Below are 121,896 nucleotides of genomic sequence, written 5' to 3' on the forward strand. Positions count from 1 at the left end.
GGACATAGTATTAAAGACAGCGGACAGACATTCAACGGCATTCTGAAGGAACGGCGCTGTGATGTCACAGATAGATAGATAGATGAATAGATGTGAGAGAACTGCATCGAGAACTACACATATGTGTAGTCAATATGGACTATACAATTCAGTCACTGAAGTCAACTGTCTTATGATTAAGCCTGCCTTCACCTCTGCATCGGGGGTTCTGTTTTCCTGCTCCATTCAGGAAACAGGAAAGGGGAATTCCCTGGCCAAACAGGTCCATTTATAACGGAACCTAACATTGCCGAATGAACTCCATTGACTATAATGTGGTCCGTTTAGTTTCAGCTCAGCTGCCCGGCTTTTTACCAGAAGTAGCGCTGCATGCGGTGCTTTTTCTTCAGGTATGTTGTGCCGGATCTGTGACAGAACCTCCGAACATTCCAGGAGAGATGTTTATAGAATATAGGATTCTCTCCGTATTCTTGTACAGATGTAAACCACCTCTACAGATGAATACACAATCTTCCCCCTATTCAGCCTTGATTCCTATTGATCAGAACCTAAATGTTAAAGGGGTTGTCCCGAGCCAAAACCTCAAAATTTACTATTAGCCCATTCCCCCTGTCACCCCCCGGCATAAAGCAGCCCTTTAAAGCGGTTATAAACCGCTTTCCTACTTACCGTTTTGAAGAAAGAATAACTTATAAAGTTCTTCTTCCAAGATGGCGCCTGTGATGTCCCAGGGTGCGTTCCACGGTGCACCGCGCTTCCAGGAGGCTTTCATGCGCGCTCCCAAGACGCCGGTCACGTGAGCAGGTGACTGATGTCATCGGTGGAGACGTGCACTTGTACTGAATGAAACGCCGCTTCGTGCAGTGATAGCTCGTCTGCGCATGCGCAGACGAGCTGTATCACGCGGGCACGCTGGAGCGGCTCGTTCACAGCGGGGAGAGGACAGTCTGCGCAAGCGCGTCTAAAACAGACTGCTGAGGAAGAAATTAGACGGCACCATGGCGACGGGGACGCAGAGACAGCGCGAGGACAGAGACAAGTGAGTGAATAACTTCTGTATGGCTCATATTTAATGCACGATGTATATTACAAAGTGCATTAATATGGCCATACAGAAGTGCTTACCCCCATTTGCTTTCTCGGGACAACCCCTTTAAGTCTGAGGACATTATAAAGTCTGCAGAATTATAGAGCTACTTTCAGCAGCTGTACTACTTTCGTATGTCCGAGAGATGGAACCGTTGTATAGACAGATTTACAAGCCTCTCTCAACAGATGGCAGTGGGTCTGGGACAGCAAAATCTGGGAGCTGTCGGCTGTCTTACATATTTTTCCTCTTGCTCATATACTGTTGACCAAACACAAGCTGTGTTAAAACTTGAACAGACAAAGTAGATTTTCCTTCAGGAATAAATGTAGCACAATGGGATATGTTCATGCTTAGCTCATACTAGTACAGGAATAACAAACATCTATTATGTAAGATGAGACTGTAACGTTGACTTCAACTCTTGTTGCTTGTTCCAGTTTGTTCTTTCTTGCAGCTATAGAACCCCTCTTATTTTTTACTAGATTCTTCAATAAAAACATGAACTGTAAAAAGTAGTGCATACACGAAGTGCAACACATGGCAATCTCATCAGGTTACATCTTTCATCTTCCAGCCTGCCTTACAAAAACCAAAGCCAAAATCTGTCTGGTTCCAATAGCATAATGGGCTCCACTTTTTGGCCGCACCAGTTGTTAGACATCAGGCCATTACCTTCCATACTATAAAGGAGTGTCCCAGGATATTACATTGATGACCTATCCTTAGGTAGCTGACATAAAAATTGAATTACTAATAACTAGGCCCACACGAACATGCCCAAGACGTGGATATAACCAACACAGGGACCTAAAATTCAGACTGGACGTGCTGACAGTAACACCAACTGCATACTGCAGACTGGACTCACGGACAGTCATAACATAAAGCTGGAAAACAACCAACACACTCACCAAACATCCCCGCATGATAAGGAAGATGGAATTGCTGAATATAAATACGAAGGATTCGTTTGTGAATTGGCCAAGTCACTTAAGCCGCGAGCCCAGTGATCAAGGGTCCTTGTGTCTCATGGTCCCTTCTCTACCGAGACACATGATCCGGAAACACAGAACACCGTTCACACAGCAAGCAGCACCGCAAAGGTAACAGAACACAGGTCACACAGCAAACTGCAACACAGAAGGAAACATGTCTGCTTACCCATGACACTAAACAGACAATAACAGGGACCTGTATTTATATATGAGCTCAGACCCAGGGATTGGCTGACAAGAGGAAATCACACCCAGCCAGCTAAACTATCTCTCACCTGTGAAGGTGTGCTCCTGGAACCCTGTAGAACAACAGACTCCAGAAGCACAAACCTGACAGGTAACTTAAGTTTTATTTAAAATGAGAATACAGAACCTCGAGTTTTCTGGTTACTTGCAGATGTTAAATAGGTGGTTATGATGGATTTGGAAGCAGAAAATGAGAGAATTGCCATGATAAGTGTTGTAAATAGTCAAGCCCGGTAACAATCTGTCCAGGTAGGTGTCATGTTTGGTAGGCATCTGTCATAGCGTGTGCCACTGCTCACCCAATCACAGGACTGCTTGTTTCAGGCACTGGGTTGGAGCCTGAGGTGTAATAGCCGCAGGTCTGGAGAGTAGTTAGGGAAGAGCCAGGAGTCAGCAAAGGGAGGTCTCATTTTGCAGTACAGATGGATGAAGCAGGTAGTGTAGTCAGAAGGGAAGCCAGGGGTCGGTATCAGGAGGTCTCAGTAGAATCACAGAGGATCAGGCAGAAATTGAGCTTTATCAAGGCTTGGAACACAATAATCATGCAAAGGGACAGGGACAGGTTTATATAGAGGCTTAATTAGTGGCAGGGCAGGGCCAGGATAGGGAGGCAGGAACTAAACTAGCAGAAACACAGAACAAGGCTAGGTGTGCAGGGGAACTTGTCCAAAGGCCTGGATATAGGAAAAAATGAAAAAGAAAAATGTGCTGCTCACTTGTAGGTCACCAAAAGACGTACGGACAGTCCTTGGAGCTGCGGATGGAATCCGCTGAAATAGTGAGAATCCAATGGCAAAATAATCTAGCGACGATATAAAATCGTTAATGCTTTATTTAATAAGGCTATGAGTAAGACCTGTCCGGTTGAAATGAGTTAGTGGTTGCTAGCAGACGTCTATATGTCTCTGCATATTTTTAGGATTATCCCACAATAAAGCATTAAGGATTTTATATCGTCGCTGGATCATTTTGCCCTTGGATTTCTTCTTTCTTTTCTAAAAGGCCTGGATGGTTCAGCAGAGAGAGCTGCTGGCTGAAGTGCAGCTCTTTCCTGGGTTTGAGTCCTGATAGTTGCGGTCAGCCACAACATCGTGCACAGCACTCCTATGCCTCTGCTTGCTCCCAGGTTTCTGCCTGTAGCGCTCTCGCATGCACTCTCATGAAAGACAATGAGACACAATCCCTAATTCTGATTTCCACCAATCACTAACCAACATCTGCTATACTAGGCATCCTCCCCTCTTGGAGGATCCCTAAGTCTCATAGCCATTGTGATCAAATTCCATTGTGTATGGATCACTGGTTTTAACCTATGCCTGTTTTTGACCATTATGACTTCTGTGCTCCCTGACCTCAGTTCTGTGTTTCTGCTACTCTTTGACCTTCAGCTTGGACCTAGTCTGCAGTATTCAAGTGTGCCTGAGATACCCCTGTGGCACTTAAAACCAGTGAAGAAAAACAGGAAATTAAGTACCGGATAAGCCACACTCAGGAACCTCTGTACCGCCACAGTTCTCAAAACTTACCGGTATTTAAAGACATATGACCCATTATAATGAAACCTCATGGGAATACCCCCTTACATGCATAAACTTAGGTAGTGAGGTTGAAAAAAAAAGTCATATCTGTTCAGGTCATTATCACATTTGATAAGTAGTCATTGTGTTAAGTTTCCAACTTCTTTCCCCAGTTCATAGTTCTTCCATACACTTTAAAGGCCCTTCACAGTATAGACTAAATAAAATTTGACTTTTGTTAATAATTATTTAAAAACATAAACCACTCTAGGGCACACCTGACAAGACACTACAATAAACAAGAGAACGTATGGGTGAAACACTGCGGGTTGGTGACAAAGATGCTAATGTGATGTATGAATAGTGTCAACCGACCCAAATCTTTTTGTAGTCAAGACAACACGATACCCTACAGAGTGCCTGGTGTCATGATTCCCAAAGAAATCAATGGCTCTCCTCCCGTAGTGGGCTCATTAATGGTATAATATGCCCGTTAAATTCATACAGGGAAGAAGGAATCTGATAGCCATAGGGAGTGATCTAGGGTCACTCTTGGGTATATTGCCCCCAAAAATATTCATAAATGGGGGTCTTTGCGTTTTTTTCTCTCAGTGTGGCTTGAAAAAATAAGATCACTAATATGTGACTTGAATTTTTTTTATATATAGTTTAGACTAGAGATGAGCGAACACCAAAATGTTCGGGTGTTCGTTATTCGGAACGAACTTCCCGCGATGCTCGAGGGTTCGTTTCGAACAACGAACCCCATTGAAGTCAATGGGCGACCAGAGCATTTTTGTATTTCGCCGATGCTCGCTAAGGTTTTCATGTGTGAAAATCTGGGCAATTCAACAAAGTGATGGGAACGACACAGCAACGGATAGGGCAGGCGAGGGGCTACATGTTGGGCTGCATCTCAAGTTCACAGGTCCCACTATTAAGCCACAATACCGGCAAGAGTGGGCCCCCCCCCCCCCCTCCCAACAACTTTTACTTCTGAAAAGCCCTCATTAGCATGGCATACCTTTGCTAAGCACCACACTAGCTACAACAAAGCACAATCACTGCCTGGATGACACTCCACTGCCACTTCTCCTGGGTTACATGCTGCCCAACCGCCCCCCCTCCCCCCCACAGCGCACACCAAAGTGTCCCTGCGCAGCCTTCAGCTGCCCTCATGCCATGCCACACTCATGTCTATTTAGAAGTGCGTCTGCCATGAGGAGGAACCGCAGGCACACACTGCAGAGGGTTGGCATGGCTAGGCAGCGACCCTCTTTAATAGGGGCGGGGCGATAGCCCACAATGCTGTACAGAAACAATGAGAAATAGAATCCTGTGCCACCGCCATCAGGAGCTGCACACGTGGGCATAGCAATGGGGAAGCTATGTGCCACACACTATTCATTCTGTCAAGGTGTCTGCATGCCCCAGTCAGACTGGTAATATGCACCTTAACAGTAACCGCGTTGGTGGTAATGTGGTGGTGACTGCGGACCTAGTAGCACGGTTGTATTTTGTTGGTTTTCGGAATGTGGCCAGGATTAAGTGGGCCATGGCGGGGGGATGGTGTGGGGGCTCTCTTGTTGTGTCGGTAAAGGTGAAATTCTTGGACTGCCACCAGACGAACCAATGCAAAGGCATTTGCCAAGAATGTTTTCCCTGTTGGAGGAGGAGGGGGATGTTTTTGAGGCACTACGTGTCCTCTCCACGTGTCCGTGGTTATATGCACCTTAACAGTAACCGCGTTGGTGGTAATGTGGTGGTGACTGCGGACCTAGTAGCACGGTTGTATTTTGTTGGTTTTCGGAATGTGGCCAGGATTAAGTGGGCCGTGGCGGGGGGATGGTGTGGGGGCTCTCTTGCTGTGTCGGTAAAGGTGAAATTCTTGGACTGCCACCAGACGAACCAATGCAAAGGCATTTGCCAAGAATGTTTTCCCTGTTGGAGGAGGAGGGGGATGTTTTTGAGGCACTACGTGTCCTCTCCACGTGTCCGTTCCATGTCAGCAATAGTAGCACTCAGGACAGGCCCCATTAACAATTCTGAAGCAGCAGTATAGCGGGAGCGCAGTCTTCGTTCCATGTAAGCAATAGTAGCACTCAGAACAGGCCCCATTAACAATTCTGAAGCAGCAGTATAGCGGGAGCGCAGTCTTCGTTCCATGTAAGCAATAGTAGCACTCAGGACAGGCCCCATTAACAATTCTGAAGCAGCAGTATAGCGGGAGCGCAGTCTTCGTTCCATGTAAGCAATAGTAGCACTCAGGACAGGCCCCATTAACAATTCTGAAGCAGCAGTATAGCGGGAGCACAGTCTTCGTTCCATGTAAGCAATAGTAGCACTCAGGACAGGCCCCATTAACAATTCTGAAGCAGCAGTATAGCGGGAGCGCAGTCTTCGTTCCATTTCAGTAGCCTTAGTATAGCCAAGGCACAAGTTACATTTATGTAGCTAAACTATAGGCCAACCCCACACACCTTTCTGTACCATGAGTGCAGGCGAAGAACATAGAAATTACTATGATTACACTGTAGGTGAGGGCCCCAAAAAATTGGTGTACCAACAGTACTAATGTACCTCAGTAAAAATTGGCCATGCCCAACCAAGATGGCAGGTGAATCGCTTTGGTTAATGTGGCTTAAGTGGTAACTAGGCCTGAAGGCAGCCCAGTGTAACGAAAAATTGGTTCAAGTTAAAGTTCCAACGCTTTTAAGCGCATTGAAACTTATAAAAATTGTTCTGAAAAATTATTTGAGTGAGCCTTGTGGCCCTAAGAAAAATTGCCCGTTCAGCGTGATTACGTGAGGTTTCAGGAGGAGGAGCAGGAGGAGGAGGAGGAGGAATATTAGACACAGATTGATGAAGCAGAAATGTCCCCGTTTTGGATGGTGAGAGAGAACGTAGCTTCCATCCGCGGGTGCAGCCTACGTATTGCTTACGTATCGCTGCTGTCCGCTGGTGGAGAACAGAAGTCTGGGGAAATCCAGCCTTTGTTCATCTTGATGAGTGTTAGCCTGTCGGCACTGTCGGTTGACAAGCGGCTACGCTTATCTGTGATGATTCCCCCAGCCGCACTAAACACCCTCTCCAACAAGACGCTAGCAGCATGGACAAGCAAGCACCTCCAGGGCATACAGCGCTAGTTCAGGCCACGTGTCCAGCTTCGACACCCAGTAGTTGTAGGGGGCAGAGGCGTCACCGAGGATGGTCGTGCGATCCGCTACGTACTCCCTCACCATCCTTTTACAGTGCTCCCGCCGACTCAGCCGTGACTGGGGAGCGGTGACACAGTCTTGGTGGGGAGCCATAAAGCTGGCCAGGCCCTTAAAGACTGTTGCACTGCCTGGGATGTACATGCTGCTCGATCTACGCACATCCCCTGCTACCTTGCCCTCGGTACTGCGCCTTCTGTCACTAGCGCTGTCGGCTGGGAATTTTACCATCAGCTTGTCCGCAAGGGTCCTGTGGTATAGCAACACTCTCGAACCCCTTTCCTCTTCGGGAATCAGAGTGGGCAGGTTCTCCTTATACCGTGGATCGAGCAGTGTGTACACCCAGTAATCCGTCGTGGCCAGAATGCGTGCAACGCGAGGGTCACGAGAAAGGCATCCTAACATGAAGTCAGCCATGTGTGCCAGGGTACCTGTACGCAACACATGGCTGTCTTCACTAGGAAGATCACTTTCAGGATCCTCCTCCTCCTCCTCCTCCTCAGGCCATACACGCTGAAAGGATGACAGGCAATCAGCCGGTGTACCGTCAGCAGCGGGCCAAGCTGTCTCTTCCCCCTCCTCCTCATCCTCCTCATGCTCCTCCTCCTCCTCCTGTACGCGCTGAGAAATAGACAGGAGGGTGCCCTGACTATCCAGCGGCATACTGTCTTCCCCCGCTCCCGTTTCCGAGCGCAAAGCAGCTGCCTTTATGGTTTGCAGGGAATTTCTCAAGATGCATAGCAGAGGAATGGTGACGCTAATGATTGTAGCATCGCCGCTCACCACCTGGGTAGACTCCTCAAAATTACCAAGGACATGGCAGATGTCTGCCAACCAGGCCCACTCTTCTGAAAGGAATTGAGGAGGCTGACTCCCACTGCGCCCCCCATGTTGGAGTTGGTATTCGACTATAGCTCTACGTTGTTCATAGAGCCTGGCCAACATGTGGAGCGTAGAGTTCCACCGTGTGGGCACGTCGCACAGCAGTCGGTGCACTGGCAGCTTAAAGTGATGTTGCAGGTTGCGCAGGGTGGCAGCGTCCGTGTGGGACTTGCGGAAATGTGCGCAGAGCCGGCGCGCCTTTACGAGCAGGTCTGACAAGCGTGGGTAGCTTTTCAGAAACCGCTGAACCACCAAATTAAAGACGTGAGCCAGGCATGGCACGTGCGTGAGGCTGCCGAGCTGCAGAGCCGCCACCAGGTTACGGCCGTTGTCACACACGACCATGCCCGGTTGGAGGCTCAGCGGCGCAAGCCAGCGGTCGGTCTGCTGTGTCAGACCCTGCAGCAGTTCGTGGGCCGTGTGCCTCTTATCGCCTAAGCTGAGTAGTTTCAGCACGGCCTGCTGACGCTTGCCCACCGCTGTGCTGCCACACCGCGCGACACCGACTGCTGGCGACATGCTGCTGCTAACACATCTTGATTGCGAGACAGAGGAGGAGGAGGAGGAGGAGGAGGGTGCTTTAGTGGAGGAAGCATACACCTCCGCAGATACCACCACCGAGCTGGGGCCGCAATTCTGGGGGTGGGTAGGACGTGAGCGGTCCCAGGCTCTGACTCTGTCCCAGCCTCCACTAAATTCACCCAATGTGCCGTCAGGGAGATGTAGTGGCCCTGCCCGCCTGTGCTTGTCCACGTGTCCGTAGTTAAGTGGACCGTGGCAGTAACCGCGTTGGTGAGGGCGCGTACAATGTTGCGGGAGACGTGGTCGTGCAGGGCTGGGACGGCACATCGGGAAAAGTAGTGGCGACTGGGAACTGAGTAGCGCGGGGCCGCCGCCTCCATGATACTTTTGAAGGACTCCGTTTCCACAACCCTATACGGCAGCATCTCAAGGCTGATGAATTTTGCTATGCGGACGGTTAACGTTTGAGCGTGCGGGTGCGTGGCGGCATACTTGCGCTTGCGCTCGAACACTTGCGCAAGCGACGGCTGAACGGTGCGCTGAACTACACTGCTGGATGGGGCCGAGGACAGCGGAGATGAGGGTGTGGGTGCAGGCCATGAGGCGGTAGTGCCTGTGTCCTGAGAGGGGGGTTGCATCTCAGTGGCAGGTTGGGGCACAGGGGGAGAGGCAGGGGTGCAAACCGGAGGCGCTGAACGGCCTTCGTCCCACCTTGTGGGGTGCTTGGCCATCATATGTCTGCGCATGGTGGTGGTGGTGAGGCTGTTGGTGTTGGCTCCCCGGCTGAGCTTTGCGCAACAAAGGTTGCACACCACTGTTCGTCGGTCGTCAGGCGTCTCTGTGAAAAACTGCCAGACCTTAGAGCACCTCGGCCTCTGCAGGGTGGCATGGCGCGAGGGGGCGCTTTGGGAAACACTTGGTGGATTATTCGGTCTGGCCCTGCCTCTACCCCTGGCCACCGCACTGCCTCTTGCAACCTGCCCTGCTGATGCCCTTGACTCCCCCTCTGAAGACCTGTCCTCCTGAGTAAGCGTTGCACACCAGGTGGGGTCAGTCACCTCATCGTCCTGCTGCTCTTCCGCCGAATCCTCTGTGCGCTGCTCCCTCGGACTTACTGCCCTTACTACTACCTCACTGCAAGACAACTGTGTCTGATCGTCATCGTCCTCCTCACCCACAGAAAGTTGTTGAGACAGTTGGCGGAAGTCCCCAGCCTCTTCCCCCGGACCCTGGGAACTTTCGAATGGTTGGGCATCAGTGACGATAAACTCCTCTGGTGGGAGAGGAACCGCTGCTGCCCAATCTAAGCAGGGGCCCGAGAACAGTTCCTGGGAGTGTTCCCGCTCCTGAGCAGGTGTTATTGTAGTGGAGTGAGGAGGCTGGGAGGAAGGAGGAGCAGCAGACAGAGGATTCGGATTGGCAGCAGTGGACGGCGCAGAACTGCGGGTAGACGATAGGTTGCTCGAAGCACTTTCTGCCATCCAGGACAGGACCTGCTCACACTGCTCATTTTCTAATAACCGTCTCCCGCGTGGACCCATTAATTGGGCGATGAATGTGGGGACGCCAGAAACGTGCCTCTCTCCTAATCGCGCAGCAGTCGGCTGCGACACACCGGGATCAGGAGCTCGGGCTGTGCCCACACCCTGACTTGGCCCTCCGCGTCCTCGGCCGCGTCCACGTCCTCTAGGCCTACCCCTACCCCTCAGCATGCTGTATTACCAGTGATTTGATTTCACAGGCAGGAAATAAATTGGCGCAAGACTGCAGGCCAAATATAATTTTTGCCCTTTTTGGAAAACGAAAGGCCCCACTGCCTCTAGTGAATGAATTATCTAAGTTTAATAACTGTGCTGTGTCCCTGCTAATGTGTCACAGAACGTGAAGGTAGCAGAGTTATTATAACTCTTGGAGAGCAGGTATTTTTTTCCCAATTAAGGAAAGCAAATGGCGAAGCCAGCAGTAAAGCGTAGCTGGGTGCGTCTGATTTAGCAATGTTGTTCACGCAGCTCACACGTCTCCACCGCCCTTAGGACGGACAGAGGCTGGACAAATAGATTTGTTTTCAGTTTTTTTCCACCAAAAGGCAGCACTGCGTATATTCAATGAACATGAGAAGTTTAATAACTGTGCTGTGTCCCTGCTTATGTGTCACAGAACGTGAGGGTAGCAGAGTTATTATAACTCTTGGAGAGCAGGTATTTTTTTCCCAATTAAGGAAAGCAAATGGCGAAGCCAGCAGTAAAGCGTAGCTGGGTGCGTCTGATTTAGCAATGTTGTTCACGCAGCTCACACGTCTCCACCGCCCTTAGGACGGACAGAGGCTGGACAAATAGATTTGTTTTCAGTTTTTTTCCACCAAAAGGCAGCACTGCGTATATTCAATGAACATGAGAAGTTTAATAACTGTGCTGTGTCCCTGCTTATGTGTCACAGAACGTGAGGGTAGCAGAGTTATTATAACTCTGGCAGAGCAGGTATTTTTTTCCCAATTAAGGAAAGCAAATGGCGAAGCCAGCAGTAAAGCGTAGCTGGGTGCGTCTGATTTAGCAATGTTGTTCACGCAGCTCACACGTCTCCACCGCCCTTAGGACGGACAGAGGCTGGACAAATAGATTTGTTTTCAGTTTTTTTCCACCAAAAGGCAGCACTGCGTATATTCAATGAACATGAGAAGTTTAATAACTGTGCTGTGTCCCTGCTTATGTGTCACAGAACGTGAGGGTAGCAGAGTTATTATAACTCTTGGAGAGCAGGTATTTTTTTCCCAATTAAGGAAAGCAAATGGCGAAGCCAGCAGTAAAGCGTAGCTGGGTGCGTCTGATTTAGCAATGTTGTTCACGCAGCTCACACGTCTCCACCGCCCTTAGGACGGACAGAGGCTGGACAAATAGATTTGTTTTCAGTTTTTTTCCACCAAAAGGCAGCACTGCGTATATTCAATGAACATGAGAAGTTTAATAACTGTGCTGTGTCCCTGCTTATGTGTCACAGAACGTGAGGGTAGCAGAGTTATTATAACTCTTGGAGAGCAGGTATTTTTTTCCCAATTAAGGAAAGCAAATGGCGAAGCCAGCAGTAAAGCGTAGCTGGGTGCGTCTGATTTAGCAATGTTGTTCACGCAGCTCACACGTCTCCACCGCCCTTAGGACGGACAGAGGCTGGACAAATAGATTTGTTTTCAGTTTTTTTCCACCAAAAGGCAGCACTGCGTATATTCAATGAACATGAGAAGTTTAATAACTGTGCTGTGTCCCTGCTTATGTGTCACAGAACGTGAGGGTAGCAGAGTTATTATAACTCTTGGAGAGCAGGTATTTTTTTCCCAATTAAGGAAAGCAAATGGCGAAGCCAGCAGTAAAGCGTAGCTGGGTGCGTCTGATTTAGCAATGTTGTTCACGCAGCTCACACGTGTCCACAGCCCTTAGGACGGACAGAGGCTGGACAAATAGATTTGTTTTCAGTTTTTTGGCACCAAAAGGCAGCACTGCGTATATTCTATGAATAATAACTGTGTTGTGGCCCTGCCTATACAATTCTTTCCCTGCAGTATCAATGGAGGGTGCAATGGTCTGCAGAGGCGATTTTGAGAAGCAAAAAAAAATGCAGCACAGCTAACAGCAGCCTGGACAGTACTGCACACGGATAAATATGGCCCTAGAAAGGACCGTTGAGGTTCTTGAAGGCTACACTCACTCCTAACACTCTCCCTGCCTATGCAGCACTTCTGTCCCTAATGCCAGGTGCAACGGTCTGCAGAGGCGATTTTGAGAAAAAAAAATTTGCCACTGCTAACAGCAGCCAACACACAGCTATCAGTGGCCCTAATAAGGACCTTTGGGGGGTCTTGAAGCCTACACTAACTACCAATTCTTTCCCTACAGCAGCTCCGGTACAAACAGCACTGTCCCTCATCTAACTCACACCGCATCTGAGGCGAACCGCGGGAGGGGCCGACTTTTATGTTCGGGTGACACCTGATCTTCCCAGCCACTCACAGCAGGGGGGTGGTATAGGGCTTGAACGTCACAGGGGGAAGTTGTAATGCCTTCCCTGTCTTTCAATTGGCCAGAAAAGCGCGCTAACGTCTCAGGGAAGGAAGTGAAAATAACCAGAACACCGCATGGTGTTCGTTACGAATAACGAACATCCCGAACACCCTAATATTCGCACGAATATCAAGCTCGGAAGAACACGTTCGCTCATCTCTAGTTTAGACCTTTTCCTAATGTACTTTAACCTTCTACGCGTTTCTCCGTGAGTGCCACGGATGATCAGGAAGATAATATATATATATAGGATTTTGGTAAGTATAGTGTATTTCCCAAGATCAATGAGGCTTTAGACGCTGATGTTCCAGCTCATAAGGTCAATACTATGTATAACTCATTACGAGTGTACTGACCCTTACATATAGCGATGGATGGGGTACAAAGGTTGTGGGTACTAATCACACTGTAATCATTCCTGATTCGGGTCAGTAAGGGTATGTATGATCCCAATGAACCAGGAAGTACATGGTGCGTAGTAGGTAGGATAAAGTTGCGGTAGTTTCTGGTCGCTTATTCTATTGATTTCTTCTATTGGCCTCAGGTTAGTGGCTTATTCCGTTGGATCACGGTTTGAAAAGCACGCTGTGGTTGTGGACAAAAGTACGCCCACTTACATCAGGCCTTTATGGAATTAATTTCGTGCCTGGGAGCCATACGAAAACGTATATTTAGTGTGTTGGCTCGTGATCCTATATGTACTATTCGAGCACTACAAAGAATGTGCCCTGCTAGGTTAGGCTGCTGCTAATAGATGAGACCTTTTCTGATAGCCACTACCAAACTTCCACCCACCAACAAAGTTTCCCTACTCCTTTCTAGATTTCCCCCATTCAAGCAGAAAATAATAAAATGGTGCCCTCAGTCCTGATGGTGGACATAAAGCATTACCTGCCTCATGAAATTCACAGGTTAATAAAGAGTATTGACTCCTCCCCTGGGTGGATCAAACAGTGCCGCCCCTCTTTTCATTAAGTAGCTAGACACAAGTAAAGAGCTAAAGATCAAGGCTGCCTTGCATAAATTTATTACAATTGGACAGCTTAAATGGACTCAACATGGGCAACCGCATGATGAGTTACCATAGTTAACATACAAAGACTCTGTATTAGAGAAGATGCGACCGAGTCGCCATGGTGATGCACTGTGGTGCGGCCTAGTAACCCCGCCTACTATACGCCTGATGGGGCGAGGATTTAGTTCAGTGGGACTGCCCCTTGACAGTGATAGGGCCCCTGTAGTGGGCGGGAGGTGGTTCGCAACCTCCATGGACGTCTTCCCGTTCTTAAGGGGCGTTGCGGCGTGGCTATCATCGTGCTCTGAGGCACTATGATATCCTCTAGGCATCTAAGGAGGTCCATTGTATCCCTGATGTAGGAGGGAAGTGCTGTAACAAATGGACGTAAAAATTTGTCAATGTAGATACTCGCATTTTCGGTTAAGTTACCCATCCCTGATACAATTGGACGACCTTTGAGGGGATCTAGTCCTTTATGGACTTTAGGTAATGCATAGAACGTGGCCGTTCTTGGACAAAGGGGAGTGAGAAATCTTAATTCAGTTTCGTTAATACACCCACACCTTATGCCCTCAGTGAGGAGAGTTTTCAAAATTTGTAGGAAGGAACTTGTCGGGTTGGCTTTCAGGACTCTATACGTGTCCTTGTCTTGTAGGATGTTAGTGCACATATCAACATACTGCTTTAACATTTGTCAGTGACGGTGAAAAAAAGTCAGATTCAACCCATTATTCAGGTATTTGCCAATAAATCTCATATAGGCAAAAAAATCTCTCTCCTGACTCTAAATATGAAATAAATCCCTGGACCAACTCTCCATGTCCATTCAATGAGAATCTGAAGGGTGTACAGCTGTAATCTGGAGGATGAGCTACCGGAAGGAGCTGAAAACGGCCAACAGAGCAGCAGCGCTCCAAAGTGAAAGTACAACTACTCTTTAAACTACATTTTACATTCGGGACACTTATTAACCCAGATACTAACTAACTCTTTCATCGGAACACTGGACGATCTTCTGGTACTTGGTTGTGTCAGTCTGACCCCGTTGGTCAGTTTACAGCCAGACTCTTTTCGTGCTTAAGTTGTAAACTATATTAGCACCATTTACATATATCTGATTATGAACCCGGCAGCCCAGAGAAGCCAATATTACACTTGCTAGGAAATCTCCAGGGCTGTTTTGATGTAATAATCTCAAAGTAAAAATTATGTCACCAGGAAGATCAGCTCATAGCCACAATATCTTGTTACTGTTATGTTCGTGCAGGGCGCAAGTATGGACATCACCAATGCGTTAAGCCTAAACACAAATGACGTCCACAATGGACCAGTACAGACATTTATCACCAAAATGAGGAAGACACAAAAGGAGTCAAAATTCTAGAAGCATACAGGAGAGGGAACGCTATCACTAACAAACTGTGGCTTGGTGAACCCTGCCTAGAAGCAGGGCAATCAGCCCTAAAGATACGGCCCCACGTCTTGAAGCTAGAAGACCTGGGTGGAGGATAAAGAAGAATACATAGCAGATGGAAATGCTAAGATGGTTAGGCATAGGTGAATAAACCCCATACGGAATTATTAGTCACAGGTAAATAGCAGACAGACTTCCAATGCCTCCCTTTGCACAACAGAGAGGACATGGTTCAGGCATCCAACGACCAATTAGATGGTGAGAGCAGACAGGACATGGTTTAGGCATCAGACAACCCATTCAGATGGAAGAGAACACACTCGACAGGACTTAGGCATCAGACAACCATTCGGATGGTAGGGGAACAGACTAGACAGGAGGACTCGATAACTGATTGGACGGAGGGGTGACAGACTGGACAGGACTCAGAGATGAACAAAACTGAATTGAGACAAACAGATAGAGCTCAGCACAGCATGCATGAACACAGGAGGATAACGAACACTCATGTAGGGGTGAGACTGGAATGAATACACATGCATAATGGCTGATTGGTCGGCTATGGGAACCACCTCCCTGTCGGCCCATAAGTCCATACACCAAAGGAAATGTTGAACCCAGTTAGAAAAGAAGGGAACATTAAGGCCTCCTTCACACGGGTGACAAAGTCGCACGATTTTGTAGCACTGCTACAAATCGCAGGTATGTGAAGACCATGCTTTCCTATGGGTTACTTCACACATGCGATGTTTTGTAGCATGCAACAACCCGACACAAAAACTTCGTGGGTCCGAGGATATGCCCGCGACTCATGAGGTTTTGTAGCCCATGTTTCCCTATGGACCTTTCCTCTGTGTTCCATCGCATCGCACGAAAACGCGATTTTCGTGCAGTGCGATGTAACTTTGACAGTAGGAAATCCTACTGTCAAAGCCTCAACTAAGCGCTAGCTGAAGGGAAAAAAAACACATACATCACCTTAGAAGCGCTGTCCGGCACTGCTGTAGCTTCCTCTCGGTCCCCGGCCCCGTTTCTCTTTATCTCTTCTGGCTGGGGATTGAAAAATCTACGTCTCCTGGAAGCGCTGGCTGTGATTGGCTGACGCTTAGCCAATCACAGCCAGCGCTCGATGAGCCAATCACAGTATCTTGTTGTACCGCCTTTAGCTTGTATACAAGATGTGATACAGTCATAGAAAAATCATGGTAGGGCTGATTTTCAGGGAAGCAAGGTATGTGGGAGAACGTGTTATGGTTTGGTGACACCAAGGAGCATTCATTCCAAAATGTAGGTTTAGTGCAAATTGCTCACTGCACATCACCAAAAGAACAACATACCCGCAGTGAAGATGGTGGAGGCAAAATTATGCTTTGCGGCTCTTTTTCTGCTGCTGGAACTGCAGCTTTAGTTGAGGGGGAAGGAATTAGGAACAGTTCAATATATCAGCCCATTTTGACACAAAACCACAGGCTTCTTCCAAAAGGATGAAGAGGAATTTCACCATTCAGCACAATGACCCATAGCTTACCTCCAAATCAGCAAAAGAATGGCTTTGCCAGAAGAAGCTTGAAGTTTTGGGGTGGCCCAGCCAGAGACCAAACCCAAATCCTACTGAAAATCTGTGAGTTGACCTGAAGAGGGCGCTACACATTTAATGCTCTCGCATTCTGACAGATTTGGAGCACTTCTGCAAGGAAGATTGGGCCAAGAGTACCAAGACAAGAAGTACCATGCTGATAGACACCTACCCAAAAAGACTGAATATTGTCATAAATTCAAAGGGTACATCAACAAAGTATTAATTTTTGGCTTTACTCACATGAGCGTAGCATTGTTCAGTCAGTCGTGTCCTGGCCACAGCGCGACTGAAAACCGTTTATACTGCCACACAAACCTGCTGTTTGTGTCCCCTTCAGACAGCCCGGCGCATGTACGCCGAGCCCGCAATACCGGTGGGCGGGGGAAGACAGTTTAGCTCTGCTAAACTGCCTCCCCCTTTCCGTTCCCTTGCCAGCTCTCGGCAAGGGAAAGGGGCAGGAGCTAGAGTGCTAAACTCCTGCTACTTCTCCTCCCCTTGTCGGCTGCCAGCAATGGGAGGGGGCAAGAGCTTAGCAACTAGTTCTTGCCTCCTCCCATTGCAAGTAGCCCGCAAGGGGCGGAGAGGAGGACAGAAGGGGGTGGGAGTTTAGCAGTCATGCCTCCCACCTCCCTTCTCTGGCAGCTCCTATAAGCTCTCCTGAATATCTTTCCTGGCCAGCATAAAAGCGCCAAGCCGAAATGTGCTCCATAAGCGCTATCTTGGCCGACCGTGCACGTTTATTCCGCGAGACTACGCCCATCTGAACACATGCATTGTAAACCAATGCATCAAATGGGCAGCGTATATCGCCGGGGCGTGAAAGCATTTCCAATATACACTCCTGTGAATGAAGCCTTAAGTTGTGTATATTTGTGCAACCACATTATTTTTTTTTTCCCACCCTAAGGCTTTATGTCCACAACCGTGTTTTTCAGTTCTGTGTTGCACAGCCAAGGACCCGAAACAGAAGACAGAAGTGGATTTTAATCACTTCTGCCTTATCTTTTGCGGGCTACATAGCACTCAATGAATGCTATGCAAAGAACAGAGGAAGTGGAAGTGCCATTTCCACTATTTGACCTAGTGATCATGTGCTCTTACGGATACCCGTTACAGTGAAAGAATGTGAAATTTAAAAAAATGACACAGTGAATGTCCCCAGAGGCCTAATATAATGTCTTAAGGAACATTAAAAAAATTGTTACAAACATAAATAAATATTTATTTATGCTTAACACAATATCTGCCACAGATAAAGTATACAAAGGGTGTCAGGCCACATGGGACGTATAGTGCCATATTGCAGTCCAGCGAGCTGCCCTGTACCTCATAGGTGAACCACACTGGCACCCTGGGCTCCTCCAGCATTCAATATGTACCGATAAGTACAAAGTATTGGTTAAGATTGTAAATACAAAAAAAGGAAAAAAGGTATTAAAAAATAGACCTACTTTGTTTCCCCTAAAAATAAGACCCTGTCTTATATTAATTTTTGCCCCAAAAGAGGCGCTGGGTCTCCTTTCTGGGAAGTGTCTTATTATACTTACCTAGCAGGCTCCATCCAGGTCCCTCTCGCTGCTCTCCGCACCACCGTTGCGCTTCTGGCCACCACACAGAAGATCACTTCCTGGTTATGGGATTCAGAAACCCCGCTTTCAGGAAGTGATGGCTTTGACTGGTTCTTAAGCCAATCAATGCAGCGCTCGATGAAGCAATGCGATGGCTGTGATTGGTTCATCGAGCGCTGCATTGATTGGCTGAGCAGCGGTCCAAGAACCAATCACAGCCATTGCATTGTGGAGGTGGGATTTGTGAACTGGCTGAGCCATGGCATTACCGAGCCTGCTAAGTAATGTATTACTTTTTATGTAATGCTGCTATGGCTTATATTTCAAGCCTTCCTGAAAAATCCTTAGTCCTTAAAGGGTTAATTCACATCTCGCTCTTTCTAAGCTTAGAGGTCCAGTGGGTGGGGATTGACAGCTACTCGTATGACTGTGCATAGAGAAATAATTGTTAATCACTGATGGCACCGCCCACTGGACTCCTGAGTTCAGAATGAGCAGAGATTTATGTTATGACATTTTTATAAGAAGCAAAAGCAAAGTCTGGAGGCTAGTCTTGAACTGGCACAACCCAACAAGATTGCAAAGTTGGCAGATGAGGGGGATGCCATTACAGAGCCAGCACCGCTGCAGCACGACATGCCCTCTGAACGCCAGGGAGCTGACTGCTCCAGTGAGATGGGGACCGGGAGCACAGGGCAGGCTAGACAGGTCCTAGTGGTGGGGGACTCAATTATAAGGGGGGCAGAGAGGCCAATCTGCCATAAAGACCGGGATCGTCGAACGGTGTGTTGTCTTCCTGGTGCTCGAGTTCGACACATCGCGGATCGTATTGACAGATTACTGGGAGGGGCTGCTGAGGATCCAGCGGTCATGGTGCACGTTGGCACAAATGAACAAATTAGAGGTCAATGGAGGGCCCTCAAAAATTATTTCAGGGACTTAGGGTCCAAGCTTAGGGCGAGGACATCCAGGGTAGTTTTCTCGGAAATACTACCTGCACCTAAAGCCACACTAAAAAGGAAGCAGAATCTTAGGGAGGTAAACAAGTGGCTCCAGAGTTGGTGTAAGAAGGAGGGATTTGGGTTCCTGGAGAACTGGGCTGACTTTGCTGTCAGCTACAGGCTCTACCGTAGGGATGGGCTGCATCTTAATGTGGAGGATGCAGCTGTGCTGGGGGAGAAGATGGCTAGAAGGCTGGAGGAGTGTTTAAACTAGGGACTGGGGGAGGGCAAAAAGAGAAATAGTGGGGTAGTCAGTGTAGCTAGCGCCCTGGGTCTAAGCTATGCGAATGGGGGTTGAGCAGGGGGTGGGGTTAGTACAGTTAGAACTGACAGATCAGCCAATAGTACCATTAGTAACAAAATGAATTTAAAGAACAAAAAAAACTGTATAAATTGTATGACCACGAATGCAAGAAGTCTGATCGGTAAAGTGGGTGAGCTTGAAGCGAGAATTACCAATGAAAACGATTATATAGTTGGAATAATGGAATCATGGCTTGATGATAAGTGCGATTGGGCGGCGAATTTACAGGGTTACAATCTCTTCAGAAGAGACCATGGAAACCAGAAAGGGGGAGGGGTATGTCTATACGTTAAATTGTACTTAGTGCCGAGGCTAAGGGAGGACAAAAAGGGCAGGAGGTGAACATGTGGAATCTCTATGGGTAGAAATACAGGGAAAAAAATAACAAAATTCTGCTAGGAGTTTTCTATAGACCACCAAAAGCAACAGAAGAAACTGAAACCTTACTACTAAGGCAGATAGAAGAGGTATCAATCCGCAACAAAGTAATTATCATGGGGGACTTTAATTATCCAGATATAACATGGGGAAACTTAACCTGCAAATTTCCTAGGGGTTATAAGTTCTTGAGATCAATTAAAGACAATTACCTTATCCAACTTGTGCGGGAACCAACGAGAGGGAGGGTCACTCTGGACTTAGTACTAACTTACAAACCGGACCGAATAACGGTGGTACAGGTTGAGGGGCACTTGGGGAACAGTGACCATAATATAATCAACTTCCAGCTGTCATTCAATAAGAAGCCTTATCAGGAAGCGACAAATAAACTAAACTTTAGTAAAGCAAAATTTGATGAGCTTAGAAGTATTATCGGCAACATTAAGGCCTCATGTCCATGGTACAATTAACATTTTAGATCCGCAGCGTTTTTCCTGCACGCGGATCCGCGCCCCATAGGGATGCATTAGACACCCACAGGTAGTTAAATACCTGCGGATGTCATTTTTCCCTGCAGGCGTGGGTCCCGCGTGCAGGAAAAAATCCGGACATGCTCCATTTAGGTGTGGGTCTCCCGCGGGGACGGCTCCCGCAGGCTTCTATTGAGGCCTATGGAAGCCGTCCGGATCCGCAGGAGACCCGCGCCTGAATTAAACTCACCTGCTCCGGGCGATGCAGGTCTTCCTTCCTTCGCGTCCAGAAACTTCTTTCTTCGGCCCGGCAGATGTGCCCGGCGCATGCGCGTGGCTTGCAGCCGGCGTGCCGAGCACATCCGCCGGGCCAAAGAAAGAAGATCCGGCCGCGAAGAAGGGAAGACACGCACGGCCCGCAGCAGGTGAGTTTATTCTTATTTTCAGCCCTCATGTCCTCCCACTATATAAGGCACTTGTCAGGCCTCACATAGAATACTGTGTACAGTTCTGGTCACCGGTGCTCAGGAAAGATGTTACAGTGCTGGAGGGGGTTCAAAGAAGGGCAACTAAATTAATACATGGAATGAAGGGACTGGAATACCCAGAGAGGCCATCCAAATTGGGATTATTTACCCTGGAAAAAAGACGGCTAAGGCCGGCTGCACACGAGCGTGACGGGAATATTCCGCGGCGAAGCCCATCACGACGCCCCCCCCCCCGAGACCCCATACTTACCAGCGGATCCGGCGTCTTCGCTCCCGCATGACGCTTCCCCGACCACCTCCGCCGCTTCACATGACACGCCCACCGCGTCACATGATGTGGCCGGCCGTGTCATGTGACGCGCCGGCCGCGTCATATGACGCGGCGGCGGTAGGCGGGAAAGCGTTTTCACTCTATCTTCCGCTGTGTTACAGTGGGAGATAGCGTGAACGGACGGCTTCCATTGACTGCAATGGAAGCCGTCAGCGCGTACACCCGCGGCAAATAGAGCATGCCGCGGGTGAGGATGGGAGATTTCACGATGCGGAATTCCGCGGTGGAATTCCGCACCGTGTGCCCTGAGCTATTAGTTTCAATAGAACCTAATAGCAGCGGGCAACGCAGCGGATTTTCGCCGCGAATTACGCGGAGGAAATCCGTTCGTGGGAAGGAGGCCTAAGAGGCGATCAAATAAATATGTATAAATACATGAGGGGACAATACAAGGATCTCTCCCATGATCTGTTTACACCCAGGACTGCGACAGTAACGAGAGGGCATCCACTATGTCTAGAAGAAAGCAGGTTTCATCGCCAACACAGAAAAGGGTTCTTTACTGTAAGAGCAGTGAGACTGTGGAACTCTTTGCCTGAGGATGTGGTGATGGCAAAATCTATAGAGGAGTTTAAAAGGGGACTTGATGTCTTTCTGGAGGGGAAGGATATTATTGGATATAAATCTAAGGTTATTTGTTAATCCGGGTATACAGGCAGGTAGGAACTATTAGGGGTTGATCCAGGGATTAGTCTGATTGCCATTAGGGAGTCGGGAAGGAATTTTACCCCAAAAGGGCTAATTGGCTCCTGCCTCTTGGGGTTTTTGCCTTCCTCTGGATCAACAACATGGGAGGATTAATAGGCTGAACTAGATGGACATTGTCTTCATTCGGCCTTACATACTATGTTACTATGTAAACTGGTAACAAATAAGGGAACACTCTGAATTACACTTCTTAGTCACCTAATGGCGACTCTTCTATTACATAGCTTCTACTTATAGTTTAGTATAATGCACAATGTACGGAGCGGTATGCTTCCTGCAAAAAGTAGCGCCGTACATTAGAACGCCGGCCCAAAGGAACAGCTGATCCCCCCGCTGACCTGCTACTGATGGCCTATTCCAAGGATCGGTCATCAATAGTAAGAAGATCCAGTAACGGTACACAAGGCAGTACAGTGCACTAATGAGTTTATTCTTCTAGACTATTTTATTACACTGTGTATTTTCAAGGTTATACTTGTTTGTTTTAATTACGTATTCTGATTGCAACAATAATCAGTTCTGGGAAACAGTCAGTCATTTCCAACAACTGAGTTAAGAATTGGCAGACTTCGAGAGCTAGTTGCCCAGATACAAGGTAAAATAAATAAAGCACATCTTCATTGTGAATAGCCCATTCTCCAAGAATACTTTTGTCACTCTGTGCAAATCACAGAAGAGGTATGAATTGTGTGGACAATTACAGTGTTTCCGGCATGTGGGGGAAGTGATTGCCCGCTCTTCCAGGAGCTGCCTGGCAATCAGCAGAGATCAGCCTGTGGCGGAGAGCCACACTGTGTGCGGTTGTTAGGCATTTAATCGTTCAGGACCCTCGGCGACCCTAAAGGCGAGCTTTCTCCATGTTTTCCGGTTTTGCACTGCTTTCAGTTGTGTGATATCCATGCCAGTATCAGCTCTGACAGTATCAGCCATCGTGTCCTTTGGTGGCCGGGTCTTTTGCCACTGATCTATCCAAGCATTATAGATGTTTCTAGCAACTCTGCTCGCATTATATGGCCAAAATCCGTGAGTCTGAGTCCGGTCATCTTACCCTCCAGTGATATATTGGGTATTATACGATTCAAGACTTCTCTGTTTGTTACTCTCGCTGCCCAGGACATACGCAGCAGCTTCCGCCAGCACCACAGCTCCAACGCATCAATCCTCCTATCAGCTTCCTTCGCAGTCCAGCTTTCACATCCATACATGGCTATGGGGAAACGGTGGTTTGCATTATTCTGCGTTTAGTTGCTATACCGATATCCCTACTTTTCCAGATTGTGTCCATGTTTAGTATCACGCTTCGCTCCAATGCTATCCTACGTTTTATCTCTGGCATAGATCCTCCAGCCTGGTCAATTTTTGAACCAATGTAGATGAAGTCTCGCATGCGTTCTATGACCTCATTGTCAATTCAGATTTGAATTTGGCCATTTTTTGCAGTTGTCATAATTTTAGCCTTCTTTAGATTCAGTTAGAGGCCCATTATTTCACTTTCAGTTTTGTTTTGTTTTTTAACAACATTTTTTATTGAAAATCTTTTAGATATGTAAAAGGAAATTGCAATTGACAGGCTTTTACAGGCATAATGTATTTACATAGCAACAAAGCATTGTATCTTCTGGTTACACTATGCATATTAAAGTTGCAGCATTCTAAAGTTGACATTATTATGTTTTCTCGCCTTACATTGCTATTTTATTGTAAAAGCATTTAATGAATTAAAAAAAACAACAAAGGCCTGGCCAGGACCGATTCACAGGTCAAAAAGGGAAAGGGTGGGAGCAGGAATGTTCTAAGGGCAGGGGGAGGGGGGTTACTCTCCTGGGGCTGCCACCCCGAGGGGCATGGGAGCTGTGAGATTGTATTTAGGAAAATAAATTTATAGGGAGGTTAATAGGCTCGTCCCCACTGTAGGGAGGGTGTAATTTATCCATGGCGCCCAGATATTAGGAAATTTGTCAAAGTACCAATTCATTCGGCGCTTAGCTTCAAAAAAAAGCCCAAAGAAGCTTTTTGCCAAGAATGAGCAATAGTTTGTTTTGTAGCTAAAAAGAAGAAATCAATTTTCTGGAGTTTGGTGATAGATTTGCGATCTTCTTATTTAGCAGAGCCTCCCATGGATTTTTACCTAGGTTGTGGTAGATTACTGAATAAATGAGGGAATAGGTCCTAATTCACAGTCTTTTGACCCTATGGCAGGACCACCATGTATGGTGCATGTCTCCATAGTAACATAGTATGTAAGGCCGAATGAAGACAATGTCCATCTAGTCCAGCCTGTCTATCCTACTGTGTTGATCCAGAGGAAGGCAAAAAAACCCAGGGCCAGAAGCCAATTAGCCCTTTTGGGGGAAAAATTCCTTCCCGACTCCCTAATGGCAATCAGACTGTTCCCTGGATCAACCCCTAATAGTTCCTACCTGCCTATATACCAGGATTGACACTTAACCTAATATTTATATCCTGTAATATCCTTCTTCTCCAGAAAGACATCAAGTCCCCTTTTAAACTCCTCTAAGGATTCTGCCATCACTACTTCCTCAGGCAGAGAGTTCCACAGTCTAACTGCTCTTACAGTAAAGAATCCCCTTCTATGTTGGTGATGAAACCTACTTTCCTCTAATCGTAGCGGATGTCCTCTTGTTACCGTCATGGTCCTGGGTGTAAACAGATCGCGGGAGAGATCCATGTGTTGTCCCCTCATGTACTTATACATAGTTATTTGGTCGCCTCTTAACCTTCTTTTTTTTAGAGTAAATAGTCCCAATTTGGATAGCCTCTCTGGGTATTCCAGTCCCGTCATTCCAGGTGAAGAACAACCCAGGAAGCAGTCTCTAGAGTAGCCAGGAACCGCATGTGCAATTCTAGTGGGGACTAAGTACCAACGTAAAAGAATTTTATATGAGGTTTCCAACATTAGTGTGCTACGGGCCCCACAGTTTGTCGACCACCAAATCTGAGACCACTCTTCCTCGTCCAATGTATTACCCAAGTCCTGCTCCCACTTTGTTACATATGATAATTGTGTGCCGAATGCAGAGTGGACAAGATTTGAATACATTTGCGAGATGAGACCTTTTGCTTGTAGGTGTTTAAGGCAAAAGGTTTCGAAAGTGGTAATAGCGTACAGGGGTTCTGCGTTTTTCAGGAGGGAGGATAACCAATTCTTAAGCTGTAGATAACAAAAAATTTCAGAGAATGGTAGGTTTTTTTCCCCCCGAAGGGTTGCAAATGTAATTATGCCCTCCCGCATGAGTAGACGGTGTACTTTGGTAATACCTCTGTTTGTCTGGGCCTGAAAAGCTAGTGGAAAGTCATAACCTGGAGGGAATAAAGAGTTGCATGTGAGTGATAAAAGGAGTACGTGAGGGGAGATCAAATTTCCAGAATATTTTATGGAATCCCATAACCTAAGGGAATGTTTTATGATAAGGTTAGATATCACCGGCCTATGGGTCGGGGTAGTGGGGTCCACAAAAGTAAGTCTACTCTAAGGGGGTGGATTTCCATGGCCTCTAGAGCAAGCCAAAGAAGGGCATTGGTAGTAGAATGAAGGGAGGCCAACTGGGCTACCTGCTATATGTTATTAGATGTGGAGCTCCCAAATCTCCCTGCAGTCTATGTCTATATAGAGTAGAACGTACTACCGTGGGAATAGAGTTCCAGATAAAGCGAAGGATCAGCTGAAGTGTCTTAAAGGGGTTGTCTCACGAAAGCAAGTGGGGTTATACACTTCTGTATGGCCATATTAATGCACTTTGTAATATACATCGTGCATTAAATATGAGCCATACAGAAATTATTCACTTACCTGCTCCGTTGCTGGCGTCCCCGTCTCCATGGTTCCGTCTAATTTCGGGGTCTTCTTGCTTTTTTAGACGCGCTTGCGCAGAAGGGTCTTCTCCTTCTGGTCAGCCCGGGCACGAGCGGCGTTCTGGCTTCGCCCCCTTCTACGCGTCATCGCGTAGCTCCGCCACGTCACGTGTGCCGATTCCAGCCAATCAGGAGGCTGGAATAGGCAATGGAACGCACAGAGCCCATGGTGCACCATGGGAGAAGACCCGCGGTGCACCATGGGAGAAAACCACAGTGCATCCCTGGGAAAGGACCGGCGGCCATCTTTGGAGAAGAATTTTATAAGTTCATCTTTCATCACATCGGTGAGTAGCAAGCGGTTTAAAAACCGCTTTAAAATGCTATTTTATGCCAGGGGGGTGACAGGGGGAATGGGCTAATGTAAAATTTTGATGTTTGCCGCGAGACAACCCCTTTAAGGATATGCCCAGGTACCAGTGCTGGAAGAGCTCTAAAAAAGTAAAGGAGTTAAGGAAGGAATGACATCTTTAAGGAGTTCACCCTTCCAATCCATGATATATGGTATTGGTCCCAGCTTTCCAATAATAAGAAGCATAGGAGTGGCAGCATCAAAGGTGCAATTCACTTGTTCTTTAGTCTTCCCAAAACACAGACAGATATGACGTTTCGACTACTGAGAGTCTTTTTTAAATGCTCGCAGTAGTCGAAATGTCATATCTGTCTGTGTTTTGGGAAAAATAAAGAACAAGTGAATTGCACCTTTGATGCTGCCACTACTATGCTTCTTTCTGTGGATATCTTGAGGGTCTCTTTGGATCAGGTCCTCTGCTTGTGGTTTTTTTCCTGTCCAGCCAAATACGGCGGTAGGCAGTGCTGTCTGCACCTTTCAATTTCTCCTCCAGCTTTCCAATAATAGCCTGAGTTTACGGAGGAGTGGGATGTAATTCTGCGCATATGAGCTAGTCAAACTTATTCCCAGATAGCCCAGTGAACCAGACCTCCATTGAAAGGGGAAGTTGGATTGGAGTAGTGAGAGTGCGTGTGGAGGCAACATAAGATTAAAAGCTTTAGATTTCGCCTCATTGATCTTCAGGCCGGAGAATGACCCAAACTTAGACAGTTCCACCATCAGACTTGGGATTGTAATTATAGCTAATATGTCGTCTGCAAACATACTGATTTTATGGTGGATCGAAGCTATTTCAATTCCTTTAATGTCGGGGTTATTACAAATTTTTATAGCTAATGGTTTTAAGGCTAAAATAAAGAGGAGCGGGGAGAGTGGGCAACCCTGCCTTGTGCCTCGCCGGATCATAAAATTATCTGAGCAAAAGCTTTTATAACGAACAAAGGCTGTGGGAGAGTGGTATAGGATCCTCAACCATGTTATAAACTCGGTGGGAAACTTCACTTTCAGTTTTAATCTTACATTTCAGCTGCTTCAGACCGGCTTCTGTTTCTGCAAGCAGAGTTGTGTCATCTGCATAACGGAGATTGTTGATGTTTCTTCCACCTATTCTCACCCCAGTTTCCAATTCGTCTAGGTCCATTTTCCACATGAACACTTCGGCATATAGGTTACACAAGAATGGTGAGAGGATACAGCCCTGTCGGACGCCTTTGCCGATCCCAAACCAATCTGTGTCCCCATACTGTGTGCTCACAGTGGCTTCCTGATTGGTAGAATGTGATTTTATCAGCTTGACTAGATGTGTCAATACACCAGCTTGTGTAGAGCCAGCCACATTGTGTATAAGCAACCTAAGGGCTCATTCAGGGGAGTACCTAAGGGCTCAGGGGCCCGGGTGCAAAAGTTCAGCTCGGGCCCCCCCCCATCCCCCCGGGCCTCCACCCCACACTCCCCCGTACCCATATCTAGATCTTGCTGCAAACATGATATACCCCCTTGGCATAATCTTTCCAAACATGACGCATTTCCTGCACATGAAAATTTGTTTGTAGCCCCGCAGGCCACTTTACACACACTGCTTTTTACCTCTATCAGCACGGTGTCCCGAGTGCCATACTAACCGCAGTACAACACTCCCATTAATTTTAATGAGCTTACTCAAATCTGCGCTGGCACGCGGTGTCCCTAACGCTGTGATTTTCGAGAGCTGTCTGTTCTATTTTTGCATTTTCATGGTTTTTAGCACACCTCCTCACCCATCACAATGATGGGGTGCATTAAAAAGCGCTGTCAAACGCTGTAACCTGTGTTCAAAAACGTTGCTCAAAATTCTGGTAAAAATGCCATAATTACAAGCTGCGTTTTCTGAACACGTGTGAGAGCGGCCTTAGGGGGGGTCATGTTTTTGTTGTACTTTATTAAGAAAAACACATAAAAAACCTGCATGCAGTATTTAAAGACCACGTACGGTATTAAGGAGCTGCAGACACTATTAAAAACTGCATGCGGTTTAGATACGTTTTTTTAATTGTGTGTAAACTGTGAAATTATACACAGTAAATCCTGAGAGATGTATAACTTATACCAGAAAGAGATAGATATGAGATAGATAGATGATAGATAGATAGATAGATAGATAGATAGATAGATAGATAGATAGATAGATAGATAGATAGATAGATAGATAGATAGATATGAGAGATAGATAGATAGGAGATAGATAGATAAATATGAGATAGATATGAGAGATAGATAGATAGATAGATAGATAGATAGATAGATAGATAGATAGATAGATATGACATAGATAGATAGATAGATATGAGATAGATATGACATAGATAGATAGATAGATAGATATGAGATAGATATATATGAGATAGATAGATAGATATTAGAGATAGATAGATAGGAGATAGATAGATAAATATGAGATAGATATGAGAGATAGATAGATAGATATGAGAGATAGATAGATAGATAGATAGATAGATATGACATAGATAGATAGATAGATAGATAGATAGATAGATAGATAGATAGATAGATATGAGATAGATATATATGAGATAGATAGATAGATATGAGATACAGATAGATAGATAGATAGATATGACATAGATAGATAGATAGATAGATAGATAGATAGATAGATAGATAGATAGATAGATAGGAGGTGGATAGATAGATAGATAGATAGATAGATAGATATGAGATAGATAGATAGGAGGTGGATAAATAGATATGAGATAGATAGATAGATAGATAGATAGATAGATAGATAGATAGATAGATAGATAGATAGATAGATAGATGGATAGGAGGTGGATAGATAGATATGAGATAGATAGATAGGAGGTGGATAGATAGATATGAGATAGATAGATAGATAGATAGATAGATAGATAGATAGATAGATAGATAGATAGATATGACATAGATAGATAGATAGATAGATAGATACACCTACCCCGGGACCCGGACTTCTCCATGTCACAGCAGCAGGAGAGGCAGACACTGCAGCTTCCGTTCAGCAGGAAGCAGGGGGGCAGAACATGATCACATAATCACAGTACCCTGCCGGCCCATGTGATTTCCTCCCTCCTGCTTTTCCGGGCTTCCACTCAGGCTGGCCATTCTGCCTGCAGCGTGATGGGAATCTTGCCGCAGACAGAACGGCCAGCCATTAATGCCCTGAATGTGCATATGGGTATGGCGGAGGGCGGCCTCGGGGCCCCCTGAGCGCAAGGGCCGGGTCACCATGGTGACCCCAGCAACCCCTGACGCTACGACTATGGGCTCATTCACACAAGCATTTTTTAGTTTCAGTCCCTGAAATACGCAGCGTTTTTCCTGTATATATGTGTATTTGGTGTTTATGTGGTATTTTTGAACACATGTTCACTTTGTTTTCTTTTACGTGTGCAAAAAAAAGAACACAAGAAGGCCCAATTGATGTGCCTATTTTTTAACCACTGTCTCCTGCCAACATGGGTAAAAGCGGAATGAATACACATGCAACTGTATATTTGCTTTGTTTTTACGCAATGCCATAGACCCTAATGGGCAATTTCGCTCCATTATACAGAACAAAATAGAGCAAGCCATTTTTTTACGTCTAAATACGCCGATGCAAGTCAATTGAATTTATGCTATCCGTGTTTTGTGCGTAAAAAAATCCGGCCATAATATGGACCGAAAATATGCCCATGTGAATGACCCCTGAGGATACATTCACGTTTATTGGAATGGCTGTGGATTTTTCTTATGAACCAATGTATGTATGACCGGGTATACGGATGTAACCGAAGAGAGCAAGTGTATTTTTGAGGATTTGTTGCTACTGGGCAGCTATGAAGAAAGGACCAGGTTGGCTCCATAATTAGATCTTGTCAGGATAGACCATTCAGGCATTAGGGCAATGCCAGGGGGCAGGGGTGGCCCACAGCCTCTGAGTCAGAAGACCTAAAATTGAAGTGCAGGCGAAAAGATTAAAATCACACAAAACAGAAAAACAGGAAATAAATGAGATAAATGCTGCTCACAGGCATTGCGGTAACCCGAAGGGGCTGCGACAAGGGAGCAACCCCTATGGGAACATAGAAACGGAAAAGAGTGGGGTCCCTTACTCGGGACCCCCTCTATGAACCAGAGTGGAGAGCCGCTCTGTAAGGCCCAATGCACACGGGCGGATTTTTGCTGCAGAGTCCACCTCCGGATTCCGCAGCAATAACCCTCCATAGCATGCAATGCAAAAAAGATTCTTCATGCACACGAGCGGAAACCGATTGCGGTGGTTCCCGCACGACTCTCTCCCTGTACACAAGTGCAGCTGAAGATGCTCCATGCTTTCCTATGGGCGACTTGAACAGCGGATCTCCCGCGCAGGTGCTGATCGCAAATTCCGTAATTCAAATCCGCCAGGTGTATGTAGCTGTTAAAGGGGTATTCACATCTAGGCTTTTCATGGGTGAGATGGTAAGACACGTCAGAAAGCGTAAGCTCTTCAGTCAAGTACTGTTTCAGGGGCTCTCACTGAAGTGAATGGGAGCTCCTGGAGCGCTACGACGTTTCTGTAATTTAGGAGTTACGAAAATAGCGCAGCTCCTATTCACTTCAATGAGAATCATGGTACCAGCGCTGTACTAAGCGCTCGGCTCCTACCGTAGGCTCTGGCAGGGTGGCCGGTCACCATGGCAGCGGTTTGCCATCTCTGCCATGAAATGTCAAGATAAGAATACCCCTTTAAGAAAAGGGAGAACATGGGGAGTTCCTAATTTTTCCACTAGAGGGTAGCAGATAATCTGGTGAATCAGAGACGCTGTCTCTTTAAGGTGTCAGCCAGTAAAATAACAACTGCGTAATGAAGTGCAATATAATCGCCCATGTAAATACACCCGTATATGTAGCTTGCAGCTCCTCTGTTCCTTTTCTTTACTCTTAGTTACTTTCCCCCCTCTTCACTGGTTACACCTAGAAGAAGAGATTTTCCTAATTCCTCAAGAACATTTTGTAGAACTTTTACTACAGCTTTGTCGTCATCCTAACAACATATGAACCCACGGCTTACGTCATCCTCGTTTACATACATGACGTAACCTGGCTCTGACGTCACGCTGCCAGGAATCCTTCTAATTTCCAGCAGGCTGTTCTCTTCTTCCGCTCTCCTCCCTGCGCCACTCATATGTTTCTTCATTGTGCTCCGTATAGAATGAGCAGGGAGGGTGACGAGGTCTCTGGAACAGCCCGACCACAGCACACGTCCCAGAGACCAACAAGTGGGCGCTGACTTGTCACTGCCTCATGCATAATGAATAGAAAGGGCGGGGCTTTTACGTGTGGTTGGTCTCCTTTGGAGCGGAGGGGCGGGAACTAGAGGGGGAGGGATAATCCTGCATAATTACTGACAGGGGCGGACGGTCAGAGAGGAGGCATGTGATTGGTGGAGAGGTGATGAGTAATCTCCGCTCACGGAGTGACCCCCGCTGCTTGCTGGATTCTGATTGGCGGATGCGTGGCTGAGGCCGATTTTTGGGCGGGAAAGGGTTGAAGCTCGGGCAGTGATTGGCATTTGTGGGCGGGTCTGAGTGAGGTGGGTCAAGCAGTTTCCGGCATTGGTGCCATAGACTATCCGAGCTGCGTCAGAGTGAAGAGCTGGAAGTTGCGAGAGGCGGAGATAGGTGAGAGCCGCTGTTTATTCACGCTTTATGGAGAAGCAAGTGTGTGTGGGGAACTACTGCGCCCAGCATGGCTGCCACTAGTAATGTAAACTGTATTGGCATTTGCAGCTCCTTTAAAGTCACAGTTTTATGTCTTTCCTGTCAGAGAGTTGCGCCGTTTCCATGGTTTCGCTCCGCCGGATCTCCAGTATTTTGATACCAACAGCTGCTGTTCTTGTCGTCACAAGTGCCGGAGCGCGGACCGCAGCCTGACGCATCGCAGCGGCTTCTTAATTTCCGTTTTTTTTAACGGATCCGTTTTTGTAAAATGTGGCGGATCGCAATGCGGAATTCAGATAGAAACCGTAGTTTCCGTTCGTTCTTAAATGGATCCGTAAACAAAAAACGGACAGTTTGTTTCAGTTTCCATCCGTATTTTTTTCTCATTCTTGTTTTTGTAGGCCGCCGTCACACGGGCGCAGTTTTCCCGTGATAACAATAGACCATTGATTTCAATTGGGCCAATCATACCAGAGTGTTTTTTTTTTTTTGCGCACATGTCACTCGTACGGAAAAAAAGAAATCACGGCCCGCATCACCTTGGCGTGTATTATGCGTGCGGAGCTAGTGCATGGGGATTGGCGGCATGCAAGTACGCCATGTCATTGGGTCCTCGCTGCACGCCGGCTCGCACAGCCGAGAAGCCCGCGTAATGTATGTGCATTGCGACACGCGCAAATCACGGATATGTACTCTCATACACGAGCGACGTAGGGAAAAAAATTGCGGCGTGTCTCATTCCTCGTAACGTGTCGGCCATTGCTTTCAATGGGACAGTAGAACGCATCGCACGCGAGCGATACGAGATTTCCCTTTGAAAGCAATGGGAAACACTTGACGATCCTCTAACGCTCCTGAAAGCCGCGCCGCAGGATCGCCGCTCCACTGAAGTGACGGGGGTGTTTTTTGCCCGAAAAATGCCTTGAATCACCGTGGAAACGCACCACGCCACGCACGATATCGGGCTGAGTTTCTCGGCCCGCCATGTAATGCTTTGAAAGCAATGGGCGACGCGTTCTGTCCGACTGTGAGATGGCCAGAATTGGCGCAGGGAGACAAGCCCATCGTTTGTTGGGTTAAAGGGATATTCCGGACTTTTTCTTTTCCTCTATTGCTGACTAACAGGGGTCCGCTGCCCTGGAGCCCCGCTGAGGCCTGTTGAATTCAATGGGGGCTATGCCTGCACTACCAATCCGGGCCACTGTGCTACGGTCGGCGCTTTCTGCTTCCTGTGCTGACTGCAGTGACAGCAGCTGCGGGAATCGGCTAATCTGCGGTGACGCCGAGCAGCGGATCCCCACCGATCATCTATTGGTGACCTGTCATCCATAGAAAGGGTTACAAGAAGAATGCTGGAATACCCCTTTAATTCACAGGAGCTATATTTCTCGAATCCAGGCTATCTTCACACGGGCGAGTGCAGTATCGGGCCAATGAACCCGCTCCGATATCGCGCTTATCAACGTGCGTTTTACCTGCGAATGCGAGGCTATCTTCATTCAAAAACTCTTCACATCACTTCTCTGAAATTCCGATCCGCCGGCGTTTGTTTTGGCCCGTTGAAAATGATGGGCGATGCGTTCCGAGGGATGCGAAAAAATACGGCGTGCTTTGCGATTTGCTTTTCAAGAATTTTACAATTGAAATCACATTATCTTTTTTCTACGCGCGTGAAAATTGCAGTACAAATGCGTTGGATAAATAGATGCAAATTGCGGGTTTATATCTCAAAAACGCATTGTGCACCCAGGGAGAACGCAGGTAAGGGCTTCTGGCCACGGACGGATATTTGCCGCGGAATCCGCTGCCGGCGTCCGCACCGTGGATCCGCAGCAAATAGCGCCCATAGCATGCCATGGGAAATCGATCCTTCCTGCACATGAGCGGAAACCAACTGCGGTTTCCACAAGCAGAGGAAAAATCGTAGCATCCTCCATTTTTTTTCGCAGATTCTGCATGGACGGCCTTCATTGAAATCAATGGAAGCCGTCCGATCCGCGGCCCATCCGCAATCACACGATGGAAAGGTCGCAGGTTCTGTGTCATGACTTGATGTTAACGCGGGAAAAGCAGACGGTTTTAAACAAAATTTGGTCCTGCAAATGTTCGATGGCTCGCTGTAAGAAGAAAAAGAAACCAAACAGGTCCGTGTGTGTGCCGCTGCTGGCAGAGCCGGGCGCCGCTGCGGGGTAACACGTGTGGCATCCGGCTCTGCTCTCTGCAGGGTTTTAATCGCAGGTAAAACAGTCAGTTTTTCGCCGATCTACTTGCCCGTGTAATTACTGCCGAACCTTCTGCATGCGGTCAGTGAAAAATGGCGCTGCTCCGTTAAATGAACATCAAAACGGAAGTAGATGGAACCCCTCTGTTCCGTCACCCGTTGACTAATGAAAGGATATGTTTGATTTCAGGTTTTTTTAAACTGAAGTAATAGCGCAGATCGCTGCGCCAACATGGAAACCGCATAACTGATGCTCAGGAAACCCCATTGAAGTCAATGGAACAAAGTGGAACCTTTTTTTTCCATTTTGCAGCTTTTCTGATGGAAATGCAAGGTGGAAATAAAAAAATGATGATGGTGTGAACGATCCCTGGGTCACCGGCTCGGGCCGGGTTAGCAGTGACTGAGCCTGGCTGTCATGTACGGCACAAGTGTGAACAGAGCCTTATGCTGGGTTACACGAAAATATGAATATAAGGAAAGCGAGTGTTAGGTGAGGCTATAGTAATTCATCAGCGCTCGCACAGTCGCCTCTTGTACAGGCATCTTCATTCATTTTTGAGGTCGTTTATCAGATCTTTCCTCTGCCCGTCGTTCCATGCCCTGATCTTCAAATGATTGTTCGTTATCTGTTTATATTACTTGACCTTTGATTACTTATATATACATTATAGCATACTGACTAGTCTTGACCCCCTAGGGATCAGCTAACCAGCTCCTGCTGCTCTGTCCTCATCCTTTAGCTGCAGCGATCATCTGACTTCCAGTAACAATCGGCGACTGCAACAAACTCCTGGCATCATGGTACCCAAGCTGTGAGTGCTGATGCCAGGAGTTTGGAAGGTGATGCTGTGGCCTTTGATTAGTGGCAGTGGTCACCTGTCTTCTGGCGGGGGGAGCTAGTTAGCTGTAGCCTGCGAAGGGAAGGGGGCGAAGGACCGGGTGAGTATGCTTTTAACCTCGCGACTAGCCCTAAAATGTTTATATTGAAACCACAGAACCCCTTAGTCTAAGGTTGGGCTCATGCGGGTGTAATGTAATAGCGTATTACGCGGTGAATCGATTCAATGAAAGTACATTGGTTTTCATTGACCCAGTCACACTTGCGTATATACATTGCTTATAAAATGCGCGAAAAAGAAAAGAACGTAGCATGTTCTGTTTTACCACATATTACGCATGATAGTGTCCTCTATGAGTGCGTAATAACCACTGTACCTATGTAATTACATTGTGTTTATAAGTAGCGGCAGAGCGGGAGATAATGTCATGCGCAGTGAAAAAACGCTGCCCGATGCGGCGACCGCTGCCCACACAGCAGTAAACTGTTACATCATGCACACTGCAGCGGTAAAGTGTTACATCATGCACACTGCATTGTAGATCCCGCTCGTGTGAGCCGGCCTGAGGCTTCGTCCACATCCGTGTCGGAGGTTGTTTTCAGAGCCCGACAAACCCCATTATAGTCAGCCAGGTCCGTTCGGTGATATAAGACGGATCCGCTGGCCAGTGTAGTTTGTTTCGCTGCTCCCATAATGCTAATGTGGCCAAGCCCTGAAGGAAATAGTTTTTGTTGCCTGTGGCAACCAATCACAGCCAGCTTTTGTTTTGTAAACTGATATGGTAAAATGAAAGCTGTGATGTGATTGGTTGCTATGGGCAACAAAGGCAGCTTTTGTTTTAGACTACTTGGATATATCTGCACCACGGCTTTTTGCTGCCCTTCCCTTTAAGGAAAAGAGCCAGAAAAATCATTGTGTTTTGCAAGGCTGCCATGTGCCCAAAAATACACCAAATTAAAAAAAACTGCTTTTAGCAAGAATGAGTAAGGAATTCTTGGTATAATTTCCACACGCGGATTTGAATGCAAACTGGACTTAAAATGCAAATCCACGTCAGCAATCTGAGGGTCAGTCTCAGATTCCGCCTTGTGTCACGTGTGTAGGAGGATCGGCAAGTGTTTTCCATGGGGAACCTCGCATTGCGCTCATGTGTTTTCCAGCCCCATTGAAAACAATGGGCGATGTATTTCAAGGAACACGTAAAGATAGAGCATGCTGCGAAATATATACTTTTTTTTTGCACTGCGATGTAGGAAAAAAATCGCTCATGTATATGACTCCATTCAAAAGAATGGGGTTCAAATTTATGTGAGATTTGGGGGTCTAGCAATGCACAAATCTTTTTTTTTTTTCCCTCGGTCGCATGAAAGCATCCTTGGCCTATAAGCGCTCGAGTTCAAAACACACAAACTTTGAGCAAGTATGAGCTGCGTTCTCTTGAATGCAGTCATACATATGAGCAATGTTTTCCCCCACCTCCATGATGCAAGGTAAGAAAAAAATAGCTGCATGTCCTATTTTTTTGCGTTCCTCTAAACACATCGCCTATTGATCCCAACGGGACCTTAAAGACATCGCATGCCGCTCGTATGCCGTGTGATGGGATGTTTCTTATTCCAATCAGTGGGAAACTCTTCAGATCCTCTTATCATGTGTGAAGATTGGAATGTCACAGAAGCGATGCGCGGCGTTTTTGCATGGGATGCGGCTTCTTGCTGTTGATGTCACATGCGGACCCGGCCATCCGTTTGGTCCAGCGGGAAACGGGACTTGTCACTCCGGACGCCCTTCTGTTATATCTCCATGGTCCGTTATCGTCTTTACTGTGCCCGTGCTAGCCGTTGTTGGTGATGATGCAGGATCATCAAGGGGTAGCCTTGTGGGTCTTCACCTGTTGAACCCCAGTCGATGCAAGGCATACCGCACGGTCATTGTGGGAACTTATCTGACTTCCTTGCTGTTGTACTATAGGGTCAGTTGGTCCATCCGACACTCGCCTGTAGGATTAATTACTCATGGCCTGCTGCTGTTCCGTCGGATGCCTGTCCACGGTTCAGCCAGTCTTGGTACAATCTTGGTTCGGGAATAGCCAACAAGTGCGACACCTCCAGGCACCAACTATCTGCCAGTGGTCAAAGTCACCACCTTTACCCATGACTGCCAATTGTTGCCGTCTGCTGCAAGGAACAGAGGCCAGCAGATTATCTATGAGCACATTGTGGTAGAGCGTTCCTGATCATTATGTCACACTCCCCCATTGTAATGACCCATCCGTGTATAGCTGTGACTATGGCTGTAGCTTCTGATATAAACCCATTCTTGGCATTGTAATGCATCTGTCTCCAGACTCTGGCTTCCAGCATTGCAACGACTGGCAAGGATGGTCTTCAGTGTTGTATGACATCTCTATATTCCAGCCTACAACCTCCGTAATGAGGGCTTTGCAGCAGACACAATGTTCCCCGTCTATCCCCATGCGTTTGCCAATTTAATTATCTTGGAATCAAATCAATTACTTTCTTTAAAACCTCTTCTGCATCAATCACTGCACATCCTCGGTTGATGCGACGGCAAAATCGGATTGGAACTAATGAGAACGTGGGTTGGGCTGGGCGCAGGACATATTTAGTGGTTTAATATGACATAATTCTGTAACAGCAGAGTGATGTATATGTCGCTGGCAGACGTGGAAACATGCCAAGTATTGATCTGCGCTAATGGCCTGGCCCAGCGCTGTCATACCGAGGGCCACATCTGCCTTACGGCTGCCTTCAGAGAGCCGATTGTAAGTGTGAGACTGTATAGTAAGAGCGCGTTCACACCAGCGTGTTACTACACAATACACAGTGAATCTGTTCACATGAACGTATGTTTTATTTTCCCTTCTGGTCTGATCTTTATCTGCCGGCATCTCAGCAGATCGCATCAAAAACCTGCTTAGCGTTTTGAGATTGTTAAAAGTTTTGAATCTAGAAAATAGTCCAGCCTCTATGGAAGTAGCCCCTTTTTTACCCCGTCAATCCAGGGTTGCCAAGTTTCTTCAAAACTGGCAATTCTATTTCGTCTTATAGCAAATAGTTTTTCAAGTGCGCTATGCTCGGATATCATGTTAATAAGGTTTTATACTGGGGGTATCCTGGTGGATTTCCATTCCCTGACAATCAGCACTTGAGTAATGAACTTCCTGTTCCGAGCGGGAAAATTCTCCATTTCCAACAGCAGAATTGCCATTTGTGGTTTTAATTTTAGGGTAAAACCCAATATATTATAAATAATTGTAGGGACTGAACTCCACGGAGACCTCACGCAAAGGCAATCCCAAAAGAGGTGCAGAAGGGACCCGTCTTCACCACAGCCCCTCCAGCAAATCTCCCTGGAACATCTGAGCCATTTTTAAAGGAGAATGGTACCATCTCGTCAACACTTTTTGATGGACTTCCAGCAATTTAGCACTTACTGTACATTTATAGACCCAATTGCAAGTTTTAGCCCAGTAGTTCAAGTCATATGAAATCTGTAGATCTCTCCCAATTAAGGGTGCATTCAGACGACCATATATCGGCTGGGTTTTCACGCTGGCCGATATACGGCGTCTCTCTCTGCAGGGGGAGAAGGCTGGAAGAGCCCCTCTCTGCCTCCTCTCCACCCCCCTGCACTATTTTCAATGAGGAGAGGCGGGACAGGGGCGGAGCTAATTCCCGGAACTTAGCCCGCCCTTGTTCTGCCTCCTCTCATTGCAAATAGTGCAGAGGGGCGGAGAGGAGGCAGCGAGGGGGCGGGAGCTCAGAGCACTGCTCCCGGCTCCTCCAGCCTCCTCCCCCTGCAGAGAGAGACGCCGTATATCGGCCGGCGTGAATTCCCAGCCGATATACGGTCGTCTGAATGCACCCTTAGGATGTGAACTTTTTTCTGTTTATTCAGATCTTCTGCCGTTCACCTATGTACTTTTCGTACCAATATTTTAATTTACTTTTTGACTTTTCCTGTGCATATACTAAGTTGTACAGGTATGCCGGTAGTCTTGGTGAGAAGTTAGTTTTGAGTGACAGAAAGCTTTTTATCCTTAAGTATTGAAAGAGATCCTTTCTGCTCTTCACATAGCCTGTCAAAAGGCTTGATTTTACAGTTTTCTTGGATGTCTGATAAAAAGTTAATTCCCTTTTAACTCCAGTTTTTAACTGATAAATTAGGAATTAAACGTTCCAGAGTATCAGTAGGTAGAGATACTTGTGTCTTCGGGGACACATGAACGTATATTTTCACGCGACGTGCAATTGTGTGAAAAAAAAAAATGCAGCGTGACTTATTTTGGTGCGTATTACATACTGCAATAGGCCATTGAAGTGAATGGGCCAGCGCAAATATGCAGTGAATATGCAGGAAGCCTGGGCCTATCTGTATTCTTTTCTGTGTGTGCAAATACGCAGTGTATTTGCACACCAGGAAAACACGGCAGAGCGTCTAAAAATGCAGGCGTAAACTATTTTCAGTCACGCAAATACGCCGCATATTTGAGCTACCGAAATGTGCTTATTATGCCTGTGTGAACAAGCCCTAATAGTGACACCCCATCCCATCAGTGATAGTGGCCCCAGGAGTAATGGGGTCCCTTATATAGGTGGCCCCAGCAGTGATAGTGGCCCCAGTAGTAATGGGGTCCCTTATATAGGTGGCCCCAGCAGTGATAGTGGCCCCAGTAGTAATCGGGTCCCTTATATAGGTGTCCCCAGCAGTGATAGTGGCCCCAGGAGTAATGGTGTCCCCAGCAGTGATAGTGGCCCCAGGAGTAATAGGGTCCCTTATATAGGTGTCCCCAGCAGTGATAGTGGCCCCAGGAGTAATGGGGTCCCTTATATAGGTGTCCCCAGCAGTGATAGTGGCCCCAGTAGTAATGGGGTCCCTTATATAGTTGTCCCCAGCAGTGATAGTGGCCCCAGTAGTAATGGGGTCCCTTATATAGGTGGCCCCAGTAGTAATGGGGGTCCCTTATATAGGTGGCCCCAGTAGTGATGGTGGCCCCAGTAGTAATGGGGTCCCTTATATAGGTGTCCCCCGCAGTGACAGTGGCCCCAGTAGTAATGGGGATCCCTTATATAGGTGTCCCCAGTAGTGATAGTGGGCCCTAGTAGTAATAGCGACCTCCCTATTTACCACTGTCTGGGCAGCGTTCCTACTGGCATTCCACTCGCCCAGCCTGCAGCTCCCGTCTGGTGGCTTCAGTGCAGAGTCTGACCTGTGGTGTCTCCCCCTCGGGGTCTGCACTGCATATAGGACAATGGCAGCTGCAGAGGTCAGCGGTCAGACGGCACTGTTGCTGGACCGGACCTGCAGGCTGGGGAGTGGAATGCTGCACAGCCGGCAAGACACATAAGATGAGGCAGTGGTCTGGATTTGGCCCGGGGCCTTGTGTTTGACGCTCGTAGTATATACAGACTGGGAATAGTGGGTCGTGGTGGCGGTGTATTCTTTCCATAGCACATCTGCATCTTGCGTTATTAAGAAGGTGAGGTTGTCTACGCTCTGCAGGCGGCCTAAGGAAGATGGAAGAATACCTGCGCAGTGTAGACGCAGCAGATTACAGAAGACCCCGTACACTGATGGGATATGTGACGTGTCTATCAACCTGCACTTGTTTGAGGTTGTTCTCTCTCATCCTGTTTATGGAGCGGTTTTGGAGAGTCCACAGACAGATGTTTGTGTCCAGGAGGTTACCGACCTCTCTGCGGAGGAGATGGCCGGAGTACAGCCAGCTATAACTTGTCACGTAGGTGGAGAAGCTCCTGCGCCTTTGACCTACAGTAAAAAACTAAAACTGCCCGGGGAATGGGTAGGGGGTTGTACAGCCAGCTGAACATCATAGGGATCTGAAAAATTATGTAGTGCCTAAATTTTTCAATTTACATATGTGTGTGTTTGTTTTTTTTAGACTAGATCACTTCATTGTGAGCAAATTGCCTGTACTTGGCCATTTCAAGACCACAAGTAGTCCTGTGTCCAAGTCACATTCTGCAGTTCTGGCATTCTACTTTTTTAATTTTTTTTCATCGATAGGGTTGTGTGAGGGCTTGTTTCTTACCGGGTAATATGGAAAGCCGTACTTTTTATTGGTACCATTTTGGGGTTTATAATTTAAAAAAAATAATAAATTGGACCTTTACAGATGCAGTGATGTGCCAATTTTGTCATTTATTTTTTTTTTCATGCTAGGAAAAGTTGTCTGTTGTGTTTTTTGTTTTTTTTTGTTTGTTTTTTTTGTTTTTTTTTATTGTCTACCTTCTATATCCGGTTGTGAAGGGTTTTCACCACCTCTGTGCAGTTCCAATGGATACAAATCACCAGAGGTCATTTAAGGTCTGGGGGCAGAATACTTCTTTAGATAAGGGTTTCAAAATTTGTGGTTTTGTAATGTGAAAAAACCCAAGTCGGACGGTTTTGTTGCACAAGAATAATTCCTCTCTTCTGAAATGAATGAGTTACTTAGATGACTAATGGGAGCGCGGCTCTGTGACCAATTACACAGACTGACAACCAACCTAAGAATCGCTTGGAGCGTGAGACAGAGTGTTTGTAAACACTGGAGACTAGTGACTGTGTATCCAACAGAGGGAACCCAATGAACCCTGCAAAGTGGCAATGCCAACATCTGAGTCACTGGGCATCAGTTCGTGCAGCCTGCATAGCCGGGGTATTATTTCACATCAGGACTTGAATTTTGGGTGGAACATCCTTCTTCAGGCTATTGTTTCTGACCCCTCCTCCAAAGACCCATTTACACGGACCGATGATCGCTCAAAAGCGATAGTTTGAGCGATAATTGTTGCTTCTAAATGCGCTGCCATCGTGCACCTTTTGTGCACTGCTAGTTGATTGTTAAGTTCAAGCAAGCCTAAAAATCGTTGTGCGGTCTTATCAGGATCGCATGCTGTGTTCTCCGTGGGTGGTGCTGATAGTATTGTTTCCCGTCAGAGAACAAAGAAGCTGAATGCAGATAAGAGCCCTCCGGCTATTAACTGCATTCAACTAAAAGCTTCATTTGCATGCTAATAAGCTATTAAGTGGCTGAGTAGCTACTTAATAGTTTATGCAAAATGATCGCTCAAAGCTGTCACTCAAACTGTCCTTTAAGCGATATTTTTTTTTTTTTTGAGCAACCCTCCTCCGTGTTAATGGGCCTTTAGGCGTCATGCACATGAGTGGATTTTCACTGCGGAATCCGTAGCGGGTGCCCGCAGCAATAACCCTCCATAGCATGCTTTGGTAAAATGATTCGTCATGCACACGAGCGGAAACCAACTGTGGTTTCTGCTTGTAGATGAAAAAGCGCAGCATGCTCCATTTCTACTGCGGTTCCCGCACGGATGGCTTCTATTGAAGTCTATGGAAACCGTCCAACACGCAGCCCATCCTCAACTGGCATTGTCGACAGGCTGCGGATTCCACGTGAAAAGCAGAAGCCTAAAAAAAAAACCTGTATTTTGCATGTCCGACGGCGAGCTGTGCGGACCCTCCGCAGTACAGAAAAGGAAGAAAAGCTGCCGCCGGGTCGGATTCCTCTGCAGGCTCCCGCATGCAGAATCCAACCCTCCCATGGGCAAGAGGCCTACTGAAGTCGACCTATTTGGTATTCGGTCATTCCATGCCAAATCATCACAACAAATGAACTTTTCCATCCAGCCATCTCAGATTTTCGTGAAACATGGCAGGGAACGTAAAGTAACTTACAGATGGAAGACTTTGGCCCTCAGTAATACACGGTACGCAACGGCAGGCTTGCAAGCTTGAGACAAACTGCAAAACGTATGCTTATCAGGTCAACAAAAAAAATCATTAGTGTGCTTGTAATTATGGCAGAACTTCTATCCTCGGCTCATGTTGGGGCTCACGGCGCATGCTTTTCCGTAAACGTTTTATAATGTATTGTGCATTGAAGTGTGTTCATTTTTTGGGAGAAAATGTCGTGTAACATGGGTAAATGCAATCTCCTCAAGTTGCATTTTCGGACGGCTTTGGAAAAAGGAGTGAAAAATTATTAGTGGCTGTCCCACCACGTAAAATAGCTTCACAACCACTTGTGCTTCCTGGTTGCCGCTTACAGGACATGTGACTTCCACAGCATTGGTCCGCGTAAAAAAAAGTATGTCTGAATGCACCAATTTTATTCAGTGGGTCTGTATTCAGCCTGTATACGCCCCTGTGAATGCGCCCTAAATAATTGGGGCCCTGTGAAATTCTTTACAGATCTTGAAGCTAACCCGCAAAGAAAATTTCCTAATCGGGGATCGCCCCCTCCTTGTCCGACTGTGACACTGCTGGGGACTTGTCACTGTTGTAGTGCTGGAGCCGCCCACGTACGGTACAAGTGCTTTGGCAGGTTTATTAGACCGCTTCACAATGCTGTTTTAGCCCCTCTGCCGCCTCTATCAGTCCATCAGTGACAGATGGGAATTTTCAAGTGTGGTGGTTTCTGGAGAAGAAATGATATTCTAAGACTGCATCTTCAAATGGAGAGTACTTATGTGGTTCCTTGTGATGTAACAGCCGCACCACCAGTCTGCTTATTAGTCAGCAGCGGCCTGTTTGTTTACAGGGTGAAGCCGTGGAAGCTGCTTGCTCTTTATTTCGGGGAGTCTGATGACCTCACTGGGGTTTCACTAATAGGGTATTAGTGTATCTTGACGCCACCAGGAAGTCCTGCTGGAGCCACGATTGACAGGGGAGTTACGATGCACTAATACCGCCCCCTCCACCGCTGTCTGGCATTTATCTTGTATCTCCTGTGGGCTTTAGACCTTGATCTTAGTTCAGGTTTATCGTTTCCATAGCGAGGGACGTTTAGTAAGGCCTTTACCTGCGCAGGGTCCATGTGAACAAGTGTAGTCCACTTTTTAAAGAGGAGCCGCTTAGTGATTGTCACTTACTTCCTTCATGGCAGCGAGCTGATAAGCATCTGACAAGCAGCGTTGCTTACGATAATTGTATAGTGCAGCAGGTTCTCATGCTGTGACTTCCTGTTGTGCTGGTGGCTGAGTTGTGTTTATACGCAGCGGTCTGAACAGACAGAACAGCAGTAAGATGTAGTCACACGGGACAGGTTCTCCATGGATTCTTCGCAGCCAAAAATCTGCAGTGGGAAAAAAAATGCACCCAATGCTTTGGGTTTTTGTTTTTGGATTTTGGTGCAGATATGCTGTGGGTTTGCTGCAGATTTCATCATTTGCAAAGCAGAAGGTGAAATCCACAACTCCAAGAAAAAAAATTGAATAAAAGGTGATCAATAGGTTGTCCCACCAAAAAATGAGCCCTCACACTAATATGTTGACAGAAAAATAAAGTTATGGGTGTCAGAAGACGGGGCATAAAATTATATATATTTTTTTCCCAAGGATATTTTACTTTTAAAAAGTAGTATAGCAAAAATATGTAGACACTAAAATCTCTCCTAACGTTGGTAATCCATCCGAAAGCGATCGGCTTTACCTGAATCCGTTGCTATTCCAGACAATTTTTTTTCCATAGGAATCAATGTAAATCCAATTAATTCGTTCTAAACATTCAAAAGAACGCGCCAAACCACATTTAATAGAGAATAAATATGGTCTTTAGTACCAAAAACAATAATAAACGAATATAAGACTACTGTAAAGAATAAATTAACATTTAACATATTACTGTGTGTTATCTGTGGTGTTACATAGGACTGCAGATCACATTTACTACATCATCTGTCCGTTATCGCTGTGTTCTCTGTGCTGTTACATAGGATGCAGGTGACATCTACTGTAGTACAGTATATCATCTGTCCTCAGCGTTCTCACTGTGTTCTCTGTGGTGTTACATAGAACTGCAGGTGACATCATTATCTGTCCTCAGCGTTATCACTGTGTTCTCTGTGCTGTTATTGAGATGGGTGGGTTGCACTAACAGCAGGAGGAGGAGATGCCAAGCAGGAGATCATGTGGGTTCAGCAGCAAGGTCCTGTGGGCCGGCACACACGGGTGTTATTAGAGGCAACCAAAGTTACTAGAGAAAAAATTTTGGCTAAAAAAAATGGCCTCACTGGAAATCTGCCTTAGTAGATGTCAATGGTGGTAGAGGTTTTATTGTATACATAAATATATTGTTGTTCATCTGTGGGGGGTGGAAAGTTCAATTAGGTGGAGCCTTCTCCCAGACTCTCATCATTGGCAGTGAGTGCTTTCGTCGTTTCAACGGTTTGGGTTGCGTGGGGGTCGATTCCTCTCCACTTCTCTGGTTCTCCTGGAGGGAGGCGAGGTTGCGATTTCAAAAAGTTGAATATTCCACGATTTCAGGAGAGCAGCCGCGTCTTCTGGTTTCGAAAGGGTATGGTTTACGCCTTCTCTTTGGATTATCAATTTCGGGGGGAAACCCCATTTGTATGGGATCTTTTCATGTCGAAGTGTGCTGGTTACAGCCGAGAATTTCTTTCTGGCTTGTAGGGTGACTTGTGATAAGTCCATATATAGGGGGATATTAGAGTATGGAGCTGGTAGTTGATTAAGTTTTCGGGCCGCCTGCATAACCGCTTCTTTGATATGGAAAAAATGAATACGTGCCAGTACATCTCTTGGTACTGTATCCGGAATAAATTTGGGCTTAGGCAGTCTATGAGCTCTGTCTATTATCAGATCCATAGGCGAAACTTCAGGTATCAGCGCTTGTATTAGTTGTTGAAGATATTTGGTGATTTCTGATGGAGGGACAGATTCCGGTATACCTCTAAATTTAATATTATTTCGGCGGTTTCTGTCCTCTGCGTCCGCCAGCTTAGTTTTGAGCAATTCTACTTCCTCTGCTAGAGCGTAGTGGGAGTCGATGAGGTCGTTGTGTGAGTGCGTGAGCTCTCCCATTTTGTTTTCTGTGTGGGTGACCCTTTCATCAAACTCCATTAGGCTTGTTTTCAATGTAGAGGATAGAAGATCAAAGTTAGACTGTAGGGAGTCTCTTAGTGCAACTACCATCTCTTTTATAAAGGCTTCTGTTGCTGGCTGTTCTTTTGTAAGCATTGTAGAGATAGTCATTTACAGGAGGCATTTTTATTCTTTCTTCCTGATCTCCTGCTAGTTTTGGGCGCTGCTTAAGAGGGCTAGCAGAAGGGGAGACATATAGTGGGCTTCTACTCTGTGAGGTCGGCGCCATTTTATGGGCTCCGTGTGTCTGTCTGTCAGGGGGTCTTTCTTTTGATGTCTGTGGTATCAAAGAGGTTTCGTGTCCCGGATGTCTGTGTGTCTTGCTTACCTCGGAATCGCCCGGATGGTCTGGTGATAGTTCTCGAGGTGACGAGGAGCTGGAGGTTGGAGATTCTCCTTCTTCACTCAGAGAGCGCATCAACGCCGGAGTCACAGTTGCCGCTTCGCGCGGCAAAGAATTCCTCCAATCGCCCCGCATGGGCTCTGGAGGATTTGCGTCGGGTCATCAGGGCACAATTGGAGTGGGCTTGCTTTATCCCTTGTAGTCAGCGAGGGGTTAATAGCCTATATTTTCTCACCCCTGTTCTCCACCAAGCTGGGGAAAATAGACTGGCTCTTCAATATGGTGTTAGACAGCTATGGGGTTTTATCTGATGTGGCAGATTTCCCCTCTAACCTTGGTAGAGCAGGGTGCTGGCTAGGAATCCCCGGTGCATGCGTGGGTTATGTGCGGGTGACAGGTACTTCGCCCAGCTCTGATACAGCGACAAGGGCTTTAGGGGCTTTCGGGACGTCTGCCGCCGGTAGTGCAGGATTTGTATATGCGGTAGTCACTTCGCTCTCCTCCGGCACCGCAGGGCTCCAGGCAGGACCTCCGGAGCTCCAGCGGCCAGCAGTGCAGAGTGTTCAGGTGAGGTACACCCCTTCTCAGCTTTCGGCACAGCAGGGAGTGTGGTCGTTCCCTCCGGGGCAGCGTCGGGCGGTAGCGCGGAGCTCGCCGCCGAGCCGGTCCCCCCACCCCCCCCCCGACGGAGGAGAGAGATCGTCGGGGACGTCAGGCGCGCCGGTGGATCGCAGCAGGCAGCGAGTATATGCGGCGTTCTCCCCTCCGCTGTCTTCACTCACCGGCACCAAAAGCGAGGTCTCCAAGCAGCTGCAGGTCGTTTTTTGTGTCTTGGAGGGCTACGGGGGGGGGGGGGCTCCGGATTACTTCGGCGGAGCCGATCGCTCGGGGGGGGGGGGGGGGGGAGATTCAGGCACGGCAGGCAGCCCCGCAACACGTGGAGGGGCAAAGTCCTATGGGTTTCTTATCAGCTGTCGTGCAGGTGAGGCACCCCTCTCCCCTGGTTTCAGCACAGCAGGGAGTGTGGTCGTTCCCTCCGGGGCAGCGTCGGGCGGTAGTGCGGGGCTCGCCGCCGAGATGGACCCCCCCACCTACCCCCGACGGAGGAGAGAGATCGTCGGGGACGTCAGGTGCGCCGTCACGAGCGGATGCAGCGCTTTCACCTCCGCCGTCTTCACTCGCCGGTCTCTAAGGTAGGCTCTTCAGGTGACTGCAGATCACTTTAGTGTCTTTGGAGGGCTACGGGAGGTTCCGGTTTACTCCGGCAGAGCGGGCCGTCCGGGGGGGGGGGGGGGAGGAGGGGGGACCAGGCGCGGCGGAAAGCTCGGCAGCACGCGGGGGGACACAGTCCCCTGAATACCTTGTCAGCTGTCGGGCAGAGTTGCTTCAGTAGCTCGGTTGGTGGAGAGGGATCTGAGGGTCTCAGTAGGTTATATAAGATGCTTCTTTTGTGGCTTTAAGTTGCTTTAGTGGAAGAAGGCTCACAGAGCTCCAAGATCAAGCGGCCATCTTGGTGCTCGGTTAGGCCACGCTCCCCCCTACATAAATATATTGTTTTAATTGTACTGATCCATAGAATATAGGTGCCATGTCATTTTTGCTGCAGTGTATACTGTAAAAACAAGAATCCCCAAAAATAGTGGAATTGCTTTCTTTTTTTTTTTCCACTCAATTTAGAATTTGTAAAGTTTTTCAGTACATTATATGGTGCATTAAATAGTACTATTGAAAAATAACTCACCCTGCGAAAAACAATTCCTCATACGGCGACGTCAACAGAAAAATAAGAATTACAATTTTTTTTGTGAAATTGGGGGAGAGTAACTAATAATCGAAAAAGAGAAAGGGCTGTGTTAAAATTCCCATAATGGCTCATGTGAAAACAAACCTCTATAGAATTACTGTGTGTGTGTGTGTGTGTGTGTGTGTACGTACATGTATGTAATATATATTAGTGGTTACCCACCTTCTTAAAAAAAATAGTTTAACAGCAGAATCGAGGCCAATTTTTCCCATGAGTGTACTACAGCGTCATTTCTGCGTCTAGACGAAGGACGTTTGTCTTCGCCTGTCCACGAGGTTGGTATTAGTGTATCTTGACGCCACCGGAAGTAGTGGTGGCACCAAGATACAGATAGTTTGACACGGGGTTGACGGCCACTTGTTTGTGATTGGCTGCATGGCTGTCTATCCGTGCTGGGCCTCACAGGTCCTATAGGCGGCGGCCTCTGTGCTCCAGTGTAGCGGTTCTGCGCGGACTCTCCCTGGCGCCTGCGGTCCCTCCATTCCTGTTACCTGCTCTGCCGTGGAGGATGGTGACAGCTGGTGGTCAGCATTTGTGAGTGCTGCTCGCCCTCACAGGTCCTGTAGGCGGCGGCCTCCCGGCATTGCAGCACCTTATGGCCTCCGTTCACTTGTAGCGGGCATGCAGTGACTTTTCCTGGCGGCTGCGGCCACTCCGTTGCCATTACGTGTTCTGCAGTGGAAGAAGGTGACAGGCGGCCCGTGGTGACTTTTACTGGCGGCTGCGGCCCTAACATTCCCATGAGCTCTTCGGCGGTGGAGCAAGGTGACCGGCGGGCCGCGGTAAGTCTTCTTGGCGGCTGTGGCCCCTCTGTGACCGTCATCTGTTCAGCGGTGGAGGAAGGTGAAAGGCGCCAGTCTGGATCGCTGAGCTCTGCTGTGGCAGATGTCAGCGCTGGCCCTGCAGGAAGGGAAGAGTTGGCGTTCAAGCGTATGATGCACGATAGTACGCGGGTAATAAAATGCATTGACGGATCGCATATGAGCCCCATTAACCCCACTTGCTTTCGCGAGACAACCCCTTTAATCTCTATGGATGCGTTCAAAACAACATTGCATAAGTATTTACCATTGCATATGGACGCGGGTAAGTACGCAAGTTGCTAGGAGACCAGATAACAAATGGTATAAAGAAAGCAGGAATATGTGGGCAGACAATGCAGGACGGAGTCTGGGGAGCAGCACACCAACCAGACTGTCTGCAGCCGCCGCTTGTTCAAAGTAAGCAGGATCCCGTCCTGAAGCACAAAAAAATGTGGAACTACAAAACTTTATTAGAGATTAAAAACGTTACAGTAATCATGTTTTTCATGTAAAAACAAAACTGATCCAACCGTATATCGCCTATACCATTTTAAGTGTAAATGCATGCTTCTTATTTATTTATTTTTCTTTTTATGCACGTTTCTCATAGAAGCATGCAAGGCTACAAGAAGTAGGCCCCGTAGATGTCATTGGGCGATGTATAGCAACTTCTGCAACTCAAGAGATTCCTTGGAGCCGTAATGCACTTGGCTGCGTGGCCCCTTTAAGACAAGCTGATCTCTCTCCATGATAAATCTCTATTGTTTGCTGTGGAAATGATTTCTGGACACTCCTTAAACAGTTCATGTACCTTCTTTGTGGATAGAAATTGATGATCTGTTTCCATGTGGTCTGTTATTTGTTGATACGATGTATCCATTTGACGGAAACTCCACAGCTTTCCTGTTTCCTCCCACTTGGGCAGAACCCTATTATGTCACCCTAGCACGATCCTCTACAGAACGGACCAGGGCTATTCATATCATGTGATGATGGTTATGGTCATTTTTCTGACTATGTATCTTTTAAAGTACATCTCCATGGTGTCTGAGATATACCTCAAGGCAGAGGCCGACAAATCTTACCATGTATGGGAAGCCAAACAACATTCATGGCACTTCAGTAGGTAAGACGTTGTGGCAACTAGGAGCCACTTGGCACAGCTCCCACTTAAGGACCTGAGTGTAGCTTGATTGGTATTCACCAGAGAACACTAGAATTGGCAGGTCCACCGCTGGCGCCTCTTCACAGATGGGAGCAGGTCTATACTAAGCATTGGACAAGCCTCTGCAACATCATCCTGCATGCCTGGTTTGGTGGTGGGTCAGAGATGGCTGAGGACGAATATCCTTGTGGCCATCAACAATACTCTCATTACTGTTGGGCTCTGGGGATTTCATCCAGGTAACTTTCTTGGACCTTACACTGGTGCATGACAGTGCCCAACCTCATGTGGCCAAGGTGTAGGAGGTTCCTGGATGATGAAGACATGGATGCCACTGACTGGCCCTCACTTTCTCCTGAGCTGAATCCTATTTAGAACCTCTGGGACATTCTGTACCGCTGCATCTGATATTGCCAAGTAGAGTCTGGGAGTAGACCCCATCCGTCACGTCATCAGGACCCAGATCATACCCAGATGTTTTGGGGAGTGCATACGGACACGAGAGAGCCATACGCAATACTGAGTCACATTGTGAATTGCCATGATAAAATTCACACCAATTGATTTTCTGGGCAATTTGGAATTCAGCTCTCAATTATGTGATTTTGATTGCAGTTGATCGTTGATACGTCGTTTTATTCTCAACAAATGACACCATTTATATTCATAAAGATTTTCCGTTTGAATCTTACAAACTAGTTTACAAACTTCACCATGGCAACGGGAGCTGTAGTTGCAGTACCAAACTGAGCCACTGCAATACAGACAGCACTGTCTAGGAATACCGGCAGTGCTGCTGGGAATCAGCTGATTGGCAGAGATCCTGCCCGAAAGACCCCTGTCGATCAGCTGTTGATAACCTATTCTTAGGACGGGTCATCAATGGTAAAGGTTCTGTAGAACCCTTTTAATCTTCTTCCTGGCAGGAGTGGTCTGCGACTCAAGTGGGACCTAATTCATCTCTAAGCACCAGGCAGCAAGGCCTGGTTGTTGGGGACACGTTTCCACTAACCTTTCCAGCTGCATGGTACAAGCGGGTTGTCATGCGGAGGCCGTAGAGAACGCAATCTGTAAATATGTATAACTCGTCGAGTGAATAAAGATGGCTTTTCTCAGCGTCCAAAACGGCTGACTACGACTGCAACTTTTTGCCCTTGCTGTATAGTAAGAAGAGCAGCTCTGGAGCACAAACCTCTGCTAGTATAAGTGAAATGCTTCATAGTACTGAAGGTGAGGAGATGCCCGCATGTTTCTAGTCCATCCAAGTACTGTCTTCTATCGTTCTATTAGTATTGTAGGTAGGACTATAGAGATTGTGGCAGTGACTAGGGCTGACGTTCTCCGTATACTGTAGCTTTGTGTAGGAGGTTCAGGGGTTTTTGTGCTACCTTTCAGATAATGGTTAGTATGCCACAGAGGTCGCGGTTCTCGGAGCTGCTGCGTACAATGACGCTCTGAAGTTGGAGTTGATCATCGCCTGCTGATGTTTTTGTGTTCTTCGTAGGAGCTCTTGTTTTGGTTATTGTATTTGATGGCAATGCAAGTTGCTTATGGTAAGGAAAGTGGAGGTGTGAACACACATCTAACGTCATGTAAGAAGGCGCTGATATTTAGATGACTACTTTGCATAACGAAAAAGAAAGTTCCCCTCGTTTGACAGACCCGCGCAGCTTTTACCTTCCCACTAAATGTTTTTGTTTCGGTGAAATTCTGTTTCGCTTCATCACTGTATTTTGCAAACGGGGTCTTGAACTCTTCGTCCCATATATATTACATTTTTTCGGTTTGTGTGTTAGCATTTTAAGGCCGTCTTTACATCTGCGTCTGCTGCAGATCTGGCTTTCAGAATGCAGGCGGACCCCATTATAGTCAATGGGGTCCGTCCGGCGCTGTTTGGGTCCATCCTGAGACAGAGCCCTTTGGCCGCAGGGATTCCCCTTTCCTTCTCCCCGGACGGAGCCTGCTGCAGATGTGAAACTACACGAACCTAGAGTTTACTTTGCTTGTTTTTAAAGGTATTTCTTTCACCTCTCAATAACAGACCACTAGGGGGCGCTCTATGGGAGAAATTGAAGGATTTGTATTACAGGCATCGGCTGCATAGTCAGATTTATTGTATGACCACATGCAACAGCACACATCATTGTGATCCACAGCTCGAGCATTGAGTACCCCGAGGCTTCCTGCAGACGGGCGAAACTCGGCCCTGTATGGCGCTCGCCAACGTGCGTCTTCACGCTGATGTGAGGCATTTTTCTGGTAAACTCCTCCCATCACTTCTGGCATGTTAGAGGATCGGCAAGTGTTCCCCATTGTTTTAAATGGGAGACCTCACATCGCAATTGTGTGCACATCGCACGCAGTAAAGAATAGGCGATGCGTTCTCAGGAACGCAAAAAGTTAGGGCGTGCTACAAATCGCTCGTGTATATGACTCCATTCAAAAGAATTGGGGTTCACATTTGCTTGAGATTTGTGCGTCTCGCAATGCACACATCTTGCATGATTTTCTCGCCTCTGTGTGAAAGCGACCTTGGGCTGCATTTATGTTTTTTTGCCACGTTCCGTCCAATTGGTTTCAAATGGTTAATATACATGAGTGATTTATTTTTCCCCGCGGGCAGATAGTCCGAGATCGAAAAATCGCAACATGTTCTATTTCTCTGCAATTCTGCTGCAAGAATTGCCCATTTATTTTCTATGGGAGAGTGAAAAACGCACATCGCACTCGCGCGCCATTCGATGTGCATTTTACTATTGACAACATGCACTTGTTTGTTTCTTTTTTTCGTCACACACGTGAAAACTGGATGTAAATCTGATGCAAACCATGCATTTTTATCTCCCGACACCTCATACAGCCAGGAAAATCGTACTGAAATGTAATGTGAAGCTCGCTGACCTACGTTGCGCTCATCTGTGTAAATACAGCCTAAACAATAACCTGACAAAACTGGGAGCCATGTCCGGTTGGCCCTGGGCCACATTCTGGGGTGTATATATTGCATCTACTCCAGTTCTCTGCCATACGAAACATTTTTGATGCATGTGCCAAAATTCTAGTTTCTGGGGTTTTAACGCCGGGCTTCACTACTTTTTCAAAATATGGGTGAAGCATAATGTAAGAAGGCATTTCCCCTCTTAATAAACTTGTTGCTCTGAGCCCCGCACATGGTTTATTTAGACCGGTGTGTGAAACCTCTAGTGGGGCTTGGTAATTTGGAGTTTCTGCAATGTTAGAGTTGTCCCACTTCTAGTTGTTTTTTTGCAGGATGCAGACAGCTCCGTACAATATGCAGTGGCCCAGGTTGGTATTGAAGGCTGAGCCCTATTGAAGGCTGAGCCCTATTGAAGTGAATGGGACCCAACTTGCAGTACCCAATCCATGCCACTGTGCTATTTCCAGAGCTGTCTGCTTCCTGCAGCAAAGCAGCTAGAAGTGGGGCAACCAGAGTCCCCCAGTATATACAGCAACTGAGTTAGACTAAGTGAGAGCTGCCTCTTGTAAGCTTCTGCGGCTCATATAACCTTCCCAATATAGTGTCCGAATATTCATCCTAATAGGGGGCTTTCCAGAAGACCTAAAAAATATCAAGTATGTAATAAAATAAACACTTGAACTCTATCTCTGGTGGTCCCATTGCAATCAATGGTGCACATATGTGACTGTCGCTGCCCTCGCTTCAAGACATGCCAGAGGCCCGTTTTCAGAATCGGTGTGAGTTCCAGCGGTCGGACGCCCACCAATCAGCAAGGTATCCCCTCTCCTGTGGTTGGGGATTACCTGCATTTGGGGGATGAACCCTTTGAATTCCTTTCCTCTCCAGCACAGCTATGGCACATCATTGCTGATGGCATGTGAACAAAAACGGATGGGTGACCACGGGCGCATTATTGTTAGAGCGGTGGAGGATTTCACGGGTGAATGTTTGTTTTATTATATATTCTGAATTTAGTAGGTTTTTTTTCTAACTCTGGACTTAACTTTTCACATTGTTGTCCAGGACTTGAGCTATTGATGACCGATCCTCATACTAGGTCATCAATATTTGATGGGCGGGAATCCCCACCTGGCCCGCTGTCAATAATACAGTTTGGTATTACAGGCATAACCCCCAGTGAATTTGTACCAATAAGTACAGCACTATCTGCTTCCAGCATGTTCATATTGACAGTGGGTCTGGCGATCAGCCGGGTTCCCACAGACAACCCCTTTAGGCTTCATGTCCACAGGCGGGCGGAAGCCCACCCTGCCCGCGGGTTATTTACCCGTCCGGTTCCTCTGCGTGACTGTGCGGGTCTTCCATCTACTCCACTGCAGATATGGGTGGGCGCACTGCCACATATGCACGGTGGAGTTTTTTTTTGGACATTGGGCTTTAATGGGTTGGTCTGGGATTAGAAGAAAAAATGCTGGAGGAAACCATCTGAAATTCTTCTTCTTTCTTGAAACATTAAAGCGTCTTGATTCTTCTACACCAGCGGCGTCACACTCATTTTAACCAATAGACCCATCAGCCTTATGGTTACCTTCAAAGGGCCAATTGTAAATGTAAGACTGTACCGTGGCTGCAGTAGGAAGTGACCCAGTAGTATTAAGGTTCCCAATAATAATAATTACCCCCCATAGGGACCCCAGTATAAATGGTTGCCTTAATAGTGGTCCCCAGCAGAGATGGTGACTTCCCAGGGACTCCTCCCCTTTATAGGAGGACAGTTGTGTTAGTGCTAGATCCGCCGCGGGCCGCATTTTCCTGGTAACCGGTTTCTCTCAGTTTGCACAGGTCTTCAGCTAAAGCCTGGGTTGAGGGCAAAGGGTTGTTATTTACATATTTGTATTTGCGCAGTGTATTACACGCATTGTTTGCAGTGAATAGAACACATTGATTTCAGTTGGTTTGTTTACATGTGTGGATTTTTTTTAACCCAATGTTCAGTTGCGTGGAAAATAAAGCCGCATGTCCTATTTTGGTGCCTATTACACAGCAGCATGGGCCGTTTGAAGTGAATAGGCCAGCACAAATGCGCAATGAATAAGCAGGAATCCGGCGTATTTGCACAGCAAATCAATGGGCCCTTCTATGGGGGTTTTTTTTTTTTTTTGCATGTAAATGCTTAACATAGTTATGCTACCAAAACCCATGTACACCCATGTGAACGAGGCTGGGACTACATGGAGACTTTTTGGGACTTTTCAATTTTAACTAGTGATCAACAGCTGCAGTTCACAGGAGTGCAACCATTTGCATGCGCCCCGCAGTATTTCCCAGGACTGCAGCTGTAGCTGGATGGTTAATATTGGTAAGACTCCCTGCGAAGTCTCCATGTAACCCCAACCTGATTGACCTATTATGCAAGGGCTTCACAGCGGTTTTGAGCAGCTACACTGTGATCTTCAGAGCAGAGGTATTTTAAATCTCCCGGGGCATGAGGACTTATGCGCTTGCATCTGACAGAGAGGTCCTGGAAGGACCATATCGCCAAGGGACATTGCGGAGGCCTGGGGTGAGTATTTCAACTTCCCCCCCCCCCCCCCCCTCATGGATCTGATCCATTGGATAGCGAAGATCACAACCCCAGGGACCGGTTGCCGCAGTCCCCGGTGAACTCTTGTTCAGTAGCCGGAAGCCAGGAGGTTGCAAATGTCCCACGACGATTCGGTCTTCTGTGCATACATCGCCATTTCTCCTATGGTGCTCATGTGCAGAAGATAGATGAGGGTCCTCTCCAGACCAGATCATCGCGAAGGATGGGGGTGAGTAATTTCAGCTCCTCATGGATGCGATCTGTTAGGGGAGCTGAAACTTTTACTTTTTTTCCCCACTTTTTATTTACTTTAATGCAATCAGCGCTATCTGTCAGATGGCACCGATCACATGACTGGGGGAAGTGGGAAGCTTCCCGTGGCCCCCCCATAACTGCTCCAAGTTGTCAGCTAACTCTGGGCGCCGATAGAATGGAACAGTCACGTCCTCAGCCCATGGGGCTTTAATTTTCAGAGGCAGTATGTTTTTACGTCCTTGGGGATTAAAGCCCACTTTGCTAGGATTTAAAAAGGCAATGGAGCTGTCACTAAGGGGTTAAAAGGGCTGTACAGGATCAGGAAAACCTGGCTCGCTTTGAAAAACGGGTTTGGTTTTTTTTTCTGTTTTGTGGCATTGTGGCTCAACTTAAAGGGGTTCTGACATGAATAATTTTTTTATGCTTTAGCAGCCATTGTTCCCTGGTCTGCCTAATGGACCCAGGGAACCCATGGGTTAATGGCTGCTAAAGCATAAAAAGATAACACTTACCTGTTCTCCTGTTGTTGTTGACATCGGGGGGTCATCTCCCGGCAGCATATTAGCACTTTCTGCTTAGGTTAAGCAGCCTGACTAGAGCCACCTGATTGGTGCACGCTGTGCAGTCACGTGGTGCCGAAGAGCCAATCAGGTGGCTCTAATCAGCAGCGCTGCTTAACCTAAGCAGAAAGTGCTAGTATGCCTCCCGGCAGGCAGTCTTCTTCCTCCAGCAGCCGCGCCGCTCCGGGATCGCGCGCATGCGCAGTGGAGAGGTGCCCTCTGACAGGAGTCAGGACGGGCTGCGTCTCCACTGCGCATGCGCAGCACTCTGGAGTTCAGCCGGACGGACGGGCCGCCCACAGCAAGCACTGCTTGTGACGTGCTTGCTGTGGCGGTCCGTCCGTTGACCTCGGAAGTGCCTGACGGACGGACCAGAGCAGGAAGCGGTCTTTTTGACCGCTCCTGCTCTGCTTTAAAGGCACAGAAGAAGATGCCGGCTGGAGGGGACATGCCTGGCGATCGGGCCAGGCCAGGCAAGGTGAGTACAATTTTTTTTTTTTCATGTCAGAACCCCTTTAATTCACTTCAGTAAAGCTGAGCTGCACAGGCCTGGACAGATGCAGTGCTGTTTCAGGAAGAAGGAAACCATTTATTTTTTTCTTCTTAGTTCCGAGCAAATCCTTTTGTTCAGTTTGCCAGGATTGGTCATGTCTAATGAGTCAACATACCTGGCATATCTCTGAATACATATTTACTAGAGATGAGCGAGTGTACTCGGAAAAGCACTACTTGCTCGAGTAATTTGCTTTATCCGAGTATCGCTGTGCTCGGGTCGGAAGATTCGGGTGCCGGCACGGAGCGGGGAGCTGCAGGGGAGAGCGGGGAGGAACGGAGGGGAGATCTTTCTCTCCCTCTCTCCCGCCCGCTCTCCCCTGCTCCCCGCTGCGACTCACCTGTCAGCCGCAGCGGCACCCAAATCTTCAGGGACGAGCACAGCGATACTCGGATAAAGCAAATTACTCGAGCGAGTAGTGCTTTTCCGAGTACGCTCGCTCATCTCTAATGTTTACCCTGGCATCTATGCACTTTGTGCCTTCTCTACCCGTAGCTCAGTGTTTGAGCTGAAGACCTGAGTGATATGACAGACCGCTGTCCCATGACCCTATTCTCTATTAAGGCCTTCTATAGAGAAATGACTAAAATGGCATCTTGGTCTACATTATTAATGTATGACGATACGTTTGCTGGAAGGAACGCCACATGTTTCATGAATTATTTCTTGGTGTGACCATGCCATTAGTTGTCAGAGCTTGATATCCACCATGACAAATCGAATGCATTTACCATCCCAGCACGGTGTTTTCCACTCCAACGGTACAAGGCACAGCGCTCTTCATTGTTGTGCTGCTTCTCCCTAACCATGGTAACATAAAGAGATGGGGAGGCTTCATACGTCAGAGATGTCTCCACAATATATATTGCATCTTCCAAGGGCAAAGCCTTGAAGAGATCACACAGATCAGATTTCTCCTGCTTCCATTATGTCCTTAGAGTGCAAAGTGACCCATCTAATCCATTATTTCCAGCCGTCCATTCTCCAGATTAGCTGTCATCCCAGTCATCAGTCATACTGTTACTAGTAGTTTATTTCCCGTCCTGCACATACCTTACAGATCAGCGTTTTTAATGCCTTTAGTCTTATGTAAATTTTAATAATTACCTAAAATAGATTTCTATTTTTAAAAGGGCAATTGTAGAGATGGATATGTTACTGGACTAGTCAGGGAGGACTGTTATCGCTTCATTGATTACTGATGATGACCCCAATTAGTGGGAATCTGTCATCGGGCAATCTGAGTACAGTACAAGCCTCTTTAACAGCACCCCAAACCTCCATCAGGACCCATACAGTGCTGACACAATAGCATCAAAGAATAGCCCCCTTAATCCCTGGAGGGCGGGGCTTATTTAGTCTTGACCAAAAATCTTTTTCCCCTTTGTGTTGGCAATTGTTATGTTTTCTTTTATCAGGTCTGTAGCAATATTTGTTTTTAGCACGATGGACTATACTTGATGTAGGCGCCATCATGGGTAAGACCACTTTTTTCCTGAGTCAAACATAGCAATGTTGTGCAGCGGTCTGGTTTACTTGGGCCGGTCTCACATGACCAGGTTTGAATTACGGATTCCGCGATCGTGGTCCGTGCGGGCAGTCCATCTGGTTTTTTTCTTTTCTTAATGTATATATTTGACACAACGCATATATACGCCACACATATGCAATGTAATTCATATGGGTGGCGTTGATTACCTGCCTATAGAGAACAATGGGCTGTGTTCTTTGCCCCTGTCTGACTGCTCTGTACTGCTGACATGTCTCTACATAGAGGGAAGCGGTGTGGTTGTTGGCTGGTGGTGGCAGTAATGTGTATTCTCCAGCTCAGCAGCATTGTCATCCTGTACATGGATTCCGGGTAGACTCCTCCTTCCCTCTTACTGGAAGCATTTGAACTTGGTTAAATCTGGAAGCAGGAGCATGCGGCTGTCTGTTCTGTGTATACAGCCAGCTATGTACGGCTCACAGCAGAGACTATTGTTACTTCCTGCTATGTAAAGGGAAGCCAGGGGTCACAAACTGAAGGCTGGGGAGCAAGTGCACGCCGGGGTCCGCAGCTGGTGAGTCTGGGATGTGGGACTGTAGCCTCTTGGACTTATTGCTGTCTTATTATTATGCTTCTCATTATGGCTAAGAAGCACATGTATATAGATGTGTGCAAGTGAGAACAATACCTCTACAGCGCCACCTATTGGAAGGCAGCATTCCTGAAAGTCAATGTCAGACTTTTTAACAAGTCTTGTAACAATAACTGGGAATTGTGAACCAAAGCCAGAAAACCATTCAGACAGCTGTTTCGGGGGTTTTGCACCTCATCAGTCTGAAGGTTTCTGGCTTTGCTAGTGAGAGGCCTACAGACGTGTGTCAGAAAGGTATCGTTTCTCCTTAGGGAGAGGAATCTAGAAGGTGTGAGGAGACTTATAGGGCCATGCATGCTCCTCTGGGAAATATGCGGATGGATAGAAACTAGAGTAGCCATGCAAACACAGGTCGAACATTTAAACTCCATGCAGATGTTGTCCTTGGTGGGATTTGAACCCAGGACCATAGCGCTGTAAGACAACAGTGCTAAAGACTAAAGGCCCTTTTACACACAAAGATGATCGCTCAAAAGATGGCTTATTAATGCGTGTGAGCTGCTGGGAACCATATTCAGAGAACAGCGGGTGGTCTGTTCTCTGAGTACATTCCCTTTGTTCTGCCTCGCAACTGACAGCTGAGACAATGTTATCAGTGCTTCCCAAGGAGAGCGCAGCGTGAAGTCCCTGCTATCAGCTCTTCTGCCGAACAATTGATTTTATGCCTGCAATCATCGTCTGCCAGAAAAGTGAAAGATGGCTTTAGAGCTCTAATCGTTGTGTGTAAAAGGGCCTCTGGACATCAGGGTTTTTTTCCCCCTCTTTTATCACTAGCACCTACTAGATAGGGATGGGCGATTTGGATAAAAATTGAAAAAAATTTTTGTGTGTATATTTTCTAAATATACCAAGACACGTTTTCTTTCGTAAGGGAATCGCAGGCACAGCATTTTTTTAAAAATTTTTTTTAAAGCAACCCTCCAGTCCTGGACAAACAAAGATGGCTGCCGCACTAATCCGACTAGCTGATGTACACCGTGTATTAGTAGTCTGAAATCTTTCATGCTGCTCTGACTGGCCGGCACTGCTCACATGGGCAGCACTGGCCAATCAAGGCAGCATGTAGTGTCTTAGACTACTGATGCATACTAGTGCACATCAAATGGGTAAAGATGGGCACTCTGCGACGAAGACCGGAAAGTCCCTTTACTAGATGGATTATCAAATTTGAATCGCAGCCCCCATATACTGTCACATCCCTCCTCCACCCCCCATATACCTTCTCCTTCTGCAGCCATACAGCTTTCTTCTCAGCAGTCCTGTAGCTGGATACTGTTAACCTGGAAAATGGTGCAGGGATTAACCCCGCTTAGCCCGATATTTGCCCCCATGTTAATAGCAAAATGGCCATTAATCGCCCAGCCCTAGCTCTCATTGTATCATGGTCTGTGGGCACCTTACAAGACTGTATGTAGAAGTGTTTCACTATCCAGTACATATACCAGCAATCCCTAATAAGCAGCTTTTATATGGACTGTTAGGGCTCATGTCCACGGGGAAAATATGATTTAGGATCCGCAGCGGATTACCTGCACGCGGATCCACACCCCATAGGGATGCATTGACCACCCGCGGGTACATAAATACCCGCGGATCGTCAATAAAAGGGATTTTAAAAAAAAATGGAGCATGAAAAAAACTGGACCATGCTCCATTTTCGTGCGGGTCTCCCGCGGGGACGGCTCCCGCGGGCTTCTATTGAAGCCTATGGAAGCCGTCCGGATCCGCGGGAGACCTAAAATAGGAATTTAAAGAATTTACTCACCCGCAGCGGGCCGCGAAGCTCTTCTCTTCCTCACGGCCGCATCTCCCTTGCTTCGGCTCGGCGGATGTGCCCGGCGCATGCGCGCGGCACGTCGACGACGTGCCGGCGACGTGCCGCCGGCGTGAGGAATTCATCCGCCGGCCGAAAAAGAAGATCCGGCCGTGAGGAAGAGCAGAGCTTCGCCGCCCGCTACGGATAGGTAAATTCTTATTTATTCGTATTTTCAGCGCTCATGTCTACATGTAGAATCCGTAGCGGGCCCGATTTTCCCCGTGGACATGAGGCCTTAGGGTTGTGAAGGTTACTGCAACATCATTGTGTGAGTCCGGGGGTTAAGGTACCTTTACACAGGGCGACAATCGCCTAAATAACCACTTTTAAGCTTTGCATGTAAAGTACCCAGAATTGATAAATGCGATCCGTTATAGCACCCGCCCCGGACGGGGGAGAGATTAATTTTATACATCAGATACAATTGTAGCAAAGCCTCAGCTGTGAGAAGTCAGGGTTTCCTTTTCATCCTATGGGATGTAAAGAACATTTGCTTTCACTTGGATCTTGCAGATGGTGAGGAGTTTATTAGACGTTGGTATTCTGCTTGCTGCTACAATGTGATTTTAGTCTTGGCTTTCTGTAGAGATGGTAGCACTTCATTTACCACACTCGTACAATGAGAAAGGCGTTTACGCCGATGATGGCGAAGAGTCTTAACGCTGCACTTACAAACATTGTAGTTAGCCGTCTGTGTGGTTTCTATGGCGTGACTATGTGAACCTCGAGAAAGGAAAGTGAAAGCATCTTGGAAGGGTGTGTATACTTATAAGCAGAAGTAAGCGGGTAATTGCACAATGTGCTAGGAAATACAGTAAGAGGCTGATCTCTATGTGTAACTGTGTAGTGACTGGTATTAAGGTAGTATGGGCATGGGTTGGCAAAATCTTGGATTAGGACTACACAGGTAGCTTTGGGCTAGGGGCGTAGCTACACTTATCAGAACTGCAGAAAAAAATGATTATCCTGTTCCTTAGGAATTTCATAGACTGGTAGAGTTGGAAGGGACCTCCAGGGTCATCGGGTCCGACCCCCTGCTCAGTGCAGGATCACTAAACCCTCCCAGACAGATGTCTGTCCAGCCTCTGTTTTGAAGAAGCCAAAAAGAAATATGGGCTCACCTCACCAGCAGTATCTTTCAGTGTCGCAGGGAGATCTGAAATTCAACGGGAGCTCCGTCCTCAAGCAGCCGACGGCAAACGGCCAAATTCCGTATAAACAAAAAATAGGAGTGGAGGGGAGCTGCTACCGTTAAAAAAATTTAATTCTTTATTGAATAAAAAAAAGCATACAGCTCACAGGTTCGCGCTGAACGCGTTTCGGCTATAGTAGCCTTTGTCAACAGCTATGAGGTATGGAATACACAAGACATTTATAGACCAAATACAAATTAAAATCAAAGAAGCAATACCTGTGTGTGCTAGCTTGTCAGGAGGAGAGATGGCTGAGGAATGGTGTGGAGGGTGTGCAGGAGGTAATTGCACCACATGTTGTAACCAGCATACAGAGATTTGTGGCAAAAGAGTTTAAAACAGACAGATAGAGAAACAAGTATGTATGTGGATATCTGGAAAATAGTATTTGAATACATCTATACAGCGATAAATAAGTGAAAATTCTAAAGGGAAAAGGAATCTGGAAGGCAAAAATTCCAACAAAGCAAAAGTCCAAGAAAAAAAAAACACTGGAATACATGCTCTTAGATCTCCTAGATATATAGTTACATAAACTATCTCTGCATAGTAATAAAACGATTGCAGGGCGTATAAGTTCACCGAAATCTACAGAGCAGAAGTCAAGAAGAAAAAAGCAAAAAAATAAATAAATAAAAAAAATAAAAAAAACATTTTTTTATTTTTTTTCTCCTTTCTTCTGAATGCATACTCCCAGATCTCATAGATATATAGATTATCTCTGCGTAGTAGTAAAACAATTGCAGGATATATGAGTTCACCAAAAATTTACAGAGCAGGAGTCAGGAAAGAAAAAAAAAACTGGAATAGATGCTCTTAGATCTCCTAGATATATAGTTGCATAAGCTATCTCTGCATAGTAATAAATGATTGCAGGGTATATAAGTTCACCAAAATCTACAGAGTAGAAGTCAAGAAGAAAAAAGCAGAGACAAAAAAACAAACAAAAAAAAAATTTTCTCCTGATTTGTACTTTATACCGTGTTAATGAAGCTACATCTGTAAAAAAAAAAAAATTCCTTTTAAATGGGTTATCTCATCAAAATAATGTTTGCATACCACTAGGATTTATGTGAGGTATGTTCCTAGTGCTGCTGTCACTTTGTCCTAGCAGTTGGTGGTGGACATGGCGGTTAGACCTCCCTCAATCGGACAATGCTGGCATACTCAGTGATGTGCCACCAATGTCTCTGATGAGAAAACCTCTTTTATTCATCTCTGCTGCAGTAAGCTGTTCTCTGTAATTAAAAGACCCGTCTCTAATATGCTGGTTAATGGAGTTTTTCCACCATCCAGAAAAATGGGTAGAGCTGTGGGGAATTGCACATTAATTGTCGCAGTTCTGTAGATTTGCTGTATCTTAGTCTTTCTGTAAACTGTCAGATTTTATGATCCGCTTTCTTGATGGAATAGATCCATTCTCCTCTTTTCCTTTTCCCAGAGCTCCGTGCTTCAAGATGACGCAATGGAACCAGTTGCAACAGCTGGATACCAGATACCTGGAGCAGCTGCACCAGCTGTACAGTGACAGCTTTCCTATGGAGCTTCGCCAGTTCCTTGCACCATGGATTGAGAGCCAAGATTGGTAAGATGGCACGGTTTGGAAGAAGATGCTAAAATGTTTCCATATGACAAGCATTACTACCATCATCAGTCAAGGGAAAGTCGGTGAAAGAAAGCTTTTATTATCATTTTGCAATCAGATGGAGAATTCTCGTGTGTTTGGAGACACAACACGTCACTATGGCTTTGCCCTCATGTCCACGGCACGTGTGGATATGTCATGCGGATGCACTGCGGCTCATTTAAAAAAACATTTTTTTTCCTTGCGGGAGATCGTGGATTGCAGAATTTTTTTTCCCCGTGCGGATGAACGGGGTGCACTGCGGATCATCTGCACGAAAAAAAATCCGCCACCTCCCAGCCTGTTCTCCACCTCCCTAATCGATTCTAACCTTCAAATCCGCAGCGGATCCGCAAATGTATTTAAATGTATTTGCGGATGCACTGCGGAACCTAAGCTCCCATAGAGATGAATGGAGCCAATCCGCGGTAAAATGGAGCGTACTGCGATTTATCTGCATGTGGCATCCGCAAATCATTTAAAATCAAAGCCGCAGGACTTAAATTAAGTGCATATGCCCAATGCCCGTGGACATTGAGGCTTTGTCAGAGTATTGCCTGGAACATGCACCAGCATTGATGTCTGTTTCCCGCTGTCGGGGTTTTCCAGTATAAGCTACAAGCTGTTACTTTGTGTGTTTTGTTGCCCGGCAGCCTCTCCTTGGTTGATTAGATAGGAATGTGGCATGGTTTTTAGTAATGGAGATGTCTGTGCCAGGCTCCTCTGTGAAAGAGCGTGCCCATGTTACATAGAAGCAGAGGGCACATTCTAGTCACACAGCGGGTAGTTAGTAAAGCAAAAAGGAAACTTGTTCTTGATTTTACAGAAGCTCTGACATTGCTCCAGGACCATACAGTGAAAGTATTTGTAGACGGCTAAGTAGCTGCAGCCATAATTAGGGGGTCTGCAGGGGTCTGCGAACTTTAAGAGCTGCTGTCCACAGGCGATAATCCAGCCGGGGGTAATGCAGTAAACGCTTTCCATAGCTGTGCTATGGAAAGCACAGCCCCCTGTCCACGAGCGGAGAATCGTACTCTTATTTCAGATATATCTCCTGTCCAATCTTACATCGGACATGGAGAGATGCAGAAGGTGAGTGCTGCAATTCCTAGGTGACAGTGTGACACTCAAAGGGCTTCTACTTGGGCCCTTTCAATTATTATAGGACTTGTCCATGAGACTTCTTAAAGGGGTGGTCTCGCGAAACCAAGTGGGGGTATACACTTCCGTATGGCCATATTAATGCACTTTGTAATATACATCGTGCATTAAATATGAGCCATACAGAAGTTATTCACTTACCTGCTCCGTTGCTAGCGTCCTCGTCTCCATGGTTCCGTCTAAATTCGCCGGCAGGTTGCTTTTTTAGACGCGCTTGCGCAGTCCGGTCTTCTCCATTCAACACGAGCCGCTTCAGTGTGCTCCCCGCTACAGCTCTTCTGCGCATGCGCAGATGAGCTGTCACTGCTCGGGAGCGCGCTGGAGCGGCCATTCTGTACCTTCCTCTGTTAGAGGAAGGTGCAGAACCGCCCAGCTGTCCGGAGAAGCCGCCCAGCTGTCCTGCCGTCCAGGTAAGTGATGGGCCGGGGGGGGCTGCCGCTGCGCCGGAGGGAGGGAGGGGGCTCGCTGTCGCCGCTGCGATGGGGGGGGGGGGCTGCCGCTGCGATGGGGGGGCTGTCGCTAGGCCGGGGGGGCTGTCGCTGCGCCGGGGGGGGGGGGGCTGTCGCTGTGATGGGGGAACTAGCGCTAGGCCGGGGGGGCTGTCGCTGCGCCGGGGGGGCTGCCGATGTGATGGGGGAACTAGCGCTAGGCCGGGGGGGCTGCCGCTGTGATGGGGGGGGCTGTCGCTGCGCCGGGGGGGCTGCCGCTGTGATGGGGGAACTAGCGCTAGGCCGGGGGGGCTGCCGCTGTGATGGGGGGGGCTGCCGCTGCGCCGGGGGGGCTGCCGATGTGATGGGGGAACTAGCGCTAGGCCGGGGGGGCTGCCGCTGTGATGGGGGGGGGGGCTGTCGCTGCGCCGGGGGGGCTGCCGCTGTGATGGGGGGGGGGGGGGCTGCGCCGGTTACCTTCTGCCTGGCGGTGGGTGACTGGTCGGCGGCTGCGGGGCGTCTGGTCGGCGGCTGCGGGGCGTCTGGTCGGCGGCTGCGGGGCGTCTGGTCGGCGGCTGCGGGGCGTCTGGTCGGCGGCTGCGGGGCGTCTGGTCGGCGGCTGCGGGGCGTCTGGTCGGCGGCTGCGGGGCGTCTGGTCGGCGGCTGCGGGGCGTCTGGTCGGCGGCTGCGGGGCGTCTGGTCGGCGGCTGCGGGGCGTCCGGTTGCCATGGAGACACAGCTGGCAGCGTCTCGGGAGCGCGCACGTCGGGCTGCAGCGAGCGACGGGGAAAGAGCCGGCGGCCATCTTGGGGAAACTTTTATAAGTTGCTGGAACGGTAAGTAGAAACCAGCTATCAAAGTAATTTACAGGGGTAATTAGTAATGTATGTTTAATTAGGGGGACTGGGCAAAAAAAAAAAATCACTGCTTCCTTGAGACATCTCCTTTAAGTGTTGCCTATCACCCAGCATGCTACTTGAATTTCTACATGCCCAATATAAGATTGCGCCAGGAGTCCCTGAACCCTGTTCCTGGGACATTTAGCTGCAGACTCTTGGCAGTTATCATTAAAGGTCCTTTTACACGCAAAGATAATCTTTCAAAGGGCTGAAAGATTTAGCAATGTATTTGCATTAGGTGTTAATGGCTTTATTGTCCATTAACACTTTAATCATCTGACCTATCATCAGGTTAGGTCATCAATAGCTGATAGGCCAGGGTCCGTTGCTCGGGATCCCAACTGATCAGCTAAGCGGGCGCATGCTGTCAGCGCTGCAGTAATAGAGGTTGGAGCGAAAGCCTCCGCGCCGAACTCCATGTAGTGCTGGCGCTTGTAACTGTATGTATGCAAAGCAAAATAGGAGTACACTGTGTACCCTGCGATCTTTTGAAAGATGAGCGAAATACGTTCAAATAGAATAAATTTGCTCGGTCTTTCAGTGGCTGAGCGATGGATTTTACGTGGAGCATTCAGCTTTGATATTTCTCAATTCCAGCCAAACACTATAAACAGAACCTTTTAAAGCTGGGTTCACACAGAGCATAATCCCGTGGGAAATCTTACGGTTTGTCCGCAGCGAAAAAATGTGAGATTCCGCCAGGAAAGCGCTGCTTCAAAACCCGCAGCACTTTGCCGCGTGTTTTGGAGCGGCTTGGCCGCATGCTTTTCAGCTGTGTCCGCCGCTCGCATAGATGAGAGCGTGGCCGCAACTGAAAAAAATAGACATGCTGTGGCTGGGGAATCCGCTTCGCAGTGCCGGCTTCTGGTGGGTTTTCGGTGACTAATTCGCCGCCTCGTGTGGATGAGATTTTTGACAAATCTTGTCCACATGGCTGGCTAACCCTGGGATTAGTGGCCGCCGGCGGATTTGCCGCAGCGATATTTTCGCACAGAATTTCCATGGCAAATCCGCCCTGTGTGAACTCAGCGTAAGACTGCCTGTCCACGGGCGTTATTGCATTGCATTGCATTCCCTTCTGCGATAATCCGGCCGTGGGGAACACCACGCACGCTTTCTATAGCGTTGCTATGGAAAGTGCAGCCCCCCTGTCCACAAGTGGAGAATCATAGCGATTCTCCGCTTATGGCTGGCAAATTGCAGAATGCTGCGAACTGCCACGATTCTCCGCGGTGAGCCTATCTGTGAGATAGGCTCGCTGTGGAGATCTGGCGGCGGCTCCCGCGGCGGGGAATACAATGCAATAACGCCCGTGGACAGGCAGCCTTAGTCTTCTTTCAGGCCTTGTATTTATTTTTAAATTTTTTTAAAACATTTTTCAACTGAAAATGTATTGGTCTTTTTATACGTTAGAATACAAAAAGAGCATAAAGCAAGATTCAGCAGTAAGATGTCACAGTAAGGAATCCTCCTATTTTTGCCAATCCCTTAAAGTTTATTAAATAAAAAAAAAAAAAAAAAAATACAAAATTTTGAAATACAAATATACTAAAACTCTAACTCCAACTACAGTATGATTGCCAGTTCAGCAGGCGTTCAATCTTTATGTAAGTCTTAAAAAGTCAAGAGGAGAAGGAAAAAAACGTAACTTTCCCTAGAAGAATCAGTCAGACATATTCGATGCCGTGTTAGGGCGTTCAAATCCACCGGTCACATATCTTATGAAATTTGGTAGGGCAGCCTCTAACCATGAATGTCCGTTTATATAGAGGGGTGACTATTTATGTCTCGCAGCCAGGCAGCTCTAGTGTTTTTGTTTTATTTATGGTGCTTCCAGTTGAAAAATATTACTGTTTATTGCGTAGGACAGCAATAGTTTGTACAGTGTACACGTTGCCGCATCAACTGGGATGTTCTCCACGAGGTCAAAGAGGCAGATTTTAGGGTGTAGAATACAGGCTGTCTGTTTAGACTCTTTTCAAACTCCATTTTGACAATTCGGCGCCAGTTTCATCCTGGTTGGCATCCTCAATGCAGAAAACCGTATAGAGATGGAATCCAAGATGGAACTATAGAGGTAGATATTTGGTCTCCATCTCACATAGTCTGTCCATGTCCATCTTTTACACTGCATAGAGAAGCGTTGTCCTTGGCAAAGACTGACAGGGACGCCAACAATGTGAAACAGAAATCAGAGGTCTCCTTTGCCTTACATGTTCACGCCTGTGGTGCTGTCCTACTTTCTATTGCCACGCTGTTTTCTGCATGGAGGATGTAAAACTGAACCAATGCTGAACAACCGAACATGGTCTGAAAAGAGCCTTAGCTCGCTGCAGAAGAAATTCCAGATCCCTCAGTAGTCCAGTAAATCTGTACTGAAAGTTAATCAAGTGCAGTCAGAAGTACATGACCAATAGATGTACATTACAGGTCCTGGGTGCTTGCTAGTTAAAGATGTCACTATTATAACACTCTGTGCCGCACCTTCCTGCTCCACTAGTGGCGACAGAAAAACCCATCCTTGACTAGTGAACAGTTTTATTAATGATTGCACTCACGTTTTCAATATGTTTGTTCTGCAGGGGTTTTGCTGCCCAAAAGGAATCTCATGCAACCCTGGTCTTCCACAACCTCCTGGGCGAGATAGATCAGCAATACAGTCGCTTTCTGCAGGAATCTAATGTCCTTTACCAGCACAACCTGAGGAGGATAAAGCAGTTTCTGCAGGTAATGAGTTCACTGTTTTCTCTCTTATGGGCCATTTACATGGGCCGATTATCGCTCAAAGTTTGTTTAGACGAAAGAATTTGAGCGATAATTGTGTAAATGCAAAATAATTGCTCACTGGATCGCGGGCTTGTCGTTTGTGTAAATGCTCCCCGCTCAGCGCTTCACTAGAAGGTGAAGCACGGAGCGAGAAGCCCGCGATCCAGCGGTGAAGTTAGTCAGGGTAAACTATCTGCAGAAATGCTAATGACCTTAGCAATGATGTCAGCGCTTTTGCAGTTGCTTACCCGACTGACGTCCCGTGTAAAAGGGTCATGAGGCTAGGGCTCATTAAATGCAATGTCAAAGGTGTCACATTGTGACCTGCGCCCCTTTGTGACAGTTGAAGAAAATCCAAATATGTCAGATTTTGATTGCAAGTCACATGTTTTTTTTCCCCCTCTACCGTAGACCTTAATGTAAGTTACAGTAATCTACACTAACATTCACACAAAAAAAAACCTAATTCTTAGCGCAAAAACGTTGCGCTAAGGCATGTGCAATTAATAATAAACTTTATTTGTATAGCGCCAACAAATTCTGCAGAGCTTACAAAGATGGGGAATACAGAAAGACAAAAGTACAAAAATTACAGAACCACGGTTACATAGTAATCAGTTGATGGAAACAATAAGGGTGAGGGTCCTGCTCTAACGAGCTTACATACTACAAGTAATGGGGTGATACAGAAGGTAAAGGGGCTGGAGATGTGCACGGTATGGCGAGGTGGAGAGTGAGGGATGCTATATACATAAGCAATGGTCAGATATTTAGCCATCTAACGGCAGAATTGGTATGACTGCAGGGGCAGTTGATGATGGCTAGCAGGGATTGCAGTCAGTAGGTCAGGGAGCATGTTATCAGACGGCGTACAGAGGAGTTTGTTTAGGGAATGCGGTATGCCTCCCTGAAGAGGTGAGTTTTTAGAGCACGCCTGAAGTTCTGCGAGTCCTGGATTGCTCGGGTATCCTTTGATAGTGCGTTCCAGAGGACCGGTGCTGCTCTGGAGAAGGCTTGGAGGTGGGAATGAGAAGTTCGAATTAGAGGGGCACACAGTCTGGTTTCGTTAGCAGAGCGGAGGGCCCGGGCTGGTTGATGGATAGAGATGAGGGAGGCAATATAGGGGGGCGCTGCACTGTGGAGGGCTTTGTGGATGAAGGTAGTGAGTTTGAATTGTATTCTGTATTTGCCGGGCAGCCAGTGTAGTGACTGGCACAGGGCAGAGGTGGCCGAGTAGCGGCATGACAGGAAGATGAGACTGGCGGCTGCATTCAGGATGGATTGGAGGGGTAGAGTCTGGTGCAGGGGAGGCCGATCAGCAGCGAGTTGCAATCATTGAGCCGAGAGTGGATGAGGGCAACAGTAAGCGTTTTTAACGTGTCCACAGTGAGAAAAGAGCAGATTCTTGCGATATTCTTGAGGTGCAGCTGACATGTTCGGGCCAGAGATTGGATGTAGGGGGTAAAAGAGAGATCGGAGTCGAATATGACCCCGAGGCAGCGGGTGTGTTGTCTGAGTTATGGTGGTGCCACACACTGAGATGGAGATGTCAGGATGAGGTCGGTTAGTGGAGGGCGGAAACACCAGCAGGTCAGTTGTAGAGAGGTTTAGTTTTAGGTAGAGAGGACATAGTGTTAGAGACAGCAGACAGACAGTCGATTGCGCTTACATCCGTGTGAAACTGGTGAAAGCCTATAAGCAATTAAGAAAAAAACTGAATCTAGGCGCAGTCTTTTTAGAGAAGCACAAACACATAAAAATATTAGCTCTATTTCACTGTTTTATAATCAAGCAATAAAATAGATGTTGAGCAAATAGTTTTCTGTGTTTGCTTCTCTGAAAAGTTTGCTCCTATACTCATTTTTTTAATTGCTTGTTGGCTTAAGGGCCATTTACACGGGACGATTATCACACAAACAACGAATTTGCGCGATAATTGTTTTGGCTTCCCTTCCACTACAGAACCTAATTCAAACTAATCACCCTCCCCCACAAAGCTCCCCATGGCGCTGCGCCACTGTACATCACCCTCCTGTCCATGCACCACCTAGCCCACACTCTCCGCTCTGCTAACACACTCAGACTAAACACCCCTCTAATATGAACGTCACACGCTGGCCTCCAGGACTTCTCTAGAGCAGCACCCATCCTCTGGAATGCTATACCCCAAAACATCCGGACAATCCCCAATGAGTGGTATTTCAGACGCGGCTTAAAGACGCACCTCTTCATACAGGCATACCAAACCTCCTAATCTAGTTCCCCCCATCCCCACAATATGCCCCCTGCCCCTCCCTATGGCTTTCCACTTTTGCCCATCATGTACACTTCCTGCCCTGTACCTCCTGTACTACCCCCATCCCGTTTGTGTCCTAAAAACTGTATATCACATGTTATTGTTGCATTGCTGTCTTCCCCCTTGCTCCACCTCCTGCACCTTTGGTAACAGCCCCAGCCACTTTTGTTTCCAAATAATTGAATACCACATGTAACTTTTGTAATTTCTGTAATTTTCGTATTGTTTGTGTTCCCCACGTGCTTCAAAAGCGCTGCCGAATAAGTTGGCGCTATACAAATAAAGATTATTAATACTTCTAAATGCGAAAAAAGAAATGTTTACTGTTCTCTTTACGTTCTCGCTGAGTGTAAATGCTCCACGCTCAGCGCTTCACATAAAAGGTGAAGCGTTAAGCAAGAAGTCAGCGATAGTCAGTGAGCATTTAGAAAGAAATGAGGTTTGCTCACCTATTCCCTTCCCCACGATACTTGGATTCAACACGGCACAACTTCTTTGACAGACCGCTTCGCTGCTTAGTCCCCGCAGCCCTGTAAGCACAGAAGAAATAAAGAACCCACGGGGATACCGCTGGTCAGGCCATAAAATCCAATGCCTTTATTTTAGAGTGCCTCTACTTTACTTGGCACTCTCTAAAATAAAGGCATTGGACTTTATGGCCTGACCAGCGGTATCCCCGTGGATTCTTTATTTCTTCAGTGAGGATTTGCCCGTCTAAAAGCTCTGCACGAGCGCTGACAACTAGCGGTGACGTCGGTGCTCATGCAGTCGTTTAGTAGGGCAGATCGTCCCATCTAAATGTACCATTAGTCATACACTTTAACCCTACTGTTAAAAAAGTTTTCACAAGATCATCAGCCTACCTCTTGCTGGAGGTTGCTCCATGCCTCTTGCCCCCCCCCCCCCCCCCTTCCCCCGCTGTTCTCTTATCACCTCTAGCTTTGCTTGTCCAATAGACTGACATTTTATGACTCTTTTAATCATATTAACCCTTTCAAATCCACTGTCTGACCTCCTGAAGACATTATGATTTAGGGCTGTTCAGCTTCGCGATGTTGGAAGACGTCCGTCGGGGTTCTCTTACTGTATATTGCCAGCCTCTCTGCTGTCAGAGCCTATCCAACGTCTCACCTCATGCAGTACTGGTATTAGCCAGCAGATAGCGCCGTTGTATAACAGCAGAAAAAGAGTAAGCCCCCTAGGAAATAAAGAATACAAATTGGATTGGAAAGGGTTAATGGCTGAATAATCTGTCATGAATTCTCTACTTACAGAAGGGATTCACTCTCACAAAGGTTTCTTGCTAGTTCTGTACCAGCTGGTGCCGCGGTTCTCTGCTTTCTGTATTTTCAGGCGGTTTCACAGCTGACTAGATTCGCCTTCCTTCGGCAGTTTTATCCGCCGTCTATTAAGCACATTTCCCGTTTAATTTGACTTCTTCCTGCCCCGGCCTCCTCTTCTTGCTGCAGTGTTACTTCTGCACCTCCTTGCTGAACCTGCGCCAGCAGCTCCTGCAGAGCCATAAATTCTTGGCCGTTACATTGTGGACGGAGGGACTTTCATGGCCTACAGAAACCTTTCCAGTTCAATAGATGTGGAAATAACGGTGGTAGAATCTGTGCCCGCTGCCAGCTGCACACTATGCCATGTACTTTCCATCACTGCCACTCCCTTTGTGCAGCTTAGTAGCCTTTATATTCTCCCCTTGTATAAGAATGTATAAATTAATAACCCATAAACCTTTGGCTACAGATGCAGAAAGTCAAATCGCAGCTGTTAGATATGTTTATAGCCATTCCTTTAACCCCGTAGCAGCAAGTCTATTTTTTGCCAAGCGATTTTCAGTGTTGCATTGCAAGAATCATAACTCATTGATATAGCGGTATGAGGGCTGGTCTTTGTTTTTAGGATGAGTCTCTTATTTTTTAATGACCCCACTCTCGGGGAACAAGCTATGTGTGGTATAACCTGATGGAAAAATGCCCCAGAAATTCCACCATTGTTTTTGGTTTTTGTTTTCACGACTGATGATTTTCTTATTTGGATCAGCACAATACCAAATTTTTATAGATTTTATACATTTAACTACTTTTGCACTATAAAAATATACATTTTTTTTTTAAGGTAAAACTATTGAATCTGCTTCATCGCATTCTAAGGGCTTATTCAGACGTCTGTATATCAGACAAGTTTTCACGCCCGGCCGATATACGTTGTCCCTTTCTGCGAGGGAGGAGGCTGGCCGGGAGCAGTGCAGTGAGCTCCTGCCCCCTCTCCGCCCCTCGCCATTATTTGCAATGGGAGAGGGCGGGATGGGTGGAACTTAGCTCCAGTTACCTTGCAATTGCATTGCAGGGTGCTGATGGGTGATAGAAAGAACCTTCTTCCCCTGTCGGCTGCTTGACTGCTACAGTTGATATTGGTTGTGGCATGTAAGGGATAAGACTGCCAGGATCTGAGGTTTTTCTGCTCTTGGCAGTTAGAGCAGGGGCCTGGCTGTCAGTATGTTAAGCCACCACCTTTAAAAAAAAAATGCATGTGCAGGTTCAAAGCCCATTACTGAGGTCAGTAAAAATGCATATTGGCAGTTACTAAGGGGTTAATGATTTTTTTCCTTGGATAAGCACAGCGATTTCAGCGTGCAACATGAAGCTAAAATATTACACTGTCTCTATTATAGACAAGTGACCTCCTACCTGTGCTCACCAGCTGTTGCAGAACTAAAACTCCCAGCAGCCCCAGGCACAGATTCTGAAATTTCCTTTTGGCATTCCACCTGCAGAGCTTAACGCCTTGTCACCTACTGTGCAGGGATCTACAGCCCAGCTCTGTTCAAGTGAATGGGTTTGTCCTGCAGCTCCCAGCACAGCGGTTGTCCTGGAGCATTGCTCTTCCGGGTAACACAGCGGCTGCTTAAGTGCGGTTGCAGTCCATTCATCCTGAGGGTTGATGGGAGTCCGTGTAGTTGAACTGCCACTATATTCTAGCAATATGCCATCTGTTTCTATTATGGGTAAACTTTTTAAAATCTCCTTTTTTTTATTTGTATTTCAACTGTTTGTGGCTTTTTGTCTTTGCAGAGTCGGTATTTGGAAAAGCCTATGGAAATTGCACGTATTGTGGCCAGATGCCTGTGGGAAGAGGGGAGGCTTTTGCAGACTGCTGCCGCTGCTGCTCAGGTTTGTATTGAGGGCAAGCGTTATCTAATTAGTCACTTTCCAGTATGTTTTTAAAAGTGTTTTGACATTGAGTGTTAGGTGAATAAAGTAGCACGGCACTAACTCAGAAGAACATCATGTAATAGCAGTGCTGCCATAGAGACACAACTGCCATTGTCTGCATCAGAGCCCTATCTATAGAGGAATATGACAATCTGTAGGCATCAATTTGCCACCTACATATAATTCTTCCAAGCATTGTACATAATTGCATAGTATAGTTAAAGGACTTATCCAGCCTTTAAAAATTGAGGCATATACAATCAATGATGGCTTATGCACATTGTACCTATCCACTTCGTAAAAGCACTTCTCACAATTTGAATTATCTTTTTCAGCAAGGAGGTCCAGCATCGCATCCTACTGCCACAGTTGTGACCGAAAAGCAACAAATGTTGGAGCAGCACTTACAGGATGTGAGGAAGAAAGTGCAGGTACTGGCTGTTCAGGTATTACCAAACACATCATGTAACGCTTCCTGCTACTCTGTATCCATTCATCTTCTTTCTTCCAGGATCTTGAACAAAAAATGAAAGTTGTGGAAAACCTTCAGGATGACTTTGATTTCAACTACAAGACTTTAAAAAGCCAGAGCGGTGAGTTAAAGCAGTATGTGCACATGGGTTGTGCTAAAAGAGAAGCTGTCCTAGACAAGTCCACTGTATTGTAAGATGAAAGCTGCTGAAGGTGATTGGGGTTTAGTTATTTCATGGTTGTCTGGGAGGCATCTTATTGCAGCAGGAGCCCTTCATCTGACTACAAAACCACATTGCTTGCAATATTCTAGCTCAGGCCAGGCTTACCTGAGCATATTGTAAAACGGAGTGTTTTACCGAGGTGTGGAACAGCGTATTGTCGTGTTTATGCCTGCGCATGACAGCGTATCTCATGCACAGTCATACACTGGCTTCTTGATTTTGGTTTTTTTTCCCACTACTTTTCTTCTATTGTGTCTTGGCAACGTTGTGTAAAAATGCCACACTTATGCATTGTAATTGCGTATTTACAGTGTTTCGTACGCATCCATAGAGAACATTTAAGGCTCTATCGTGCGTTACACATGGTAAAGTAGAACATGCGCTCTTTTTTACGTGTGTACTATACGCAATGAATAGGAGTAGAACACCGGAAATGAATGTATTTGAATTGCGGTGATTTACCGCGTATTATACGTGCATGCGTAATACGCAACTCAAATACAGTCGCGTGAGGCCAACCAGCCTTAAAGGGGTTGTTCCGCGCCGAAACAGGTTTTTTTTTTTTTTTCAATAGCCCCCCCGTTCGGCGCGAGACAAACCCGATGCAGGGGTTAAAAAAGAAAACCGGATAGTGCTTACCTGAATCCCCGCGCTCCGGTGACTTCTTACTTACCTGGTGAAGATGGCCGCCGGGATCTTCACCCTCGGTGGACCGCAGGGCTTCTGTGCGGTCCATTGCCGATTCCAGCCTCCTGATTGGCTGGAATCGGCACGTGACGGGGCGGAGCTACGAGGAGCCGCTCTCCGGCACGAGTGGCCCCATTCAGAAAAGAAGAAGACCGGACTGCGCAAGCGCGTCTAATCCGGCGATTAGACGCTGAAAATTAGACGGCACCATGGAGACGAGGACGCTAGCAACGGAGCAGGTAAGTGAATAACTTCTGTATGGCTCATAATTAATGCACAATGTACATTACAAAGTGCATTAATATGGCCATACAGAAGTGTATAGACCCACTTGCTTTCGCGGGACAACCCCTTTAAGGTGGAAGATTGTTTTGTTCTCGTGGTTTCTAGGTTTAACATCCTTAGAATATCTTAACAGTTCAGCCAATGTTTACATGAATGAGCCCGAGTCCTGCAGCATCAAAGCCTGTATTGTTTATGTAAGATAAGTAGTTGGATAAAGTTTGGAATGTTTGCAGGAGATTAAAGACATCAAATGAAAGAAAAAATGTTGTACTTTACGTAAACATGGAAGATCTTACTTCCTGCAAGGGCTCCTGGTTCGCCTGGCTCCATGTTAGAGAAACAGGATGCCTCACTTAAATTTCAACATACATTTGTCTCCTTTAGCTGTTTTCCTTAAAGGGGTTTTCCGGCCATTTACTATTGATCACCTACTTTTAGGATTGGTCATAAATAGTTGATTGTCTTGGGTCTGATGCTCGGGATCCTCGGTGATTGGCGGTCCCGCTGTCTGTGCAGCCAAGCCAGATACCTGCATTGCGGACAGAGCCAGAAGTGGAATAGATTTCATTGACCTTCCACCACACTTCCAGCTCCAACCCCAGTGCAGACATTCAGCTCAGCTGCACTGACAGCGGGCTGGAGGATCAGATGATTTGCAGGAGTCCCGAGTGGCAGACTCCCAATGATCAACTATTGATGACCTTCTGGAGCATAGCTTATCAATAGTAAATGCCTGGCAAACCCTTTAAATAAGTAGTATAGAAAGTTCAACATTACATGTTATAAATCTGCCCTATGTATTCTGAAAGATGTCAAATCTGCAGTAACGTAAAGATAACATGTTAGAAAAATGGCGCAGTTTTTATCTCCTAGTTTGTGGTTTTGTTTGTATATTTGTAATGTGCTTTCAATTCTTGCTGTACATGAACTGTTGTCTTACTCTTTCTTCATAGACCTTTCAGATCTGAATGGTAACAACCAGTCAGTGACTAGGCAAAAAATGCAGCAGCTGGAACAGATGTTGACTGCGTTGGACCAGTTGCGAAGGGTAACAATTCTGTCATCCTTTATCTGCTTAAACGGTACCTTATGATAACTAGAGGGCCATCTACATGGGAAGGTTATCGTGCAAAATTCGTTCAAACGTACGAAAATGGACGATAATCATTACATCGAAATGCAAAAACATTGTTTACTTTTCTTTATCGCTCATTTGTAACGAGCATAAAAATCCTCGCTGGTTCACTCACTTATCGCTGCCTGTAAACGCTGCCCGCTCAGCGCGTCACATAGAATGTGCAGCACTAAGCGTGAAGCCAGAGATAGTGAGCGGTGATCTACCTGTCTAAACGCTCTGCGTGAGCGCGAACAACCTTAGTGGTGACGTCGGCACTCATGCAGTCATTTAGCCAACAGTCATCCCGTGTAACCCAGCATTACAGGTGCCTACTGAATAATTCAGGCTATGAGACACAATTAAAGTGTTAGAATCTTCTCATTGTGTTTTAAAGTCTCATTAAACTTTCATATATCCTAATGTCACATGTGAACCTGCAAAAATAGATTTGCAAGGAAAACCTAAATGTCTGGCAGGCACACTGTATTTACAACTTGGGGTTATGCATATTTTGGTCCGTGAGTCTTCAGTGTATTCACGAGCCGAAATACGCCGCTACCTTGCATTTTTCTGCATTTTTTTGCGGTCTTTTTATTCTGGTAAAAAATAACGCGCAAAATTGCTTCGCTTACGTGCGTAATAAGATAGCGAAAACACAGGTTTCCTACATATTTCGTGTGTGGTTTTTTTTTTTGTTTGTTTTTTTTCCTATGCACACCCATTGCTTTGAATGGACTTATTTGCGGTGCCTAATACATACCAAAATAAGACATGCCGTATATTTCTTCATGTGATCGCACATCGCTTGAAAAAATGCGCTCAGGTGAACAAACCCATTTACATCAATGCGCTCTATTTACTGCATATTATACGCACGCAATTTTTGTGCATATAATACACAGCGTATTTACGCTCATGTGAATGAACTCTTGGGTTGTAGACTTGAAGTAGGCTTCATCAGGCAGTCACTTATGTACTATGTATTACAGCTCTGTATGGCGACATAATAGGACACCCATGGGGCACTACTATCATTTCTGACAGGCCCGCTCTGGAGTGAGCCCTTGAAGATGGCCTTAGTCCTGCACCCAATTGTATCCATAGAGAATCTTGAGTTGCACAAATTGCGGGACATGCTGCAACTGCAGTTTCTTATACTTTCAGTGTAATTCATTAGGAGTGCAGCACAAGCACACAGACACATCATACTGCTCCCAAGACTGTAACTTGTGTGTCCTATCCTTAGACTATATCAAATTCTGATCTTTGGGAGTCTGACTTCTGCCACATTTGTCAAATGGCTGAATAAAAATGATGCAAGGCTCCGGCTAGCATCGCATTGCCTTCCTTGTTTACCCAGGCACAGTGCCATACATCCGTCTGTGGCTGGCATTGCAGCTCATAGAACCTCATTGAGATTCAAGTGAATCCTGTTTGCTAATGGGATTGAAAATCCAAAGTAATTTCATCAGTGTTGTTGCATAGAAGCATTCTAGTGTATTGTAATGTAAATCTGCTCTTCATACTCTGAGTGAATTGGAGAGCTTCAGCCGTCCTTGAACTAAAGGTACCTTTTACGGGATTTAATAGTCAAACGAGCGATAATGGGCGGCCATTATACTCAGCCACCAACGGGGCACTAAGTGAGAAGTCACTCAATAGTCGCTCTGTTTTAGTGAGTTAAAATGGCACGCCTATTGAGCAACTTCTTGCTCATTGTAAACAGGAGTTGTTCAGCCTTTGAAAGACTGCCTGTTTACTGTGAATGGAGACTGGCAGGCGGAAGAGATCTCTGTCCCGCTCCGCCTCCGTTCTCCGACATACTATCATTCCGATGTAAAAGCACAGGAACAATAGTAGCTGGAACAGCTGTTGGGAGCTTAGGCACCCAACAGTCATACCGTATAAAGGTACCTAAAAGGCGGCCACATACATTAGACAGAAGTAGGTTAATGGTTGAACAACCACTGAATAAGTGTCTAGTGAGCAGTCGTCTCACAGGCAGAGCCACGCATCTTTCAGTCCATATCGGCTGCTAAAGTTGTTCATACTAGGCACACATGTTCATTGACGCCAGGCAACAGATGAACGATCTTTTTAGAAATGTTCTTTCGAAGGAAAATAATTTGTGGATAAAAGATTGTCAATTCAACTATCAGATGGAAATCTGAAATGCGGCCAGCGTTTTTCCAGCCAGTGACAAGTCTGTCTGGTCGGCCAAATGATCATTCATTGTTAAATTATGCCCAATGAATGATCATTGTGGATGAAATTAGTTTATTTTCCTCAATTATAATATCATTGGCCATACATATTAGATAGAAGTAGGTTGATGGTTGAACAGCGGTTGAACACACGAATTTTTGGTGAACACTCATTTCGCAGACTCAGCAGTACACATCATAGTCATTCTTGAATGTCGCTCAGACTGGCCATACATCTCCAATGACACCCAGCAGTCGGCTAAGTATCTTCCTAGGAACATTCATTCTTTCAAATACAGATCAACTGTAGGTCTTTCTAACGAAGGAAAATTTTTTTCGTCTGATTATCGAAACATGACAGTTAGCTGAAACAATCACTTCTCTTATTTCACCAAACAGACAATTACTTTGGCTGAAATGAACTATTTCATCAACTTTTGGCTAATGTGCATTCAGTCAGTTTAGGCAGATAAAACAAAGATGCAGTATAAAGCCTGAAGGGGGGGCTGATGCAATCTTTTAATTAGATTGGAGGTAGACTTTAGACGATCTGAAGGCCCATTGACACGTAACGATTATTGCTAAAAATTCATTCAAGCGAACAAATTTGACCAATAATCGTTCAGTGTGAATGGGAAAAAAATCGCTCACTTGTTCAGTTTGTTAAGCTGACTTTTCAGTCAGCTTGGCTAGCCAGCTTCTTGTTCTGTGTAAATGCTCAGCGCTTCCATAGGAGGTGAAGATCTGAGCAAGAAGCCCGCGAGCCGGCGGCAAGTCTCTGTGTAAACGTTATGCACAAGCGCTGACGACCTTAGCGTGACTGCAGCGCTCCTGCAGTCATTTTCAAAGACTGTCTGCCATGTGAAAGGGCCTTTAGAGCTCCTTTAACCTATAGATGAGATTACAGCTCTTTCCCAGTGTAGTATAGAAAAAGAAAAGCTGATTTCTTCTTAAGACCTCACTCTACGGCGCATGTTCTTCAAAATAAAGAGTTTATTAAAATGCTGCCTTTATTTGAAATCTCTAATGTTTTCCTCTTTATTTATGGTAGACCATAATCAGTGACCTGGCTGGTCTCCTGTCAGCCATGGAATATGTCCAGAAAACGCTAACGGATGAGGAGCTGGCAGACTGGAAGAGGAGACAACAGATTGCATGCATCGGTGGACCTCCAAACATCTGTCTTGACCGTCTGGAGAACTGGTGAGAAATATGGCGGCTAAAAGGTGGTTCCTTTTTTTTTTTTTTCCTTTAATGAATTCATGTAGTAACGTAGTACGTAAGGCTGAAAAAAGACATGCGTTCATCCCTTTCAGCATATTATCCTGCAATGTTACTCCAGAGGAATACAAAAAGACCCATTAAGTAGAAGCTAAATTTCCTCAATGCAAGAAAAAAAATTCCTTCCCGACTCCAAATCTTGCAGTCAGAATAATCCCTGGATCACCAATCCTTTTAATGTAATTAATGACTATAATATGTAAAATTATTGCACTCAAGAAAGGCGTCCAAGCTCCTCTTGAACATTTAGTCAGTTCACCGTTATCTCGTCCTCAGACACAGAGTTCCATAGGCTCACTGCTCTTACAGTAAAGAACCCCTTCCATGTTGGTGTATAAACTTTCTTTCTTCTAGATGTAGAGGGCGCCCCCTTGTCACAGTCATGGGTATAAACAAATGATGGGGGAGATCCTTGTATTGTCCCCTGATATATTTATACCTAGTTATTGGATCGCCTCTTGGGTTTCTTCTATGTTTGACTATAGTAACTTCCCTGAAAAGTAGCAGCCTATGCCAGTCAGAGATAGTATCTGAGAAAATGTTTGTGATTTTAGTGTAAAGTTTTACCTTTTATATGTACCTGACCTCCTATCGGTGTCTCAACACATGAACTTCTCTTTTGTTTCTTTTGCAGGATAACGTCTCTGGCGGAGTCTCAGTTGCAGACCAGACAACAGATAAAAAAACTTGAGGAATTGCAGCAAAAAGTTTCCTATAAGGGAGACCCCATCATTCAGCACCGCCCCATGCTAGAGGAGAGGATTGTGGAATTATTTAGAAATCTCATGAAGAGGTGCGTGGCGTAGAATGGGAACTCTATCACTTATGTAATGGATCTATTCTCTAGCTGACACTATATATTTTATACAATGTGTACACGCACAAAAAAAATCTAATGCCACTGCCTCACACTGCTTACATTTTTATCAACCCTCCCGTCAGGGCAATAACAAGTCCATCAGTGGCATGTTACAAGTATCATGGGTATCTGCGGCAGAAAAGCAGTACAATTTACATGAACATTTACTTTAATCCATCACATCCTGTATGCCTATGCCTCATATGCCTCCCTCAAGCTTTCATTTAATCAGTTTTATTCTACACAATCGTATAATTACCGCAAAAAAAAACTTGTTTCAAAATCTAAATAACCTTGCCGTAATATTGAGTGCAATGACCATCTATTGTGTAATGGTAGCAGTTCTGACCTTTTAAGTTGAATGTATACGGAAAGTGAAATTTACAAACGCAGTCATAAACTGTGACTAGTAAAACAGCAATTATTACCACCATTAACGCTTCCTTTTTGCTTTTTGTAACACATTGAAATGTTTTAGAATACCTTAGGATGTGAAGGTATGAGGACTGAGATACTTCAGGTATTCAACAAAATGGCCTACACTAAAAATAGTCCCACTACTTAAAACATCCAATCTGTTTGGTCCCCAGGAGACAAGCTGCCATCAGAGCTATCTGACTATGGCTTACTTCTCTAAACGCACAAACGTTCGGCCGGGAGTTTAAGGGAAAACTGCTATCAGACTATCATTCGTCCGACAGTTGCTGGTTTATGGTGACCTTAACCCCACTTGTAACCTAAAAATTCATATCGTCCATTCTGTGTTTCTAGAAGTGGCATCCTCCCACTGGTGATCACCAGTGTTTAATTTTTTTTTTTACATTTTCTGTTTGCTGCTTAAAAAAACTGCTGTTTTGCAACAGAGTCGCCTGTGAGGATTGTACCATATCCTATAACAGTATCTGGTAGGGAATTTCAGATTTTGCATTAAAGAGGTTTTCCAGCCTTATTGTAGCGGGGCTATGCAGTAACCTAAGGGGTAAAAATAATAAACTGGAACATACTTGCCCCTCTGCAGCTGCCGGGATCCAGCTCTGCAGCCCTGCTGTGGTCCCGATTGCTGATGTCACAGGAACTCAGTTGACCGCTACAGCATCACATTTGTGACGACCCGGCATTATAGCTGTCAGGATGTGATCGCTGATGCCAGGAAAACAAGAGGTAACGCTGCAGCCTCTCATTAGCTGCAGCAGTCATCTGAGTTCCTGTGACATCAGCGATCACAACAACCACTGGGACCACAGCAGGGGTTCTTGCGCTGGATGTCTGTGTCCATGGAGGGGTAAATGTTTGGTTTTAACACCTGTAGCCTGATGACTTTATTTTACCTACCTTCATTCAGATTTTTAGGAAATTATGAATGCAAAACTACGTAAGAGTAGAAGACATGGCTCCAGTAATTTATAATGGAATCAAGAGTTATAGCCCTGTAAAGTCACTTCCTTTCCGTGTCCTTCTGTTTCCGTATCTCTAAATTTCTCTTGCTATATATGCTGAGCTCAAAGGGCAAAATAAATTTAAAAAAAATAATAAACAGGTGCAAGAATAAAAGCAATCGAGGAGTGTACTCCTCTGGTCTCCTAAATCTCATCAGTGGTACATAGCATTGGACATTATCGCTTTTTCCTATGTAAGAACTGGAAAGAATTGTTGTCTGATATGTTGTAAAATTTACGTGAAACAAGGACTCCCTGCTGTCCCCTACACATCATTTCACTTGATAGTTGGTTGTGGATGATATCAGCCCCTGAATGGTACATCTGTGCCCTTCTGCTGGAATTCTGCTATTTGGAAATCAATGTAATTGTATACACATGTTCTGTAGTCCACCTGGTCCTGTGGATGCCAGAAATGTTGTTATATCATGCGCTTTGTGTATTAATTGGTTGTTGGTTGTAACACTTATTTTATGTTTCCAACCCAGTGCCTTCGTAGTGGAGAGACAGCCGTGCATGCCAATGCACCCAGATCGACCCCTGGTGATCAAAACAGGAGTACAGTTCACTACCAAAGTCAGGTAAAGAAGAATCTGGACTCATGCCAATGCCAACATACACTGACCTAGCACATTACAAATAACAAAATAAGACCGTTAAAGAAGCACTCCCATGAAAACACATTTTTCCATCCCTGCCCCCCTTACCTGATTGCTTATCACACTCTGGCGGTCTCTTCTGTATATTATACTGTCTTCCCTGCAGAATTGCCTCTTGTCTGATGCGTATCAGGCAGCATGTTAGGTAACTTGCACTTTCAAACAATCGCATAATGCATAGCCACAAACTAATGCTGTGCAGATACCATTTCTGCCTGTTGGGGTGGACAGTAGGCCCCTTGCTGCCATGACACCCGCACGTCAACCTGCGATCTTATCGCTGGGGGCACTGCAGGATCCCGAACATCAGTCGGGGCATTTAAAGGGTTAACAGCTCCAATTAGCGGTGTGGCCTATTGGAGCTGTTGCGTGCGGGTTCAGGCTGTAAGAAACAGCTGGCACCCGTGTTGTATGGAGTAGGATCACCCGCGCTCTCCCATCATAATACCCCAAAGCTACAGGATGTAACTGTACGCCCTACAAGTTTAATGGGTTGAAGGGGGTTTTCCCACTACTTAAAATTGCCTGAATAGTTACTTTGGACTTCCTGGTTGATGCTGACTAGGACATATGGCTACTGCATCCAGTCACTGGCTATAGAAGTTAACTTCTGTGACTAGTGATTGGTCGAAGCAGTCACATGTCCTGGTCAGCAGCAGCCAGGAAGAACAAAGTGGCTGTGGAGCAATTTTAGGTCATGGGAAAACCCCTTAAAACCTAGGCTTTCTATGTAGTAATCTTTTGGCTGTTGTATAGATCAGCTCATGTTGTGATATGCTTCTGTTGACAGGCTTCTTGTCAAGTTTCCAGAACTTAATTATCAGCTGAAGATCAAAGTCTGCATTGATAAGTAAGTGTACTGCAAGTGAATGAAAACCTCAAACCTGTTATGACATGTTGGAAGCCATCATAAGGGAGGTTTGGGTATTGAGACCTCCACCAATAGCTGGAAAGAACAGGCAGTAACACTACAGAACACCATAATCTTTAGGCTTCTCTCTGTCAATGAGAAGGGGTGAAGGTGGGCTATAGACTTGCAGTAGAGTCCGGGATTGTCTTCACCTCTCCTGAGCAGGAACAGACGGGGCATGCTCTGCAGTTCCTTGTTTCTAGCTATAGTTGGATGTCTTAGAAAACTTATGACATATGAGAAGTGACCATCACTGGATATGTTACATATGCCTTTAATACTGCTCAGGTTTCCTTCCTAATGTGGTCCAAGTTTATTAGCATTATTGCTATTTTCGTATAGTACGAGATTTTGGTAACTAGAGGTTATGTTTAGGCCTCATGTCCACTAGATAAATCTATTTAGGAAATCCGTGTGGGTGTCCCGCACGCGTGATCTGCGCCCATAGGGATGCATTGGACACCCGCAGCTAAGTAAATACCTGCGGATGTCAATTTTCCCTGCCGCGCGGATCGCACGTGCGGAAAAACACCTGCAGCATGCTCCATTTTCTGCGGGTCTCCCGCAGGCTTCCATAGAAGCCTATGGAAGCTGTCCGGATCTGCGACACACTCGCAGCTGAATTTCTGCTGTCCGGCGCGGGAGAGCAGGAGTTAAAAAAATTTTTAAAAAGAGTGCACAGCGCATGCGCGCGGCACGCTGCCAATGTGCCAAGCATATCCACCGGGCAGAAACAAAGAAGATCCGGCTGCGACGGATGGGAACCCGCAGTGTCTGGACAGGTAAGTAAAATCTATTTTCAGGCCTAATGTCCGCGGGAAAGGAGGGACCCGATGCGGGATTCCGCATGGAGAATCCGTGCGGGCCAGAATTTCCTAATGGACCTGAGGCCTTATAGTCCATTTTCCCCACGCAAGCACAAGGGGCCAATGCCATAGTAAGCCATTTAAATTAGGGGGTGAGTGTACACCCAGTAAAAACGCATGTAATCATGCAGACCACATACAAGTTTCATGTCACTGCTGCCATGGTCGCATTTTGCTGTCTCGTATTCAGCCCAAGGCTTCAGAGCAACCGTGGCAGCCGCAGAGCCACAGTACTAAATGGCATTGGATGATATGACCATTTAAAATGGCACAGCAGGGGCACTCATAAAATCTACAGTATGAATTATTGGAATTAGCGGACTCATTACTAAGGATTGTGGTATGTCTTTTCTGAAACATGTCTAATATTTCTTCTATTTCCTAGGGACTCTGGAGATGTTGCTGCACTTAGAGGGTAAGAAGAATATTTGTGTGTTTAAGTATATCGCATGCCAAAAATAGTCATGTCTTTCCTTCCCAAGACATCTGTGAGGCTTTCCCCATTAGATCGTTGGCTTAACTCAGAGTGTTGGTCCAACTTTAATATGTAGGGATAGCATTGGATTTATTCTAGTAGTACTAGTCTTATTCAGTGACTGAAAGTATTCGGCACAATATTTTGTACCTAGTGGGAGGCCTTTTTGCAGTTTTTGGTTTAGAAAGATGCATTTTTTTTTTCTCAAGTTATAAATTAACTTTTTGCTTTTTCTTAGTTCACGCAAGTTCAATATCCTCGGTACAAACACAAAAGTAATGAACATGGAAGAATCCAACAATGGCAGTTTATCTGCTGAATTCAAACACTTGGTAAGATGTTTAGTGTTTAGTGCATTACTGGTCCACTCCTATTTTATACTTCCTACAATTCCTCTGCTGCGCTCTAGAGGGCACCTGCCCTGCCTTCATGAGTATTTGTAATGAGTATGTAATTCTTGGAATAACCAATATTCACTTGAGTTAGTGGGTAGCAGTTATATCACACAAAAAAGGAAAAACATTGGGGGAGGGAAATGCATCAAGGGTTGTGTGACACGATCATGGTGTAAAATAATCGCAAATTTTGGTGCACAACACATTTTAGCAATTTGTGACATTTTGCGATTTTTCTCACCACTTTGGAAAAGTGAACAGTCTGGGCCACCCACTGCCCGATAGATTTGCTATCAGAAATTGGCGCGAAGTATAGTGCAAATGTGGCGTAGATTTCAGTTCTTGGTGTGTGTACCTCTTAATTTGATGCTGCTTTCTCCAGTGCTCTTCTGTTTGAATGACCTATGAGCACCAGACTTTATAGTGAGCCTCCAGTTTGGAGACAAAATTCTGTCCTGAGATCAGAGTGCAGGTGGTATATTACCATCATTAAATCTTCTCCTCCATCCCTTGATTGTGTCCGTTCCGGTCCCATTTTCAGGCTGCCAGGATGAACACCGCCATTTTCTAACTAGACTATACGCTGCTTTGTGATTGGCCAGCACTAATCACATGAACAGTGCTGGCCAATCACAAACCTTGTATAGCTCATAGGAGTTCATAGGTAGTCTAAACTACCAATGTACTTTTGGATTATAGGTACCGTATTTTTCGCTTTATAAGACGCACTTTTTCCGCCTCCAAAGCGGGGAGGAAAAGTTCCTGCGTCTTATGAAGCGAATGTGGCGAAAATTCGTTCCGATCGCTATTTTTAGCACGATCGCGAATTTAACGCGCGGGCGCGATTGCGCGTTAAATTCGCGATCGCGTGAACAAATGTGCGATCAGTTAGAAGATTTCTCTCCTCCTGTCAAAAAAAAAAAAATCAGTACTCCCCTCCCCCGACGTTCTGCGGCGCTGCTGCAGGCTGTCACTCCCTCCTGGTCCCCGGCAGAGCATTGCTTTCTGGACGCAGGGCTTGAAATCCCCTCCTCCAGAAAGCTAATATTGTGATTGACTAACGCCGTCAGCCAATCATAGCCATTCAATGACATCATTGAATGGCTGTGATTGGCTAACACACGTGTGCCTTCAGCCAATCACAGTATTAGCTTTCTGGAGGCGGGGATTTCAAGCCCTGCGTCCAGAAAGCAATGCTCTGCCGGGGACCAGGAGGGAGCGACAGCCTGCAGCAGCGCCGCAGAACGCTGGGGGAGGGGAGTACTGATTTTTTTCCCCCTATTTTCCCGCTCTAAAACGGGGGTGCGTCTTATAGACCGGTGCATCTTATAAGGCAGTGACTATCTTGGCTACCCGAAAATGGGACCAGAACTGGTGCAACAGAGGGAAGGAGGAGCAGATCAAGTGCAGATAATATATGGCCTCCACTCTTTGCCCCAGGGTAGATTTTTGTCCGAAAGCCATAGAGTTGCTTTAATTGCCCCCATCTAGTGACAACACTATTGGATTCCGATAATTAGAATGAGTTAGGGAATTTCTATTTTTGTAATTTCCTAAATTTTAGTGGTAGAGTACCAAAAACCGCATCTTCCCTTTTTTTCATATATCGAATATTCGTATGCTAACGTTTTCCTGTTTTGATGGTTATTCCTCTTTCTACACCAAAAACTAAGCGCACGCACGATAATTACCCACTTCTTTTTTTTGTGCTTCAATTGCGCTCTGCAGCCTGGATGCTCATAGCAGAGGCTTTCCATTATCACTAGTGTTGACAAATTATGGCTCTGAGGTTCTGCAAAACGACAACCCTGGTATTAGCAGATGACAAAGTATATACAGGAATATATTATGAAATTACCCTAGGAATACTCCGGGTCATACAAACATAATTCTAATTGCCAAAGCCCAATAATGCCCATAGGTAATATCCCCTAAAATATAATCTACATACTTTATTATTCAAAAAGACAAACACCCCATCAAATCATATTTAAAATAAAGGGGCAAATGGTGGTAGCAATGAGATGTGCCTAGTAGTCATCACTTAGTATCATGTGTGTAATTGTGCGTATACACACTAAAACAGGCCTGGATGGCCAACTTCCAAAAGCCTATGTAGAGATTAGTAAATCAGCACCACCAAAACCCTACTAAAACCTAATCTATAGCCACCCGACATGTTTCGCCTTTGGCGTCCTCAGGGGGAACAACAACCAGCCGAGTGCTGAACTGATAACTCTTAAATAGAAGAGAGCCGGAACATTCTTTCAAGTAGCCAGTCGAGACCAGAAACAAGACCGCAGCAAATGTGAGAAAATGTTGACAGACAGCGAATGGTGCTATAGTTTAACCAATCCCATATCGATGGCTCCACCAATCATAGTTTGTTGCCACAGCATGCCCAGTGCAGAACAGGCGCAGCTATCTCAATAGAGCAGTGCAGACACTTGGAAAAATAATTGAATATTGTCCTTATCAACTGAGCATGCCGAGGGACTTCGAAAAATTATTGTTCTCCCTGAGGACGCCGCAAGGCGAAACACAGATTGGGTTCTGGTGGTGCTGATTTACTAATCTCTAGATAGGCTTTTGGAAGTTGACCAGCCAGGCCTGTTTTAGTGTTATACACATGATACTAACTGATGACCACTAGTCACATCTCATTTGCTACCACCATTTGCCCCTTCATTTTAAATATCATTTGATGTAGTCCTTTTGAATAATAAAGTATTTAGATTGTATTTTAGGGGATATCACCAATGGGTATTTTTTGGGCTTTGGCAATTAGAATTGCCCCAGTTCTTAAAATATTAATCCGTACAGATTGGTGAAACCTTATTTAAAGATGGCAAAAGTTTAACTTATTTCTTGTTTCTTCCAGACTTTGAGAGAGCAGCGATGTGGGAATGGTGGACGAGCTAACTGTGATGTGAGTAGAGATATTTCTGTTTGCAAGTAGTCTTGCATGCTCTGTATCAGATCACTGTGTGCACATGGTGGTTAATAATCTGAACGTTCCCAGCAACAGAACAAAGTAATCTTGTAGATATGATGCCTTTTAATGGCTAATAAATACATGATGTTATTGAAAGCTTTCCAACCTCTCAGGATTCTTCCTCAGGCATAATGATAAAGAATCCTGAGAGGTTCGAAAGCTGGCTGTGACATCATGTATTTTTGTTAGCCACTAAAAGGTATGATCTCTACAAGATGACTTGGTTTCTTTTGCTGGGAGCAATCACATTTTGCTCTACTGGCTAACACTGTACCAAACCTTTTCTTCATTATACCTAAAAAAGGATTAAAAAGGTTAAAAAAGAATGGTGCAAAAAGTAAAGCTAATTTACTCATACATGATGTGATCTACAACAGCCAGAATGACATGCGAAGATAGAAGAACTCTTCAAGTTTTTATTGCACCTTACAGATGTATGATGTGGGTACCGTTGGTGACACGGCACATGTCAGGTTGGTAGCCCAGTTCTGCCTAGACACGTCCCGGCATATCCTCGGTTATCGATTCCATGACAGTAGAAATGCATTGTTTTAGGTCGTCTATCGTCAACAGCTCCCACATCTAAAATCCGTAAGGTGCATTAAAAACTTAATTTTATCATTTCATGTCAGTCTGGCAGTTGTATGTCATTTAATGTATGAAGAAATCGACTTTACTTTTGTGCCATTCTTTTTGTATCACCCTGTACTTAGACAATAATTATTCACATTTTAGCTTGTGGCATCCACGTGGCACACACCTCTCTTCATAAACACTGACATGGAAAAGGACTTGGGGCTTTTAGTTAACTGTAAGCTTAACTGGAGCAACCAGTGTCAGGCAGCTGCTGCCAAGGCAAATAGGATCATGGGGGGCATCAAAACAGGTCTAGGGGCGCATGATGAGAACGTTGTTCTTCCTCTTTTCAAGTCATTAATCAGACCACACGTGGAATATTGTGTACAGTTTTGGGCAGCTGGCAACTAAAGTAATAAATAGCATGGGCAGACTACAATACCCAGAGAGGTTATCACAATTGGGATTATTTACTTTAGAAAGAAAACGGCCGAGGGCTGACCTCATAACTATAAATATATCAGGGGACAATACAGAGATCTCTCCCATCATTTATTTACACCCAGGACTGTGACTGTGACAAGGGGGAATCCTCTACATCTAGAGGAAAGTTGGTTTCATCGCCAACACAGAAAATTGTTCTTTACTGTAAGAGCAGTGAGACTATGGAACGCTCTGCCTGAGGACGTGGTGGTGGCAAATTAGATGGAGTTCGAGAGGCCTGGATGTCTTTCTTGAGCGATACCATATTATACATTATAATCATTAATAACTTTGAGGGTTGTTGATCTGGGATTATTCCGATTGCCAGAATAGTATCACAAAATAATTTCATCCTCCCCCCTAATTGAGGACATTTTTGTTTTTATTGCCTTTTTCTGGATCAACATGGGGGGGGGGGGTTAATAGGCTTAACTGGATGGACATATGTCTTTTTTCAGCCTTACATACTGCGTTACAATAACACTTGATGGAAGTTAAAGTTTTGCTTTAGCACGATAGGTCAATAGCTGTGACCTACAAAGTAGAGCCTGTAGCCGCTGCAAAGACTGAAATTCATGCTTGCTTTTGTATTAGATAAAGTGTATCTGTCATCTGAATATAATGCAGCACATAGTAACCTTGTATGTTAGGCTGACAAGACTGAGCTACTTCAGAGCATATCTTTGACTCTAAATGTCACTTTATATGAATATCAATACAAAGTTTATTGCTTTACCTATACCAGTCATTAGTTACATGCTGTAACGCAGTTCAGAGGTGCGTTCACAAGTATACTGGCTAGAGAGAGACCACAGAATAGCAGACCGACCCCAAATAGATGACCTTATATAATACGTTGTCATGTAAAGGAGGGTTCCATATTATATATGGCGATAATGTGTATTTTATTATAATGTATCTTAATATAAAGTGTTCTCAGCTGGACATGTACGCTTTACATTACTGTTAGAGTACTGACACTTCTCTAAAACTGTCATTGTTTGCTGCAGGCGTCTCTTATCGTCACTGAAGAACTTCACTTAATCACATTTGAAACTGAAGTTTATCACCAGGGCTTAAAAATCGATCTTGAGGTAAGAAATTTTCCAGTGTTTATGGGAAATGTTTTGCACAAAGTAGTTCCTCTTAATCTGATGACACAGCAGCTTATCATTGCAGTTGTGATTTTCGGAAGGTCATGCTTCCTGCCGGTTACATGGTGCACGTTGTCAGCTGAATTGATACTATGGAGCGTTCGCTGTATATTAGAGTAATTACAGCGGAGGGCTGTAGAAGTTGTAACACCAGGCAAACCTGCACCAATGTCACCTGGTGGATCGTACAGCAGCTACCAGTGAGGCACGAGTCGAAGCCCACAATGTTACAGGGGTTGTCCTATGAAGATAACCCCTGTCCTTGTGCTTTATTAAGGCATATGCAGACAGGAGGTACCTGGCAAACCTTAGCTTGCAGGGCCACACAACAGCGGCCGGTGAATAGTGGCTCCTCCTCATGTCTCTCAACAATCCCAGATTTGGCAGGACAGTCCTAGATGTGGGGTTCTTTTAATCAGCATAAAAGAGTGCATGCAGGTGTTCTATTACACATGCAGGGGCACAGTTACTGAGCGGGCACATGTGGGGGCATTATTGCTAGGAGAAGGATACTAAGGGGCACTGTTACTGCGAGAGGGTTCTCTGAGGCGACACAGGGCGTGACTTGGCAAAAAAAAAAAATGCACAATGCATCCATTGCCCCTCTTTTTTGGTTACTGAATTATGTATATTTATGTCATATGAATGGCGTGGGCTTAGAAGCTGAGCATGCGCCGTCTGCAGCGGGAGCCGTTTGTTGGCCGCCTGCTGCAGCAGTTGGGATCAGTGAAAACGCAGATACGTACCTTTAACCCCTTAAATGCTGTGATCAATGTTGATCACTGCATGTATGGAATAAATAGACGGATAGAGCTCCCTCCGTGATTCCTTCGGCCTTTTGCAATAAAATCAGAGGGCTGCTGTGTTGTTGTTGCAACCAGAGGCCTGATAGTGACCGCCCGATCTGCTTTAGCAACCACTGGCAAGTAAATTGTATAATACACTGCAGTACGGAAGTGTATTATACAATTGCGAAAAAAAAACTAAAAATTGTGTTTTAAAAAATAAAAAATAACCAAAAAACTTTTTTTTCACACTTCTACTAAACAAAATACTTAATAAAATCATATGTTTTCTATTGCCGCATATGAAATGATCCATACAATTAAATTACAAAAGCTTAACACTGCTTAGTCTGTGCGGCAAATGCTTTGCATTTAAAAAAAAAAAATTATATATATATCTATCACACACACACATTCGTTTTCCATAAAAATGATTTTTATTGTTGGGAAAAAAAGTCGTTGTTTTTCTTCTTCTACATGGTACCAAAATTATTAATACCACATGGTAAGGTTATACAATACACAATTTTTTTTTTCCCAAAAGGCTATACTTACCAGTCCGAAGCCACATCTGCATTCTCCACACTCTGTTTACAGGCTGCTGCAGCCAATCGCGGGGCTCAGTAATCCACTGCTAGGGCTTGCAGTTGGCTGCAGCAGCCTGTGAATCATTCCCAGATTATAAACAGAGCATAGCGGCTGTGGCTGCCTGGGATCACAGTGCAGCTCTTCTTTGAGATAATATCAAAACATTGCATTTTTGGCACAATCGTGGAAAATCGTAGCATGAACTGCACCACCCAGGCAACGGTTGATTTCACACATTGTGGTCAAACTGCATTTTTTTCCCCACAAAATGGGTGGTACAATTTGTGCCTGTTATGGCAAAACAATGTGGTGAACTACCAGAAGTGCAGCGCTGCGTGCCCCAACGACCGCTCCAGATCACGAAGAGGCAGCGATACAGGGCAGTTACAGTATTCTGCTGCATATCCTCCAGCAGCGTGCCTTGCTCTGACACGGGTAGTGAGATGCCGTAAAAGTGGCGCTTGCTGTGGGATTACTTGGGCGACATAAGATTGTTCCTACACGGTTTCTTTTCCATAAAGGTCAGCTGCTGTAAAGCTGCATGTTAATGAGCCGGACTTACCTGAAGTAATGGGTGTTGGAATATCAATGATCATTATAGACTGTATATCTATTAGTGGCAGAAACCTTCATGCTTTTTATAATGATGAGAATACAGTGATTACGATTCTGAGACCCAAATCATTGATCTTCTCAGTTTCCAGTAAATTAGACTTCATTCTTGGAAATAAAGTTGCAACCAAGGACTTTCTCTGCCAGCAGAATGAGTGGCTGCATATAGGGAAGCCTTCTGGGGTTTTTTGTCGTCTGTAATACAGATAGTAAGTTAGCCTGTATTATGGACATCTACAAGCAGCCTTTTATTCACACGGGCGAGTTTGTGAAATAGGTCACAGGCACTTTATGTCCATTTTGTTGCATTTTTGCAGTTTTAGGCCTTATTCACATGACCGTATATAGGGCGTATTTTAGCTGCGTTCAAAAATCGCGACCATCTGAAGCATTGGTTTGCAGTATATTCATTCAGATGAGTGGTTTTTTTTTTTAGCCACGTATAAAAAAATCGCACTGGGAAAATCGGACATCAGTGACCGACAACGCCGACCAAATTTATCCAGCGCATGAAAAGATAGGTCCTTATCTTTTACCGCGATACGCTTCTATGGAAGCTGGAAAAAAGGGAGGGACAGGAGTTACGCTGCTCCCGACGCTGGGAAAAGAAGACAGCTGGCTCTAATTGACAATTGAAGTTATTCCGAGGATTTCTGCGGACAGAGGGATTTCTGCAGCATATATTTCCGCTGGTACACGCAGCCACCCCATGTGAATGCCCAAGAAACCGATAATTAGGATCAGGACTTGATCGCGGCTATTCTTCTTTCACGTGATTTTTGGCTACGGTGTGACGAGTGTAAAAACAAATACGGTCATGTGAAAGAAGCCTTTTAATGTGTATGCGTCATCTTGAGCGCCTTTTTTTTCCCCCATGCACCCATTGACTTAAATGGGCTATTAAGGTGCGTGAAAACACACCTTACTAGGACGTGCTGCTTTTTTTTTTCCCTACGGGGACTGTTGGTGTATGAAGGGAGGTAGACATGTGAATGACAGAACTCAAGTCTATTAAAGTGAAATCAATCAGTTGCAAACTCTGATATTAAACTTGCCCGTGTGAGTAGAGCCTTAGGCCCTCTGTCCACGACCGTGAATTCGCCAGCGGTAAATCGCCGACGAAACACGCAGGCTGCAGCTTTCCATAGCATTGCTATGGAAAGCGCCGGCCCCGTGTCCACGAGCGGAGAACCATTGCGATTCTCCGCTTGCGGCAGGCAATTCGCAGCATGCTGCGATTTGCCCCAATTCTCCGCTGTCAGCCTATCTATTAGATAGGGCTGACTGGCGGAGATGCGGCGGCTCCTGCGGCAGATCTCGCAACGCCCATGGACAGCCGGCCTTAGGCTAGTCTGCTGAGGGAGGAAGCATATTCACCCCGATTAGGTACAGATGTGGGATGAAAATGAGCCTACATGTATAGAAATGTATATTAACAGGCTAGAACTCTCTAGCATATATCGCATGACCCCTTCTCAGACCTGCAGCTGTGTGCCAGCATATTCTATAAAGAGGGAGCGCTCCGTTATATAACACTAACAAGTCCTATTTTTTTTTGTCTTATTTGTGCGACCATTTTGAAGGGGCTTTCCAGGATTGTCTGATTGATCGCCTGTCATTTTAATGGGGCTACGCTATAATATCCAACACAGCCGCTACTAAATGTATGGTGTGCAGGTGTATGGAGCAGTTTATTTATCTTCACTTTTATATAGCACATACATATTCCGCAGCTCTGTTCCAATCTAAATTCACCTATTGGTGTAATGTTGGAGTGTTGAAGAAAACCTGCAAACGCCATACAGATGTTGTCCTTGGTCAGATTTCGACCAAGTATCCCATTGCTGCAAAGCAACCACGCTAACCACTGTTTTTAGAATAGGCCAACAATATTGTAATCCGGGAGAACCCACTAACCTATTTCAATCTGTCGCTTTGGCTACTTGATCAGCGTAGAGTAGACTGAGGGGGCTTTTAGACAGAACGATTATCATTCAAAACATCTTTCAAATGAGCAAAAGTGAACGATATCGTTTGGTCTAAACGCGCGCTGCCGGCTGAATGATCGTTCACTTTACGCTCGTTTCCATTTTATGCAGACGTAAAAATCATCATTGGCTCGTTCACTTATTGTTTGGTTTAAATACTGATCGGTTAGTCCCTCTCAGTCGCTTATACAGCGAATGAGAAAGACTGAACGATTTCTCGTGTGAACGAGCCAGCGATGTATCTGCTGTATAAACTGAGTGAACAAGCGAACTCTGACATCAAACGATGCATCGAGCCGGCTCGTCTAAAAGTACTGTAAAACTGAGTAGACTAAAAAGGCAAAGTGCTGTGATAAAGTGTAAAACCCTTTTCTTCTATGTTGCAGACCCATTCACTGCCCGTTGTCGTGATATCAAACATCTGTCAAATGCCTAATGCCTGGGCATCAATTCTGTGGTACAACATGCTCACCAACAACCCAAAGGTAAGCTTGATCTGTGCTCCATGTCCTATTTCATTGCCCTTCCATTTGATGGAGAGGAGTGCGAACCTTCAAGACACAAACACTTCAAGTAGACCTTGTTCTTCTACACCACATGCCGCTGCATGATTTTATGTGGCCCTCAACTAGGTCTGGACGCTGAAGGACTGGCTTTCCACTTTCCCCGGGGCCACAGCCAGTGCTTGGCAGACGGAGCGGTGCCAGCATAGGGAGCGAATGCCTGCTTGGATTTTGAGCTCTGGTGTGCACTACTCTGTTCAGCAACTCACAGGTGGTGGCATAGCTCTGACAGCCTGACCCGGGCACCCTAGCCACCAGTAGTAAGCTCAATGCTGAAGAGGTGGAAGGGGAGAAACTCTATCATAGTGCTTATCGCTCCATAGCCATGCTAAGGAGTAGTTACATTTAGGGCTCATTCACACGGGCGTATGTAGTTTCGGTCTGTGAAATACGTAGCAGTTTCACAGACCGAAACTGCGTATTCACAGCAGTATAACATTACGTCATATTGCAGGAGCGATCAAAGTATCGCATATTGTAGTCCCCCAGGGAGACTTAAGAGTGAAGTGAAAAAAAGAGCAATAAAGTTTTTTTAATTGTAAAAAAAAAAGTAATAAAAGTTTAAATCACCCCCCCTTTTGCCACATCTATAATTAAAAAGTCTAAATAATAAAATAAAAATACATATTTGGTATCGCCGTGTCCGTAAAAGTACGATCCATCAAAGAAGCGCATTAGTTACCCTGCACGGTGAACGTTGTCCGAAAAAAAAATAATAAAGAACGCCAGAAATACACTTTTTCAGTCAACCAGTCTCCCAGAAAAAAACGCAATAAAAAAGTCGTACGTATTCCCAATTAGTACAAACGGAAACTACAGGACATCGCGCAAAAAAATGAGCCATCGCTGAACTACGTCGACAGAAAAATAAAAGTAATTGTGCGCACAAGATAATTGAAGAAAATTAAATGTCTTTGAAAAAAAAAAAAAAAGTAGTAGAGTTAAAAAAAACAAAACCATACAGCTTTGGTATCGTAGCAATTGTATTGACCCTAAGTTATCATGTCAGTTTTGTTGCTGTTTGTGCGCCGTAGAAACAAGACGCACTGAAACATGGCGGAATGGCATTTCTTTTTTTCATTTACTCCACATACATGCGTAATACAGAGAGCAAATATGCCTGTGTGAATGAGCCCATTATAAAAACCCTATTGAAGGCAACCATAAAGCTGATGTGGCGCTCGGTGAAAATAAATTTGACACCCATTTACTACACTACCTCCATATGGTTCTATGGTGCTGTAACTTTGGTTCAGTTGAGCTCTTGAGGGGGCAGGTTTTGCAGCCCTAATATGGAAGACCTGCTTAAGGGGTTTATCCCACTAAAATCGGTTATAGTCTATCCGCAGGTTCACTTGGCTCCATCAGTGTCATGTAAGTGAATGGAGTAGTGGTCACACATGTACAGTGCCTCTACATCCACTAAGGGGGACTCTGGGTTCGCTATTTTTGTGCTTTTTGAGGTCCCATTTAAAGCTCATTTGAACAACTATTTAGGCAACTGCCGGCCTGTGTAAAAGTACCCGTAGGTACTGTCGTTGCTTCAGCTGCATACAGATTAAAAGACCAAGGCTCTGTGTACAGGCAGCTGATTGGCGGGATGGTACTTGTCTGCTGATTGGTTCATCAGCATGCTCTGATATTTCCTGCTGGAAGAGAGGCAAAGGTAGCTGCTTCATTCACTGTCTAGGTACAATGGCTGCTGCTCACTGAATCAAATACTGAACAGTAAAACCTCACACAAACAGTGTTCTACATACAATCAAAATTTCCTACCAGTGAGATCTGATGGAAACTCTGCCCGTACAAACGAAAGCTAATAACAAAAAAAATTACATTTGTATTGCACTAACTGTGAGATAAATAATACATATACACTTTATTTTGCCTTCAGAATGTTAACTTTTTCACTAAACCTCCCATTGGCACATGGGATCAGGTAGCAGAAGTTCTAAGCTGGCAGTTCTCCTCCACCACAAAACGAGGCCTCAGCATTGAGCAGTTAACCACATTGGCTGAAAAACTTCTTGGTATGTACTCAATGTATCAAGTGTAAGAGGTGGACAACTGAGCCATTTGTCTTACCTGTGTCCCTTCTTCACCCTTAGGTCCTGGAGTAAACTATTCAGGCTGTCAAATCACCTGGGCCAAGTTCTGCAAAGTAATTTGTTTACCTACAATTTATATGTAAATGAAAGCTGATAGATTTATGAATACAATCCTCATTTATATATCTCTTTCACTAAACCCACATAGGAAAATATGGCCGGTAAAGGTTTCTCATTCTGGGTATGGCTGGATAATATCATTGACCTCGTAAAGAAGTACATTCTTGCACTTTGGAACGAAGGGTAAGTTTTCTGTCTCATTAAGCTGGCTATTGTACATGACCATAAACCCGATGAGCAGGTGATTAACAGATTGTCCTGTAACAAGTAGGCGTGACATGAACATAAGGCATTATATGAACCATCATGCACATGCTTTTCACTATGATTGAGCAAGCAATGCAACAGTTCCCACTCTTATAGCAGAAATCGGGGGAACTTTTGTTCTTCACCAATGCTGCTATTGATGATGACAGGCATACAAATGCAGAAATAGTCCAAAAAATGGAAACCATATCAAAGGTGCTTCTGGAACAATTCTGTTGGAGGCTCCCAGCTTCAAATTATTGTGTTAGACAACTAGACCATGCAGTGCAACGCATTTCAATCCTCTCTGGGGTACCTGATGAAGACCCCAGAGAGGGTTGAAACGTGTTAAACTGCATGGTCTAATTATCTAATTATGATCTTGATGCAACCATTTGAATCTGGGAGCCTGCACTAAAATTGTTACAGTAGCGCTTTTAACTACTTAAGTGCCGCATTTTTTTTATCTATGGGTCAAAAAACGTCAGGTTTTTTTTTAGCAATTTAAATTCTATGATTTATTTTTTTTTTTGTGCTTGAGAGTGTAATGTTTTTTTCAAAATATTTAGTGTAGTTTAGGAGATATGATGCAATGGGATGCAGGCAATCCTAGCAGTGATTTTTGGGTAAGGGCTTAAAATATAAGCTCTTCCCTGGAAAATCATCCCCACCTGGTGTAAAAAATAAAAAATGTATCTTGTGGACTATCTTTTGTATTGGGTTGAGATGCTTTGGTCAACACTTCTCTGGATTGGCTGCGGCTTGAAACTGGCGGATTACCGTGCAAGATGTGCTGTTCGTTGAGCGCTTATTTTTATTTTTTTTCATAGGAGTTGTGCCCTCATGTGCACAACCTAATTAGGTGAGAGGCGTAGATTTCCTGTACATTTCCGTCATTATATTCTAACATACTACACTTGGGCCAAGCACCCTGGGTATTCTCCTTAAGCGTTTTGTAACAAATGGAGGTAGTGGAAGAGATCTATGTCCATGACATTTAACAGTATTTGCTGGCGGACCAGCGTCCATTGAAGAATCCCAGGGCAGTCTGTTCCATTGCCTGCTGTTAACAAGTAATTGCACTTGTACAGACCTGTCCATGGAAACTTTTGCTTGAATGTTGTTAAGGTCTCCAATTTCTCAAGATGCAAAATGGAATACAGTAAAAATTTCTGTTAAAAATATACTTTATTTTTTTAACAAGGGAGTCTATGGGTGACAGATCAAGAGATACTATGGGCAGCACCTTGATATATAAAGGTATAGACAACAAAATCTATAAATATTCAGACTCACCTGGTGCCAGGGGGTAGACCCAAGTAGGAATTGAGGTCACCCACTGGCACCTGGGATCCGTCTGGGCCTTGAACTTTCAGTACCGCAATAATCCGATAGATCCGGAGAGCATGCTTGTGAACTCGCCCAAAATGCACTCCAGTGAGACAAGATCAGTGCAGCTATCTGCTTGATTAAAAAAGGCACTTGCAGTTCCGAAACGCGTCGCAGTCTTTGTTTGGACTATTAGAGATTTGCTGTATTACCACATAGCATTCTCTGTCTTTACTACACCAGCCTCTACCTCAAGTATCCCGCAGGAGCGCTAAGGAACGCTTTTCTTGTGCATTGTACGCTATTTGCTATGGGTGACAGATGGCACCCATCAGAGGCTTTGTTCATAAGTAGACTCATGTTAGAGTAGTATGTCTTCTCAAACCACCCATCTTGGCATATGTCAAGCTAAGAGAAGAGTTACGGGATGACATATCTGTACTATTAGTGGAGTGACAATGTTTTCTTTAATACATAAATCTTCTGGGCAAAAACTTCAACTTAAAATATAGCCTTTGGGATAGAAAAAAAATCTGTCTCTTCAGTGACTCAACACTCCTATCAGTTTACACCCTTGTGCGGTCAAGTAGCTACCCTACCCTAAGAACCATGTCTAATCTAAAAGGTAGATTTGGCAATATTATTTAGCTTTTTTTCTGAGATATTGTCCTCTTATAACTTATTTGGTAGCATTGGGATGCTGAAATGTGTAACAAAAGCATATAGAACCATTAAAAAATGTACAAATGGAAAATAAAAGCACAGCTTGAGAAAAATGTATCAGATAGTATCAAGTAGAGATGAGCGAGCGTACTCTCTAAGGCAAATTACTCGAGTGAGTATTGCCATTTTCGAGTACATGCCCGCTTGTCTCAAAAGATTCAGGGGGCAGTGGGGGAGGAACGGGGGGGGAAAGCTCGCCCCCCCCCCCCCCCCCCGCCCCGCTCCCCCCTGCTCACTCCAGCAACTCACCGCTCACCCTTGCTGGCCCACGAATCTTTTGAGACGAGCGGGCATGTACTTGAAAATGGCAATACTCGCTCGAGTCATTTGCCTTAGCGAGTACGCTCGCTCATCTCTAGTGTCAAGTCATCAACTAAACTATACAAATTGTGGTGGAATTGCTTAATTTTCTGCAGTTTTTTTCCCCCCAAATAAAAATTCATAAAAATAAAACCCGCTCTGCAGGTGACAGTTTTTGGTATATAAAGTACAACTGACGATGCAAAAAAACAAGGCCTCCTACAGATACATCAGCCTGAAAAAGTAATGGCCACTGGAATTCAGAGGCAGAACCTAAAACGTCTTCATATACTGTGCATGATCTGCTTGGCTTACCGCATGAACTTGTTTATTTTTGTCAGGTATATCATGGGCTTTATCAGTAAAGAGCGAGAACGAGCGATCCTGAGTACCAAACCTCCTGGGACATTCCTGCTGAGATTCAGTGAGAGCAGCAAAGAGGGTGGAATAACGTTCACCTGGGTGGAGAAAGACATCAATGGTATGCAAACATTCAGGATTAACATTTTAGGTCTTTTTCTTCCATATTCCTCTTCTTATATTATGTATTTTTCCTCTTAGGAAAGACTCAGATTCAGTCTGTAGAACCGTATACTAAACAGCAACTCAACAGCATGTCATTTGCTGAAATCATCATGGGTTACAAAATCATGGATGCCACCAACATCTTAGTGTCTCCTCTTGTTTATCTGTACCCGGACATCCCCAAGGAAGAAGCCTTTAGCAAGTACTGCCGCCCAGAGAGTCAGGAACACCCTGAGCCCAGTGACCCAGGTAGTGGTGGTAGTTCTGTTTCACACTGACTGTAGAAACCTGAATTTTCTAGTCTGTCTGAGTGGATGGACAGTCACCATGGTTTATTTCAGGCTAATCTTTCTAACCCCAAAACACTACAGAACGTACAGTTACAACCTGCGGGGTGTCTATGGAGGGGGATCACGCTCAATACAATGAAGATGCTGGCTGTTTATTCCAGCCCCGTTTCCCTCTCGCAACAGCTCCAATATGCTCTGACGCTCATCGGAGCTGCTAACCCTTTAAATGCCGCCCACAAATACGGCTCCCCCACGATGAGATCGCGGGTTGCCATGCGGTTGTCATGGCAGCCGGGGGCCTTCTGAAAGGCCTCAGGCTGCCATTGCTGAGTGCCAGATTGCGGTATAATGTAATGCTAAGGTATTAAATCATACTGCAGGAGCGATCAAACTAAGTTCTTGTCCCTTATGGGGGCTAAAAAAACCTGGAAAAATTAGTTTTAAAAAGTTTTGCTAATTATTTAAAAAAAAATAAAAGGTAATAGTAAGGGGAAAAAAAACCTTTTTGCCATATTAATAAATGAAATACATATTTGGTATCGCTGCGTTTGTAAAAGTCAGATCTATCAAGGTAACGCATAATTTAACCCGCACGGTGAACGTCGTCAAAAAGAAGAAAAAAAAGACAGAAATGCACTTTTTTGTTTACCCTTTCTCCAAGAAAAAATGCAATGAAAAGCAATAAGTCGTATGTATTCAAAAATGTACAAATAGAAACTACAGGACGTCCCGCAAAAAAATGAGCCCTCGCATAATGATGTCGACGGAAAAATACATTTATGCCAGTCAGCAGATAGCGCCAGAAAATAATTAAAAATAAATATCTTTGAAAAAAAGGGGTACAGCAAAAAAAACAAACTAAATTTGGTATCGTACTGACCCATAGAACAAAGTTATCATGTCATCTTTGTTGCAGTGTGTACACCGTAGAAACAAGATGCACCCAAAGATGGCAGAATTTTCTTTATTTTTCCATTTCACTGCACTTAGAATTTTTAAAAAGTTTTTCAGTACATTATATGGTACACTAAATAGTACTATTTAAAAAAATACAACTCGTCCTGCAAAAAACAAGCCCTCAGACAGCGACGGCGATGGAAAGAGTTGTGATTTTTTTAATTTTTTTTTTTTAAAGGAAAAAACGAAAATAAACAAAATGGCCGCGTCCTTAATAAAGGGCCAGTATCATCTGTATTGCTGTGGTGGCTGTGCATCACAAAAAAATGATCACATTACGTTTTACTGTCCAGCACTTGTTTTGACCAAGGTTTCCATCTTCTATGCAGAAAACTGCATAGTAACGAAAGCCAGGATGGAGCCATAGACAAGAGTACAGGAGACTTCTATGGTCTGTTTCACATGCTTTCTGTCACATTCAGTCTTTTAAACTGGATAGCAAAGTGCCATGGATGACACTTTCTATGGCTCACTGCACACGGGCGAAAAATTCCACGGTGGGATTTCCCGCAGAATTTCCGACGGTGCCCGCCTGCATAGGATTGCATTGCAAAACGCAGTCCTATGCAGACGGCCGTGGTTTGTCCACGTGAAATCACACGCAGAAAACAAATCGCGGCATGTTCTATTTCTGTGCGGGTCTCGCAGAGGCCCATACAGAAATGTCACTCCCTACGCGCCGGCTTCGCTCTGTGCATGCGCCAGATGGGCAGCGGCCGGCACATCACAGAGAGGAGAAGACGCAGAAGAAGGTGAGCTGCAGGGGCACGGGTCGGGTCCCGCTGTGAGATCCGACCCGGCCGTCTACAGGCGGCCTATACATTTTAATAGTCTAACAGTGATAGAAACCACATGAGACGGAGATCAAAGATGTCTCCATTTCACATATTAAACTCCCATAGCTTCATCCTGGTTTTCATCAATGCATAGAAGATGGAAATACATGATGGAACCAGTGCATGGCAACACAATTAACCCCCTTAGTGGCACGTCCGGAAAATCTCCAGGGCTTGCTGCACTGACCATGCAGTTAAAATTCTTGTAATGTATTCTTTCATTACAAGAATGTTGCAATGTGATTGTTGCATTCCTCAATAAATAGTTGCGAGATTAAATTGCATTGTTGACTTCTTTAAAAAACCTGCCCTGTGAGGCGTGACCTGGTAATAATAAACCTGCCTCTGAAGGGGTTAAATGTCAAGAGCCATAGGCCGGATACACACAAATGTATTTGTGCCTCGAATTACGCAAAAAAACATTGGGCATGCAAAACGCAGTGAATAGAACCTGTTGGTTGATGGATTCCTTCACATAATTGTGCTTTCCATGCACAAAGAATGCTGCATGCTCTATTTTCCTGCATATTTGCACAGGGAGAGAGCACATATTGAACTAATTACACTAATTGCCAATTTCAATGAATTTGAGAATGGTTGCGTGTTTCTCTGTGCATGCGAAAATTGTAGTAAAAGGCACATTGCCGTGTAAATGCGCTCATGCTTGTGTGAAGCCGGCCTTGACCGATTCATAATTACAGCTGCAATCTGTTTCTCTTTAGACTCGGGTGCCGTCCCATATCTGAAGACGAAGTTTATTTGTGTCACTCCGTAAGTATTCATTAATGACCTGAAACTATGTATTGCTATGTCCTTTTTTTTTTTTTTTTTTTTTAACTAACTTTTTATTGTACTGCACGATTCAGATAGACAGTTTACAAGTCTTAGATCATTGTTGAATCTTTCAAGTTGTACAATCTCATTGAGTTTTACAAGCTGTTCTCTTGTCAGAGCGCAGTATTTTATCAAACATAAGAAACAGCATTTTTCATAATAAGTAGACATGAATTCTTAGACCCCATTTACACTGACAGATGATCGCTCAAAAGTTGCTCAAATGACAGCTTGAGTGACAGTTTTGTGCGATCATCTTTGCATAGTCTATAGTAGCTACTTAAGCCGCTATCCCTCAGAGAACAATACAGCTGTTTTGCATAAGCAAAGAGCTGCATTGTTCTCCGCGCTTACAGCTCGTGTCCTGCTGAGAACTACCAGTGGGAGATGGGCTGTAAGAATCTTATCAGCGCTGCTGACTGTAATAACGGCCTGCACCGCTGATGAGCGTTCTTTGCTCAATACAAGAAGACTAGAATTGAGCGAGGAACGACTCGTGAACGAAAACTGCACAATGTCCTTGCATTTAGACGCAACGCGTTATCGCTCAAAAGATGGCTTTGAGCGAATTTTGAGTGAGAATCGTTGGGTCTAAATTCTTTAACATTCAAGGGACAGGCGCTGTATCGCTATGTCTTAAAAGGAGGGGGTGGGTGGAATGAAATCTTAAGCTTGCGCACTGTTTAGTTGAATGCAGTATATTGTTCCCTGAGTGCAGAAATAATGTCCTTCAAATGAATTAGTCACGGGACTTCAAGGAAAATATTTACCCTCCAGAAAAAAAAAAATAAAAAAGACATTTCTGTAAATGACTTTTGAAACCTGTCTAATAGCTGCTGGCTTCTCGGTTTTAGTAGCCCTTTAATCTGACCAAATTCATTAGACTGCTGTGTATTTTGACAACTTAAGTAGTCTGCTCATGGGAAGGGAGATATGTACAGTGGGTGCGGACATCCATGAGTCATACTATTATTTATAGCTCCAGCCCCATCTTCCTAGTTAAAGGGGTTGTGTGGTTTGAGGTAAAAATAAATAAATAAATAAGGGCTGGGCATACCCCCAACATGCACAATTGGGTGAGCCAAGACTGCATGTATGGCTATAAGTGGGCTGTGGACCAGACAAGTCTTCAACCAACAGCTATCTAATGTGTATGGCACCTTTCAGGCTGTTTCCATACATATTAGGCTGTCCACAGATTTCTCTACAAGGCTAGGATCACACCGGTCTTGGAACCTTCAGCACAAATCCAGTAAACAAACCCCAGATGAAATTACACAAAATTCTGCGCTATTTCATCTGGAAAAATTTGCATGCTGGAAGCTGAACGGACCCCATTATAGTCCATTCAGCACCATCTGGTTCTGTAATACATCAGATCCGACACTTCAGGTTTTTCTGTTAAACAATGGAAACCAATGAAAGCACTGTGAATCTAGCCTAAGGCCTCATGTCCACAGGCTCACTTGAACTGTAGAATCCAGGCGGACGATCCGCAATTCAAGCCGTCCATTGGGGCACATGGGCACCCACAGCTTAAGTAAAGCATGTGGATTTGTTTTGTGGACCTTTTGGTCCGGAAAACAAATTGCAGCCTGCTCCATTTTGCTGCGGACCCCACACAGACCGCTTCCATTAAAATCCATGTAAGCCGTCCTGTCCATGGCCCTTTCACAATTGAATTGCGGGCGGGCTGCGGATTCCGCGGGAAAGCGAGAGATTTTAAAGAAAAGATCTCCACTGCATATGTGCACACATCTGCAAAGGAGAAAGTGAAGACCTGGACGGAAGCCGCAGTTTCCTCTGCCACGGGCTGGGTCACATTTCGCTGCGGGGTTTCCCGCATGTGGAATCCGAACTGACCGTGGACATGAGGCCTAAAGATCCCTATACACAGGATGACTGTCAACCACATAAGTGCCCAACAGCCGTTCCACCATGTCACTCATGTGCTTTCATACAGGAGCGATAGTCGTTCAGAGAATAGAGACGCAGCGAGATGGAGATCTCTTCTGGCCACTTACCTCCACTCACTGCAAACAGATGAACAACTGCCTGTTTACACGGGCCGATAGCAGATTCGTTTTAGGTGAGCTTAAAGTGACTCTTGACAAGTCCGTGATTCTTCACTCGGTACCCTGTTGGTGGCCGTGCGTCCACAGGACACTTAGCACCAGAATTCACTATTTTCAGGGCTTATTTAGGTAATAATCGCCCCATGTAAAGGCACCTTAATGTGTGTGGCCAGTTTTAAGCGGTGTGAAGAGAGTCTTGCCTTCTTAGACCTCCCTCTTGCACATTGAATAATATGCGTTGTTTACCGATTCGCAGTGATAATTTACTAGGCCCCAGAAAATAAAGGCCCTTTTACACGCACACATAATCAGCTGAACAAGCATTCCTAATTATTGCCCTGTGTAAACTGACTGGCTGACTACAAAGAAATACTTTTTGTTGACTGATCGCATCTTTTGTGTGTCTGTCCCCATTATGGTTGCCAGCAGCACATCTCCCCTTGTACGCCGGGGTGTGCTGCTGACAATAATAAAATGTGTGGGAACCAACAGTTGTAGTAAGAATCATTTACAGCTTGCATTGGGCTATGTGAAGGCCCTTTTAAAACAAGAGTAAAATCTTTTAGATGTGGGCCTCTACTGGCAACTACAAAAATGCTGAATGTAACAATGACACTTCTGTTCTCTGCATTAATAGGACAACCTGTAGTAACACCATAGACCTGCCCATGTCTCCACGCACGTTGGACTCCTTAATGCAGTTTCCAGGAGAGGGAGCTGAAGCCAGCACAGGCAATCCATTTGGTAGGTATCCTTTAGCTATACCAAGCATCTGATAATCTTTATTTGTATAGTGCTAACTTATTCCGCAGCGCTTTCAAGGCACATGGGGAACACAAACAATATGATAATTACAGGAATTATAAGCGTTACATGTGGTATTCAATTATTTAGAAACAGGGGGTGATACAGAAGGTACAGGGGCAGGCGGTGGAGCAAGGGGGAACACAGCAATACGACAATAACGTGATATACAGTTTTTAGGAAACAACCGGGGTGGGGGTAGTACAAGAGGTGTGGGGCAGAAAGGGTACATGATAGACAAAACTGGAAATCCATGGGGAGGGGCTGGGGGCATATTGCGGTGGTGGGGGAGCTAGATCAGGAGGTTTGGTATGCCACTTTGAAGAGGAGCATCTGAAGTTCCATGCGTCCGGGATTGTCCGGATGTGTTGGGGTAGAGCGTTCCAGAGGTTGGGTGCTGCTCTAGAGAAGTCCTGGAGGGCTGGGTGATGTATGGACAGGGGGAAGGGATGTATGGTGGCTCAACGCCATGGAGAGCATCTACATTTCTTATGAAATAGTTGGAGTCCTGGTGATTTGTAACACATAGGGGCCTGTTTTAAGTGAGGGGAAAAAGACTGGTTAGACCAATAGAGAGCACTAGGAACTGACTGATCCTTTCCCTTTTATCCACAGAGAGTGTAACATTCGACATGGAGCTGACACCTGAGTGTGCATCTTCCCCCATGTGAGCTGTAGGACACAGATCCCCCGTCTGGGTGTATATACACGTTGTCCGTGCTGGCCTTCCTTTGACTATTTTGCAAGTCTCGCTCTCCACTTCTGATCGGTTATGGAGTCCGTTTTATATGCTCCAGATAGATGTCGGCGCAGTAACTATTAAGCAACGAACTGTATCGGTTTAGTTTTGTTTCTCCATGCACCTGTCTTTTTGCAAAAGGAACTTTTTACGGATGATGAGTAGAGGAGCGTTACGTTTTGGCAATGATTCGGTCACCGTAACTTCACACTGTCCACAACTAAATTTATAAATGACCTATCTGAACAGACCAAAGATGTTACCCTGAGATGCGACCACCCCAGCCTCCACCCTTTAACCCAAATGACTACAGTAAATGCACTATCTGTATCCCAGTGAATAGGCATATGTGTATATTAATCAACCATTACTGAGGAGAGCGGGGATGATGGCGTCGGTAATCCTTTTTGAATGAGTTTTATCCTGATTATTTTGTAGAACGAGACTCTTTTATCTGTAAGTATACCCCTAAAGGACATACACCTATAGTCTCGCATACACTATCTCCATACAGTCGCTGTATGTCCCTTTCAATTCATATACCCATATATTTATGAAATGGTAAACGTGCAATCCCTTCCTCCCTTTTGTTTTTTTTTTAATAACTTTTTAAGGTCCTGTTAAATAAACTTTGTACGCATGTATTGGGTAATGCTTGTCAATTTTTGCATTTTTAAAAATGTGTAAAAGAAAACGTCTGCCGTTGTGTATTTTATGGGTGCTCAAGATTTGGTCTGCTAAGGTAAGTGGTTTTGGTCTGAGCCAGAACAGAAAAATCACTGTATAATAGGGACTCTTGTTCTGGTGAATTTGAGCCGTCTTTGTATTACATTAAAGATGGCTGTTCGTATGAATGTCCGGCATTATTGGGCATTATGCACATGGCTGATTGCAGGTTGTGTTGGATAGTCTCAGGCACAACCCATAATGGACACCACACGGACAACTCCGTCCATGTGCTGTCCGTTGTGCGGGACACCACACATTACATTTCCTGATCTCGTCTGAGAATAGGATAAGAATAGAGATGAGCGAACGTACTCGTCCGAGCTTGATACTCGTTCGAGTAATAGCGTGTTCGAGATGCTCGTTACTCGTGACGAGTACCACGCGATGTTCGAGTTACTTTCACTTTCATCTCTGAGACGTTAGCGCGCTTTTCTGGCCAATAGAAAGACAGGGAAGGCATTACAACTTCCCCCTGCGACGGTCAAGCCCTATACCACCCCTCTGCAGTGAGTGGCTGGCGAGATCAGGTGTCACCCGAGTATAAAAATCGGCCCGTCCCGCGGCTCGGCACAGATTTATTCTGACATAGAGGAGGGAAAGTGCTGTTGGTGCCGGAGCTGCTATAGGGAGAGTGTTAGGAGTGATTTTAGGCTTCAAGAACCCCAACGGTCCTTCTTAGGGCCACATCTAACCGTGTGCAGTAGTGTGGAGGCTGCTTTTTGCAGTGTTGCACTTTTTTTTTTTTTTTTGTATATCGGCCGTGCAGAGCATTGCGCCCTGCAGTAATTATACATACTCCAGGGCCAGTAGTGGTGGTGAGGCAGGGACAGAAGACATATATTTATTGAATATAGGCAGTGGGCCTTTCCAAAAACATTTGGGAAAAAAAATCTATTTGGGCTGCCTGTGACTGTCCTCAGTGTACTGGGTCTGTGCTGGGTGTAGTTGTCGTCCTAATTCATACGCAGCCAGCTAAGTGTTACAGCAGGCTTGCGCAAAATTATTTCCTGGCGTTCCGTAAGCGAAGTCAGCCTCCAACCACAGGCCAATAAGCGGCACATTTAATTACAGCATTCTGTTTCTGCACTACTGGTAATACACCATGCTGAGGGGTAGGGGTAGGCCTAGAGGACGTGGATGCGGGCGAGGACGCGGAGGCCCAAGTCAGGGTGTGGGCACAGGCCGAGCTCCTGATCCAGGTGTATCGCAGCCGACTGCTGCGGGATTAGGAGAAAGGCACGTTTCTGGCGTCCCCACATTCATCTCACAATTAATGGGTCCACGCGGTAGACCTTTTATTATAAAATGAGCAGTGTGAGCAGGTCCTGTCGTGGATGGCAGAAAGTGCATCCAGCAATCTATCGAACACCCAGAGTTCTGCGCCGTCCACTGCTGCAACTCTGAATCCTCTGGCTGCTGCTCCTCCTTCCTCCCAGCCTCCTCACTCCATTACAATGACACATTCTGAGGAGCAGGCAGACTCCCAGGAACTGTTCCCGGGCCCCTGCCCAGAATGGGCAGCAAGGGTTCCGAATCCTCTCCCACTGGAGGAGTTTGTCGTGACCGATGCCCAACCTTTGGAAAGTTCCCGGGGTCCGGGGGATGAGGCTGGGGATTTCCGGCAACTGTCTCAAGAGCTTTCAGTGGGTGAGGAGGATGATGACGATGAGACACAGTTGTCTATCAGTGAGGTAGTAGTAAGGGCAGTAAGTCCGAGGGAGGAGCGCACAGAGGATTCGGAGGAAGAGCAGCAGGACGATGAGGTGACTGACCCCACCTGGTTTGCTACGCCTACTGAGGACAGGTCTTCAGAGGGGGAGGTAAGTGCAGCAGCAAGGCAGGTTGGAAGAGGCAGTGCGCTGTCCAGGGGTAGAGGCAGGGCCAGACCGAATAATCCACCAACTGTTTCCCAAAGCGCCCCCTCGCGCCATGCCACCCTGCAGAGGCCGAAGTGCTGAAAGGTCTGGCAGTTTTTCACTGAGAGTGCAGACGACCGACGAACAGTGGTGTGCAACCTTTGTCGCGCCAAGATCAGCCGGGGAGCCACCACCACCAGCATGCGCAGACATATGATGGCCAAGCACCCCACAAGGTGGGACGAAGGTCGTTCACCGCCTCTGGTTTGCACCGCTGCCTCTCCCCCTGTGCCCCAACCTGCCACTGAGATCCAACCCCCCTCTCAGGGCACAGGCACTACCGTCTCCTGGCCTGCACCCACACCCTCACCTCCGCTGTCCTCGGCCCCATCCACCAATGTCTGTCAGCGCACCGTCCAGTCGTCGCTAGCGCAAGTGTTGGAGCGCAAGTACGCCGCCACGCACCCGTACGCTCAAGCGTTAAATGTGTACATAGCCAAATTTATCAGCCTGGAGATGCTGCCGTATAGGGTTGTGGAAACGGAGGCTTTCAAAAGTATGATGGCGGCGGCCCCGCACTACTCAGTTCCCAGTCGCCACTACTTTTCCCGATGTGCCGTCCCAGCCCTGCACGACCACGTCTCCCGCAACATTGTACGCTCCCTCACCAACGCGGTTACTGCCAAGGTCCACTTAACAACGGACACGTGGACAAGCACAGGCGGGCAGGGCCACTACATCTCCCTGACGGCACATTGGGTGAATTTAGTGGAGGCTGGGACCGCTCACGTCCTACCCACCCCCAGAATTGCGGGCCCCAGCTCGGTGGTAGTATCTGCGGCGGTGTATGCTTCCTCCACTAAACCACCCTCCTCCTCCTACGCAACCTCTGTCTCGCAATCAAGATGTGTCAGCAGCAGCACGTCGCCAGCAGTCAGTGTCGCGCGGCGTGGCAGCACAGCGGTGGGCAAGCGTCAGCAGGCCGTGCTGAAACTACTCAGCTTAGGAGAGAAGAGGCACACGGCCCACGAACTGCTGCAGGGTCTGACAGAGCAGACCGACCGCTGGCTTGCGCCGCTGAGCCTCCAACCGGGCATGGTCGTGTGTGACAACGGCCGTAACCTGGTGGCGGCTCTGCAGCTCGGCAGCCTCACGCACGTGCCATGCCTGGCCCACGTCTTTAATTTGGTGGTTCAGCGCTTTCTGAAAAGCTACCCACGCTTGTCAGACCTGCTCGGAAAGGTGCGCCGGCTCTGCGCACATTTCCGCAAGTCCCACACGGACGCTGCCACCCTGCGCACCCTGCAACATCGGTTTCATCTGCCAGTGCACCGACTGCTGTGCGACGTGCCCACACTGCTGTGCGACGTGCCCACACGGTGGAACACTACGCTCCACATATTGGCCAGGCTCGATGAGCAGCATAGAGCTATAGTGGAATTCCAACTCCAACATGGGCGGCGCAGTGGGAGTCAGCCTCCTCAATTCTTTACAGAAGAGTGGGCCTGGTTGGCAGACATCTGCCAGGTCCTTGGAAACTTTGAGGAGTCTACCCAGATGGTGAGCGGCGATGCTGCAATCATTAGCGTCACCATTCCTCTGCTATGCCTCTTGAGAAGTTCCCTGCAAAGCATAAAGGCAGATGCTTTGCGCTCGGAAACAGAGGCGGGGGAAGACAGTATGTCGCTGAATAGTCAGAGCACCCTCCTGTCTATATCTCAGTGCGTTGAGGAGGAGCATGAGGAGGAGGGGGAAGAGACAGCTTGGCCCACTGCTGAGGGTACCCATGCTGCTTGCCTGTCATCCTTTCAGCGTGTATGGCCTGAGGAGGAGGATCCTGAAAGTGATCTTCCTAGTGAGGACAGACATGTGTTGCGTACAGGTACCCTGGCACACATGGCTGACTTCATGTTAGGATGCCTTTCTCGTGACCCTCGCGTTACACGCATTCTGGCCACTACGGATTACTGGGTGTACACACTGCTCGACCCACGGTATAAGGAGAACCTTTCCACTCTCATACCTGAAGAGGAAAGGGGTTCGAGAGTGATGCTATACCACAGGACCCTGGCGAACAAACTGATGGTAAAATTCCCATCCGATAGCGCTAGTGGCCGAAGGCGCAGTTCCGAGGGCCAGGTAGCAGGGGAGGCGCAGAGATCAGGCAGCATGTACAGCGCAGGCAGGGGAACACTCTCTTAGGCCTTTGACAGCTTTCTGGCTCCCCAGCAAGACTGTGTCACCGCTCCCCAGTCAAGGCTGAGTCGGCGGGAGCACTGTAAAAGGATGGTGAGGGAGTACGTAGCCGATCGCCTGACCGTCCTCCGTGTCGCCTCTGCCCCCTACAACTACTGGGTGTCGAAGCTGGACACGTGGCCTGAACTCGCACTGTATGCCCTGGAGGTGCTTGCTTGTCCTGTGGCTAGAGTCTTGTCAGAGAGGGTGTTTAGTGCGGCTGGGGGAATCATCACAGATAAGCGTACCCGCCTGTCAACCGACAGTGCCGACAGGCTAACACTCATCAAGATGAACAAAGCCTGGATTTCCCCAGACTTCTCTTCTCCACCAGCGGACAGCAGCGATACCTAAACAATACGTAGGCTGCACCCGCGGATGGAAGCATTGTTCTCTATCACCATCAAAAACGTGGACCTTTTAGCTTCATCAATCTGTGTATAATCCTCCTCCCTCATCCTCCCTCATCCTCCCTCATCCCTCACCCTCCATCATCCCTCACCCTCCCTCATCCTCCCTCATCCCTCACCCTCCCTCATCCCTCACCCTCCCTCATCCTCCCTCATCCCTCACCCTCCCTCATCCCCCACCCTCCCTCATCCCCCACCCTCCCTCATCCCTCATCCCTCACCCTCCCTCATCCCTCACCCTCCCTCATCCCTCACCCTCCCTCATCCCTCACCCTCCCTCATCCTCCCTCATCCCTCATCCTCCCTCATCCCTCATCCTCCCTCATCATCCTCATCCCTCATCCTCCCTCATCATCCTCATCCCTCATCATCCTCATCCCTCATCCTCCCTCATCATCCTCATCCCTCATCCTCCCTCATCCCTCATCATCCCTCATCCTCCCTCATCCCTCATCCTCCCTCATCCTCCCTCATCCCTCATCCTCCCTCATCCCTCATCCTTCCTCATCCCTCATCCTCCCTCATCATCCTCATCATTTTTCTGAGGTACATTAGTACTGTTGGCACACCAATTTTTTGGGGCCCTCGCCTACAGTGTAATCCAATTAATTTTTTGCCCACCTGCATTAAAGCTGACATTACATCAGCTGTGATGGGCAATGCAATGGGATATATTTATGTACCGCCAGTGGCTTCCTGGCACCCACCCATGCTGTCGGTCCACACGGAGTTGTAACTCCATGTGTACACTTCTAAAGAACCCCAGTCTGACTGGGGCATGCAGTGTGGGCCGAAGCCCACCTGCATTTAATCGGACGTTACCTCAGCTGTGATGGGCACTGCAATGGGATACATTTATGTACAGCCGGTGGGTTCCAGGGAGCCACCCATGCTGTGGGTGCACACAGAATTCCCATTGCGGAGTTGTACCTGCCTGTGACTTTTTATAAAAAACTGCTGTCTGACTGGGGCATACAGACACCTTGACAGAATGAATAGTGTGTGGCACATAGGTTCCCCATTGCTATGCCCACGTGTGCAGCTCCTGATGGCGCTGGCACAGGATTATAGTTCTCATTGCTTCTGTACAGCATTGTGGGCCATCGCCCTGCCCCTTCTAAAGAGGGTCGCTGCCTAGCCGTGCCAACCCTCTGCAGTGTGTGCCTGCGGTTCCTCTGGCAGACGCACTTATAAATAGACATGAGGGTGGTGTGGCATGAGTGCACCTAAAGGCTGCGCAGGGACACTTTGGTGTGCGCTGTGGACACTGCGTCGTGCGGGGGGGGGGGGGGGGTGGTTGGGCAGCATGTAACCCAGGAGAAGTGGCAGCAGAGTGTCATGCAGGCAGTGATTGTGCTTTGTTGGAGGTAGTGTGGTGCTTAGCTAAGGTATGCATTGCTAATGAGAGCTTTTCAGAAGTAAAAGTTGTTGGGAGGGGGGGGCCCACTCTTGCCGCTATTGTGGCTTAATAGTGGGACCTGGGAACTTGAGATGCAGCCCAACATGTAGCCCCTCGCCTGCCCTATCCGTTGCTGTGTCGTTCCCATCACTTTCTTGAATTGCCCCGATTTTCACAAATGAAAACCTTAGCGAGCATCGGCGATATACAAAAATGCTCGGGTCGCCCATTGACTTCAATGGGGTTCGTTACTTGAAACGAACCCTCGAGCATCGCGATAATTTCGTCCCAAGTAACGAGCACCCGAGCATTTTGGTGCTCGCTCATCTCTAGATAAGAATAACACATACTGAAGTTTTTGTAACTCCGTCTGAGTGAAATATCGCTGGTGTGAATGAATACATTTAAATGAATGAGTTCTTTGTGCAATTTCTGATTTCAGACCGATTTTAATTGTTGGTCTGAAAATCACATAGAAAAATCTGTGTGCATATAGCCTAATGGGAGATTTCTTACTGCAGCTGATCACCTTGGATGCATTTTCGATGCAGTCGGTTCTGATGGGACAAGCACCTTAACCCCTTAATGCTGCAGTTACGACCTGCAGCTGCAGGGTATGTATGGTGGGAGATCGCAAGGCGATCTCTCTCCATACATCGCAGCTGACACCCGCCATCAACAGCTCCAATAAGCTACGCGGCTGATCGGAGCTGCTAACCCTTTAAATACCTTTTAAAGATCAAAAATGATACCAATGGAAACTACAGGACGTCCCACACAAAATGAGACATCGCACAACTATATCGACGGAAAAATAAAAGTTATTGTAGTCAGAAGATGGCGGCAGAAAATAATTTTAAAAAGAGTCGTAATAGCCTTGAAAAAAAATTAAAGTAGCATAGCAAAAAAAAAAGCTGTTTAAGTTTGGTAATCGTACTGACCCATATAATAAAGGTATGTCATTTTTGTTGCAGTCTGTACGCTGTACAAACAAGACGCACTCAAACATGGCAGAATTTCCTTTTTTCCATTTCACTCCACTTTTAAAAGTTTTTCAGCACATTATATGGTTCATTAAATAGTACCATTAAAAAATACAACTCGTCCCGCAAAAAACAAGCCCTCATACAGCGACTTCTAGGGATAAATAAAAGCTATGATTTTTTAGAAGGAGGGAGGAAAAAACAAAACTGGGGAAAAAATGTGCTTAAATGGGTTTTCTAGTTAAATACTATTGATGACCTATCATCAGGATAGGTCATCAATAGTTGATCGGCCAGGGTCCCCTGCTCGGGACTCCCACCGATCAGCTAAGTGGGCGCATGCTGTCAGCACCGCAATAACAGAGGTCAGAGCGGAAGCCTCTGTGCTGACCTCTGTATAGTGGCCGGCGCTTGTAACTGCAAGCACGGCTCTCATTTAAATTAATGAGTCGTGCCTGCAGTTACAAGCGCCGGCCACTACATGGTAGGTCGGTGCAGAGACTTCTGCTTCAAATACACAGAAGTCAGAGGGAAACCTCCGCGCCGACCTCCCATTTTTGTGGCCGGCACTTGTAACTGCATGCATGGCTCTTATTGATTTCAATGAAAGCTGTGCCTGCAATTACAATCTCCGGCCACTACACTGAGGTCGGTATGGAGGCTTCTGCTCTGACCTCTATGCTAGGGCTCACACCCACTGGCGTTTTTTTTTTCCCTTGTGCTGCGAGAACGAGTGAAAACACTCGCCTTGCAGCGCAAGAAAAACGCTGTGATATCGCCAGTGTTTACAATGGGGCCAGTGGCAGCAGCTCTAGCCCCATTGACAACATAGGGAGAATATCGCCGACTTCTGCTACAGCTGTGGCAGAAGTCCAGCATGCTATCCCTTTGCTTTCAATGGGGTCGGCGCTACTGCCAGCCCCATTGAAAGCAGTGGTTTTGTGGCAACCCCTGCAGCATGATTTTCGGGGAAGGGCTTGTAATATAAGCCCTTCCCTGAAAATCATCCCTAGCTGGTTAGAAAAAAAATCCTCTGGACTTCTGTGGCAGAGGATTCCTTCATCCCCCCCTCCTCAATATTTAAAGCATTGTGTAAGGGGAAGAAAAAAAAAAAGGAATAGTATGGGTGCTGCGGTCAACAATGACTACAGCATATGTGGGATTAACCCCTTAGTGACAGCCCTACCGTGTTTTTATAGCTGACACTCGTGGGCTATAGCCACATTCGGCCAATCGCGTCTATTAATCCTTTAAATGCCGCTGTCAATTCTGACACCGGCATTTAAGTCCCCCGAACGATGTTCAGGGGTCCGGTACGACACCCCCCCCCCCCCCCCACAGTGAGATCGGGGGAGCCGTGCAGGTGTCATGGCAGCCAGGGGTCTTCTGAAAGGCCCCAGGGCTGCCTTAGCAGACTGCCTATCAAAAAATAGGATCGCTGGTATAGTCCCCTAGGAGGTCTAAAAGAAAGTGTAGAAATAAGATCAATAAAGTTTAAGTAATTATTTAAAAAAAAAAAAAAACAATAATAAAGTTAAAAAAAATACACTTTTGCCATACTTGCAATAAAAAAACTCAAAATAATAAACCGAAAATACGTGTTTGGTATCGCTGCGTCCGTAAAAGTCTGATCTATCAAAGAAATGTTTTATTTACCCCGCACGGTGAACGTAGTCTGAAAAAGAATGCCCAAAATGCACTTTTTTGGTTACCCTATCTCCGAGAAAAAATGTAATACAAAGGGATCAAAAAGTCAACTGTAAGCGAAAATGTTACCAACGGAAACGACAGGACGTAACACACAAAATGAGCCCTCGCTCAACTATGTCGACCGAAAAATAAAAGTTATTGTGCGCAGAAAATGGACACAGAAAATAATTTTAAAACATTAAATATCTTGAAAAAAAATACAAGTAGTACAGCAAAAAAAACTATAAGTTTGGTATAGTAATCGTACCGACCCATAGAATAAAGTTAGCATGTTGTTTTTGTTGCAGTTTGTGCGCCGTAGAAACAGGACGAAACGAAAGATGGTGGAATGCCGGGTTTTTTTTTTCCATTTTACTCCACTTAGAATTTTTAAAAAGTTTTTCAGTGCATTACATGGTACAATAAATAGCACCATTGAAAAATACAACTCATCTTGCAAAAAGCAAGCCCCCATACAGCGACGTTGATGGATAAACAAAGGAGCTACGATGTTTTAAAAGGAAGGAGGAAAAAACGCAAAAAGGAAAAAAGCTCCGCCACTAAGTGGTTAAACAGTGTAGAGGAGCCGTCAGATGAGCTTCTCATTCCTTTTGGCATGGAAAAAAGGCCCCCCTATATGTGACGAGCAAATATGGATCGATTTGATATGGAGGGGGGGGGGGGGGGGCAGTGAAAGGGGTGGATAACATTAACCCTTTAGTGACCAAGCCTGTTTGTGCCTTTATACCTAGGCCAAATTTTGGAAATCTGACATGTGTCACTTGAACATAGAATAACTCCATAAAGGTTTTGCATATCCAAGTGATTCTGACATTGTTTTTTCGCCACATGTTGTACTTCATTTAGGTTGTAAAAAGAGACTGATAGATTTTGTGTATTATTAAAAGTGCCAAAATTGTTAAAAATTTTGAAAAATTGACATTTTTCCCATTTTTAGCTGCAATATGTTAAATATGTGCAAACATACCGTACAAATTTTTGATGAAATATAGATTCCATCTTTCTTTCTTTCCTTGTTTTTTTTTTTTTCTTCAACCATTTAGGAGACGAACGAATTTAACATTGTCAACATTTTGAGGAACACTTTGTTTTCCTGCACCAAGCCAAAATTACAAAGGCTCATAGGTATCTGAATGATAGATACCCCCACAAATGACCCCATTTTTAAAAATACACATTCTAATGTATTCATAAGTATTTTGACCCCACAGTTTTCTTTCAGTAGTTAAATATCATTTTAAAGGTTTTTTTTTTCTATATTGCACATGAAAATGAGGATTTGCACCCTAAAAGGGGATAGTCCTGTGTTCAGAAACATGACCCTGATCTCCTGTCTGTATGCACAACGGGGCCCAAATCGAAAAGAGCAGCCAGTGGCTTTCAGAACAGAAATTTTGCTTGAAGGTGATTCAGTCCCCATTGCCCACTTGTAGAGCCCTTGAGCGGCCAAAACGATAGTAGAACCCCCACAAATGGCCCCATTTTGAAAACTAGATCCCTTAACGGATTCATCTAGAGGTTTACTGAGAATTTTGAACCCACAGTTTTTATATGAATCTAAGCAAAGCAGAAGGACAAATCACAATTTTCATTTTTTGGCAATTCTGTCATTTTAAAAACCAGGGTTTTTTTTGTACAGCACACATTTGAATGAAATTTTTTTCTAGTGTATCTCAGCAGCACAACAGATAATCCCAGCTGGAGAGCCACACAAAATAATTAGCTGCGCGCTCCAAATGTGGATCTGGACTGTATGATCCACAACTAAAGCATCCCAGAAAAGTGATAGAGTAGGAGCAGCAACATAGGTGCCCTTGCATTGAGGAGCACTCACATCTCCATCTTCAAGTGAAGTATTCTTTATTGGTTAACATACAGCCACTGCATATCCTGCCACGTTTCGACTGTTCGTCTCAGCTTGAAAAAGACTCTTGACGTCAGCGCAGGGATGGGTTGTTAAAAACTGGTGCTCTTTGCGGCTTCGTAAGCTTGCTGAGGTGCGGCGGTCTCGCACAGAAGGCGTTTAACAAGCTGCTCCTGGAACTGCAGAAGGCGAGCGTTCCCGGGGCTTCTTGTAAATTATGTATTACAGGTAACGGTCTGAATAACGCCGGGCTCACACGGCCGTATGTGGAATCCGCTTGCGGAGGCCCGCAGCGGATCCCAGCTGTGAGCCCAGCCGTGGTCCTGTGTACGGCTGCGTAATGTACTGCGCACTTACACAGGCAGTCATGCGCAGTACACCTTTTTTTGTTTATATTTCCCGCACCATCGCTTAGCGATGACACGGGTACCCACAGCCCGTACACAATGTAGTTGCATATGGGCTCCGTGTATATCTGCGACCATAGAGCACAATTGGCTCTATGTTACAGATATCAGCAGTAAAATAGAATATGCTGCGCTCTATTTTCTGCGAATCGATTACGTAATTCCGACCTGCTAATGTGAGCGGAATTGTATAATCCATTCCATTTAATTGATTCCTGTATTACTGCGGATCAGATGCATGTGGAATCCGCAATTTCTATCCGGTCGTATGAGACTGGCCTGAGGTAGATCCCTTCCTTTTTATCATGTGACCGGGGACAGCTGAATGAGGCCACTTTCGGTAGCTAGGAGCAAGGAGATTTTAAATTTCCCAGGTCGTCCCTGGCTCCTGCACACGTGTCCGGTATTTCCCCCAGTCGTCTCCACGACAGCACCAATTGAGATTGCCTCCTCCTGATAGGACAGGAACACACTGAGAGGTTAAAAGCTCCCCCCCTTCCCCACTTTCCTCAGTGTCTTCCTGTCCTGCCAGGAGGCAGGATCTCTGAGAGGGGCTGGTGGAGAAGCCAGCCGGAAGCCTTCTCACGGGCGGATCGGAGGGCAGTGGGTTAGCCTGTCCTCCCTTCCCAGCCAGACGACTCCCGGGACGCCACATGGGGTGGTAACCCCCGGGCCAGGTTCCTCCCGCGGCGGCCCATGGGGGGTTCAAAGCGGGAGCCTCAGTCCCCCTCCTCCTCCTCCTCGTATAGTGGCAGCGCGGCGCTCCAGGAAGCCCTTTGACGGCGGGGGGCGGGGCGTCACGTGCCCAGTGTGGTGACGTCATCACGCTCGCATCAGGAGCCGCACGGAGGGGGCGGGGCTTAGCGCAGGAGCGCGAAAATTCAAAATAAGGAATCTGAGAGAAGCCAGAAGGTGGACCAGCACTACAGGTCGCAGGGTGTCTGCAGCACCGGTATAGTAATGAGTGCTCCAGCCCCAGAGATAGCTGAAACCTCAGCCTCAGCGGCCGTAAGTAGCCAGTGCGGCAAAAAATACAAAATGCAAAATCCAATGTATTGTATATGGAAAAATTGCATATTTACCCGCAAAAAATACTTTCCCCTCGTTGTTTGTCAGGGGGATAAAAAAGACATCCCCCCCCCAGAACAAAACCCCAAAAATGTGTGGAGTGCGGGACGAGACTGCCAGCTACGTACCAGAGGCCTCTATGCAAGGCATGCGTAGCTAGGCTAGTCAAAGAGGAATCGGGGGGATTCCTGGATGACGTTAGGAAGTTGGTGAAGGAGGAGGTTCGATCAGCCCTAACGTCACAGCTGGCGCCGCCAGCGAAACGCCAGAAAAAGGCGTATGTTCCTGACGAGCCTTCCGACTCCGAGAGTTCTATCGGATCGGAGCAAGAGGAACAGGCGGCTGAGGAGTCCTCAGACGATGAGGACTACAAAAGATACCTTTTCCATCAGGACGACTTAACAGAATTAATTAAGTCAGTCAGGGCTACATTAAAAATGGAAGAGCCCAGAGAGCCACGCACCCTGCAGGATGAGATATTTGGGGGACTAGGGGAGAGACGTAAACATACCTTCCCTGTCCACAAAAACATCATTAAAATTATCCAAAAGGAGTGGAAGAAACCAGACGCAGGTTCCTTCTGCGCTAGAGGGGTAAAAAGAAGGTACCCATTTGAGGAGGAAGTTTGCGCAAGCTGGGAAGAGATACCCAAGGTAGACGTCCCAGTGGCCAAAGTAGCTAGGAGGACGAGCTTGCCCTTTGAGGACGCCGCACAATTAAAAGATCCCATGGATCGCAAAGCCGAAGGACTTCTAAAAAAATCATGGGAGGCAGCAGCAAGCATACTTAGGCCAGGGATCGCAGCCACCTGCGTGGCGCGCACCCTGGGGGTATGGCTCGAACAGCTGGAGCTACACTTAAACAATAAAACGCCAAGGGAACAGATCCTAAATTCCCTACCTATCCTGCGCATGGCAACAAATTTTCTAGCGGATGCCGCGGCCGAAACGGTTAAACTCTCGGCAAAAGCTACAGCCCGATCCAACTCAGCGAGAAGAGTACTATGGCTGAAATCATGGTCAGGCGACTTGGCCTCAAAAAATAAACTATGCGCCCTTTTGTTCGAACCAGACCTAGACAAAATCCTGGAGAAGGCGGCCGACAAAAAGAAGGGATTCCCGGAAGAAAAGCCGCAGAGAGGGAAGACCTTCTTCCGAACCCCAGGGCAACAGCCCGAGGCCTACCGAGGCAAGGGCAAAACAGGCCGCTGGAGTTACCCCAAGGGAGGCAGAGGGAGAAATATCCTCTTTAATCCCCACCAGGGGGAGCCCAAGCAGAGACCCTGACGCCAGCTCCGTAGGGGCAAGGCTGTGAAACTTTGTGGACCAATGGGCCGCAATTTGCGAAGGCCCATGGATCCCAAAGATCCTACAGCAGGGATACCGGATAGAACTGGTGTCCCTCCCCAGAAGGAAATTCATCATCACAGGAGGCTCGGGGCGACAGTTACACTTACTAAGGCAAAGTGTTCGGGACCTGCAGCATCTAAACGCAATATCCCCCGTACCGCAAAACGAGGAAACTCAGGG

At 46.2% G+C, this 121,896-nt stretch overlaps 1 protein-coding gene across 3 annotated transcripts; it reads left to right on the forward strand.

Moving 5' to 3' along the window:
* The first annotated feature begins 31,610 nt into the window (after positions 1-31,610).
* Positions 31,611-108,350, forward strand: STAT3 (signal transducer and activator of transcription 3). 3 transcript variants are annotated; one of them, XM_066587414.1, is made up of 24 exons: positions 31,611-31,684; positions 63,314-63,457; positions 68,567-68,711; positions 74,127-74,225; positions 74,603-74,698; positions 74,779-74,860; positions 76,888-76,982; positions 80,307-80,458; positions 81,171-81,329; positions 83,320-83,412; positions 84,281-84,340; positions 85,652-85,681; positions 85,980-86,073; positions 89,018-89,065; positions 91,201-91,284; positions 95,704-95,802; positions 97,775-97,910; positions 97,989-98,041; positions 98,137-98,231; positions 100,988-101,127; positions 101,208-101,423; positions 103,977-104,025; positions 106,801-106,907; positions 107,583-108,350. In XM_066587414.1, the coding sequence occupies exons 2-24, from the start codon at positions 63,330-63,332 to the stop codon at positions 107,636-107,638; spliced, it is 2,316 nt and encodes a 771-aa protein (XP_066443511.1). In that variant the 5' UTR covers positions 31,611-31,684; positions 63,314-63,329; the 3' UTR covers positions 107,639-108,350. The 3 variants fall into 3 exon arrangements, with proteins under 3 accessions (XP_066443511.1, XP_066443513.1, XP_066443512.1); XM_066587416.1 differs by having other exon boundaries at positions 101,208-101,420; XM_066587415.1 differs by lacking the exon at positions 31,611-31,684 and adding an exon at positions 58,672-58,785.
* Positions 108,351-121,896: the final 13,546 nt, after the last annotated feature.

The sequence above is a fragment of the Eleutherodactylus coqui genome, chromosome 13, assembly GCF_035609145.1.
Source record: "Eleutherodactylus coqui strain aEleCoq1 chromosome 13, aEleCoq1.hap1, whole genome shotgun sequence".
NCBI lineage: Eukaryota > Metazoa > Chordata > Amphibia > Anura > Eleutherodactylidae > Eleutherodactylus > Eleutherodactylus coqui.

Bases quoted from the DNA above. Each gene is read 5' to 3' on its own strand.
- STAT3 (XM_066587414.1), top strand. From the start codon at position 63,330: ATGACGCAATGGAACCAGTTGCAACAGCTGGATACCAGATACCTGGAG. The intron at 95,803-97,774 runs GTAAGCTTGATC...TTTTGCCTTCAG, and splicing joins TGCTCACCAACAACCCAAAG to AATGTTAACTTTTTCACTAA. The intron at 104,026-106,800 runs GTAAGTATTCAT...CTGCATTAATAG, and splicing joins AAGTTTATTTGTGTCACTCC to GACAACCTGTAGTAACACCA.